Raw genomic sequence first — 132500 nt, 5'->3', positions numbered from 1 at the left:
ATGCACTTCTGTTTCTCAAATAACAGCAAAATAAATAACGCATCGTCAATTAACAATTTACATTTCTGAAACACTGTCTTTACAGAAGTTCCAAGAGCCAACTGGAGATGGAGAAGTATTATGGGTACAATATAAGGGAACCGAATCAAATATCTACTGAGGTTAAAAGAAAACTAAGGGTCACTGATAGTATCACCTCGCATGACTTCAACTGTTACACTTCTGGAATCAACAGATTTGCATTCAAGCATTAGGATTCATCTTTTAAATATGCTCAAAAAATAAAGTCTCAAAAAAGACACTCAAGTGACCTATTATCTCAAACAACATTTTTTTTTACCAAGAGGGATTCTCCTGCAATTTAGGACTGATGTCAAAGAACAGACTTCCAAGTACAATAATGGAAGTGGAAACATTAGAGTCATTCAAGGAACAGCTAGGTGCCACAGATTGTTTTAAATGGAAACTAATGGTCTCCAAATCTGCATTTTATTTTGACGATTTGACAAGCGTTAAACATCAGATAGATAAATCAGGTTGTTCAGACTTTGCTATGATTGACAGGGCATCTTCACATTTTCAAACAATCTTTCCAAAGTGAAGGACCCAAAGATCAACCAATACAAGAGGATTTTATTTAAACAAAATACAGATGTAAATTCGATTCCCTGCTTGGGTCACTGTCTGTGTGGAGTTTGCACATTCTCCTCGTGTCTGTGTGGGTTACCCCCGGGTGCTCCGGTTTCCTCCCACAGTCCAAAGATGTGCAGGTTAGGTTGATTGGCCATGCTAAAATTGCCCCTTAGTGTCCTGGGATGCGTAGATTAGAGGGTTTATAAGAACATAAGAACATAAGAAATAGGAGCAGGAGTAGGCCATCTAGCCCCTCGAGCCTGCCCCGCCATTCAATAAGATCATGGCTGATCTGACGTGGATCAGTACCACTTACCCGCCTGATCCCCATAACCCTTAATTCCCTACCGATCAGGAATCCATCCATCCGCGCTTTAAACATATTCAGCGAGGTAGCCTCCACCACCTCAGTGGGCAGAGAATTCCAGAGATTCACCACCCTCTGGGAGAAGAAGTTCCTCCTCAACTCTGTCTTAAACCGACCCCCCTTTATTTTGAGGCTGTGTCCTCTAGTTTTAACTTCCTTACTAAGTGGAAAGAATCTCTCCGCCTCCACCCTATCCAGCCCCCGCATTATCTTATAAGTCTCCATAAGATCCCCCCTCATCCTTCTAAACTCCAACGAGTACAAACCCAATCTCCTCAGCCTCTCCTCATAATCCAAACCCCTCATCTCCGGTATCAACCTGGTGAACCTTCTCTGCACTCCCTCCAATGCCAATATATCCTTCCTCATATAAGGGGACCAATACTGCACACAGTATTCCAGCTGCGGCCTCACCAATGCCCTGTACAGGTGCATCAAGACATCCCTGCTTTTATATTCTATCCCCTTCGCAATATAGGCCAACATCCCATTTGCCTTCTTGATCACCTGTTGTACCTGCAGACTGGGCTTTTGCGTCTCATGCACAAGGACCCCCAGGTCCCTTTGCACGGTAGCATGTTTTAATTTGTTTCCATTGAGATAGTAATCCCATTTGTTATTATTTCCTCCAAAGTGTATAACCTCGCATTTCTCAACGTTATACTCCATTTGCCATATCCTCGCCCACTCACTCAGCCTGTCCAAATCTCTCTGCAGATCTTCTCCGTCCTCCACACGATTCACTTTTCCACTTATCTTTGTGTCGTCTGCAAACTTCGTTACCCTACACTCCGTCCCCTCCTCCAGATCATCTATATAAATGGTAAATAGTTGCGGCCCGAGTACCGATCCCTGCGGCACGCCACTAGTTACCTTCCTCCAACCGGAAAAACACCCATTTATTCCGACTCTTTGCTTCCTGTCGGATAGCCAGTCCCCAATCCACTTTAACACACTACCCCCAACTCCGTGTGCCCTAATTTAGCGGGTAAAATATGTAGGGATATGGGGGTAGGGCCTGGGTGGAATTGTGGTCGGTGCAGACTCGATGGGCCGAATGGCCTCTTTCTGCACTGCAGGGTTTCTATGATTTCTATGAAATGCTGGAAATCAGAACTAAAAATGGGAACTGTTGGAAATACTCAGGTTAGGCAGCATGTGAAAAGGGAGAAACAACATTAATGGTTCAGATCAATATCCTCTGGTCAGTTCTCCTGTTCTCAAGCAAGGCCATCAATTTGAAATATTAACAAGAGGGTTTTAACTCTTAACATTCTGAATGTTTATAAAATATTAACATTTATGTGACTCTTACATTTGATGTGCATTTATATCAAAATCATTTTTCACACTCTTGACAAAACACAAAAATAATGCTGACAATTTGCGAGCATTCCCTGTCAGTAAGAGAGCCTTAGCTGTGGCCAGAACACTTCATATTCAATTAGAAAATAGTATCATGCAACAATAACTAGATAGATTTGCCTCTGACTGCTTATTGTACAGGTGTTGGACACATCCACATCGTAACATGCAATTGCTCCAAGTATGTTTTAGCTTAATTCATTAAACCAGGCACTCTTTAATCTTTCACAAGATGTAGGTATTGCCAGCAAGGTCAGCATTTGTTGCCCATCCCTAATTGCCCTTTAACTGAGTGGCCTGCAGTATTGTGGATCTGGAGTCACATCTATCTAGGTCAGACCAGGCAAGGGTGGCAGGTTTCCTTTTCTCAAAAGTGAACCAGATAAGTTCGTACAACAATGATAGTTGTCAATCTTTTTGACTAACCAATTAAACTAAACCAAATTAACTGAGGGACAAATTAAAAAGGGCAGCCCCAAAAAGGGAACGGCCCAAAATAAAAGACAAAGTAGAAAGGAAACTTAAAACATCAAACTAAAATTGTCACCATTACTGAGACGAGTTTTAAGTTCCAGATTTAGTATTTGAATATAAATTGCACCAATTGCCATGGTGGGATCTGAACCCACGATCACGGAGCACTAGCCTGGGCTTCTGGATTACCAGTTCAGTGACATTACCATTACGCCACTATCTCCCCCAGAATAAAATAGCAAATAATGACTTTTTTGCACCTACTTCAAAAAAAGTGAAACACCTGAAATCCTTTGAGAAGCTTTTGTAAGATCAGTACTCAATTATCATCCTTTCAATATAGACAAAAGGTACAGTTAATAGTAACCACATAAATCCTCATATGAAAGCCGTTTTTTTACACTAACATGTCATGATTTTCACAAGAACTCCTTTGAAAATGGTGACAGACTCTCAAGTTCCTCTCCAAATGCTAACATGCTATCGAGAACCTATAAGGCAAATTCCTGGATACCCTGCCAGCTGCCACTAACCCCCCGCCCCCCCCCCCCCAAACCACACCACGACCTCCTCCAACCACACCACGACCTCCCCCAACCACACCACTACCCCCCCCCCAACCACACCACTACCCCCCCCAACCACACCACTACCCCCCCCAACCACACCACTACCCCCCCCCCCAACCACACCACTACCCCCCCCCCCAACCACACCACTACCCCCCCCCACCACACCACTACCCCCCCCACCACACCACTACCCCCCCCCCAACCACACCACTACCCCCCCCCCCAACCACACCACTACCCCCCCCCCAACCACACCACTACCCCCCCCCCAACCACACCACTACCCCCCCCCAAACCCAACCACTACCCCCCCCCAACCACACCACTACCCCCCCCCCAACCACACCACTACCCCCCCCCCAACCACACCACTACCCCCCCCCCCAACCACACCACTACCCCCCCTCCAACCACACCACTACCCCCCCCCAACCACACCACTACCCCCCCCCAACCACACCACTAACCCCCCCCCCCAACCACACCACTACCCCCCCCCCCCAATCACACACACGCAAATTCCTAGACGCCCTGCCACTCCCCCCAAAGCAAATTCATGGACACCCTGCTACCCCCCCAGAGCAAATTCCTGGACGCCCTGCCAACACCCTCACCCCCCCAAGCAAATTCCTGGGTGCCCTACCCCCACAGAAAACACTCTTGACAAACACCCCTTAGAAATATCTTTGCACTGCCAGGGGCTCTGTCGGGCGATGGAATATAAACAATGCCAGTCAACCCTTGTAAAATTGTTGACAAGATTCCCAGAAATTGAAATATTTCATGCCGCCTTTGCCTATACAATTTATTTGATATAATCTTGTGATAACTTCTTAAATTACAGCCACGATTACTGGCAGAAGAGTCCCAAACATTTAACGCCAACACATTTGGAATACAATGTACTTCCACAAACATATGTGCAAGACACAAGGATGCCGTGGAGTGTGCAATGCACTGATGGGTTGGGTACCATATTCTGAAAGTTAAAAGCAAGCAAGACCCGTGCAGCAAAATAAGGTTTGGGGGTTGAGGGCAGGTTTTGTTGAGGGAAGGGGAGAGACAGGAGCTGATCTGAAGGGGGGGTGGGGAGGAGGAGAGGAGCAAGCGGATGAGTAGAGCTGGAACCTGCTCTATTCAACCCCCACCCCCAGCGATACTGCTTCCTTTATTACTCAATCCCTTTGGAGCAGCCCGGAGCCGGGTTCTTAGGCCGCCGCGAGCTGACAGGATTGAGCGAGCGGGACGCCGCTTCAATAGTGCGATCCCGCAGCCTCTAAGGAACCCCGCCGCTGATTGCTGCCACCTTCCCCGCACACACACACTGAGAGCCGGTAATGGGAGCTGTTACTGGGATGGGGAGGGGGGCAAATGGGGGAGACTTTTCCTCTTACCCTCGTCTGCGCCATCTTGGAATCCACGTGTCATCCGTGACGTCACCGGATGTGAGGTAGGATGTCCCCTCCCATTGGCTGGCACCCAATGCTGACGTCGAAGGGCTGAGCAGCAAGTGGGAGCTTTCTGGTTGATGGAGCTTTCTTTTTCTTGTTTGCAGTTGGATACTTTCTTTGCAATGGTTATCTATTTTCTGATGTGGAGATGCCGGCATTGGAACGGGCTAAACACAGTAAGAGTTTTAACAACACCAGGTTAAAGTCCAACAGGTTTATTTGGTAGCAAATGCCACTAGCTTTCGGAGCGCTGCTCCTTCGTCAGATGGAATGGAAATGTGCTCTCAAACAGGGCACAGAGACACAAAATCAAGTTACAGAATACTGATTAGAATGCGAATCTTTACAGCTAATCGAGTCTTAACGGTACAGACAATGTGAGTGGAGAGAGCGTTAGGCACAGGTTAAAGAAATGTGTATTGTCTCCAGACAGGACAGCCAGTGAGATTCTGCAGGTCCAGACAAGCTGTGGGGGTCACCTATAGTGTGACATGAACCCAAGATCCACACACATGAGGACGGCCTGAACCGGGATCTTGGGTTCATGTCACACTATCGGTAACCCCCACAGATTGTCTGGACCTGCAGAATTTCACTGGCTGTCCTGTCTGGAGACAATACACATTTCTTTAACCTGTGCCTAATGCTCTCTCCACTCACATTGCCTGTACCATTAAGACTTGATTAGCTGTAAAGATTCACATTCTAATCAATATTCTGTAACTTGAGTTTGTGTCTCTGTATGCCTTGTTTATGAGCAGATATCCATTCCATCTGACGACAGAGCAGCGCTCCGAAAGCTAATGGCATTTGCTACCAAATAAACCTGTTGGACTTTAACCTGGTGTTGTTAAAACTCTTACTGTATCTATTTTCTCCCAATGATTGCAGTGCCTGTAGTTTCCCCAATCTTACTGGGTGTGCATTTGCACCTCAGTTCCTTCACACAGGTGTACACTCAGCTATAGTGCAGGTATAGATTTGATTTGATTTATTGTCACATGTATTGGTATACAGTGAAAAGTGTTGCTTCTTGCACACTCTACAGACAAAGCATACCGTACCAGAGAAGGAAACGAGAAAGTGCAGAACCTAGTGTAGCTAGGGTGTAGAGAAAGATCAACTTAATGCAAGGTAGGTCCGTTAAAATGTTTGATGGCAGCAGGAAAGAAGCTGTTCTTGAATCGGTTGGTACGTGTCCTCAGGCTTTTGTATCTTTTTCCCGACGGAAGAAAGTGGAAAGAGAATGTCCGGGGAGCGTGGGGTTCTTAATTATGCTGGCTGCTCTTCCGAGGCAGCGGGAAGTGTAGACAGAGTCGATGGATGGGAGGCTGGTTTGCGTGATGGACTGGGCTACGTTCACGACCTTTTGAAGTTCCTTGTGATCTTGGGCAGAGCAAGAGCCATACCAAGCTGTGATACAACCAGAAAGAATGCTTTCTATGGTGCATCTGTAAAAGTTGGTGAGAGTCGTAGCTGACATGCCAAATTTCCTTAGTCTTCTGAGAAAGTAGAGGTGTTGGTGGGCTTTCTTAACCATTGTGTTGGCATGGCGGGGGGGATCAGTTGGAAAAGGATATTATTGGAGCATAGAATGATTCAACACAGGAGGAAGTCATATTTTCTCCCAATGATTGCAGTGCCTGTTTCCACAACCTTACTAGGTGTGCATTCGCACCTCAGTTCCTTCACACAGGTATACGCTCAGCTATAGTGCAAGTAAAGCAGTTTGAGCAACAACTGGGATCTTGCTCATGACTTTTTTCTTTTGTTACTCTTTTGCAGTTAGATACTTTCTTTGCAATGATTATTTATTCTCTCCCAATGATTGCAGTGCCTGTTGTTTCCCCAACCTTACTGGATGTTTATTTATTTTGTTTGTTACTTGCATTAACACTGCAATGTAGTTACTGTGAAAATCCCCTAGCCACCACATTCCAGCACCTATTTGGGTACACTGAGATGAGAATGTTTTTTTAGCATAGCCAATGCACCTAACCAGCACATTTTTCAGACTGTAGGAAGAAACCAGAACACCCAGAAGAAACCCATGAAGATATGGGGAGAACATGCAGACTCTGCACAGACAGTGACCTAAGCCCAACCTGGCGCTTTAAGGCAGCAGTGCTAACTACTGTGCCACCGTCATTTGCACATCAGTTCCTTCACACAGGTATAGATTCAGCAGATGATAGAATTTGAGTTCAATAAAAAAAATCTGGAATTAAGAATCTACTGATGGCCATGAAACCATTATCAATTGTCGGAAAAACCCATCTGGTTCACTAATGTCCTTTAGGGAAGGAAATCTGCTTATCAACATACCAAAACACTAGTTCCATCAACCAAGCTAACAACTCTAATTGACCTTTAATTAATTAACCTAAATAATGTGGGTGGGCTGCCAATGTTGGCACCCACCCACCTGGCATATTTTCAGCATCAGGTTAAGGTAGGTGGGAAGATGGTGGGTCGGCCATTCAACCTCTGAACCCTCACCCTACCTCTGTGGCCCCACTCCCTCTCTCTCCACCCTTTCTCTATCACCTTCCCCCGCACCTCCCTCCTCTAACTCTCCTAACTCCTCCCCAACCAACCCTCTACACCTCCCCCACGCAAGTCCCATCCATTTATCTTCTCCCTGGCCTCTCAAAGTTACTATGCCCTTTAAGCTTACCTGCTTTATCACACTAGTGCAATAAATAGGGGGCATGCCCTCCTTGAATCTGCTGAAGCTAGACTGCGCTGGGGCCTGTGAACTCTGACCATTGGAAGTTTCAGCGCAGTTTTCAAGAGCAGGTAAATGTGCATTCAACTCTTCTCATTCCTGTGGGCCATCTCTTCCTGAGGTTAGTCAGAACTTATGGCCCAATATATAAAGAACAGACGTTATCTTGACTTTCAGCTTACACCCCTCTGCCCTGTCCGGGATTGAATTCCCATTGTTGTTTCTGCAGGCTGTGGACAGTTCCAGAATATCAGTGCTGAGTCTGTTCTGAGGTTATCAATGTATATGATAATATATATTTTTTAATACCAGTACTAACTGCCTAACCACTTCACTCCAAATGCATACTGTCTTCCTATCATGCTTATCTTTATCTATATTCTTCCCCGCAGTGACTTAATCTACGGGCCTTTCTAACATTGTCTTTGAGTTACTATTCCCGTCTGCTGAAACATTGAGAATTTATTGTTTTTGCAACTCACAATAATTGATTTCCTTGCCAACCACTTCATTCTCTAGTTCGTCAGTCAGTCAGGCTGAGTAATATCATGCAAAACCCTGCATAACCTTCAAACAGTGCATCCCCTCCAACCTGAAGGCACAATATGGCTACCTCTTTAATCACTTGCCCCTGTCTCTGTACTATCCCTGTCATTGCTTAAATCTTCCTGTATGTATTTTCATCACCTGCAGGCTGGACTATTCCAAAGCTCCCCTTGCCAGATTTCTACAAATTTCTGAATTGGCTCTTCCAAGAGAGTGAAGAAGAAAAATCACTCACAGTAGTGAGCGATCTTTTGGAGGTTGTGGTTCTAGAGAATGATTCATCTTTTCTGTTGATAGATGCACCTTATGAAGTCTCTGTTATCTTTTTAGAAGAATCAGCTGGCTGAGCAACATTCAGATCTTAGTTCTACTGAATCAACTGTTGTATTGCCTACTTAATTTCCTGAGATAAATGCAAAATGCTGCAGATGCTGGAATCTGAAACAAAAACAGCAAAATGCTGGAAAATCTCAGCAGGTCTGACAACATCTGTCCCGAAGGGTCACCTAGATGGGAAACGTTGGTTCTATTCTCCACAGATGCTGTCAGACCCGTTAAGACTTTCCAGCATTTTTCTGTTTTTGTACTTTATTTCCTGTTTTTCATGTTAAGTCTCCCACAGAGGATGCCTTGCCTGAGTCCAGGTTAGAGTCCATTGAAGATCGCACAAAGAGCTGGTACCTTCCAAGGGTGAAAGTCAATTTGGCAACCATACCTCAGTCCATCTTCTCTTCCGCGTTGAAGATCAGCACAGAAGCTGCGGCAGAATCTTTACCATTTCTATAGCTTCAGAATCGGTAAAACAATCTTTTCCCAGAGTTAGTTGTCTGCAGGAAATCAATCTCATTACAGAACATGAGTCTATCTTCTCTCCATATTCTCAGCAATTCTTCCCTTTGCCCATAGTGGAGCAACCTCAGAGAAAAGTGCGGCTCTCTTACCACTATCTACAGAAAGTAGATGGTCCTTCTGAAAAATCATCTCTTCTTTTCCTGTCTTATAGGAGCTTGGTCACTTTTTCCTTTGCCTTCTAAGTTGATTGAAATCTCCGATCTTTAATGCTTTTTCAGTCTTTTGATACCCAGTAATGCGTTATCCTAATCAGCAGTTGATGTCGCTGTGATATTCTTCCCCGGAATTGAAGGTCACTCCTCTTCTAAAGCTTCTTCCCAGAGTTTTTGAGGGTGCATGCAAAAATAAGCCCCCCATTGTGTCCAGAGTTCTTTTCTAATCGAAGGGTCGAAAGGTCAATTCTCCTCCATCTTCTTTTGGACATTCTTTCTTTGAAAGGTCTTTGTTGTTCTGGCAATTCATTCATCAATCAGATACCCAGTAATGCGTTATCCTAATCTTGAGATAATGCCCTACCAGATGCAAAAGTTCTCGTGTCTTCAAGTAATCTTCACTAAGGGCCGAGAATACTGAGAGAGATTGAATCCCCCAGAACTGTGATTTGGGGAAGGGAAGAGTGGGCATTGGCGTCAAGTAGAATCTGTAGTTGCAAGAAAAGAGTTACAGGAATGCAATGCAAATAGTTAAAGACATTGTTTCATTTGTTAAAAAGTAGGATAGCATACTTGGGAGCGGTGTAATACAAATGGTTACTAGATGGGATATGCTAAAGTAGGGTGCAGATAATCATGTACCACTGACACTAGTCAGTCATGCATTAGACTCTCCAAGAGGTTGTTATCATGCCTAGGAGCTATGTGCCTACTCTGTAACCTGTTCGGAATTTCAAGACAGCAGGACCCAATCTCAGAACAGGTGCCTGCAGGGGAGGAAAGGGAATGTGGGCAAGGGACAGGAAGCCTAAAGGATGAGGAAAATGGCAAGGGGAGGGGAAAGAGGAGATTGGATAAACAAATAGGGAAGATGGGAGGGGAATGACGATGGAAAAATGAAATGGGGCAAGGAGAAACAGAATGAGCAAACGGAGACTTGTGCTTCTTTGCACCCTGGTCATATGCCTTTACCATGGCCAGAAACCTGCCTGCAGGAAATGAAAAGAGTACCTTACAAAGAGGACATCAATTGAAAAAACAGAATTACAAATTGTGTTCTTTTTTTCTAAAAGTGATGTAAATTTTGCTAATTTTCTCTCCCCTTCCTCTCCTGAAACTTTTGGTTCCTGTTGAAGGAGGTTTGAAGGGTTTTGATCATCCATTTGTACCATGCTTTCTGTTTATGTGAGAATCCTAATAGAGGATAATGCTAGAATAAACAAGAGTAGGGTTACAGAAGCTTTGACCTATTCTATCCATCTTTTAAAGCCCACACCCTTTCCAGCACAGGATGGAATATCACCGGATGGTGATCTGCGATTATCCCCACCTCAGCCCAAGGGTCAATTGTTGTGTTCTGACCATCAGCCCGCCTGAAATTAGGTAACAAACCACAGCTCAGAAATTGAATATTCCACATGGCCATTTTAAACATCGCTTGTTCCCTACTGAGATGGGGGTGGGGGATGCAGTAAGGAGGTTCCATTTGCTGTGGATGAAAAGTTTTACTGCAGCATTTGATCAATCAAAAACAGCACATTTCACCAGTGTGCCAAACTAATTTCAGGCATGGCCTGCAAAATCAATTCGAATCATGGATTATAACGTAAAGGTTGCACAGAATGCAGGGTTGCAGCTCTGAAGTACATGTACTATTGTTATCCAATTATTACTCATTTCTTCTATAGCTTGAAAGATGGGAGCTGAAAAGAGCTACGGATTTCTGTGAACAGGTGGTTCAAAATTCTGATTCTGTGAATCATTAAAGAAATAGGATAGAATTTTCCCATTCCACCCGCCACAGGAATCAAAGCGGGCAAGACACAGACCATGTCGTTGACCGTTAACCTCGGGAGGCAATTTCCAGCCTTGGGGTGAGCGTGGCTGGAAAATCCCACCCAAAATTTTAGAATGTAGAAAACTGGAGCAAACTTATTTTTTCAAAATCCAAAATGATTTTTAGACAGTTCATGTGCCTGAATTCTTTTTGAAACCATATAAACCAGATCAAGGTACAACCTTTAGATGTTCCCATTCTGATGGCTCTATAGATTGGAGCAGCCAAGACTCTGTATTGTAGCTTTGGGCAATGTCCTGGAGACAATGAGAGCGTCATGCACATTCTAACCTAAAGGAGGGCAGTTCTGATTCATTTTTTTGCCTTTTGTTTTAAAATGGGCAGGGGCTAATTAATTCTGACCTATATTGAGACTTCTATATAAAGCCAGATGATGAATTCTAAATTGAATTGAGTGGACTTAAGGAAAACGACGACATAAAATTGGATATTTTTATTATGTTTTGAGGAAAACAAATGTTCAAATAAGAACAATAAATGCTAAGAGGGGCTGGGAAGTGAAGACCTCCTTGGCACACTGGAAGGGTGAACCTATAATATGCTACTCTCAGTAGGGACTAAGGAAATTGCGACCATCCAGCCCTGGTGTTTTCCAAGGCGTTCCCCACATGAACTGCTGGACTGTCCTTATGTACAAAAAGAGGGGGGGGGGGTAACTTTAGAGTATATACTAGTTACTTTGTCCAACCACAATGTTGGGAGAAACACTGATCAGATTTATTATGAAAATTGCTCCCAGTGTAAATGATTCTATAAAAATCAAATGCATAGAATCGTACAGCGCAGAAGAGGCCCCTCAGCCCATCGAGTCTGCACCAACACATTAGAGACACCCAAACTCCCACCTAATCCCATCTGCCAGCACTTGGCCCATAGCCTTGAATGTTATGACGTGCCAAGTGCTCATCCAGATACTTTTTAAAGGATAGTAAGACATCTCACAACACCAGATTAAAGTCCAACACAAGCTCCTTCATCAGGTGCTGCTCCCTGTTAAAGGATGTGAGGCAAGCCGCCTCCACCACCCAGGCAGGGCATTCCAGACCATGCACGGATTTATATTTGTAAGTTCCAGCTAGTTGAATCAATATCAATTCCACAGATCTGATAAATTTCAGAACTAGCAACTTGAAGATTAAGGCACTTTATTTGACACCTCAAGCATTAATAAAATATACAATATGAATTGCTACATTTTCATAATTATAGTACTTTTTTAAAATTCCGAAATCATTTCAAGCCTTGAGAAATAATGATGCATAGTTTATAAATCTTTAAGCTCCAGTCCATTATTAAACAAAATTCTGATACGTCTTGGCCTAAACTGTTGCTAAAAATGAAACTTATTGGTTTTAGCACATATTGTTATAAATTATTTCCAAACATTTATTAAATCACACACCTGATAAAAAAAACTTTAAAAAATATTCTGAGAATAAAAGAGATCAACTAAATTAATGATTTAGTTTTGATTTCATAGACTAGAATTATTTCTAAGACTTTGGCTCAGTAGGTCTCTCTCTTTCCTCTTCAAGCCATTCACTTTCAATTTACCCAGGAATCTTGGAGAAATGACACGAAGCAGTAATCACATGATGAAGCTGCAAGGTAAATATGTGCAGTATTTCCGCCATTGTTTATTGGCCCGAGTCAACTTGGACTTAATCTCAACCACAAATGAGCCTTCAAAGGGAGTGTACAAGCGATGAAGGCACGCCATTTCTTCACCATTGCTGGCTTTCTGGGTAAGCTATTAATATGAAGTTCAACGTAAGACAGACTAGCAAAGATTCTAATAGCTAATATGAAACAGGATACTCATAGCCTTCTTTATTGATGATAGTCAATATTTAGTCTTTGAAAATATTCTGAATAACTTTCTCTTTCATTTCCCCCCTCCCCCCTTTGCAGACACTGGTACCAAATGTATCGAGTTCTTTGAGACACTGTACAAATAGATTAAGTTCTTTCCTACAACTACTCTCGCTATATGGAACTATGTATGTATTGGGAATTTTCTGTGCTCTAAGAGCCCATAAGGGGCTGAGACAATTCAACTGACCTTCCATTTATAAAAGATGTAAACATGACATTGCTGTAAAGGAGGCTGTAAGGTTCTGCTCAGTAAGTGCTACCTTCAGTATAAAAATAGTGCACAATAAAAGATAAACTTGTGATGTCAATGAAAATACATTACCAATATCACTTTAAACATTTGCTTCAGAAAAAAATAAACCCTATAGTTCAGCCATCCAAGGACTGATGAACTTGAGGTTTTGTGCAGAAAGATTGCTCACATTTTCAAGAATGTTGAAAATTATTCTTATTGGACAAGGTGCAAAAAAATGCAAGTGCAGGTCTTAAAACAGTTAAATCTAAAATGGTGGTCTGAGTTACTTTTTTTTTGCATTTCCCCATCATATGTCCATATTTGGCAAATCATTATGGCTGCTGCTGGTATTGACTTTCTGTCGCTGTATAAAAGTCTTCCAGCACACTTTGCAAATATTCAAAAGTCGGACGCTCTTCCGCTTTGTTCTTCCAGCACTCCATCATGATGTCATAGAGCTCCCTTGGACATATTTCCGGACGTGGCATCCGATATTCATGTTCCAGCGAACGTATTACATCCGGGTTTGACATTCCTTAAATCAAAAATGTAATGGTGATTTATTTGTATTTTTAAAAAAAATAGGCAGGCACATTCCACTCAAATTTCTACCAGAGTCCGACTAAACCAGCCTCCCACCCATTGACTCCTGCTCTGAGCAAGACCGCAAGAAACTACAAAGGGCTGTGAATGGAGGCCAGTCCATCACGCAAACCAGCCCCCCATCCATCAACTCCATCTACACTTCCCACTGTGTCGGAAAAGCAGCCAGCATAATCTAGGACCCCACGCACCTCAGACATATCTCTTCCACCTTCTTCCGTCAGGAAAAAGATACAAAAGTCTGAGATCACAGACCAACCGACTCAAGAACAGCTTCTTCCCTATTGCCATCAGACTTTTGAATGGACTTGCCTTATATTAAGCTAATCTTTCTCTACGCCCTGGTTGTGACTGTAACACTACATTCTACATCCTCTCCTTCTCCCCTATGTACAGCACACAAGAAATAATATCCCATGTGACAATGATAAATCAAATCAAACATGCCATCAATGCAAATTTGAATGTATAAAGATCTCTTATGTAGAAGAAATAATTTAAATATTTGTCATTAATAGTAAATGAGTGACTGATGTATGTGATATGACCTTATTGACAGCCGCAATGTAAATCAACTGTTAGATGTACAATAGTGCATCATCTTACATGCTTGATCAATGTGATATAGTTTTGGCATGCCACCAATGCTAAGCTTAGGAATGCAAAGTGGGGACTCCAAAATTAAGTGGACTCAGATTCCTTCTCCATTGAGGATTCACTCTGCTGTGTCATGGTTTAGGCGAGTTCCTGATTCAGGATTCCGACTGCATTTGTACAATAACTGAGGCACTAACATGAAGTGAGCCTGCTTCACACCAACCCTACAGTTGTATTGAATGTCTTCTTCAGTTAGTAATGCAAGTGCGAAGAGGTGCAGGGTTCATACAACAGTATGACTGTTCCTTACAGACCTGGGTAAGGGGTTCGGCCATATGTAATGGTTTCCATGAGAAGAATTCCAAAGGACCACACATCAGACTTGATTGTAAATGACCCAAAGTTGATGGCTTCTGGCGCTGTCCACTTGATAGGGAATTTAGCACCTTAGAAAAAAATCAAAAATGGAGATTAGAGTCCGAGTAAACTCAACAGCCAGGACATTCCGATTGCTGCATTAGGGACACTGAGTTCTTCAGTTGATTCACCATTCTGTATTAGCTTGTGCTAATGGAGGTCTTGCTATTTTGCAACAAGCAGTTTAAAAAAACACACACACACGTGCACGCCAACTAAAAACAGCATCTTTTCACAAGACCAATTACAGCAAATTCTTTTATGGTGGGAAGTAAAGCTTTTAAAAGTTTTACAGTTGGTATTTTCAAAAGCATACAATTGTCATCAATATTTTACTTTGTTGTTGTAAATTCTAAACACTGTCATATGTAGTTTTGCTTTTGAAACAAATGATATTAAAGAAAGTCTGCTCTCCAGCAGTATTACATTGCTCATATTTCATTTCAAGATTGCTGACAACATTTTTGTCCTTGCTAAATTTCTATATTGAATAGATGGTACCAAAATGACAAAGGAAAATAAAAAGCCTTGCAAATATTCTGTGGTATTAAGGTGTTTAACAAGGAGAGAGTTCAGAAATGTGTTGTGTCCTGATGCTAGTATTAACAGAGCAATTTCAGGTCTAAAAATGTGCGGGTTAGGCTGATTGGCCATGCTAAATCGACCCTAGTATCAGGGGATTAGCAGGGTAAATATGTGGGGGGGGGGGGGGGGAGGTTACTGGGTGGGATTGTGGTCAATGCAGACTCAATGGGCTGAATGGCCTCCTTCGGCAGTGGAGGGATGATTCTAGATCTATGCTGTTTAAAATTATTTGCTTCACTTTCATAGCTAGTTATTGGCAGAAATATGGAATCCCATAACCAAAGGCATGATTCAGGTACAGAACAGAGGAAGTAATATTACTGACTCTAAAAGGGTAGGTATTTACAGGTCAGCACGAGTGGTTAGTTGCCTCACAGCACCAGAGACCCAGGCTCGACTTCCAGCTTGGGCTACTGCCTGTGTGGAGCGTTTTGTTTTCTTCACTGATCTTTGCTTCTATTCATAGTGTTTCCGCTGTGTGTCCACCCTCGTTGAAAATCCTTTTTCACTTGTGTTTGTCCATTAATGTTGTCAACAGTAATTTCCAGCTGCCAGTTCTAAAATGTATATTCCATACCCCTGGTTTTTATTTTTCCCCAAGAACTGAATCTGTCTTGCCAAACTCTATGATTGCCCACATTGAAAGCAGATGACAAATGATTTCAGTGAGCAATTGATATAAACAGCAGAATAACTCTCTTTGCTCCACACTTGTCAGTGTTTAAATCCTTTTGCTAGCCCACTGGGCAGAGTTGCAAACTTCTCATGCAGAACAGGCTTAATGTGTGGTTAACTTTTATCTGCCTAATAATGATCTTGTTTACTTTTTGCTAAAGTACTCTCTGTTTTGCACTTCCCTTGTGTTCATAATTCAGAACTCGAATCTAAATCTGGCTCGTACCAATTTATTTGTAAAGTGTATTTATTAGTGCCACAAGTAGACTTACATTAACACCGCAATGAAGTTACTGAAAATCCCCTAGTCGGCATGTTCTGACGCCTGTTTGGGTACATTGAGGGAGAATTTAGCATGGCCAATGCATCTAACCAGCACATCTTTCGCACTGTGCGAGGAAACCCACGCAGACGTGAGGAGAACCTGCAGAACCTGCACAGACAGTGACCCAAGCAGGGAATCAAACCTGGATCCCTGGCCTGTGAGGCAGCAGTGCTAACCGCTGTGCCGTCCCACTCTTGGTCCACTTGGGGAAGCGCAGGATTTGAAACGTATGCTCACAGCACACGGCAGGCCCAGAATCAAAAGCTTATGGGATCCTCTGGGACCTGGTTGCAGTAGCCAGTTTGCAAGCCCATGTTTTTGTACATAGCAAGAGCACAGCCTGTCAAAATATATGATATTTAAAATATTTTAACGTACCTTCTCTGGCTGTATATTCATTGTCTTCAATTATTCTGGCTAAGCCAAAGTCGGCGATCTTGCAAACCAACATCTGAGACACTAAGATATTAGCAGCCCTCAAATCTCGGTGTATATAGTTCTTTGATTCAATATAAGCCATTCCTTCAGCAATCTAAAAACAACACAAAAAGTTACTAGCAACATTTAATACAATTGTACATAAAAATGTATAGATAACTAGACAGATTTACATTCTTTTTCAGAAACACAAAATTACTGTTAAAAAGCCAGAAATTACTCTGGACTTCCAAACCTCACAAAGACATGATCAGGAAGAGTCATGAAACCTCCAGACCGATTAAACCCACAAAGTCAGAAACTGGGTGAGAAGGGGTAGTATGTAAATTATGAATGTAAGATATACAAGGACAAAGACTAGGGGGGGCGGGGGCGGGGAAGGTGTAGTTTTATGATGTTCAGGACTGTCAGGATTAATGTATGGGAGTGGTGGTGCTCGTCATATGACTAAAGATCTTTAATGCTTTTTCAGCCTTTTGATGCAGCAGTTTAAATTTAAGTTTATTTATTAGTGTCACAAGTAAGCTTACATTAACACTGCAATGAAGTTACTGTGAAAATCCCCTAGTCGCCACACTCGGCGCCTGTTCGGGTACACTGAGGGGGAATTTAGCATGGCCCATGCACCTAACCAGCAAGTCTTTCGGACTGTGGGAGGAAACCAGGTTACCCAGAGGAAACCCACGCAGACATGGGGAGAACATGCAGACTGTGACTTAAGCCAGGAATTGAACCGGGTCCCTGGCGCTGTGAGGCAGCAGTGCTAACCTCTGTGCCCGAGAGTCTAGAAGCAAGATTTATGGCCTCACTCGTCCCAAAACCGTAAAATTCCACCCAAGGTCAACGGACTTTCCCATTGTCCACCCCTCACCTGCTCCGATTCCCGTGGCGGGCAGGACGGTAAAACTCTGGTCTAAGAGTCTAATAGACAAAAGTTCAAGGTTTAGACTGAGTAATACCTGTACTCTTGTATATCTGTAAATATTTATGGTCTTCCAATAAATTAGTGTTCAGACATTTCTTCCGTCTCTACAACTATTCCTTAGCTAGTCAAAACCACCATACAACAATTTCCTGCCACATGTTTTCACCTCTATCCCAACAGCCCCATCATCCTCAGTTTAACAAAAAAAATTTAATTCTTCAGCAAATTTACACAAGCTAATTAAGACATGCACACCAAGAAGGTTCAAAGTTTACTTAAGGTTTACTTAGATTGAAGGTTAGGGGCAGGATTCTTTCACCCAGAGGGTGGTAGGAATCTGGAACTCATTGGCTAAAAGGGTGGTAGAAGCAAGAACCGTCGCAACATTTAAGAAGCATTTAGATGAGCACTTGAAACACCATAGCATACAAGGCTCCGGACAGCCTTTCCAGACCAAGTGCTGGAAAATGGGATTAGATTAGATTAGACAGGTGCTTGATAGGCCGAAGAGCCTCTTTCTGTGCCGTAAAACTCTACGACTATGACTTTTTTCACATAAAGAACAGCCACCAAAACTTCAAAAGCACTTAAATACAAGTTGAGTAACGTCAGAGAGACAGCACAAGATTTACCACATGACCAGGAACTACTTGAACTAAAAAAGCATTTGAATTTTACAGGCCTGAGATTGATATTAACTATTGGAATGTATTCCTGCTCTCTTTGTGATGATGTTTGTTGCTAACCCAGTGAAAAACTAATGGGGGTGGAAATCTCTTGTGGAATCACTGAGCTTTTCTCCCATGTTTCCAGCACGTACTCCTAGTACAGGAGACTTTGGGCTGAATCATAGAAACCCTACAGTGCAGAAGGAGGCCATTTGGCCCATTGAGTCTGCACAGACAACAATCCCACCCAGGCCCTATCCCCTCTTAGTTACCCTGCTAATCCCGCTAACCTATCACACCCCGGGACACTAAGGATTAATTTAGCATGTCCAATCAACCTAACCCACACATCTTTGGACAGTGGGAGGAAACCGGAGGAAACCCACGCAAACACGGGAAGAATGTACAAACTCCACACAGACATTGACCCAAGTCGAGAATCGAACCTGGGTCCCTGGAGCTGTGAGACAGCAGTGCTAACCACTGTGCCACCCTGTGGAATGTGGAAATTTGTAAAGCCTGCACCCAATACTCTGAAAAACGTGAGCAAATCAGGGTGGTCATCTTACTGAATGAGACAAGAGTCTATTCAACATACCTCCAGTTGGTGGAGCTCCACTCAGTCTTAACAATATATGCCACATATTTTGACATATCTACATTTGCCGCTAACCTCACAAAAACATCAAGCATATTTGGGAAGAGTCAAAAAGCGAATATTTATTTTAACAGTAACTGCCCAGCCAGTTAAGTGAAACAAACTACAAGAACTCAATTTAATTTTCTTTCAGACAAGTTGTTTTATGTTGAGAAAACGAAGCAACTCAATCATCTGAAATATTTTTAACTCTGTGGCAAAGGTTTGAGGGGAATATGCGACAATGGGTTATCACTAACACCAGAAGTGCCGAGGCTGCTTTTGAACAGGTTCCTCTTCTGGTGCTGGTGTATGTTTCCACTTGTAGAGTGGCATCCACTTACTGCGGCTAACTGGTAAATATTCGGAGGTGCAGTTGAGGAGTTAATAAGTAAATGAATAGCATTTTAACAAGTACTGGATTTCTGACCCACAGAGGACATTATTCATACTCATGGGAGAAAGGGCTTTTCACTTCCTGCCTCCCTTCCCCAAGGTGGTGTCTCATGGGCACTATTCAATGGTGGGAGGAAGGTTTTCATTGCCAAGCCTGAGCTTATTCTCTCAAGATCCTCACACATGCAATTTTCAGCCACCATCTTTGACGAGTGATCAGGGAAGCGACTCTCTGATCTCGCAACACTAATAGTACATTGCACTGATCCCAGAGAATAGTGTACGAGCCTCAAAATCCACTTCGCATCTGACGCCAAACAGTTTGCAATTCTCGCGGCCCCTTTCTCCTGGCGCAAACCAGACAGGATCCGATTAACATAGTTATAGTATTTCAATATGCATAGTCTGTTCAAATCTAGCACATGGAATTCACCGGCTTTTGGGCACAGCGAGATTAAAGTGAGAATCACTACTGGTCGCCATTAGCAGAAACATGGCATGATGGTTATGCCAGGGGCCTCGGAGGCCACTGAAGCCCCGGAGTGGTCGGGGGCATGGCCAGGTGGTGCCAATTGGGCAGTGCCTACCTGGCAGGGCCCAAATAGCACACTGGTGGCTCTCAGCAGTGACCATCGGACTGGCCAGTGGTGGGATTTTGGCACTGCCAGTGTCGAGGGGGTGGGGCCTGAGTGGGAGCGGTCATAGTGGGAATTCTGATGCCTACGACCTCTATCAGGGAGGGGGGAACATGCCACCGATGGGGGGGATGGGGGGGGGAGGTGGTTCTGAGTCTATGGGATGAGGGAGGGGGCCTCCAGTGCATTGCGAGATCGGGGCGCTTGCAAAATGACGCCCAAGCTCTCCGAAGCCGGACTCACCAGCGTGTTTAGGCCCCGTCCCCTCTTGTTACCGGCTTGAAACACCCAACTCTCTAAAAACGTGACTGAGGGAGGATTGCAATGCCGGATGCGCCTGTGAGACCGGTGCAGATCCCACTATTAATCTCGCCGTTATGACACTTAGAATTTTATTTGGGAGAACTCCGACCCAGGACTATGAAACTGCAGCTGATTTCCTCACTCCTTCCTTCAGTAATGCTGATGATGAAGCTACCCTGTATAAGAATAGCATGTGCGGAACTTGCCATAACCCATTTTCTTTTAATGTGGTGTAAAAAGTTAAAGCCAAATTTTAATGGTGTTCTCCACTGCTAAACAGCAAGGGACAGGAAAACGAAGATGCCTCAATAACTCCTACAATTCATTGCCAATGAATGAACTGATGGTAACTCTGATGGGAATTCACTGGCGCTGCTGTTGGCCATTATCCAAGGGTACTCCAGGCAACATTGATAAGCACTCACCAGAGCAAAAATGTCTTGCCGGTTCTATAAAAATCACAATGCTTATACTGCATTCATTTTGTCCTTCTGCAATTCAGCATCCTTCTGCTGATATAACTAAGCATCTCTACTTCCCTTTGAGATTTTTAAAAATAGCACATCTTTAAATATAACAGTAAGAACAGTTCCGTAAACTTTACTGGAATGTGCTTGTGTTGCCACCCATCTGATAAGCGAGAAAAAAAAAAGGGGACTATTAAATTGCAATGCTGACAGCTCCACTGCAGATAAAAAGTGTGTAAAATGTTTGAGAACAAATAAGAAAGTCCATTAACTGGCTGGTTCTCTGAAAGTCATTGGCGATCCGTAGATTAGAGGGATTAGCTGGGTAAATATGCGGGGTTACGGGGATGGGACGTGGGTGGGACTGCTGTCAGTGCAGACTTGACAGGCCGAATGGCCTCCTTCTGCACTGTAGGGATTCTAGGACAAACATATCTGTAAAACTAAATACACTTTTTGAAAGCACTTGGCAACAAGTGACTCTATACCAAAAATATAAAGGAATCTTCAATGCACTGTTCACTTCTTTGGTCTTCTAACTTCTTCCATTTTTGTCTCAGTTCCCAGTGTATTTTTGATCAGTCACCCAAGTCTATGCTTGACAGCACAACCTAGTAGCCTTGGCTAAAATATTTGGCACGCTCGTTCTCCTTGCTTTGCCATTGCACTTGGTTACTGGGATAAAATTTCACAGATACCAGGAAACTTATGATACTCCAACCTTGTGTGTGAGGCTTGGGAAGGAGCATCAAGAAGCTGATCAACTACTGGACCATCATATCACAACCCAAACGCATTCCCCAAAAGAGTAGTTAGAAGTGATCAAGAGATAAAGGGATAGGCGGTTGCATCTAAGGTGTTCGCAACCAAGGAACAGTAGCCAGAAGTGGGAATGATATAAGTAAATGGCCTGGTGGGTGAAACTGTCCCCGCATGTAAACTTCATTTGTTCATAACAACCTCTTGTTGCTGTGGAGAAAGGCAGAGCTGTGACTGGTGACAGGATTTTTGGGGTAAGAATTAGTTTTAAGTACTTTTCCGCGGGTGTTATTTATTTATTTAATTTAGTTTTAAATTTTGGCGCGCAACCGGCAGTGGCCGCGGGGTTTACTGGGAAGGGTCTCTTGAGTTTTTTTTAGTGCACAGGAGGTTTAAAAGGCAGGTCCCACTATCTAGCGGGCAGCGTTGGGAGCGGGCAGCGGAGTGAGAAGGAGCTGAGTGAGAACTGAGGGGCTTTGGCTCATCGGGCTTAGGCAGAAAGGGCGAGCAGGGGTGAGTTTCTTATTTTTAAAAAATTTTATTTACAAGTTACTTTTCTCCGGGTACCTTGGTAGAAATAATTTGGAACAGAGAGGAATAATCTTCATTCACTTTTTTCCCTGTGTTTAAAAGGGCAAGTATGACTGTCAGGCCAGTATGTTGTTCCCAATGTAGGATGTGGGAGGTCCTGGAGGCTCCTAGCCTCCCAGACGACCATATCTGTGCTGGGTGTGTTGAGCTGCGGTTCCTAAGGGACCATGTTAGGGAACTGGAATTGCAGCTCGAGGACCTTCGCCGGGTTAGGGATAGTGAGGAGGTCATTGACAGGAGCTATCGGCAGGTGGTCACACCGGGACCACGGGAGGAGGGTAACTGGGTAACAGTGAGGAAGGAGAAAGCTCGGGTGATGGTGAGCACCCCGGTGGATGTGCCCCTTAATAATAAGTACTCCTGTCTGAGTACTACTGGGGTGGACAGCCCACCTGGGGGAAGCAGCGGTGGCAGTGTCTCTGGAGCTGAGCCTGGCCCAGTAGTGCAAAGGGGTAAGGAAAGGAGGGTAGTGCTAATTGGGGACTCTACGGTGAGAGGGTCAGATAGGCGTTTTTGCGGACACAGACGGGACTCTCGGATGGTGGTTTGCCTCCCTGGTGCAGGGGTCCGGGATGTCTCTGGTCGAGTCCCAGAAATCCTGAAGGGGGAGGGAGAGGAGCCCAAGGTTGCGATGCATATAGGTACTGCTGACATAGGTAGGAAGAGGGAAGGGGTCATGAAAAGAGAATATAGGGAGTTGGGTAGACAGCTGAGAAAGAGGAATGCAAAGGTAGTGAGAACAGGAATCGGTGGAGAATTAATGCGTGGCTGAGGGACTGGAGCAAGGGACAAGGATTTGGGTACTTGGATCATTGGGACCTCTTTAGGGGCAGGTGTGACCTGTTTAAAAAAGACGGGTGGCACTTGAATCCCAGGGGGACCAATATCCTGGCGGGAAGGTTGGCTAAGGCTACTGGTGAGACTTTAAACTAGAAAGGTTGGGGGGAGGGAATCGAAATGAGGGGACTGAGAGCGAGGAGGTTAGCTCGCAAATAGATAAGGAATGTAGACAGGGTAAGAGGGAGGTTAGACGAGTGAGGGAGAAGGGAAGTGCTCAGGCTGAAGGTCTGAGATGTGTCTATTTTAATGCCAGGAGTGTAGTGAATAAAGTGGATGAGCTTGGAGCGTGGATTGCTGCTTCGAATTGTGATGTGGTGGCCATTACGGAGACTTGGATGTCTCAGGGACAGGACTGGGTGCTTCAGGTGCCGGGTTTTAGATGTTTCAGGAAGGACAGGGAGGGAGGCAAGAGAGGGGGGGGAGTGGCACTGTTGATCAGGGATAGTGTCACGGCTGTAGAGAAGGTGGACGCCGTGGAGGGACTGACTACGGAATCTCTGTGGGTGGAGGTTAGGAACAGGAAGGGGTCGGTAACTTTGCTGGGTGTTTTCTATAGGCCGCCCAATAGTAACAGAGATGTCGAGGAGCAGATGGGGAAACAGATCCTGGAGAGATGTAGGAATAACAGAGTTGTCGTGATGGGAGATTTTAATTTCCCAAACATAGATTGGAATATCCCTAGGGCTAGGGGTTTGGATGGAGAGGAGTTTGTTAGGTGTGTCCAGGAGAGTTTCCTGACACAGTATGTGGATAAGCCTACTAGAGGAGAGGCTGTTCTTGATCTGGTGCTGGCTAATGAACCTGGACAGGTGGAGGATCTCTCGGTGGGTGAGCATCTTGGGGATAGCGATCATAATTCTATCTCCTTCACGATAGCATTGGAAAGAGATAGGGTCAGGCAGGCTAGGAAAGTGTTTCTCTGGAGTAAAGGGAAATACAGTGTCATCAGGGAGGAAATTAGACGGGTAAATTGGAAGGAGGCATTCTTGGGGAAAAGTACCGAAGGAAAGTGGAGGATTTTCAAGGAATGTTTGTCTGGAGCTCTGCATGACAACGTTCCGATGAGACAGGGGGGTGTTGGTAGGGTACAGGAACCGTGGTGCACGAAGGTTGTGATGAACCTGGTGAATAAGAAAAGAGAGGCGTACAGAAGGTTCAGAGAGCTAGGAGGTGTTAAGGATTTAGAGGAGTATACGCGATGTAGGAAGGAGCTTAAGAAGGAAATTAGGAGAGCGAGAAGGGGTCATGAGAAGACCTTGGCGGGTAAGATTAAGGAGAATCCCAAGGCTTTCTACAAATATGTCAAGAGTAAAAGGATGAGATGTGAAGGCATAGGACCCTTAAAAGGTGAAGGGGGAAAAGTTTGTGCGGAACCGTTAGAAATGGCGGAGGTGCTTAATGAATACTTTACCTCGGTATTCACGGTGGAAAGGGATCTGGGTGGTTGTACTGCTGGATTGCGGAGGACAGAAAGGATCGAGCATGTGGACATAAAGAAAGAGGATGTGTTGGAACTATTGAATGGCATCAAGGTTGGTAAGTCGCCGGGACCGGATGGGATGTACCCCAGGTTACTGTGGGAGGCGAGGGAGGAGTTTGCGGAGCCTTTGGCGATGATCTTTGCATCGTCGATGGAGACGGGAGAGGTTCCGGAGGATTGCGGATGTGGTCCCTATATTCAAGAAAGGGAACAGGGACAGCCCGGGAAATTACCGACCGGTGAGTCTAACCTCAGTGGTTGGTAAGTTGATGGAGAGGATCCTGAGAGACAGGATTTATGATCATCTAGAGAAGTTTAGTATGATCAAAAGTAGTCAGCACGGCTTTGTCAGGGGCAGGTCGTGCCTTACGAGCCTGGTTGAGTTCTTTGAAAATGTGACCAAGCACATTGACGAAGGAAGAGCGGTGGATGTGGTCTATATGGACTTCAGCAAAGCGTTCGATAAGGTCCCCCATGCAAGACGTCTTGAGAAAGTGAGAGGGCATGGGATCCAAGGGGCTGTTGCCTTGTGGATCCAGAACTGGCTTGCCTGCAGAAGGCAGAGAGTGGCTGTGGAGGGGTCTTTCTCTGCATGGAGGTCAGTGACCAGTGGAGTGCCCCAGGGATCTGTTCTGGGACCCTTGCTGTTTGTCATTTTCATAAATGACCTGGATGAGGAAGTGGAGGGATGGGTTGGTAAGTTTGCTGACGACACCAAGGTAGGTGGTGTTGTGGATAGTTTGGAGGGATGTCAGAAGTTGCAGCGAGACATAGATAGAATGCAAGACTGGGCGGAGAAGTGGCAGATGGACTTCAACCCGGATAAGTGTGTAGTGATCCATTTTGGCAGATCCAATGGGATGGAGCAGCAGTATAAAATGAAGGGTACCATTCTTAGCAGTGTAGAGGATCAGAAGGACCTTGGGGTCCGGGTCCATAGGACTCTTAAATCGGCCTCGCAGGTGGAGGATGCGGTCAAGAAGGCGTATGGCGTACTAGCCTTCATTAATCGAGGGATTGAGTTTAGGAGTCGGGAGATAATGCTGCAGCTTTATAGGACCCTGGTTAGACCCCACTTGGAGTACTGCGCGCAGTTCTGGTCACCTCATTACAGGAAAGATGTTGAAGCCATTGAAAGGGTGCAGAGGAGATTTACAAGGATGTTGCCTGGATTGGGGGGCATGCCTTATGAGGATAGGTTGAGGGAGCTTGGTCTCTTCCCCCTGGAGAGACGAAGGATGAGAGGTGACCTGATAGAGGTTTACAAGATGTTGAGGGGTCTGGATAGGGTGGACTCTCAGAGGCTATTTCCAAGGGCTGAAATGGTTGCTACGAGAGGACACAGGTTTAAGGTGCTGGGGGGTAGGTACAGGGGGGATGTCAGGGGTAAGTTTTTCACTCAGAGGGTGGTGGGTGAGTGGAATCGGCTGACGTCGGTGGTGGTGGAGGCAAACTCGTTGGGGTCTTTTAAGAGACTTCTGGATGAGTACATGGGATTTAATGGGATTGAGGGCTATAGATAGGCCTAGAGGTGGGGATGTGATCGGCGCAACTTGTGGGCCGAAGGGCCTGTTTGTGCTGTGGCTTTCTATGTTCTATGTTCTATAACAACATGGAACATGATTCAGAGGACTTTCCAGCAAACCTGGTTCGTGTATTAGTAATCGAAAGCATCCTGACTTTAAAATGAGTGGTTAGCATTGCTGCTTCACAGCTCCAGGGTCCCGGGTTCGATTCCCGGCTCGGGTCACTGTCTGTGTGGAGTTTGCACATTCTCCTCGTGTCTGCGTGGGTTTCCTCCGGGTGCTCCGGTTTCCTCCCACAGTCCAAAGATGTGCGGGTTAGGTTGATTGGCCAGGTTAAAAATTGCCCCTGAGAGTCCTGGGATGTGTAGGTTAGAGGGATTAGCGGGTAAATATGTGGGGGTAGGGCCTGGGTGGGATTGTGGTCGGTGCAGACTCGATGGGCCGAATGGCCTCCTTCTGCACTGTAGGGTTTCTATGATTCTATGATTACTGTCTAGATATATTAAAAAACTGATCCAACCCAGAAATTTTCTGCTTCAGATCTGAAATGTATTGGACATGCACAGTTAACCCAGCGTACTCTCCTGTAAATGCCATGTTGAGAATATGTACATGGCTGTATCGGAGTGAAAACCTGTATATGAGTTCTCCTTAAAGACTTTGAAAATGTTCAAAAAACTGCTTTACACCTGGACTATTAGTTATTGATGGTTTGCTATGTTTCAATCTTTGTAAAACTTCATTCTTGGACAAAAATGTAGAATAATTTGGAATATCATCTGAACTTGGACAACATCTTCAGGTTGAGAAGCATCATGGAAACACCCAAAGGCAGTAATAACTGTCAGAATTATTTTAGCTTTGGTGGATTTTATGGTGAAACGTTTTTGGAACTTAAATTGGTAATGAATTAAGCCCACAAATGGAGTGATACAAGTTTTAATCAGATTGCGATAAGATTCAATAACCACCACATGGTGACAGAGAGTTTCCGTATCCAAGTTTAGTTTGAAATTAAAGAAGCAGGTGCTGGGTTAATATATTTAAATACTCAATACTACAAGTCAAACGGTAACCAACACTTTTAATAGCACCAAACTTCTCCTCTTTACAACCTATGAGCTGTTAACATTCACCACAATCCATGGTTCTCCACCTGTATCGGCCAAGGTTAAAATCAGGCCGAGGATACGGGTGAATCATATAATGACAGAATCCTACAGTGAAGGAGGCCATTCGGCCCATCAAGTCTACACCAAGCACTATCCCACCCAGGCCTATCCCCATAACCCTTACATTTGCCCGAGCTCGTCCCCCTGACACTATGGGGCAATTTAGCATGGCCAATCCACCTAACCCGCACATCTTTGGAGTGTGGGAAGAAACCGGAGCACATGCAGACACAGGGAGAATGTGCAAACTCCACACAGACAGTGACCCAAGCCGGGAATTGAACACGGGTCCCTGGAGCTGTGAGGCAGCAGGGCTAACCAGTGTGCCACCACCTGTAGGGTGGGTAGTGCACCTTATTTTTGGTGAACCTAGAGCCACCGCTGGTCAGAATGCACATTTAAGTTTGAGACTCCATTGTCATGATTATACCAGTTTAAATAGCTTTGTGATCCTGCAATCATGATGAACTGTTGCTTCTCATCCTTCTTGACCTGGTCAGCAGCCTTTGACACAGTTAATCACAACATTTTCCAGCACCTTTCTTCCATTGCCCAGCTAGACAAAACTGAAAAGAATCACTTCCATTCTTCTCATCTATCTAATCCGAGTCAGATAATCCCTTGCTCCTCTTCCCATTCTTGATCTTTTTCTTAAAATAAATGTTTTCGCTGAGGGTTTCACATTTTACCACAAGATGCAACAAATCCCCAAAATCTAGTACAGTATGGAGTGATTATTCCACATAGACCTACAGAAAAGACAAGCAAATACTCATACAAACGATTCAGATTATCACTGCAATCATGGTAGCCGGTGTCAGGAATATGCTGAGCAGCAACAGTAACAAGAATTGTAGGAAGACCTGAAAGACCCAAAGATGCCACTTATGCCCTGCCATCAATGAGATTCTATCCATTTCCCTTCCAGGAAACGCCCACCGTACATTCCATGAGACAAGTAATCAAGTAACCACTGTCACTGCCTGTATAACCAAGTAAATAAAGACCAACCCAAGAAAGGCTAGATATCCAAGGATTAGCCGACCATGCGCAGGCGTGCACCAATACATATTTCTCCTCACTCCAACACCACCAGGGTGCCAACGACAGAAAAGATCCAAGTCTTTTCCAAGATACATGATCCGAATGTACCTTCATTGGAGAAGAGCAAGGATCCCTTAATCCCAAAATAACAAAAAAGTACAAAAGAAAAATGCGACACCAGTAGTTCATAAAAATCCCTCCAGTGCAGAAGGAGGCCATTCAGCCCATCAAACCTGCACCGACCACAATCCCACACAGGCCCTATCCCCTTAATCTCACATATTTACCCTGCAAGTTCCCTGACACTAAGGGACATTTAGCATGCCAATCAACCTAACTTGCACACCTTTGGATTGTGGGAGGAAACCAGAGCACTCGGAGGAAACCCTCGCAACCACTGGAAGAACATGCAAACTTCACACAGTGACCCAAGGCTAGAATTGAACCCAGGTCCCTGGCACTGTGAGGCAGCGGTGCTAACCATTGTGCCACCCCTTTCTAACAGGCATTCTATACCAAACAACTTTCCTGTCACCCTGTTGTGACACCACTCATCTATAAATAGTGACAGGCACCAAAAAATATACTCCCTCAGTGTAATGCAAGGATTACAGCACAAAGAGACAGGGAAATACCACACAACTAACTCAGCACACACTCCCTAATAGAAAAGAGATAAACAATCCACAAACAAGGAAGTATCCCCATATTGCAAACACTGAAACCCAAGAATTGGAATTTGATACAGAGTCAAAAGCCAAGTGGACAGACCGTATTATCCAACCTGCTCCCCCTGTACCAGAAATCAAAACAAATGCAAACAGTAATGAACATTAAACAAAGCCTCTCTCGTTCCACAATCAGAGCACACCAGTGGACAGATACCAAAGAGAAAAAAATGGACAAGGCTGATTTTCGCGGTATAACAGGTGACAAATGCCTCTGTGCTCATATCATATACACGTCAGGATAAAAACAATATCACAAAATCAGGGGTATAATTACAAGAGAACAAAGTTGAACATTAATGATAAACTGCAGGATAATATAACCACCCAAAGAGCTTGAAAAGGCCAAAGTCACGATATTGAGCAACATTCAGGATCCATTCAGAGTTTCACTGAAATCTTTGCACCTGCACCACATCATCATCCCGAAGCCCCAGTAAAGAGAAACCTAGGCCCCAGCAGGCGGTGAAGACCCATCGCGTCCGGCCACCTCCAGCCTTCTCAATGAACACCCAGGACAAGATAACATAAGCCCAGTGGTCGGAGTCTTTGACCAAGCCCAGGCCTCGAAGACAGGATACAGTGTGCACCATTGAACTCGAAACACCCAGCCTTCAAATCGTAAAAGCATGGCAGACACCTTTCAATCGGTGGGGAATTCATCTTCAGCTCCCCTCGGGTGACCTGGCACGCGGATACTCCTTCTCCAGCCCCATCTTCCTGAATCAACCAGGCTGCACGACATACCATGCAGCGGGATTTCCAAGGGCTGAAGGTGAGCCCCCGCTAGGAAAACTACCCTTTCGACTGACAGGATTCTCTTCTCCGCTTCATCCATTCTCTTCAGGAGATCTCTCAGTTCATCAATGTCAGCACCAATAAACTGTGCCAGGGAGCTGAGACCATTGTCCGCAACTTCACTCACAATGGCAGCCATCATCTCTATGCCAACGGCACTGCTGAAGTGTAGGCCTGTTCACCAGAACTGGGCCCCACCCCAACCGTCTCCAACCACCTCAATTAGACAAAGATTTTCTGTACTTATAACTCGACTCACAGTCGCCAAAATTTAGCCAGGATCTTCCAGGAACATACATCAGGTTCAAATAACTATGGCTTATGAATGAGGATAAACAAAAAGATTAAAAGATGAGTAGCACCAGAGCTCACGAAAACACCGCTGCATGCCCCCATCCCCACTCTTGGTCTTTAGGAATATTATTTCATACGAAGTAAGCATCACTGACATGGCCAGATATTGGCCAACCCCAACAGCCACCATTACCCCAGGGGTTTTCCACAAACCTATTCTTGGCCCCCTTCTATTTCTCATCTGTGTGCTTTCCCTCAGTGACATATCCGAAAGCACATCAAGTACCACATATATTCTGATAACACTCAGATCTCTCTCTCCTACCTTCCTTGGTCCCCACTGCTGTCCAGTTGATAACACTGCTTGTTCATCTTCCTATACCGGATGAACAGAAATTTCCTTCAACTAAATATTGGGAAGACTGAAGCCATGGGGGTGGTAGGAAAAGGTTATAAACTAAAAAAAAGGACATTTATCAGGTGGGGACAGAGGGAGTTAAAGTCTTAAAACTTGGATTTGCGCAACACAAACCCACCACCAAGCCACCTATTTCCAGCTTGAACAGAGGCAGGAGGGTGGCAGGAGGCTCCCCTAGCCCCATGGAGGTGGGTTGACACATTAAATGTTGCAATTAGGCAGCGAACCTCATCATTATTCAAGTTTTTAAACTTTAACTATAGATTGCCATTTTTCCTGAGCCTTGGGAAAACCTGACAGCCACATACTGGAGGATCCAACTTGGCAGACCCTACTGGCGAATGTCCTTGCACTTAACTACATGGTCCAGCATGCCTGTCTCAGCAACCTCTGTGACTGAGGACTCTACTACCAAGTTCTCCCCTTCCTCACCAGAGGGCAATAAACAGCACCCCCCCGCCCCTCACCTTGTGCCCTCAAATCTCCTAACCATGTTTCCCCCACCCCCCAACCAGGCACTTGGCGGCATTGCTGTCTGAACAGCTGCTAGCCCTCCAATTGACCAATAGTTCTTGGAGGTACCAGAGGCCTGACGGAAACTAATTAGTTAACAGATTGGCCAAAAATGTGATGGTGGGGGGCCTCTGGGTTTCAGGTTAGGCTTTGGGACGCCCATTGTTTTGGCTAAAATTCGGCCCGATTCTGCAGAACACTCGTGTCTGGCAGTGCTGTACACATCCAGTAGAGTTTAATTTTTAAAAAAATGTCATTTTGAATATTTATCATTGATTAATTTAGTGCTGGTCAAAAGAAGAAATTGTATCTCAAAAACTTTTCCGATGAAAGCAAAATCTTGCATGACACCGTCAAATGACAAAAGTCACATCATTTTTGGATTGATTTTACAGGGCGTTACTAGGCTGTTCACAGTATGTTGTATACGTTACCAAACAACTTGCTCAACTGAAACAGAAGTGGCCTGACTGGTGTAAATACTTCAGTCGCCTGGTAATCAACTTGAGCAGCTGAAACCAGGCTTAATGTTCAAAAGCAATGAATAACAATATGACATCCAAACAAACATTATCTGAAGGATGCAGTTGCAGTACTGGCTGCTGACAATGGATCGAGCAGCAGAGCACAGAATTGGCTTGGGTCAAGAAATTTGCAAACGCTCGACTTGCTTCAGGAAACCTCAGCAGATAACAGAAAAGTAAAAGCAAATTTCCTTTTCTGCTCTTTTTTAAAAACAGGGCGTCATGACTTCTTCGGCTATCTCCAATTTAAGCGTTTCATCTAAAAAATGGAAAATACTCGTGTGCTGGATTAAAAATAGGCCCAAGTAGACCTCATTTCTTTGGCTGCAAATAGCTGTTGCTCTTGTCCAGTTCTTACCACACGCAAGAAACTCCTTTTCTTGTAAAGCCACTTAGCTTCAAGTATCTTCTACAACTGACTGCATTTATTATTCAAAACGGACCCTATGTTTGACCTGTAAATGTATCTGATGTCTATTTAAGCTCACCCAGTTTATACCAGCTGTGGCTTCATGAGCTGGAAACAAGAGATAATAGGCTGGATTTTCTCTGAGACTTTGGGACCATTAAAAAAAAATAGCGGGAGGGAGCAGATTCCGAGACTCTGCCCCCATTCCCAGCACCTTCCCTCATTAAAAATGTCAATCAAGCGAAATCAAGAGTTCTTTGCCGGGTATAAACAAGCTCACCTTTATAAGTACCTGGGTTTTTAATCTGTAAACTCTATTTTCAATGTCCCAATGTTTATTTGCACAAGGTTACAAGATAGATGGTTAACTAACAGAAAGCAAAGAGTGGGGTAAATGGGCGTTTTTCTGGTTGGCGATCAGTGATTAGTGGTGTGCCTCAGGGATCAATGTTGGGACCGCAATTGTTTACGATTTACATAAATGATTTGGAGTTGGGGACCAAGTCATTTTGAATATTTATCATTGATTAATTTAGTGCTGGTCAAAAGAAGAAATTGTATCTCAAATATTGTTATTCAAGTGTGTCAAAATTCGCAGATGACACCAAGATGGGTGGAAGAGCAAAGTGTGCAGAGGACGCGGAAAGTCTGCAAAGGGATATCGATAATCTAAGTGAGTGGGCGAGGGTCTGGCAGATGGAGTACAACGTTGGTAAATGTGAGGTCATCCATTTTGGTAGGAATAACAGCAAAATGGACTATTATTTAAAATGGTAAAAAAATTGCAGCATGCTGCTGTGCAGAGGGACCTGGGTGTCTTGTGCAGGAATCTCAAGGAGTTGATTTGCAGGTGCAGCAGATAATTAAGGCGGCAAATGGAATTTTGTCCATCATTGCTAGAGGGATGGAATTTAAAAACAGCGAGATTATGTTGCAGCTGTATAAGGTGCTGGTGAGGCCACACCTGGAGTACCGTGTACAGTTTTGGTCTCCTTACTTGAGAAAGGATATCCTGGCACTGGAAGGGGTGCAGAGGAGATTCACTAGGTTGATTCCGGAGTTGAGAGCGTTGGCTTATGAGGAGAGACTGAGTAGACTGGGGCTATACCCATTGGAATTCAGAAGAATGAGGGGAGATCTTATAGAAACATATAAGATTATGAAGGGAATAGATAAGAAAGCAGCAGGGAAGTTGTTTCCACTGGCAGGTGAAACTAGAACTAGAGGGCATAGCCTCAAAATAAGGGGAAGCAGATTTAGGACTGAGTTGAGGAGGAACTTCTTCACACAAAGGGTTGTGAATCTGTGGAATTCCCTGCCCAGTGATGCAGTTGAGGCTACCTCATTAAATGTTTTTAAGGCAAGGATAAATAAATTTTTGAACAGTAAAGGAATTAAGGGTTATGGTGAGCGGGCGGGCAAGTGGAGCTGAGTCCACAGAAAGATTAGCCATGATCTTATTGAATGGCGGAGCAGGCTAGCGGGGCCAGATGGCCTACGTCTGCTCCTAGTTCTTATGTTTTATATCAATGCTTAAAACTTCTGTTATTTGTGCTTTAATGGTGTGTTTGACTGATACGTTTGTAGAGTTGTAGGAACACCAGCTTTTCTTTCAAAAATGTGTGTTTTATTTCTAAGCAGTTTCACACATGCCATTGTTGCCAAAGGGTTCATCAGTTCTTTACTTGGTGTATACCGGGTGATTGCGCAGAAAGTGCCATGGATTGGCATGGAGAAACCATTGGGGATAGGGGATACAAGATAGTAAAGCTTATTTATTAGTCACAAGTAGGCTTACATTCACTCTGCAATGAAGTTACTGTGAAAATCCCCAAGTCGCCACACTCCGACGCCTGTTCCGGTACACTGAGGGTCAATTTAGCATGGTCAATCCACCTAACCTGCACATTTTTGGATTGGAGGAGGAAACTGGAGCACCCGGAGGAAACCAACACAGACACAGGGAGAATGTGCAAACTCCACACAGACAGTGACCCAAGCCAGGAACTGAACCCAGGTCCCTGGCGCTGTGAGGCAGCAGTGCTAATCACTGTGCCGCCGTGCATTGTGTTAGCATGGGAAGCTGGTCTAAATTGTAATCAAACAATGAGAACAAAGTCTCAGAACCAAGGTGAGCTTTTAAACCAGCTCATCTGGGCACTTGGTCGCTCCTGCAGCTGCCTCCGATCTGCTTAAGGGGGGGGGGGATCTGCTTAAGGGGGGGGGGGGGGGGGGAGATGGGTTTCACTATCCCTCCCCCACCTCCCCAGAGCGACAGTATTGCACAAAGCGAAATTTCCCAACTCAAGCTCCCTACCCGGGGCTGAAATTCCAGCCCAATGCTGCAAAACAGGAGGGTTTAGGTTTGTGACCTTTTATCAGCACACAGTGGTACATCAATGGCTACAGACCACATTCTGCTATCTATCGGTGTCCTGATAACCCACAGTCAAGCTTCAAACTCCACATGCAACCTTTCACAAAGGCAACCAATGTCCATCCACTTTCTCCAGCTCATCCCATTGCCAATGAAACCCTTATCCACACTTTGTCACGGATTGCTCTAATATTCACAATGGTCTTCAATCCTCACTTCTTCAACTAGCTCAAGACCACTCATCACTGATGTCCTTACTCAGTCTGAACGGAGTGAATTGAAATCTTAGTCCTTCTGTTCAAATGCTTTCCTCACCTCAACTTTGTGAGCGTTTCTTGCTTTAAAATTCTCTTCTGCATTCATGGGTCTTGTGTTTTTCTCATATGCATCATTTTCGCTAGTTTTCAACCCTACATTCTATAATTTCCTCCTTAAACTCCCTTGTCTTCCCATTTCTCTCTCTCTCTCAAAAAGCTCTCTTAAAGTCATATTTTCAGTCACCTCCTAACATTCCATCAAGGCTAGCTTTGTTCAATCCTTGATTCCTCGCGGTTTCTTCCTCTCCACAAAATGTTTTCCATGTTAAAGGTGTCCTTTGCTGCTACAAGGCCATTTTTAAAACATACTTTCCAAAGGTTAACGACCCTCAAGAGAAGTGGTTCCTCCTCATCTCTGTCGCAAGTGGGAAATGTCTTATTTTGAAACTGCGTCCCCTCGTTCCCCATGAGGGGGAAACATCCTCCCAGCATCTACTGGTCAGGGCCCCCATAGAATCTTATATGTTTCAATAAAATCACCTTTCATTGAATTCTTTTGAGGTACAAGTTTGTTGGGTGTGTATGATTTTGTGGGCTTGAGTTTGCAAATTATGTTTATAATCCTGTATGATTTTATGGGCTTGAGTTTCCAAATTACGTTTCTAATCCTGGTGGCACATCAGCCAAGTCAGATGCAGGATGTCAGGATGGCATCGGATCAAGCTGTTCCAGTGCATGCATGCCATCCACTTGCATGCACATTCTTCTGCATCGCAATGAATGGGCTGCACTGGCTAAAGCACAGGTTGTACGCAGGAATCCGTGTCACTGTACGTGGCAATTTCTAAATCTTGATCCTTCAAAAAGGAAGCTATCCAGGTATATACTTATAAATGGATTTCTGTAAAAGTCTGGGAGTGGACTTGGATTGAATAACATAGGATCAAAAGCACAAGTGAATGGCTTTACTTTAAAGGGTTTATTTGGCAGAATTGCAATTAATAAGAGCAACACTACTGATAACAATAACAAAGCAAGGGGGTTATTCTCTCGATGTAAAAAAAAGTTCAGAAACTAGGTTATTAACTGAAATCATTGATAAGGGGAGATATTCAACTAAAGTCTCCTTCCATGGAGTCATATTTTAATTTTGGTATAATTATCTAATCCTGGATTATCATGAAGAGGGGAGGGAAATGTATAAATAGTGAGTTTTTTTTCAGGCATTCTGGATTCAAAAAGGCCCAAGATACTGAGCTTACAACTGGAATATGTTTCTGTCCACACCCCATTCATGGTCTGGTGTGGCTGCAAGCACTAATCAGTGTATGTTTAACACACTTACATGTACTGGGTAAACCATGAATGCTAATGTGCAAAATATTTAATGAACTGAGCAGTAGGCAGAATATTTCAATCAAAAATTAAACATTTTCAGCAGCAGGAGGATATGTTGAAAAATCGGACACTGCCTACTTCACAATTCTGCTGATATTTGGAATCTCAGAATCCCTACAGTGTGGGAGGAGGCCATTCGGCCCATCAAGTCTGCACCAACAAACCCATCCAGGCCCTATCCCCGTAAACCCACGTATTTACTCTGCTAATCCCCCTGATACGAAGCCTCAATTTAGCATGGCCAATCAACCTAACCCGCACATCTTTGGACTGTGGGAGGAAACCGGAGCACCCGGGGGAAACCCACACGGACACAGGGAGAACGTGCAAACTCCACACAGGCAGTCACCAGAGCTTGGAATTGAACTCGTGTCCTTAGCACTGTGAGGCAACAGTGCTAACCACTGTACCACCCATTGGGATGATTAGTTCCAGGGTCCTTGGTATTGTGCTCAAAAGCACCTTTTAACAGTACCTTTCTGCAGCAATGTGCACTGATAAGAGAATTGTTGACAGTCTCAATTGGCTGTGGAAGGACTACTTTCACCAATACCTCACAGGCAAGTTTTAGGGTCTCAGTTCCAAACAATGTTTTAAATCTTTTAATAAAAGCCAATTACTGCGGATGCTGGAATCTGAAATCAAAAGCGAAAATGCTGGAAAATCTCAGCAGTTCTGGCAACATCTGTAAGGAGAGAAAAGAGCTGACGTTTCGAATCCAGATGACCCTTTGTCAACTTTGACAAAGGATCATCTGGACTCGAAACATCAATCCTTTTCTCTCCTTACAGATGTTGCCAGACCCGTGAAGATTTTCCAGCATTTTCTCTTTTGGTTTTAAATCTTTTAACAAACTAAAGTCAAAAAACCCCAGAGCAAATATACACAATATAACTTGTCACTGAATTGTCCAAACAATTGTTGCTCTTTCAACTAATAAAATGCCCCACAAACTGACATATCGCCTCAAAAGAATTATACATTTAATTAGGTTGGACCTAATATTTCTTCTGCAGAGATTTGTACAACAACCGTGATCACTTACTTGGGCTGAAAAATCAATCAGCTTTGGTAACTGCAATTTGTTTCCTTCATCGCTCTTCAGGAAATCTAATAAACTCCCTGTAAGAGACAAAGAAGGGTTTAATCATCCATGCACCATTAAGCCTTTTACTAGGCCGACACATAATACAAATCAAGGCACAGATGTTTCTGGTTTGGTTTTGTATTTACAGCAATGTTATCAAACCACATGATCCCTACCATCAACATCTTGGATTAAAACCACAAGATATGTTATGCTGTTGGCTTATAGATAGTTATCAATAATACTCTTCTTCAGAGCTAAGGAGAAGCAGAAATGTGATGGGTTTTATCAGGGGATGAATAAGGTGGATCAGAAAAGAAGGCAGTACGGTGGCATAGTGGTTAACATTGCTGCCTCACAGCACCAGGGACCCAGTCTTGATTCCGGCCTCGAGTTACTGCCTGTGTGGAGTTTGCATGTGCTCCCAGCATCTGCAAGGATTTCCTCCAGGTGCCCCAATTTCCTCCCACAGTCCAAAAATATGGCAGTTAGAGGGATTACCCTCCAACGGTGATAGAGCGGGAGGCTTGGGTAAGACACTGTTTCGAAGAGTCAGCGCAGATTTAATGGGCCAAATGGCCTCGTTCTGCATTGTGGGGATTCTATGGTTGTAAGGTAGGGGAGAGGCGGGAGCTCAGGAGAAATTTCATAAAGATGTCATGGAACACCAGCCAAAGGAATGTTAATGATAGTGTTGCAGACTAAAGAAGGTGCTGATATTGGTACAAAGGCAAGATAGCAGACTGTGTTAAAAGCAGAACAAGGGTCAGCACTAAGTGAACGCCAAATTTAAGTTGCAGATGGCCCTGGATTAAACAAAAGGGGTTGAGATGGATGAGATAGTTCAAGGTCTGAAGTTGCTGAAGTCTAGAATGCTACAGTGTGAATGGGCTTCACTGGAACATTAGAGCAGGTCAAGGACAGACATGAGGGCATGAGAGCAAGATATTGGAGTTGAAATGGCAAGTGACAGGAAGGTTGGGGTCATGCTTTTGGACTGAGCAAAGATGTTCCACAAAGTGGTTATCCATTCTACATTTGGATGACCCAATGTAGAGGAGACCACATTGGGAGTAGCAAGTACAGTAGACCAAATTGAAGGAGGTATAAGTGAAAGGCTGCTGCACACGGAGGGACACATTCCGTAGTCTTGTTGCTTTGTTACCAATAGTAACCAACAGATTGAGAAAACAAATGACATTTGTAATACCTACCTCTCTTAACTCCACCTCCAAACTAGAAAGCTATTTCTAAGTGCTCTGTTCCAGCACTTAACAGGAATTATCCTGCGAGGGAAATATCTAGTTTGACCCTGAACTTTCACTCGGGTTTCATTCAAGTTGGGGGGAGGAATCAGTTTCCATGTCATTGGTTGATTTCTAGCCGTTTGGCTAAAAATACTCCCCTGGCCCCTGTTGGGAAGCTTCAGGACAGAGGGCCTATTGGAGTAGGAGGAAGAGGTAGCTAGTATATTGCCTGATCAAAAAAGACATAATTCTTAAAGATGTCCACGTTTTAAAAAAAAGTGCATGACAATTCTCTTAAAACACCAGAATAGGCCCCTCTTCAGGCTTTTTCCCTAGACCACTCCAAGATGTGTGCAAAAATTAATTGGGATGTGTGGGCGTTGCAGAGCAGACAGCATCTGAACATTATATCAAATGCAGCTGCCATTACAGGTATTCATTTGAGCATTGCTAAATGTAATGTTGTGAAAACAAAGTATAACAATTCAGCATGGAAGGTAAGGAGCAAAGCTGCGAAATGTGCAATTGTGGCTTTCCTACTGGGAGAAAGAAGGCTGGTCTCTACAAAGAAAACCATCGGTGGGAACAACAGTTTAAATTAAATTCATCTCCTTTCAACTAGTAAAATGCCAAAGCATAATCAAACCAAGTTCAACATGGAGCCACAAAGGAGGTATTAGGACAGATGACCAAGCCCTCAAGTAGGCTCCTCTTCAGGTATTTTTCCCTAGGCCTCTCCAAGATGTCTGCAAAAGTTAATTGGGAGGTGTGGGGGTTGGGGAGTTTGGTTGCAAAATGATCTTAAGCAGCATCATATAGCAGAAGAGGTAGACAGCCAGCATGATTTAGAAAGGGAATTCCAAAGGTTAGGGCTCAGACAGCTAAAAGAATATCGCCAATGGTTAAGTGATTAAAGTAGGGGAGGTCCTAGAGATCAGAATTGGAGTAGCACTGACATTGGAGGATTGTAAGGTCGGATGAGGTTACAGAGATAGGGAGGAAAAAGGCCATGCCCGAGGGGATTTGAAAAGAAGGATGAGAATTTTAAAATTGGCTTCTGGTCTGGCAACACCTCATATATACGTCAGTAAGTGCAAAAGCAATTGGTAAACAGGACTTGAACGTTCCGAGATGTGGAAGGCAAGTTAAGGAAGGAAGAACAAAATGGGAAGTTGCAGTTGCTGATCAACTACAATTAAATACATTTTCTTCAAATTTTGTTCTGGAATGTTACTTGTGTCTTCACAGTACCAATAGTTAATATATTTGTGAACTTTCTGTCCACTTATTTTGAATAAAATGTTTACCCATATTAAAATAGTAAACATAAGAATTTGAGTAAGCATTCCTGCCCATAGTGCGATTTAATTCAAATTTTTATTCACAAGTTATACTCTTCCTAAAACATCTCAACTGGGGCAAGCAAGTTCAAGTGAGAGATAATCTTAAAATTCAAACATACAGTTAAAATCTGGCTGCCAAAGCTACTTCACTTTTTTCCACAATATAATTTTGTTACAGATTTAATTAATTTGTTTAAGTTCTCTGAATTCAATGAAATAATGCCACTTTCTAATTCTGAGCACTCCTATATAAGAATTAGTGAAGGATTCACAAGGATCTGCAGCTCTTTACATGGTTTATTTAAATTTGACAGTAAGCTCATAACAATCTCATCTAATTTGTCTTAATAAGAACCAGCTATTTTTTTATTTAATGATTATATAAATGGTCCTCAATGGTCGATTTGAACAGTTAAGAGAAAAGCACAGTGTGTATATCTGCTTCATGATTAATTGACTGCACTCCAATTAACTTTTTCAAATTTCCTTGAAAAATACTAAAACGCCCTTCCTTCCACATCAGGCAATATACCTAAACATGTCCAAAACACCAGCACGAGGAGCGACCAATAAATTGCACATTTTAAAATAGGACAGAGTCTTTAACTAATTCAAAAATGAAGATCATGCTGACGTAAAATGCATTTTTTTTTGCAACAATGATAAAGTAGGAGAGAAACAATTGTTCTGAAAACATTCGTTAGGTTTTAGAAAAAAAATTCTATTTCCTCTTGCTGCTTGCCCAGTATCAGCTGCTGTGGTTTAAACTGCGTGTAGAAAACAGTGAAGCTGAAATCTAGCACATTACTTTACGCTCTTGACTGACCACAGGAACTTGCAACCTCCCCCACACTATTCAAGGTTGCAAGTAAACGAACTGTTTGTATACGTACAATATTACTCGGATATAACAATGCAAGTGTTCAGATATGCACACCATAAAAGAAATGACCTCTCTTGAATATTTGCCAATTATTACAAGTGATTAAATATTTTAGTCAATGGGAGAGACGTACGGAACCTGACTCTATTGCAAGATCAACTAATCCAAATCCAATAAATGTGGGATAGAATTATTTAGCTCATGTTGTTTGTTGGGCAGGGCAGGAGATGTGTGGAATGTCCATTCAGGTGTCCCAGTGTACTAGTCTTTTGAAAGTAAGGTATGGAAAGGAAACCAACCAAGACAATTTTTTTTTCTTTATTCCTTCATAGAATGTGGGCATCACTGACAAAGCCAGCACTTGTTTCCATCCCCAGTTGCCCTCGAGACGGAGGCGCTTGCTCAGGCAGTTGAGAGTCAATCACATTGCTGTGGGTCTGTGCGTAGAACTAACTGGGTAAGTATGGCAGATTTCCTTCCCCGAAGGACAAAAGTGAACAAGATGTGTTTTTAATGACAATCGATGATGGTTTCATGGCCTCCATTATCAAGAATAGCTTTATATTGCAAATCTATTGATTGAATCCAAATGCGGCCATGATGGGATTTGAACCCCGTGTCCCCACAGCATTTGCCTCTAGATTACTAGTCCAGTGACACTGCTACTATCTCCCCATAAATTACTAAAATTTAAACCCCTCTGCTAAAAAAAAATGCAAGACTACGTCATTGCTTCAGCTGAAAGCCAGTTTGGTAACTGGCTGCTGCCAATCACACAATATGCACAATTGCAATTAGTGGGCGAGTTGTGGGGAGTAAAACTGAGCAGGATGTTAACAGAAGTTCAACCCAGTTTCCCCAGCCAGTGAGTCAGGCTAAAATGATCCCCGTAGATTTCTCTCCTACTACAAAAAGTTTCAAATTTTCCTTCCTTTAGACTGGGATTCAGATTTATCTCCCTGCCCCCAATGTTCCTCCTCACCCCCACCTTTCGCTTAGGTTTTATTCAGGGTAGTTCTATGGGTGGCTTTACCCTCTGGTAAATCACCAAAGCGCCCCCCCCCCTCCCAAAATAGACTGGATTCAAAACCAAGCCACTTCTATCCTAATATGGTTCAATTAGCAGCTAATTAAAATCACCAGCCTTTTTAGTTTTTGTTATATTTTGGAGAAACAGATTGATACAAGTTTATCCACCCACAGTGGCAAAGCAGGTCACCAGAAGGCATTGCACAGATAACATTGCACTGTAGACCAAAGCAGAAAAGTCCAAGCTAGCTTTTGCCCCCATTTAATAAGCCGCCTTCAAATAGGATTCACATCTTCCTTTAGTTGTGGATTTGTTCCCTGATTTTACAGGCATAAAACGGATATACCAATGAAGGCCAATTTCAGAGTTCAATGTCACAGTTTTAAAGGATGTCAGAAAAATTTCCAATCCAATGTTGGGTCAGGTGACTTTATTATTTTTTTAGATGTCTGTGGCAGGTGCTGGAAGCAGGCGTTGCACATTGCCATCAATGCCAACTGCATGATCCAATTCGGCCTCCACCTGGAGGTCCGCAACATCACAAATGCTGGTCTTCAGTCAAACCACATGATATCATACCTGAAGGCACTGGTTACTGCAAAGGCCATAGACACTAACAACATCCCAGCTGTAGTCCTGAAGACTTGTGCCCCAGAATTAGCCATGCCCCCCATTCCAGTTCAGCTACAACACAAGCTGTAACACTATATTCTGCACCCTCTCCTTTCCTTCTCCCTTCTGGACTATATGAATGGTATGTTTTGTCCGTATAGCACGCAAGAGACAATACTTTTCACTGTATACTAATAAGTCTGACAATAAATCGAATCAACACAGGCATCTTCTCAGCAATGTAGAAAATTGCTCAGGTGTGCCCCTCCAGCAGAAAAGTCCACTCTGACCTATTACTATCCCCTTAAACATCCACTCCCTCCACCACCAGCACACTGTGACATCAATATGCACCATCTACAAGATGTACTTCAGCAGTTTGCCAAGAGTATTTTGACAACATTGTCCAAACCTGCAATCTCTACCACCTAGACGACCAGGGCAGCAGATACATGGAAACGCTACCATCTGCAAGTCCCCCACCAAGCCACACACCATCCTGGCTTGGAATTATATCACCATTCTACTGTCAAAGTCCTGGAACTCCCTTCCTAACAGCACTGGGTGCACCACAGGGATTGCAGCAGATCAGGGAAGTGGCTCACCATCACTATTTCAAGGACAGTTAAGCAGTGATAATCACACCCCATGAATTAATAAAACAGAGAGCTCGGAGCCCACCAGTTGCTTAAGGCCTTTTCTGCTAAATTTGACATCGCAGCAGGAGGAGAAGGAACTGGGTCTGTTCTGCTCAGAATCCTTAAGCCTTTGTTGAGCAAGAGGAGAGCTTAATACTGTTGGTTGTGCAACCAGGTGAAATAGGAGTGCCTGGCTGATTCCACAGTAGTTGGCCAGCCCACTCTCTCCGGTATGTATGTTTGGGTTGCTGGTGAGGCCCGATGTTCATTTCTTCAAATAACCAAGCCTTGTAGGAGCAGCACTGAGGCCTAACTGTGGGTCAGCCTTGGTCTCCCAATAACATGCATATGCAGTGCAATCCCCGTGCTGCCTTTGCACCTGAAACCAAGGGCATAGTATGCATTACTTAAGTAACCAGGGAGGTGATGGCCTAGTGGTTTTAATCGCTAGACTATTAATGCAGAAATTCAGCTAATGTTCTGGAGGACCCAGATTCAAATCCTGCCATGGTGGAATTTGAATTCAATAAAAAAAATCTGGAATTAAGAATCTACTGATGACCATGAAACCATTGTCGATCGTCAGGAAAACCCATCTGGTTCACTAACGTCTTTTAATGAAGGAAATCTGCTGAGCTTACCTGGTCTGGCCTACATGTGACACCAGAGCCACAGCAGTGTGGTTGACTCAACTGCCCTCAGGCAACTAGGGATGGACAATAAATGCTGGCCAGCCAGCAATGCCCATGTCCCACAAATGAATAAAAAAAAGAACAGGTACGAACAAATTTAAATCTTTGTGTCTAATCTCCAAATACAAGACAAGCACATCTCTTGGGTGGGTTATCAAACATTACAAATGTGGTTGCTTTCTTGGTAATAGAATTTATATAGTTCAAATCAGATTAGGAACCATTGAAGGAGAAATTGGATAATGTCAGCAAACTGGGCACAGGGAACAATACCAGGTAGTCCCAAAGTCCAATCGAAATTGGACCTCAGTTGAATTAAGGAATGTTTAAGGACCACTGTGTGGGCATGTGTAGACCGAATTACCCGGAATGCAAATGGCCCATTGCTAGTCCGATCTCAAGAAGGACCCTTAAAACAGCTGTGGATAATTTGAAGACCTAGTTGCACATCTTCATCAATCTGGCAGTGGCGCATCCCAGACTGGATGACTTGACACCTGTTTTCGCACCAGTGAATAATTAGGCCATTAACTCAAACCCAATTTTTTCATTGTAAATTTGTTAGCTCTGACATGCTAAGTACTCTGCAACGGTAAATCCACCAACACCACAATTCTAGGAAGAGCATGGCAATTAAATGAGGCCCAAAGCCTAACTTAGTTACCATACTTTTCCTGGAATTGTGGTGTTGTTGGATTTACTGTTGCAGAGTACCTTGCATCACATAAAAGGAGCAATTTTTCCAAAAACCAGTTGGTGATAAAGGGCAGAAACAGACAAAATGGTCATCTGAAATTCACCTTGTTGGAAAGAGCTCCAGAATAACGCTCAGGACATTCATTTTGTGCTGACTGTCTGGAGATCTGCTACTGCTGAGGAAGTGATGGTGGGGAGGGGTGGCAGGTAGGGAGGAAAGGAGTTTAACTTGCAGTTAGATTATACTGGGCATTTCACTTATGCAAAATGAAGAGCACAAAATCAATGGTCTGACTCAGTACACATGATGTGGAGATGCCGGCGTTGGACTGGGGTAAGCACAGTAAGAAGTCTCACAACACCAGGTTAAAGTCCAACAGGTTTATTTGGTAGCAAATACCATAAGCTTTCGGAGCAATGCTCCTTCGTCAGATGGAGTGGTCTCTGTTCTCAAACAGGGCACAGACACAGAAATCAAATTACAGAATACTGATTAGAATGCAAATCTCTACAGCCAGCCAGGTCTTAAATGTACAGACAATGTGAGTGGAGGGAGCATTCAACACAGGTTAAAGAGATGTGTATTGTCTCCAGACAGTACAGCTTGTGAAATTGTGCAAGTCCAGGAGGCAAGCTGTGGGGGTTACTGATAATGTGACATAAATCCAACATCCCGGTTTAGACCGTCCTCATGTGTGCGAAACTTGGCTATCAGTTTCTGCTCAGTGACTCTGCCCTGTCGTGTGTCGTGAAGGCCGCCTTGGAGAACGCTTACCTGAAGATCCAAGGCTGAATGCCCGTGACTGCTGAAGTGCTCCCCCACAGGAAGAGAACAGTCTTGCCTGGTGATTGTCGAGCGGTGTTCATTCATCCGTTGTCGTAGCGTCTGCATGGTTTCCCCAATGTACCATGCCTCGGGACATCCTTTCTTGCAGCGTATCAGGTAGACAACGTTGGCCGAGTTGCAAGAGTAGGTACCGTGTACCTGGTAGATGGTGTTCTCACGTGAGATGATGGCATCCGTGTTGATGGTCCGGCACGTCTTGCAGAGGTTGCTGTGGCAGGGTTGTGTGGTGTCGTGGTCACTGTTCTCCTGAAGGCTGGGTAGTTTGCTGCGGACAATGGTCTGTTTGAGGTTGCGTGGTTGTTTGAAGGCAAGAAGTGGGGGTGTGGGGATGGCCTTGGCGAGATGTTCGTCTTCATCAATGACATGTTGAAGGCTCCGGAGGAGGTACTTGAGTACCCTTCGTCGTCCAGTACTTCCCCGGAGCGGAGAAGCTACGGCATCTCCTCCGGAGCCTTCAACATGTCATTGATGAAGACGAACATCTCGCCAAGGCCATCCCCACACCTTGCCTTCAAACAACCACGCAACCTCAAACAGACCATTGTCCGCAGCAAACTACCCAGCCTCCAGGAGAACAGTGACCACGACACCACACAACCCTGCCACAGCAACCTCTGCAAGACGTGCCGGATCATCAACACGGATGCCATCATCTCACGTGAGAACACCATCTACCAGGTACACGGTACCTACTCTTGCAACTCGGCCAATGTTGTCTACCTGATACGCTGCAGGAAAGGATGTCCCGAGGCATGGTACATTGGGGAAACCATGCAGACGCTACGACAACGGATGAATGAACACCGCTCGGCAATCACCAGGCAAGACTGTTCTCTTCCTGTGGGGGAGCACTTCAGCAGTCACGGGCATTCAGCCTTGGATCTTCAGGTAAGCGTTCTCCAAGGCAGCCTTCACGACAGCGCTGAGTCGCTGAGCAGAAACTGATAGCCAAGTTTCGCACACGAGGACGGTCTAAACCGGGATGTTGGATTTATGTCACATTATCAGTAACCCCCACAGCTTGCCTCCTGGACTTGCACAATTTCACAAGCTGTACTGTCTGGAGACAATACACATCTCTTTAACCTGTGTTGAATGCTCCCTCCACCCACATTGTCTGTACATTTAAGACCTGGCTGGCTGTAGAGATTTGCATTCTAATCAGTATTCTGTAATTTGATTTCTGTGTCTGTGCCCTGTTTGAGAACAGAGACCACTCCATCTGACGAAGGAGCATTGCTCCGAAAGCTTATGGTATTTGCTACCAAATAAACCTGTTGGACTTTAATCTGGTGTTGTGAGACTTCTTACTGTCAGTTCACATTGCCATGTTATCGACCATAAACATATGGGAATTGAAGCACGTAAAGTGACCTTAGGTTGGGTGTGAAAAAACAGCTTTCAACAGTCACCTATCAATCCAAAGGCATTCATTCGCTGGATTACACATTCAAGAGACTGCCATCTTTAATGATTCACTAAATAATAAAATGGTTACTAAGGTGCAAGTGACAGCATGAAAGGTTTCAACAGATAAGGGAACTATATGCAAATTTAGTTTAAGGAACACTGGTTATCTCTCTCTCTGGATCTTTGCCCAGTCTGTTGCTTTAGTTAAAGCAGACGCGTATCAGTCATATACTAGAGAACGTTAACTCCGTGGTTAATGTTTAATTCAAAAATAAATCAGCTGGGAGAAAACAAACAAGAAAGCTCGACAGAAATCAATAAGTGCTGTTTATTTACAGCGTTTTATAAAGTTACCCACATGAAGAAAGAGAAAGTTAAATTGGGACCTGATAAATGGAACAAATTAATACAGTTTAGGATGGGCTAAATATGAAGTTTTTAATCCTTGTAGTCGTACGTGGGTGTTGCTTTTATTAAAAAAAGAAGATTTTAGCAAAGTTTAAACGGGAGGAGGAGGAAGTGAAAAAGGAGAAATAGGACACTGCAGCTACTTGTAATCTGGTTTAACTAGCAGCCCTGACCCAATTCCCTGCTAACCCATTTTCACCAAATGGTCCAGATCTTCAGGTCAGCGATAGAGCAGGAGCACACACACCATTAACTCCAATTAAAACAGCGAGCTTACCTTTTATATTGAAGGCTTAGGACCTTCTGGTGCAGACTCCAGCTTGGATCCAATGTCAAGCAGGGTCAGGAGGCCCTTGGGCAAAGCACCATCGCAGCAAAGCCACACTCTTTCTTCATGGACTGAGGACTTACTCCTTAAGGTCTGTCTACAGTTCATTGACTTACATTGCTTTTGAATGAACCTGTCTTTGTTCAAATTCCACTCTCTGAACACCACACTGCACAGCCTCCTCACCAAGCCTGCTCATCCCATTGCGACTGTTATAATGCTCAGCCCCCAACCTCTCCAACACTGTTCACCTATCTCATCCACTCGACAGTGCTTACTCACTTCTCCACACTGCTCACAGTTACCCATCCCCCCACTCCAAACACTTGGGGCGTGATTTTCTGGCCTCATCCATTGGTAGGAACTCCTGGTCCTGCTGAAGTCAATGGACTTTTGGTTGGCTCACAGCACTAAGGCCAGAAAATCCTGACGTCAGCCAGTCAAAGGAGCCATTGATCCCGGATTTTTTTGGTGTTAGCGGCACGGGGGACTGGTGGAAGTATTACTGGAGGGTTTGGGGGAGGGGTGAGTAGTGTGTCAGGGCTGCCGAGAATGCTGGTGTGCTTTGACACGCCACCTGGTCTACTGCGACCTGTGCTCCCAAGCTGGCTTTATACCCAAGCTCAGCTCCTGGTGTAAAACTCAGGGTAATTATCAACTAAATGCCCAAGTTTAGATGTTTACAGGGACCATAGTGAGGACTCCCATTTCTGAGATTTCAGAAGTTCCTGGTTCTGGCAGAAATCGGGGTGGTTCTGCCTCCACCACGCTCTCGGGTGGTTCCTGGTTCTGGCAGAAATCGGCTCCTGGGACCTTCAGTTGCCTTGTGACCCTCGACAGCAGGAAGCATCTCAGCATTTGCCGTGCCTGGGATAAGATCAGGGCCAATGTTTTATACACCACTGTTCATCAGTTGTGTGCCATTAAAGATATTTGAAGAAACTTAAACCATGTTGTGATTGGTTGGGTTAAGTTTCATCATAGATTTTTGAGGAAAGTTAAACCATGTTGTGACTGGTTCTTTTGACTGACCTTTTTCTTTCATTAGTATGAATTTGGATTGAACCAGAATGATGAACTTGTGTCCAACATTTGGATTTCAACTTTTTTTTTCTACCAGGACAATTTCTGGAAAATTATTATACTTTTCATACCTACAGTCTGTATTTTAAGGTCTGAAGCACTTTTTTTTTCATTGCTTAGTACAGTTTTAAAAGAAATGGATTTGAGGAGTTAAGACAAGGTGGACTAGAAAATGATTTGAGGGCTCAGACACAATAAGGTATTATAGAGTTACCAATGGAGTGAGTCCTGAAGATAAGATTTCTTACCTGAGTCAAGAAAGCTGGTTCAGCCACATCAGGTAGTGTGTCTAATTCTGGGCACCACACTTTAGGAAAGATTTGAAAGTATCATAGTGCAGAAAGAGGCTCATCAGAATGGTGCCAGGAGGAAGAACTTGTTATTAGATTGGAGAAGTTGGGACTATTTTCCTTGGAGAACTGAAGGTTGAGGGGGTTTAACAGAGGTACTCAAGACCATGAGGAGTCTGGACAGGTAGAGAGGAGAAAACTGTTCCCAAATGGTGGAAGGCTCATGAACAAGAGGGCACAGATTTCAAGTAATTGGTAAAAGAAGCAATGGCGAAATATGGAAAAAAAATCTTCGCCACGCAGCAGATGGCTAGGATCTGGAATGCACGACCTGAGAGCATGGTGGAGGCAGTTCAACCGAGGCTTTCAAGAGGGAATTGGATTGTTACTTAGAAAGGAAGAATGTGCAGGGCCACGTGGAGGTGGCAGGAGAGAGTGGCATGAGTTAAACTGTTCCAATGGAGAGCTAATGTAGACACAACAGGCTGAATGGCTTCCTTCATTGGGGACAGTTATAGAACAAAGAGATCTAGGGGTACAGGTTCATAGCTCCTTGAAAGTGGAGTCACAGGTGAAGGCGGCATTTGGCATGCTTGGTTTCATTGGTCAGAACATTGAATACAGGAGTTGGGACGTCTTGTTGAAGTGGTACAAGACATTGGTAAGGTCACACTTGAAATACTGTGTATAGATCTGGTTACCCTATCATAAAAAGGATATTATTAAAATTATTAAACTAGAAAGAGTGCAGAATAGATTTATTAGGATGCTACCTGGACTTGATGGTTTGAGTTATAAGGAGAGGCTGGATAGACAGACTTTTTTCCCTGGAGATTAGGAAGCTTAGGGGTGATCTTATAGAGGTCTATAAAATAACGAGGGGCATAGATAAGGTAGATAGTCAACATCTTTTCCCAAAGGTAGGGGAGTCTAAAACTAGAGGACATAGGTTTACGATGAGAGGGAAGAGATACAAAAGGATCCAGAGGGGCAATTTTTTCCACACAGAGGGTGGTGGGTGTCTGGAACGAGCTGCCAGGGGTAGAAGAGGCGGCTACAATTTGGCTTTTTGAAAAATATTTAGACAGTTACATGGGTAAATTGGGGCTCGCTTAGTGGTTAAAATGTTGGGCTGAAGGGCCTGTTTCCATGCTGTAAACCTCTATGACTCTATTGTAAGCAATATTCATTACTTATTTTTGTATCCCCAGATACTACAAAGCCTGCCATATAAATTCTATTGCCAAAAAGTATAAAATCATTATTCAATGTATATCAGAATTGACTGCCATCTCCCAAAGAGTGTGATACTACAACAAACAAACCACAACTTGAATACATACAGCACCAATTTTAATTCTACCACCACTGGCAGCTACTATACGAAACCTCTCCCCTCCTTTCCCCAACTCACTGATATCTCCATCCAATGGGCTCAGAAATGGTGGCCAGTATTGTTTCTAGGGAGGGTAGAGAAAATGAGGCAGCGAAGAGACAGAGAACCTCATGACCCAATTCATCTGCCATGATCCCACCCAGGATCACAAGGAAAGTCAAACAGGCAATTTGGTCGCAATTTCTTGATGCCAAATTGTGAACAAAAGCTTCGGGGCAGGAGATAATTTGGCAATAAATAGACAACGCTTCTTGGAGTGTGTGCAGGATAGCTATCCTCAAGTGATGCTTGTACACTGATAAAACCAGGCATTAACTGAAAATCTCCACGGGCCTGACAAGCTTTAAAAAAAAAAGAGTCCATTGCTCAGAAATTGAGACACAAATTTCAGAATAATAAAGTGAACAAGCCTGGTAGAAATGGATGTGAACTGCGAGTGTGAACACATTAAACGGGTGGGATTTTATGACCTCACTCGTCCTGAAACCGTAAAATCCTGTCTCAGGTCAATGGACCGTCCCACGGTCCGCCCCTCGCCCACTCCGATTCCTGAGAGAGGCAGGGCAGTAAAATTCCGGCATTGGATCAAGGTTTCAACAACAAGCACACTTAATGTAACAAGGACTGACAATACTGTGAAATAGTTGGAGGAAATACGTTTATAAAAGGACATCATCACCACCACTGTTAAATGAGAGAAAAAGAGAAAAAAAAGGAGCTGCATAAATATCAGCACTCACTCTACCTTTGGCCATGAACTCTGTAATGATGAATATCGGCTCCTCCTTTGTTACCACAGCATTGAGTCGCACCAGCTTATCGTGTTGAAGTGCCTTCATAAGATTAGCTTCCATGAGGAAGGCCTCCACAGACATGCTGCCCGGCTTCATGGTTTTCACTGCTACTTTGGTATGGTTGTTGTACGTAGCTGAAAAATAAGTTAGAATTTTCTCCCATGATTAAACTCTCAATTTCATCTTAATAGAACATAGAAAAAATACAGCACAAACAGGCCCTTCGGCCCACAAGTTGCGCCGGTCATGTCCCTACCTACCTAGGCTTATGTATAGGCTAACCTATAACCCTCAATCCTATTAAGTCCCATGGACTCATCCAGAAGTCTCTTAAAAGACCCTATCGAGTTTGCCTCCACCACCACTGACGGCAGCCGATTCCACTCACCCACCACCCTCTGAGTGAAAAACTTACCCCTGACATCTCCTCTGTACCTACTCCCCAGCACCTTAAACCGGTGTCCTCTCATAGCAGCCATTTCAGCCCTGGGAAAAAGCCTCCGAGAATCCACCCAATCTATACGTCTCAACATCTTGTACACCTCTATCAGGTCACCTCTCATCCTTCGTCTCTCCAAGGAGAAAAGAGCGAGCTCCCTCAGCATATCCTCATAAGGCATGCCAACCAATCCAGGCAACATCCTTGTAAATCTTCTCTGCACCCTTTCAATCATTTCCACATCCCTCCTGTAATGAGGCGACCAGAACTGAGCACAGTACTCCAAGTGGGGTCTGACGAGGGTCTTATAAAGCTGCATCATTATCTCTCGACTCCTAAACTCAATCCCTCGATTGATGAAGGCCAGAATGTTGGGATTACTTAATGTGTTCACAAAAATGGTGCTTACTGTCTCTTGATTTAAGTTAAAACTTGGCAACAATGGATTGATAGTATGAACTTGTATCAGTTCTGTCACTTCACCTTATCTTCATACCTTACTAATCCGATACACTTGGCAAAAGGCAGTGGCACCACCCTGTTGCCAGGAGCTAGGGGAGCAGTCAAGTTACCACTAGAGTCATCACAGTTTTCCTGTGGGGACACCCCTACCCTCTAGGTGAATATATACTTATGGCTAATTGACAATGTTTGTGTCACATCTTCTCACATTATTTTTCTCCTTTGGGGAACATTGGGGAAGTGTTGGAAGGGTGAGCAGAGCTGATTATCAGAGTGCTGAGCCACAGCATGAATATTTGTTCCATAGCCAACGAGTCCTGGAGTGGGAACTGAACCCGGAGCTCTTGGCTCAGAGGCAGGGATGCTACCTCTGGAACCACAAATCCTCCTAACTTACAATGATAAGAGATGAAAGTTGGCTTGAACTGACCATATCTTGGAACACAGAAGCGATACAATATTTTAAGCAATAGAACTACAGCTTGGATAGCATTACTTTTAGTATTTCGGTAAGGTTTATATATTTGGGCAGAGCCAGGTTTTCTTAAAATTACAGTTCAATAACACTCGCTCCCCCAGTTTCAGTCACACCACGAGTTCATTAAATTTGCAACTAACTCCAGCACTTTGCCTGATCATAACCGCATGTGACTGACCTCACTGTTTATCATAAACTTCAGTTCTGATAACATCCATATTTGTGACCAACAAAAGATGAACAGATACGTCAAGACTTCATGTGAAATTGTCCGCCCATCTTTCAACTGGGACTATTTCGAAAAGGTGGTGGTGAATGCTAGATTCTCCATCCACAAGCACGGGAGATCCAGATGACTCTTGCAAAGCTAGAGGGGACAGCCGATGGATGAATCTTATTCTTCACAGCCGTCCAATGGGTGGTATAGTCATAAAGCAGCTTACACAATTTTTATTTGTACTTCTTTTAGATTGAAGGAAGGTCATTTACAGATGTGAAAGGCATTTTGATATTCTCCCCATTGCCTTGCTGAAGTAGTTCTTTAACCAACAAAAATGACAGCAGATGCTGCTGTCGGTGCGCTACCATGGGCGGCACGGTAGCACAGTGGTTAGCACTGCTGCTTCACAGCTCCAGGGACCTGGATTCGATTCCCGGCTTGGGTCACTGTCTGTGTGGAGTTTGCACATTCTCCTCGTGTCTGCGTGGGTTTCCACCGGGTGCTCCGGTTTCCTCCCACAGTCCAAAGATGTGCGGGTTAGGTTGATTGGCTATGCTAAAAATTGCCCCTTAGAGTCCTGGGATGCATAGGTTAGCGGGATTAGCGGGTAGATATGGGGGTAGGGCCTGGGTGGGATTGTGGTCGGTGCAGACTCGATGGGCCAAAATGGCCTGTTTCTGCACTGTAGGGTTTCTATGATTCTTCTATGCTGGATATCGAATACAAAAATAGAAATCGCTGATTCATAGAATCCTACAGTCCAGAAGCAGGCCTTTTGGCCCATCGAGTCTGCACCGATACAATCCCACCCAGGCCCAATCCCCTTAACTCCATGCATTTGCCCTAGCTAGTCCCCCGGCACTAAGGGGCAATTTAGCATGGCCAATCCACCTAACCCGCGCATCTTTGGACTGTGGGAGGAAACCCACGCAGACACGGGGAGAATGTACATATACTCCACACAGACAGTGGCCCAAGCCAGGAATTGAACCCAGGTCTCTGGCGCTGCGAGGCAGCAGTGCTAACCACTGTGCTACCCACTAGATTAGATCAGCCAGAGCCTGTGGAACTTCCAACCAATTTAATTGGGCTTTTGCACATTTTTAGTCCCAAGGCACTATTTCTTCGAACTGAAAGATTGCACTGAGACAGCGTGACACAACAAACAGTGTATCTATAATTTTGCAGAACTTTGCTTCAAAGACTTCCATATTTAGGAAATGACAACTGTGTACCCAGCCCTGCTAACCTTGCAATGTCCTCCTTCCTAACATCAGGGAGCTTAAGCCAGAATAGCAACAGCTGTCTACAGACTAGTCAAGCAACAGCCTGATGTAGTCACACTATGGGGGGAGATGGTGGTAATATCACTGGACTAGTAATCCAGAGGCCCAGGCTAATCCTCTGGGAACATGGATTCAAACCACACCACGGCAGCTATTCTCAGTAATAGTGACCATGAATCTGCCAGCGATTATTGTAAAAACCATCTATTTCACTAATGTCCTTCAGGGCAGGAAATCTACCATCCTTACCTAGTTTAACCTACGAGGGAGGTCATGTCTCACTAATTTGATTGAGCCTTTAAGGAATTGACAAAAATGATTAACAAGTGAAGGGCTGTGGATGTTGTCTCCATGGACTTTAGTAAAGCATTTGACAAGGTCCCTCATGGTAGGTTGGTACAAAAGGTTAAATCACACAGGATCAAAGGTGAACTAGCTGGATGGATTCAGAACCGGCTTGGTCATATAGGACAGAGGGTAGCAGTGGGAGGGTGTTTTTCTGAATGGAGGTCTGTAACTAGTGGTGTTCCGCAGGGATCAGCGCTGGGACCTCTGTTGTTTGTAATGTAACATAATTGTCCTGATTAGCAAGTTTGTGGATGATACGAAGATTGCTGGAGTTGTGGATAGTGATGAAGATTGTCAGAATACAGCAGGATATAGATAGGCTGGAAAACTGGACGGAGAAATGGCAGATGAAATTTAATCCAGGCAAATGCGAGGAGATGCATTTTGGTAAATCCAATTCAGGTGGGAGCTATAAAATAAATGGCAGAATCATTGAGGAATTGACAACCATTGAGGAGCATGAACGCAGGGATCTGGGAGTACAGGTCCACAGATCCTTAAAAGTGGCAGCACGGGGGGAGGTGGTGGTGAAGAAAGCATACGGCATTCTTGTCTTCATCGGCCGGGGCAGAGTATAAAAGTTGGAAAATTTAGTTATATAAAATGTTGGTTAGGCCACATTTGGAATACTGTGTCCAATTCTGGTCACCACACTACCAGAAGGATGTGGTGGCTTTGGAGAGAGTATAGAAAAAGTTTACCAGGATGTTGCCTGGTATGGAGGATATTAGCTATGAGGAGAGATTAAATAAACCGGGATTGTTCTCCCTGGAAAGACGGAGGCAAAGGGGTGACCTGATAGAAGTTTATAAAATTATGAGGGGCGTAGGTGAACAGTTGGAAGCTTTTTCCCCAGGGCAGAAATGTCAATCACAAGGGGGCACAAGTTCAAAGTAGGGGGGGGGGGGGAAGGTTCAGTAGAGATTTGCTGGGGAAGTTTTTTTAAAAAAAACACAGAGGGTGTTGGGGGCCTGGAATGCACGGCCAAGTGAGGTGGTTGAGGCAGATACATTAGTGACATTTAAGATTCATCTGGACAGACACATGAACAGGCGGGGTATTGAGGGATACAGGTGGCTGGTCTAGGAAGGACAAAGTGATCAGTGCAGGCTTGGTGGGCCAAAGGGCCTGTTCCTGTGCTGCACTGTCTTTGTTCTTTATATGAATCCAGAGGCACAGCAATGTGGTTAACTCTTAGTTGCCACCTGAAATGGGCTAGCAAGCTACTCAATTGAAGGGCAATTAGGGATGGGTAACAAATACTGGTTTTGTCAGTGACACCCATATCCCATGAAAGAATTTAAAAACAATTACCATATCATACATAACAAACAGGTGCCCCAGACATCACCATACAGACATCTACTATCCCACTGGCGGGATTGACCCACTAGAGGTTGTGGTACACAGTGGAGAGGGAGTTGCCCTGGACGTCCTTAACTTTGACTCTGGACCCAAAACTTCTCAAGGCATTAAGTCAAACATGGGCAAGGAAACCTCCAATTGATTACCACATACTGCCCTCCTCAGCCAATGAATCAGTAATCCTGCAAGTTGAAAACCAGATTGAAGCATAGAGGATTGCAAGGGCACAGGACGTACTCTGGATGGTAAACTTCAAAATCCATTACCGAGAGAGGCTCAGTAGCACCACTGCTGACAGGTTGCTCCACACCAACAGGTCAAATCCAAGCTTTGCAGTCCCGCCACATCCAGTCATGAATGGTGATGGACAATTAAACAACTATCCAGAGGAGACTCCACAATTACCCCAGCACATCAGGCAAAAGCCAATGCTAGTGAATTGAGATAGATCATTTGTAACCATCTTCAGCCAGAGTTACCGAGTGGATAATCCTCCTCCTGTGGTCTCCAGAATCACAGATGCCAATTTTCAGCCAATTAGATTCATTTGATGTCAAGAAACGGCTGAAGGCGCTGGACACTGATGAGGCTATGGGTCCTGACAACATTACAGCTGCAGCACTGAAGACTTCTGCCAGAACTTGCCGCACTTCTGGCCAGGCTGTTCCAGTGCAGCTACAACACTAGCATCTACTCAACAATGCTGCAAATTGCCCAAGTGTGGCCTATTCACAAAGAGCAGGACAAATCCAATCTTGCTCATTGCTGCCCCTCAGCCTACTCTTCATCATCAACCAAGTGATGGAAGCGGTCACTGAGTCACTGACAGCTATGAAGCAGCAATTACATGGCAATAACCTGCTCGCTTATGCTCAAGTTTGGGTTCTGCCAGGGCCACTCAGCTCCTGAACTCATTACAGCCTTGATTCAAATATTGAAAAAGGAACTGAACTCCAGAGGGGAGGTGAGAGTAACTGCCCTTGACATCAAAGCAACATTTGACTAAATTTGGCAACAAGGAGTCCCAACAAAACTGAAGTCAATGGGAATTGGGAAAAACTCTCCACTGGTTGGAATCGTACTTAGAATGAAGGAAGATGGTTGTAGCTGTTAGATGTCAATCATCTCAGTCCCAGGACATCATGTAGAAGTTCCTCACTGCAGTGTCCTAAGCTCAGTCATCTTCCTACTATCATAAGGTCAGAAGCAGGGATGTTTGTGTTTCTGATAATTGCACAATGTTCACTACCATTCATGACTCCTCAGATACACAAGATCTGGGCAACATTCAGGCTTAGGCTGGTAAATAACAAGCCACACAAGTGCCAGGCAATGGCCATCTTCCCTAGACTTTCCTGGGCATTAGTATCACTGAATCCTTCACTATCAACATTGTGGGGGTTACCAGAAACTGAACTGGATCAGCCATGTAAATACTGTAGCTACCAGAACAGATCAGGGGCTGTGAATTCAGTAGCAAGTAACTCACCTCCTGGGTGGGATGCCGTTTGAGAGTCGGTGTGGACTCAATGGGCTGAATGGTCTCCTTCTGCATTGTAAAGATTCTATGGACCATCTAAACCAAAAGCAGCCTGCTTGACTGGCACCCCATCTACCACCTTAAACATTCACTCCCTCCACCACTGACAGTGGCAGCAGTGTGCACCATCTACAAGATACACGAAAGCAACTCACCAAGGCCCCTTTGACAGCACCTTCCAAACCCTTAATCTCTAACACCTAGACCTCTAACACAAAGGCAGCAGATGCATGGACACCACCACCTGCAAGTCTCCCTCAAAGCCAAACACCACCCAGACTTGGAACTACATTCACTGTGTCTTCACTCTCCATGTGTCAAAATCCTACAACTCTCTCCATTGATTTACCTACAGCACACAGACTGCAGTGGCTCAAGGCGGCAGCTCACCGTCACCTTCTCAGAGGAAACTAGGGATGGATAATGAATGCTGGCCTAGCCAGCAACACCCAAAACTTGTGAAAGAACATTTTAATATTGAGGATCAATTGTTAATGGATGCATGACCTCAGCCACATTGGAGTCAATCATTGCCAGACAATGAAACATGGCTGCTCCTTTAGATGGTGCACACTGCTGCCACTGCGTCAGTGGTGGAGGGAGTGAATGTTTCAGGTGGTAGATGGGATGCCAATTAAGCATTAAGTTCATTCACATTGACACTGGTATTGGCAGAAGCCTATGAATGAATGGTCCAAGGTTGTAACCATTGAAAACCACGGTTGACCGGAAGTGTCATCAAGTGCCCTCTGACATCAGCTCAAGAGATCTAATTAAATGCTGTACCTGCGATAGTTACACCTTTCATCTATAATAGCAAGAAGCAGTGCGTATTAGAAGTGACTCAAATGTGAAGTTCTCTTCCAACGGAATGATCTTTGAGCTTACATTTAGGATTCACCAATTAAAGAGGAAGCAATATTGAGTGCGGACATTTCCAAAGCCACATCCCTGAACTGCAAAAAAGCAAACTTGAAAGAATGTATAGAAATTGAGTTATTTCAGCTCATTAAGTTGGGTGGGTAGTGGGTAGCGGGTAGCTAGTGTTTCTGGCACTTTAGATATTTAATATTTAGTCCAGTGTAGTCTTCCTATTAAAACATTTTGAATAGTTCCGCTTTATATCACTAAATAAAAAGAAACTGCCTTTCAACAGCTGAGTTATCATCTCGAATGACTTTGTTTCTTCTAAAAATTGATTTATCCTTTCTGCTTACCACGACATTTCCCACCACAATCAAGCTCCGAAATTCTTTTAGAGAAAAGTCCAAAACCTCTATTAAATTTTGTAATGTCGCAATCTTGTTGTAAAGTGAAAAATTTAACTGAGAATTGTTTCTTCCCACAGAATAAACAGATGAAGGAGGGTGCATGGCCCATCACTCCATAGGAATGTAGTCTTCTTCACTGCAACTAGCTAAGGCCTTTTAAATGATTCAAGATGTTACTTGTTGAAATGTTTCCACTTAAATGCAACATGGATCATAAAGAGGGAAGTAACAATCTGAAACATGCTGTTTTAAGCAGAGCTCACTTGGAACTTGCCCAAGACCTCAATGCCACATCCATTATATTATTGATTTTCTTTTTGCACGGGGCATGTACTTTCTGGACACAACCTTACTTTCTACTGTCCTGGATAGACACAGACCCCTGGCATCACTTGAGGGAAGCCGCGTGTGATTAAAGTTTCCAGATTTACATCAAGTATTGTTTGTCAAATTTAGAAGTGGGTTTCCTCCAGGTGCTCTGGTTTCTTCCCACAGTCCAAAGATGTGCGGGTTAGGTGGATTGGCCATGCTAAATTGAATTTTAGTGTCAGGGGGATTAGCAAGGTAAATACGTGGGGTCACAGGGATAGGGCCTGGGTGAGGTTGTTGTCAGTGCAGGTTCATTGGGCCGAGCAACCTCCTTCTACACTGTAGGGATTCTATGGTTCTATGAAATTAATCTGCCAATATTTCCCCGTCAATTCTTCTGTCAACAGTCACAATATAGTTGCAGACTCTGACCACCAGGTCATTCTGTGGAATAGGTTTCCAAGGTCTTCCGAATCCACTACCATCTCAGACACAACTATATTAACACAATTTGTATGAATGAACTCAGTATCGACAACTTAATATGTTGAATGTAGTTTTTAAAAAAATCTGGACTTCATCAAGATTAATTTATATTTATCGTGCATTTTTTCTTCAGATGTCCCAAAACTCTCAACACCCAATGATTTCGGCAGAGTATTCACTTGTTTCTGGCAGCAGTTAATGAAAAGTAAAGTTCTACACGTAGCAAATGAGATGAATAATCATCATTTGTTCGGTAATATTGGTCAGGAATAGTGGTCAGGACACTCCTCAATTTAAGTTACATCACTGAATTTGAGAACTTAAGTGCATTATAGTGGGTAAAATTTACCCACAATCTGTCAGAATGTCAGGCATGCAACTTTCTAGATGCACTGCTAAGCTGCAGAGTCTGACAGAGCTCGCAAGGCCAGTCCCACAGAGACTGGGGCACCATCTTTAAAGGGCACCCTGTTCACAACTGACTTTAAACCTCCATCCTTTCCCTCCCCCACATTGGTTCTCCCAAACCCTGTTTGCACAATCATTGGGGCTCTCTTCTCCCCCCCCCCCCCACTGCAAAATTGGGGGCTTACTTCCACCCCACCCACAACCACGGCAATATTGCCACCACTTCCCTGTTCAATGCCTGCTCCCTCCTTTCAAAGGCCAGTGCTCTCCCCCTACCCTTATTGACGGTAACCCAAATTGGGTTCCTCAAATGGCCCATGCCCAGCATTGTCCAGTGCCGGGGTAGTGCCCAGGCATGCCCCACTCCCCCCAGGGGCTACAGTGACCCCCCCCCCCCCCCCCCCCCCAAGTGAAACCCCTTAACCGTTTCCTGTTTTCATAAAGCTGTCGTGAACCTAGGTTTGAATATTCAGTGAGGGGGGGGAGGAAATTGTGTGGTTTATTAATATGTAACTTTATTAAAATGTTAGGAATATGTAAATTTATTAAAATATATTTAAATAAGCCCCCCACATTTTCTGAGCGGGAACCTCGCTGCATCACTGGCAAGAGGTGGAGAAAATTGGGAAACAAAATTTGGCCGGTGAGAATCTCATTTTTCGACTCTCAAGCTTTTGCACCTGCAGCGCAGTTCTCGTGGATTTCAAACACGGGCACAAAATTGCCCCAATATCTCAACTGAAGGGTGGCACCAAAATTACAATGAAGCGACTGCCTAAATTGTGCCAGTGGCAAGACTTGAACCTGGATCTTTTCTACTCTAAAGAGCATGCCATCACTGAGGCAAACTGAAGGTAATTTTTTAATACTAGTTCTGTACATAGAACTTGTGCATATTTGTAATACAAATGTGGTGAAAAGAGTGACGTCTCTATTGTCCTGGTTCCCTAGCTATGGCCATCACGAAGTGCTAGTAGTAAAACTTCACAGGATTACTCTTGAAGTATTGAATTATTAGGTAAATCGAACGCCAAACTTTAGATCTTCAAATTAAGGGGAGATGGTGGTGCACTGGTAATGTTGCTGGACTAGTAACCCAGAGAACCAGCTCATGCTCTGGGGGCCATGAGTTCAAATCCCACCACGGCAGCTGGTGAAATTTGAATTCAGTTAATAAATATCTGGAATTGAAAGCTAGTCTCAGTAATGGTGACCATGATACCATCATCAATTGTCGTAAAAATCTACTCTAGAGAAGGAAGTGTCATCCATAAATAGAAACATAGAAAAACTACAGCACAAACAGGCCCTTCGGCCCCACAAGTTGTGCCGAACATATCCCTACCTTCTAGGCCTACCTATAACCCTCCATCCTATTAAGTCCATGTACTCATCCAGGAGTCTCTTAAAAGACCCCATTGAGTTTGCCTCCACCACCACTGACGGCAGCCGATTCCACTCGCCCACCACCCTGTGTGAGAAAAACTTCCCCCTAACATTTCCCCTGTACCTACCCCCCAGCACCTTAAACCTGTGTCCTCTCGTAGCAGCCATTTCCACCCTGGGAAAAAGCCTCAGAGTCCACCCGATCTATGCCTCTCAACGTCTTATATACCTCTATTAGGTCTCCTCTCATCCTACGTCTCTCCAAGGAGAAAAGACCGAGCTCCCTCAGCCTATCCTCATAAGGCATGCCACTCAATCCAGGCAACATCCTTGTAAATCTCCTCTGCACCCTTTCAATCTTTTCCACATCCTTCCTGTAATGAGGCGACCAGAACGGAGCACAGTACTGGTCCACATGTAACTCCAGAATCTCAGCAATGTGGTTGACTCTTAACTGTCCCCTGAAATGGCCTAGGAAGCCACTGAAGTAGAGGGTAATTAGAGATGGGCACCAAATGCTGGCCTTGCCAATGATGCCCACGGAATCTTAATGTGAACTCCATAATAACCCACATTTTTATTTGCATTCCTATCTGGTGGTAGTAACTGGCGTTGACTCGGCAAGTCCTTCTTGAGTTTTTGGAATGACCAAGCACTCATGCTGATAAAGTTGCAGCCATCTTGTTGGTCTAACATATTCAAAATGAAACCAGAATCACTACTGGAACAAAGTTGATCGAGGGAGTCTGTTGGCAGGCAAAGGGACGTCTGGTAATTGGGAGGCTTTCAAAAGTGTGTTAACCAGGGTTCAGGGTAAGCACATTCCTTTTAGAGTGAAGGGTAAGGCTGGTAAAAGTAGGGACCCTTGGATGATTCAGGATATTGAGGCCCTGGTCAAGAAGAAAAAGGAAGCATATGACATGCATAGGCAGCTGGGATCAAGTGGATCCCTTTAAGAGTACAAAGGGTGTATGAGTAGAGTTGAGAGAGAAATCAGGAGGGCAAAAAGGGGACACGAGATTGCTTTGGCAGATAACCAAAAGAGAATCCAAAGAGCTTCTACAAATACATAAAGGGCAAAAGAGTAACTAGAGAGTAGGGCCTCTTAAGGATCAACAAGGTCATCTATGTGCAGACCCACAAGAGGTGGGTGAGATCCTAAATGAATATTTCTCATCAGTATTTACTGTTGAGAAAGGCATGGATGTTAGGGAACTTGGGGAAATAAATAGTGATGTCTTGAGGAGTGTACAGAGAAGGAAGTGGAAGTCTCAAAGCGCATCAAGGTAGATAAATCCCTGGACCTGATGAAATGTATCCCAGGACATTGTGGGAGGCTAGGGAGGAAATTGCAGGTCCCCTAGCCGAGATATTTGAATCATCAACAGCCACAGATGAGGTGCCTGAAGATTGGAGGGTGGCAAATGTTGTGCCTTTGTTTAAGGGCTGCAGGGAAAAGCCTGAGAATTACAGGCCAGTCGGCCTAACATCTGTAGCAGATAGGTTGTTAGAAGGTATTCTGAGAGACAGGATCTACAGGCATTTAGAGAGGCAAGGACTGATTAGGAACAGTCAGCAGGGCTTTGAAATGTGGAAAATCATGTCTCACCAATTTGATTGATTTTTTTGAAAGGGTAACCAAGAAGGTAGAGGAGGGCAATGCAGTCGACATTGTCTACATGGACTTTAGCAAGGCCTTTGACAAGGTACCACATGGTAGGTTGTTTTAGAAGGTTAAATCTTACGGAATCCAGGGTGAGGTAGCCAATTGGATACAAAATTGGCTTGATGACAGAAGACAGAGTGGTTGTAGAGGGTTGCTTTTCAAACTGGAGACCTGTGACCAGCGGTGTGCCTCAGGGATCAGTGCTGGGTCTATTGTTATTTGTCATTGATATTAATGATTTGGAGGAGAATTTAGGAGGCATGGTTAGTAAGTTTGTAGATTACACCAAGATTGGTGGCATAGTGGACAGTGAAGATGATTATCTAGGATTACAACGGGATCTTGATCAATTGGGCCAGTGGCTGACAAATAGCAGACGGAGTTCAATTTAGACAAATGCGAGGTGATGCATTTTGGTAGATTGAACCAGGGCAGGACTTACTCAGTTAATGGCAGGATGTTGGGGAGAGTTATAGAACAAAGAGATCTGGGAGTACAGGTTCATGGCTTCTTGAAAGGAGTGACAGGTGGACAGAGTGTTGAAGAAGACATTCGGCATGCTTCGTTTCATCGGTCAGAGCATTGAATCCAGGAGTTGGGACATCTTGAAGTTGTACAAGACATTGGTACGGCCATACTTGGAATACTATGTACCGTTCTGGTCACCCTATTATAGAAAGGATATTAAACTAGAAAAAAAGTGCAGAAAATATTTACCAGTGTGGCCAAGCCGGCCATCTAAAATGGCGATTTGTAAAGCACTCTGGGACAATTGGGCAAGAACTAAAACGACAGGCTGCAGCCTAAAAGACAGAGATAAACAGGCTGCAACCCAGGCAAGTGAATACACAGGATATGGGTCATCTCCAGGATGAAAGAGACTTTCTGGTCAAACTGGGTTGTTTACCAGACATAAGGGCGCCATAACCCCTTATTTGGGAGGGAGGTGTGAACCCTACGTGCCCCCAGCACCTGCAGACATGGCCGTTGGGGACACACCCAGAGATTGGTGTGGCAGCACCCGATTGGACTTTATCGATCAGGGTGATCAAGTCCTGATCGATTGATTGGCAATGGCCAAAAGGAGCACGAAACCCAACGGGGTATAAAGGGTGCTGCACAACCAAGAATCTCTCTCGCTCTCTCTGACCCCACGGCCGAGCTACAACACCGGTGACCATCGCCAGCGACGCCCAGCACGAGGAGAGCCACCACACCCGAGAAGGAAGGAAGACCAGAGCCAGAGTGCCAGACCAGACCAAAGGACCAGACTTCGCAGAGGACGACCGAGACCAGCGCACAGATAAAGGCCAATATCTGCTTGGGTACTTGCCAGTCACGCAAAGTCAAGTCAAGGTCTTGTATTGGACTTGAACTCTCGTATTCTCTGTAAAGATAACTTATTGTTGGTTGGGTGGGTGATTATTGATTGTGTGTCTTAAATAAATATTGATTGAACTAACCAGACGTCTACTCGCAGTTATTTGTCCACCGTATAAGGGTTAAAACAGATTGCGTGGCAGGCACAAACTAGGATGCTACGGGACTTGATGGTTTGAGTTATAAGGAGAGGCTCGACTGAAGGGGACTTTTTTTCCCCTGGAGCGTAGGAGGCTTAGGGGTGATCTTATAGAGGTCAATAAAATAATGAAGGGCATAGATGAGGTAGATAGTCAACATCTTTTCCCAAAGGTAGGGGAGTCGAAAACTAGAGGACATAGGTTTAAGGTGAGAGGGGAGAGATACAAAAGAGTCCAGAGAGGCAATTTTTTTTCCCACAGAGGTTGGTGAGTGTCTGGAACAAGCTGCCAGAGGTAGTTGTAGAGGCAGGTACAATTTTGTTTTTTAAAAAGCATTTAGACAGTTAGATGGGCAAGATGGGTATAGAGGGATATTGGCCAAATTGGGTGGCGTGGACAAGTTGGCCTGTTTCCATGCTATAAACCTCTGACTCTAATATTGGTCTTTATGCTTCAGCTTGCTGAATTTCTTCATGTTTTGTCTGTTTTTTAATAAATAACAAGTCAAAAGAAAGATAATTTAATAAAATTAGGAATGGAACTTACCCAACCATACTTCTCCAAACTGCCCAGCCCCAAGCTTCTTTTCCAGTCTGAGGGACTCGCGTGGAATCTCCCAGGCATCTTTCTCCCAAGGTTTTTGAGGCTTTTCACTTATACAAGGCTTTGTGAGTTTCTGACACAATCCGTCTCCTTGTTCTGTAAGCAGCAATTGAAAAGATACTGAGTATGTTAGCTAAGAGGTCATGGACATAAAACTCGGATTGCAGATAAGCAAACATTTATCTTCACTCTGATAAAAGCGAAACAAACTGCCACAGTATGATGCTTGCAAGTTTTATTCCTTTGGGTTTTTGCATTGCCTCACTGAGCTTCTTTCATCTAATCCCTGCTTTTGTACTGAATAGTTTTGATTCAAGGCATTACTTTATTCTCCCACTGAATAGGTATATTTCTTTGGAACAGGTTTCCTAGATCCGATCACCACAAAGGATGATAATAGCTCATCGCGCTGCTTGGGTAGTGCCACACTTTTATATCTGATCCAGTATACAATGAACAATAGTAACTAGCCAATGTCTTCTGGTATGCCATACAATAAGCTGCAGCTTATGCAATTCATAGAATCATAGAATCCTACAGTGCAGAAAGAGGCCATTCGGCCCATTGAGTCTGCACCAACCACAATCCCACCCAGGCCCTGTCCCCATATCCCTACGTATTTACCCACTAATCCCTCTAACCTATGCATCCTGGGACACTAAGGAGCAATTTAGAATAGCTATTCAACCTAGCCCGCACACCTTTGGACTATGGGAAGAAACTGGAGCACCCGGAGGAAACCCACGCAGACACGGGGAGAATGTGCAAACTCCACACAGACAGTGACCCAAGCCGGGATTCGAACCCAGATCCCTGGAACTGTGAAGCAGCAGTGCTAACCACTGTGCTACTGTGATCAAATTAAACAGCTTAATGTCGTATCTTCCAGGAACATCAGATGTTCTCCCTCCTGGTCTGTCTCTTCACTTTGAAATCAGGGTACCCTTTAAAAATGGCATCCCGATCTCGGTGAAGCCAGGTTTGCCAGCGTCTTTAGGCCCCACCCCTCAGGTATGAAAGCGCATCGCATGCCCACCACACCCCCCCACCCGCTTTTTTTGTTGTCAGTGTCAAGATCTGGAGAGAAAACATGCTGGTGTTCAGTCAGAACCTGACACTTTGCTGTTTTTTGGGAAATTTGCACCCCAAAGGCCAGGCCCAGCACCGCATACACCTCGTTAGGTATTGCCTTCATTTTGGTTAAATCATTTGTAATTCACACCTTTTCAAGTCACACTTACAACAACAGTGCACCAAAACAACCCAGTCTGAAATTCCTTAGTTCACCATTTAGGCAGAGATACTGAACCATTTAGTTTAGATAATGTCTCTCTCTTAAAAAGAGGCCAATGAAAGGAATTTCAAATAACTGGTACACAATTACCCCCAAAACTAGACGAAAGGCCATTCCACACCACAACAATACTCACTCTTATAATGGCTGACCAGGTTGTTTAAAGTGGTGAATGTTATCCGAGGAGATATATAAAAGCCACCGTTGTCCAAGGTACGTATTTTATAATGTTTCACGGTGTCACCTAATGTTGCATCATAATCTCGAACAGAGAGAGAATAGCTACCTAAAATACACAAGAGGAAAATTTCAGCAACACAAATACAGTCATAGTTCAAAACCGACTTTAGTTTCTATATTTAATTTATCCCTGAACATTTTTAAAAATGTCAACATTATTTTTCTGTGAACATATGCCTACCAAATTAAGGCTAGATAAAGAACGGACAATGCATAATGTCAAATGTTTTGAGTTTAGATTGTTGATATTCAAAGTTCATGTAATATAAAATAAAATGAAGACCTCTTCCTGTCAGGATATAACAACATCCATTTATATAGCACAATTCTGGTGATAAAATGTTCCTGGGAGTTGACATATTACTGTTAACTACATTTGTAAAGTTCTCACCCTTGGTTGTTTCACTGTCTCGTATCATAAATGAGCCAACTTTATTTCCTGACGCGAGGAGGTGTCTCTCTGCATCCTTTCTACTGACACCTTTGAAGAACCATCTCAAATGGAATAGAGAGTTATGTTAGTAAAGAAAGAACTTGCCTTCATCTTGCACCTTCCTGCACTTCAATACCCCAAAGTACTTATTCAATTAATTACTTCTTGCGATGTGCAGTCATGTCAGCCAAGTCATATATAACACAATATCACAAATAGCAAAGGAGATGATAACATCAGTAATCTTGTTTTTACTGGAGTTGATTGAGGAATGATGTTAAGGGTATTAGGAGAACTTAATAAAAGCAAAATACTGCAGATGCTGATCATCTGAAATAAAAACAGGAACTCCTTGAAGAAACTCAAGCAGGTCTGGCACATCTGTGGGGTGAGAAACAAGAGTTAAAGTTTAGAATCTAATATGACTCTTCTTTGGAAGAGATGTTGCCAGACCTGCTGAGATTTTCTAGCAATTTGTTCTTTTATTATGTTAGGAGAGCTTCCTGCTAGTCGTCAATGCAGTGCTGTAGGATTTTTACATCCAGCAGAGCTGTTAGGTGAGGTTTTGGCTCAAATCCTCATCTGGCAGATGACACTCCCATCACAGCATGTCATCAGTGCATCTCTGAAGTGTCAATTTAGATTGAGCTCATTCCTGAAGTGGGCTTCTGATGCAAAGGCGAGAACACTCAATTGTTATAAATCGTGTTATAATATTGTCTCTGAGCAACACATGAAGATTCTTCAGTAAAGCACCACATTTAAATTTTCATGAGTGGCAGTATAAGATGTCTGCAAAGTCACTATAAAGAGGAGAACTGATCCATCTTTATCCAGTACTGCAACATTTTGGTAGCATTGATGAAACTGCCATGCAGCGATATTGATAACTTCATTGTGGATCCATTATACCACTATTGTACTTTGTTCCCCCCACAGCATAAGACAGCCCTGCACTAAGGTAGTGATATCAGAGAATGGAAGTGCAATAATGCATATTTAAACAATAATGGTTTTACATCCTTCAACCTTACTACATTGGACAAAATATCATTTGTGTAGAAAGGCGGCAAAAGCCATCATCAGTACCAACAGACAGCCATTAAAAATTGGTTCTACTTTAAACTACAAATGCAAATGTTCCAAAGGTACTTACTCTTCCATTTCCAATGAGTTATCTATGGCAAAGTAGTTACTTGGGATATAACCTTCCTCATTAGTTTGCAAAGATTTTCCCAGCCACCATTCACCTTGTCTGAATTTAAAAGACATAAAAACAATTCTATTACCTTTGCTCATTTATGCATTTCCAGTCTGCTGTTACATTGAGCAAAAAAATGTAATTAAAATGTTGGTTATTTTAAGTATTTATTAAAAGATTGTGTCACTATTCTCCCATGTACTTTGTGCATTATCTGGAGATGGATAGGAAGAACGCAAAAATGGCTCCACTTTCTCAATTCCAATTAAGGAGCCATGCAATGCTCCTGACCTTCGTCACATATCAAATTACTGAGTTGGCCTCACAGAGACTTGACTTGGCTTTCACCATTTCTTGCCAGGCATGTTGTCTTGGGAGTCCCCTTAACATAAAAGAGACACCCCACTCTCTGTAACTTCAAGGATGTTGATGTTAGACATTTTTATTTTGATAAACATGACCTTTAGAGATTTTTTTCAGTAAACTTTGAAAAGGTTCTATGAAATTAAATTTATGTGAATTTGTCATTGGAATCGTGATGTGTGTGTAGAATCTTTAATGAACTATGCTGATGTTTTACTGATTTACTCACACAGGCTTCCAGACAGCGAACACTTGTTAATATGTCTCTATGTATCAAGGCTGTTGTGATAATTGCACCATGGTACAGACCAATGTTACACAACTTTGTGACCAAAGCCAAATTCAGGAGATTTGACCAGTGAGTAGTCCTTTAGCTCTGTATAATTCAACCGTTCCAAAATCAATGGAAAATACGAGATCTCTAAATCCATTTCAATGTTAAAAATAATTCTTCTAATAAGCTCATGGATTGTTAGAATACGTGATATATTTTTTAATTACTTGTTGCTGGGATTTGGGCGTCACTGGCTGGGCCAACATTTATTACTCATCCCTGTGGGCATTGGAGAGTCAACCACATTGCTGTGGAGTCACATGTAGGACAGACCAGGTAAGGATGGCAGATTTCCTTCCCTAAAGGACATTAGTGAACCAGATGGGTTATGATGTCTTTTATATCCAGATTTGTATTGAGTTCAAATTTCATCACCTGCTGTGGTGGGATTCGAACTTGGGTCCCCAGAGCATTACCTTGGGTCTCTGGATTACTAGTCCAGCGACAATACCACCAAGCCACTGCCTCCCCTGAACAATGGTGTCCAATGTGGTGTTTGAACCCAGGACCCTGAAGTTAAGAGTCTCATGTTCTACCGACTGAGCCAGCCAGGAACCTGTACCTTTTAGACCGTTACTGCAATTATTCCCAGGCACTTCCTCCCATCAATTCTGATGGTAATATAAAATGGATTAGTAAACTTTTCCTTACTCTGAGAGCACTTTTACTTTTTCTCCTTTCTTAAAGCTCAGGTCTCCTTCATGAATGCCTTCATAGTCATAAAGTGCAACTGCCACCTTGTCATCATGTCCTAGCAACAGAAAAGGTTTAATCGATTAGAAACATAGAAACAAGAAGCAAGAGTAGGCCACTCGGCCCTTCAAACCTGCTCCACTATTTATCTTGATCATGGTTGATCATCGAATTCAATATCCTGATCCCCCCTTCTTCCCATAGCCCTTGATCCCTTTAGGCCCAATAGTTATATCTAATTTCTTCTTGAAATCAGACAACAATTAGAACAATCACCTCACACGCAAGGGTAGGGATTTCATACTAGCCAAATTTAGCCTCTGTTTCAGGCAGTTATTAGAAGTGAACTTCCGGAGACCCGGCTCCACTAACAGGTGTGCAGAATTGTCATCTGATCAAGCACGTCACAGGTTTGCTTTCAAACCGAGGATTATTTGTATGGGTGGGATGAGTTTCTAGTGCTTGCAAGGAGCACCTTTAGCCCAAAAGAAAAAACACTTGCAAATTAACCAGATTCCGCCTCAATTCTGACAACGCACTCACGATCCACTGCTCAGCAACTGTATTTGAGAAATGGGACAGAGCATTTGTTCTTCAAAAATGTTTAAAATTGCCCTCAGTTGACTGACTTTCAAATCTCTTCAGACCCACAAAGTCAATTTTTGATATAGAAACATAGAAAACTACAGCACAAAACAGGCCCTTCGGCCCCACAAGTTGTGCCGAACACATCCCTACCTTCTAGACCCACCTATAACCCTCCATCCTATTAAGTCCATGTACTCATCCAGGAGTCTCTTAAAAGACCCTATTGAGTTTGCCTCCACCACCACTGACGGCAGCCGATTCCACTCGCCCACCACCCTGTGTGAGAAAAACTTCCCCCTAACATTTCCCCTGTACCTACCCCCCAGCACCTTAAACCTGTGTCCTCTCGTAGCAGCCATTTCCACCCTGGGAAAAAGCCTCTGAGAGTCCACCCGATCTATGCCACTCAACGTCTTATATACCTCTATTAGATCTCCTCTCATCCTACGTCTCTCCAAGGAGAAAAGACCGAGCTCCCTCAGCCTACCCTCATAAGGCATGCCACTCAATCCAGGCAACATCCTTGTAAATCGTCTCTGCACCCTTTCAATCTTTTTCACGTCCTTCCTGTAATGAGGCGACCAGAACTGAGCACAGTACTCCAAGTGGGGTCTGACGAGGGTCTTATATAGCTGCATCATTATCCCCAAACTCCTAAACTCAATCCCTCGATTGATAAAGGCCAGCACACCATACACCTTCTTAACCACCCCCTCCACCTGCAGGGCCGATTTTAGAGTCCTATGGACCCGGACCCCAAGGTCCTTCTGATCCTCTACAGTACTAAGAGTCTTTCCCTTTATGTTGTACTCCTTCATCCCATTTGACCTGCCAAAATGGACCACTATGCATTTATCTGGGTTGAAGTCCATCTGCCACTTCTCCGCCCAGTCTTGCATCCTATCTATGTCCCTCTGTAACTTCTGACATCCCTCCAGACTATCCACAACCCCTCCAACCTTCGTGCCGTTGGCAAACTTACCAACCCATCCCTTCACTTCCTCATCCAGGTCATTTATGAAAATGACAAACAACAAGGGTCCCAGAACAGATCCCTGGGGCACACCACTGGTGACCGACCTCCATTTAGAAAAAGACCCACCTATACACACTCTGCCTCCTTTGGGCAAGCCAGTTCTGGATCCACAGGGCAGCAGCACCTTGGATCCCATGCCCTCTCACTTTTTCTAGAAGCCTTGCATGGGGGACCTTATCAAACGCCTTGCTAAAATCCATATAAACCACATTTACCGCTTTCACTTCGTCAATGTGTTTAGTCACATTTTCAAAGAACTCCACCAGGCTCGTAAGGCATGATCTGCCTTTGACATCTGATGATTTTTCCCCATTCAGAATTATGTAAAATTTGACGGGCAAATCATTTGGGAATTCCAAATACCACAACTAAAGAGGCTTGAAACAAACTTACGTTGCCTTCCCAGGAAATGAGTCATGGTGGTGGTGGTGGTGGTGGAGGGGGGGGGGGGGGGGGGGGGGGTGCAGGAAAGAGTATGTTGAGAATTGTAACAATATAAAGCAATATGGCAGGAGACCAGAAGATAATTAAGGTTCTGTACCGGAAGTTGACCTGAGATTGAGATAGTTTTTAAAATATATAATTCTGGTACAGAATCTCAAATTGTCTCTCAACACTTACAATATTTGAGTGTCAAAATATATTCCAAAAATTGTAAAATACACAATTCCATGTACATCAGACACTTAAAAATGACATGCGAGATATATGCACAGTGTAAAAGTGTTAAAGGGCCATTTAGTCGTCAGTTTTTAAACTTTTATTAAAGTAAAACACTCAACTACCATGACCAGTTAAATGTTCACTTATCACCACAATTTATTCCCCATATTGATGCATTTTTATACTTGGAATGCATCGGACAGATAGGCATCACACGTCGGATGGGATTTTCCAGCCCCGCATTCCGCCAGGTTGGCCAATTCCACCGAAAGTCAATGGCTTGGTTGCCAAATCTCCCGTGGTTGGTCCTGCCATGATGGAGCCGGAAATTCCCAGCCATCATCACTTAGCACACTATTTCATCACTAAAGCTCGAAAGTGTTCACAGTTACACAGCAAAAATATCAACAGCCGAATCAAATGCTTCGCAGACGTGACCAGGGATCAGGTTTTTAATACATACCTCCTGAAGATGGTGGTATAGGAGGAATGTTATTTGTGCTCTAAAGAAAAGAGGATCAAAGCATGAATATTCCATCAAATCCAAGTACAATGAGAATTACAAAGCCTGTGATAATAGGAGGAGAATTAGAATTCTTTTCCTTTTAGATAGGACCTATCCAAAGTAGTATATGGTGAAATACTGGAAACTATCTCCGCATTCCCACAATAAAATGACAAATTTAAATCGTCACTTGCACTGCCATGACCTCCAGGCTATGGGCCAGGCACTGGAAAATGGGATTAGTGTAGTTAGGTCTTTGGTGACTGGCATGGATATGATGGGCCTAATGGTCTATTTCTATGCCATGAACGCCTATGAATCCATTCCCATGGATCTAACTGCATGAATAGAAATATTTCATAGAATCATAGAATCACTACAGTGCAGGAGGCCATTTGGCCCATCGAGTCTGCACTGACCACAATTCCACTCAGGCCCTATCCCCATAACCGCATGCATTTACCTTAGCTAGTCCCCCTGACACTAAGGGGCAATTTAGCATGGCCAATCCACCTAACCCGCACATCTTTGGATTGTGGGAAACTGGAGCACCCGGAGGAAACCCACACAGACACAGGGAGAATGTGCAAACTCCACACAGACAGTGACTCAAGACAGGAATCGAACCCGGGTCCCTGGTGTTGTGAGGCAGCAGTGCTAACCACTGTGCCACCCGCTATCTATTTCCCCTTCTACCTCAAGATGATTTCTTTAAACATAGGCTTTTAACTGTCCATTTGTTTGGAAAGATTATCCAGGTTTTACACTGAAGCAGGAAACTGTGATTCGAAAGTGCAATGCTTATAATAGCTCTAAGTTCCAAGATAAAATCTATTGCATCACACTACTCAATCAACCTTTTGCATACACCTATCACTTCAGCTTCCATCTCCTGACAAACCTTTAAACAAGTTAGTTTTTTAATTCTCATCCAGACTCTCAGAAATGATATTTTGCTGTTCACCTGAGAGGGAGGTCTTATGGCGCAGCGGGTGGGATCCCTGTCTCTGAGCTAGAGGCCCTGCAGTAGAGTCCCCACCCCCAGGATCTGGTGATTAAGGCTGCGTTAATAATGCAGCCAAACAGGTCTAGCATCAACCTGTGAATCCTCCCAACACAGCAGGAATAAAGGTAGGATTCTAATAATAGGACTCTATGATCTTATTTGCCTGCAAAAACAACATCCTTAGAAAAACGGGTGGCACGGTTGCGCAATGGTTAGCAATGCTGTCTCTCAGCACCAGGAACCCGGGTTCAGTTCCAGCTTTCGGTGAGTGTGTGTGTGGAGTTTGCACATTCTCCCAGTGTCTGCGTGGGTTTCCTCCGGGTGCTCCAGTTTCCTCCCACAGTCCAAAGATGTGCAGGTTAGGTGGATTGGCCATGGTAAATTGCCCCTTCGGTGTCCCAAGATGTGTAGGTTGGATAGATTAACCATGATAAGTGTGTGGGAGAGAGCCTGGGTAAGATAGTTGGTCAGAGAGTTGGTGCAGACTTGATGGGCCGAATGGCCTCTTTCTGCACTGTTGGGAGTCTCTGAGGAATGATTCCTGGTCAGTATGTGATGGAAAAATGTTGGTGCCTCTATCATCCCGATCCATAGCTCCAGACTAAATCAGGCATGTAGAAATTTATATTACCACAGCAACTTGGGACTCAATGAGTGACCTGTAATACACCATCATCTTTCACTTCCAAATGTAACTGGTCAGAGAGACAACTAGAAACTACCTCCCGAAGGCAGAGAAATTGACTTCCATTACTGAGCAAAATTCTAACTGCAATTGCACTGCCACCATAAGCCCATTTTATATCACGTTACATTCTATCGCAAGAACTCTGAGAGTCCAACCTTTTGAAAGAAAGGGATACATTTTATTGCTTGCATTTCAAAAATTATTTGTAAATGATAAAGATATCTGGAACCAAACAAAAAGCTCTTTGTTTTTTCTCTCAATATTAATGGAACACACCAGTTCCACACCAAGATAAGCTGATATTGAACAATTGAAGCTTGTTGCTATCTACTGCCTGTTGTTCTCTTAAGATTACAGCAAGAACTTGCAAAGCTGTGGCAAGAATGTTGCCTGGTGCTTAGTTCGGACAAAGAGCTGAAAGGCTTGCTGGAATCTGCAAGGGTCTAAATCCAGTTTCAGGCAGCCACCAGGTCCCATCCTTTCCAATTTGTAGTTGGATGTATTTCAGTCAGCCATAGGGCATCACCGTGAACAAATTGGTTGTTCCTATTTTGTGCTAACAAAATGGGTTCAATTTCTCCCCCTGGTTGTCAATGTTCACATGTCAAGATTGTCCAGTTGGCTGAGGTTCTGAAAAAGCCAGCAGAACTTAAAGAATCCCTACAGTGCAGGAGGCCGCCATTCGGCCCATCAAGCCTGCACCGACAACAATCCCACCCAGGCCCTCTCCCCATTGCCCCATATATTTACCTTGCTAATCCCCCTGATACTAGGGGGGAAATTTTGGCATGTCCAATCGACCTAACCCACACATCATTGTGAGGAAACCAGAGTACTTGGAGGAAGCCCACGCAGACACAGGGAGAATGTACAAATTCCAACTGATAGTGACTGGAGGCTGGAATTGAACACTGGTCCCTGGCGCTGAGAGGCAATAATGACTGTGCCACTGTGCCAACAATTACACTTGAACTATGCTCAAAAATCTGCAACTTGCAGATTAAGAATCAATGTAGATTAGTGAACTCAGGGATAGAGAGTGGGATGAAGTGCAAGATAAGGACAGCAGGGTTTGTGGTACGCCAGCCAGGAGGGTGTTGGAATAGTCAAGTCCAGAGTTAAGCAAGGCATGGATGAGGGTTTCAGCGGCAGATTATTTTCACTGACTTGCTATTACAGCAAATTTATCTTTCTGTTTAAATCCCTCCACAGTTTCCGAATTTGCTATTTTTGTAATCAGGAAATACCTCTCCTTTAACTTTAAACTCTGGCCCCTTGTACATCTGCCTCCCACTCTATCAATAGTGGCCATGCTTTCAACTGTTCAATTTCCGTGCTCTGGAACTCCCTCACCTCTCTCCCTCTGAAAAACTTGGTGCTTTTACCATGCTTTTGGCCACCCATGTTAACATTGCCTTCTTGGACTTGTGTGTCCATGTTTTTAACTTTGTGACTCTGTGAAATACTTTCAGACATTTTTCTACATTGAAGATGTTACAGAAATGCTGGCTGTTGTTGTGGAGGACATCCCATCCCGTTCCTGATTTTAATGGATCACCACACCACACCTGTACTTTCCAACAAGAGTCACTGGTCAATAATCAGAAATGGAAAATATTCCTATTTCCTCCCCAGTCCACACATACCGAGACTAATTCCATTATCATCTGCTACCATGGCAGAGATCAGCAACTTGCTGAGAATTAAAACTGGGACCTTCTGGTTTGCATGGTTAGTTTTTAAATGTAACGTTGAGACTATCTTTTTCAGTAATAAGTAAAACATGTTTATTAACTAGTTTTTCAATCAATCTGTTTTTCACCCACATTGTAAAGAGTCAGCCCATACGGGCATCATTCAGTCTCGTGACTATTTCTATAGCACTGCTGCTTGTTAAACATCAAAACATATCCTCGGAAAGCATGGCGTACAGGCTAATTCTGCTAGTAGTTGGGAGAATTACTTTAAAAACTTTATTTTTACTTACTGTATGGGAATTGGATGTGGGATCTTTCACATAAAGAGCGGTGTTCGATTTACGTACAGGATCATTTAAGCTCTTTCCTTGCTGGTCAGAAGAATCCTTTGATTTTGCGCAGCCCATGTTTCTGCAAAAACAATTATTGAAAACATTCATTTCTGACGCACTCTAGAGAAGCCTTGGCTCAAGAGGTCAAGTGTGTACATAATCATTAACAACTCAACAAACTCAAACCCTCAACTGTGCACCCATATCACCAGATGCAATAGAATCATCATCTAAAATTCTTACACTGGTGTGGACAATCTGGCCTCTAGTTTACTGGTTTCCTCAGTGGAAGATCAGCTTAAGAGCGAGTCGGCCTGGTATTCGGACCCCTCCCGGCTATGTTAGCAAAGGTGTAAATCCATTGAAAACAAACAGTACAGAATTGGGTAGAAAACAACAACAATTCCAAATCTCCAATTCCAATCCTGCCACGGGATCAGTAGGAGGAGGCAGAGAAACACAGAGGCTGGCATTAACCAACTGAATCATTATTAGAATTGGGCATCGTAGCACTTGAAATCGTCACATTTTCCAGGCTGCCACACCAAGGCTTTGAGTGTTAGTTTCCGCACTTTTGGTGTGATTTTTTTTTAACAATTGTACGCAAATTAAAAATACCAGGAGTTCACAACATTTTCTTCACTGGCATTGCTGCAAAAAAAAAGAATCTAAATTAGTCAGCACATAACTGTAAAATTATTGGAGAAACCTACTTAGGAGCTGGCAAGCAACAAAAACACCGCTGTCATAATTTAAAAGGCGATTAGTTTGATGTGCACATCGTCTTTCAGAGAATTAAATTGCTACGGGAAGCTTGGCAATTTAGAAAAAAAAATACCACATTTAAGTTAAAAATAAAGTCCCCTTCTAAAGTTCACAGAATACCACAGTGCAGAAGAGGTCCTTTGGCCCATCGAGTCTGCACCAACGCATGAAATGCCCTGACCTGCCCACCTAATCCCACAATGTACTTCTGAGACCAAGACAGCCAGGTTCCAATTCCTGGTCAGTGATAAATTACCAGATACAAGCCAACGCATCAACTGGGGTGCTGCGAGTCTGAGAGAGAGAGAGAGAGAGTCTGGCCTAGGAATAGGAGAAATCCAATAAGAACAATGCAAAAATCAGCATTCTGCTCTTTTATTATTTAATCATCTCTTTTGGTAAAAACATTCGCATGGGCATAGGGTGATTTAAAGGATTGAGCTTGATTGAATTGGTCCAATAGCCTGCTGACACTTGTTGAGGAACTTAGATGAGTGTGACCAACTGGTCCAGGTACAAAATATTCCTTAAACGTAGAAAAACTGCAAAAAAAGGGACTTGGGGGTACTTGTGCATGAAACACAGAAAGCTAGCACACAAGTATAGCAGGTAATCAGGAAGGCTAATGGAATCTGGCCCTTATTTCAAGGGCGTTGGAATATAAGAGTAGGAAAGTCTTGCTGCAACCCTACAGATACTGATGAGACCACATCAGCAGTACTGTGAGCAGTTTTGGTCCCCTTATTTAAGGAAAGATATTATTTCATTGGAGGCAGTTCAGAGAAGGTTCACTAGGATGGTCCCCAGAGATTGTCTAATGAGGGGAGGTTAAACAGATTGGGACTTCATTCATTGGAATTTAGAAGAATGAGAGGTGATCTCATTGAAACATTTTAGGATTTTTAAGGGGCTTGACAGGGTAAATACGGGGAGGATATTTCCCCTCCTGGGAGAGTCTAGGACCTGAGGGCACAGTCTCAGAATAAAGGGGCGCCAATTTAAGACTGAGACAAGGAGGAATTTCTTCTCTCAGAGGGTTGAGTGACTTTGGAACTCTGTCAGAGAGAGCTGTGTATATGGAAGGCTGAGAAAGATAGATTCTTGATCAGTAAGAGAATCAAGTGTTACGAGAAAAGGGCAGCAAAGTGGACATGAGGAATGTCAGATCAACCAAGATCTTATTGAATGGTGGAGCAGGCTCAAGGGGCCGAATGACTTACTCCTGTTCCTATGTCTGATGGTTTTATAGTCTTAAAGTGGAATATAGGGCGGTGGGGTGCAGAAAGAAGATAAAGACAGAGTGAAGACGATGCAACGTTGTGGAGGTGGGAATAATAGTTTTATTACCATTTTATTATTAATGGCTCAGACAAACTGCAACCGTTGCCAGGGATTCTCTGGCTATAATTAGATAGAGAAGAATAGAACTAGGTAGGTGTGGTTGCAGCAACCTGGATGAGAGTGGAGAGGCTTTGGAGTAGAAATTCTGACAAAGGTTGCAGACATTATGGCTACGAACAAACTGATTCAGCCAGTGTGTGGGACTTGGGGGAGGGTGGGGGGGGGGGGGGGGGGGGGGGGGGGGAGGAGAGAAAGAGGAGGAATAGAAAGGATTGACAGCTTCTATCTTCCTGATGCTGAGCTGAAGGAAATATAAAAGATATCCAGGATTTGCCGATAGCACAGAGACCGTTCAAGAGGTTGCGAGAAGTAGAGGAGAGGCAGTTATGCGTGTTAACGGCAGATATTCAAAAGCTGCCTTCACATGATGTTGCTGGTCTGAGGATGGAGTCAAGAGACCCAAGGAGGGAACTATGCATACCCACAGACTGGTAGTTACAAAACAGGAATCTAGATCCAGAATTCTAGACAGCCCTAAAGTTTGGCCCATCCAATAACTCTGTTCAGCTTATTTAATCTTCTGAAGGGAGAAGACAATTTATAGATGACTTCAGAAGTGGTTGCTTCCTAACAAGGAAAACTTCTAAGTCTCAGTCTAGCTAAAAGGAATGTTATTAATGAGATGATTATTTCCAGTGCCCCTGCAGAACAGCAATGTATTTGACGATTTGATTCTATCCAATCTATAAAACACTCTCTCTTCTTGACTAGAGAGAGCTGGTAACAGGTTAACACTATTATTTTTTTCAAAGATCTGATCCGTATATTTATCACTATTGTTGAGAAAAAATATATTTTCTTGAGGCCCAGGCTTTTGTCAAAATTCCCTAGTTTAGCATTTACGGCAAATCCAACGTCCTTTCACTCAAAAAAAAATCCGAAAACGACAACACAATAAATCCAGGTTAGAGTTCTGCTTTATAATGTAATTTTGGAATTAGACTAGTCATACTTTCCTGAATCCTATCTAATTCATGTAGGATGGTTCACATCTCATCAAATGTGTCTTGCAGGATGAAGACGCGTTTGTATGTTCCATACAAAGGATTCACATCTTAAACATTACCCTATTCTTTTCCTGATAGATACAGAAAGATTTGCCGTGCATTGTCAGTGCTTTCTATTTTTACTTGGTTTGTAAATTTGCAATCGCCTTAATGTGATTTTAAGTAGCTGATTATTCTTTAGAAGTTTCAAACAGTTACGTTTTGATCAATAATCACCCCTTTTCAAATTTATAGAAAAATACTATTGGCATTAATAGATAGGATTTACTATAACTACCCAATAATGTAGATAACATATCATAGAATCCCTACAGTGCAGAAGGAGGCCATTTGGCCCATCGAGTCTGCACCAAAAACAATCCCACCCAGGCACTATCTACATAACCCCACTAATTCCTCTAACCTATGCATCTTGGGACACTCAAGGGCAATTTAGCATGGCCAATCAACCTAACCCGCACATCTTTGAATTGTAGGAGGAAACCCATGCAGACATGGGGAGAATGTATGTGTGGAGTTTGCACAGTGACCCAAGCCGGGAATCAAACCCAGCTCCCTGGAGCTGTGAGGCAGCAGTGCTAACCATTGTGCCACCGCGCTGCCCCATAGATCCTGTAGACTACGTATAGATTCCATTGATAAGCTAAGGCGGTGTCACATTTACTGGTCTCTGCGAAAGATGCTAAAATCAGCCTTCCAACTTGTGCAACTTCTCAGTCATGCATTGCAACATTGTACCGAACATTTTCACAAGTTTTATTTGCAAACAGTCACTATTCAGCAGAAAACAAAAAAGCAACATGTTTGGCTAATTTGTCTGTACCAGAGCATTGTGCAGTTCCTTCTGAATTTGTGAAACCGACTGCATAGTTAGATGTTGGAGATCTCTTTTTGCAGAATTATTCTGCGGCACGGTAGCAGTGGTTGGCGCTGCTGCTTCACAGCTCCAGGGACCTGGGTTCGATTCCCAGCTTGGGTCACTGTCTGTGTGGAATTTGCACATTCTCCGTGTCTGCGTGGGTTTCCTCCGGGTGCTCCGGTTTCCTCCCACGGTCCAGGGATGTGCGGGTTAGGTTGATTGGCCATGCTAAAATTGCCCCTTAGTGTCCTGAGATGTGTAGGTTGGAGGGATTGGCGGGTAAATATGTAGGGATATGGGGGTAGGGCCTGGGTGGGATTGTGGTCGGTGCAGACTCGATGGGCCAAATGGTCTCTTTCTGCACTGTAGGGTTTCTATGATTAGATAAAATAGTTAAACAAGTCAGCGTGTTCATCATTTACCCTACACACTGATCTTGCCAATGAGTTAACCCAGATATGAAAATAGCAGAGGGCGACTGGCATTTGAGTGGTTGTGAACTGGAGCAAGATAATTTCTGCCAAAAATTCTTACTCGGGCTTGATTCCACCATCTGGGCAAAATCAGTCCCGATTTTTTTCTAAAGTTTATTGATTAGTGTCACAAGCAGGCTTACATTAACACTGCAATGAAGTTACTGTGAAAATCCCCCAAGTTGCCACTCTCTGGCGCCTGTTCGGGTACACGGAGGGAGAATTTAGCACAGCCAATGCATCTAACCAGCACGTCTTTCAGACTGTGGGAGGAAACCGGAGCACCCGGAGGAAACCCACGCAGACACGGGGAGATGGTGTAGACTCCACACAGAGAGTGACCCAAGCTGGGTATCAAACCCAAGGTCCCTGGAGCCGTGAGGCAGCAGTGCCAACCACCGTGCCGCCCTATGGATTGCATTTGTCTATATCTTTGGCTTTAGTACAAAGCAAAGCCACAAAGATGTTGCAGCTAAAGTGGTTTGTTAAATGGTCATAGAGAACGTCATAAAACAATTAAGCAAAATTCATTGTTTGACAAATTATATATTAAAAGGAAGATAAAGAAACCAGTTATCAGAAAGTTCCTAAACCATGAGTACTATGGGTAATGGACAAAACAAAATTCCATTGCTTCAAAACACACAACACGAGTATAAAAACAAGCTGCTGGAATATCGAGAACATTTTATCCATTTGCATCACTTGGTTAAGGGTAAAGAAATGACACCACTCATGTGATAACACTGCTTTCAGGGCCAGAGGCTCACAGCAAGCAGGGTGTAGGGACAGATCAAAGCCTCAGCTGCCCAAAACAGTTAGATGCAAAAGATCTTATGGCAGGAATCAAAAGATGAAGACATTCCAATTGGCTGCCAATCTGCTACTGCTCATTTTGTTAAACTTCATCCAAGATTTGTCTTCCTCCAGTTCATCCTCATGACTCAGATCTCCCAAGTCTGGCGAGTAGCCTTGTGACTCTGCATCACACGTGGCCAACATCTCCCTTGTCTCAATGATCAGAACTGTACTCTCTACTCAAGGATGGTCCGAGCAGAACACTATTCACTCCACCACAGTTTACTGATTGTTCTGCTGCCTATGAATCTGAAAAACGTGCTGGTTCAGTGGACTGGCCATGCCAAATTCTCCCTCAATATAACAGAAAACCGGAGTGTGGCGACGAGGGAATTTTCACAGTAACTTCATTACAGTGTTAATGTAAGTCTACTTGTGATACTAATAAATAAACTTTAACTTTATGTTTTCAACATTTTGTCGGCTTTAATTACTGTCCTACATTTGTTTGGGTATTGTTGAGCATCTGGTCCAACGAGACTACTTGACTCAAATTCACCCTTAGTTATTGCAAAGAACATGTGTTTTTATTTAACCATCTATTTATCCTTCCTACATGCAGTGCTGTGTGTTAAATTTCATTCAGTTGCCCTTTAGTTGATTTACTGCTTTTCCCCCGTTTCTAGACCACTGCTACTTTGTCTCTGACCAGAAATAGCAGGGACCAAAAAGAGTTGGGCTCAAAATATGCATTGGGGGGGGGGGGGCAAATTAGCCCTCAAAACAGCCGACAAAGAAATTCAAAAAAAGGTCCCCCCTCTCCCTCCCATATGACATGACTTTACATAATGGCACCTCCATGGTCCAGAGATGAACGATTGCAATCGCAGGCGTCTTACTCGGAGCCAGAAAACATGCAGAGTTTGATTGGAGGAGCAGCAAGTTGTAAGCAGCTGCTCCTCCAATCACAGACTCTGTCCCTCCCATGCCGCTGCTCCAACTCCTCCAATCAGAGGTTAAAGTTAGAACCTTTCCATGTGGGAATCACGGCAGGAAGTCTACAATCCCATACTCAGTTACAAATCGATACATCAGGGGGTGGGATTTTCCACCACCCCCATCCCTGTGGCATGTTTCCCAGGAGTGGAGATGGCTCATCATTGGCCGCCAGCAGGGTCCTATGGTCCCACCGATGTCTAGGCTGTTTGGTGTGGCTTTCTGTCCCGCCGTGGCGACGAGGTCACCATTGGCAGGACCAGAAAATCCCATTGGCGGGAAAAGCTGGGAAAAAAAAAAAAATCACACTCCCAAGAAACTGCACAGTACAGCAGATACAGAACCTTGAAGTAAATTCTTCCTTTTTCAGTGCACTGATACTGCTCAATGTGGTGCACAGGTACAAACTGAAAAACAAGAGAATGAGATCTTCTCCGAGAAGGACATCAGAAAGAGTTAGCTCATATAGCTCCTCGAGTCTGCTCCTCGGATCATGGCTGATCTGATTCTGGCTGTATCTCCACTTTCCTGCTTTTCCCCTATAACCCTCTTCTCTCCTATAATTCAAAAATTAGTCTCAAGTCTCGAGTATATTTTATATTCCAGCCTCTGCTGCTCTGTGGGGTAGAAGAATTCCAAAGATTCACAAACCCCAGAAGAAATTCTTCGCCAATTCCACCTTAAATGGGAGACCCCTTTATTCTGAAACTATGATTCTCTTTGTTCCAGATCCCCTACTGGGGGAATATACTTTTCAGCATCTAACCTGTCAAACCCTTCATAATCTGTGTGTTTCAATGTGATCACGTCTTATTTTTCTGAGCACCAATGAGTACAGGCCCAACCTGTTCAACCTATCCTCATAAGACAACCCCTTCATCCCAGGAATCAGCTTAGTGAACCTACTCTGAATTGTCTCCAAGGCAAATATGTTCTGCCTTAAAAAAGGAGGAGACTGGGGCTGGATATTGCTGTTCTGAGGCTCAGCATACCCACGTGCAGTAAAAAAAATGAATGGTGGCGAGGCAAAGTTAAATTTCCCAGCCGATTCCTGTTGCCTGCCATTTAATTAGTGCTAGAAATGTGCTGGTTTGTGAATCAATGTGCACACAATGTGGCTTTGGGCTCAATCTTTCAAATGTTTGCCTCAGTTTTGAATTTCTATGAGATTGAAATCTTCAGCAAGGTTGGTGGATTCCTTAAGCCTGTGATGGTTAGTTATCTACTTAGTAACCTTTAAGGGCTCAACTGTATTCAGCTCTGGAGGGTTTGTTTATACAGCTTGGTAATGGAATATTATGAATACTGGCAGAGTTCCAGATCCAGAAGGGATGGTTTACACAGTTGACAAGGGGGCTGAAAGCTTTGTTTAATTGAAAGTTTTATGACCATTTAATGGGATTAAGTTTCTTGGAAGCAGGTTTGTGAATGGTTGTCTTTTTTGACAGTTCTTTGAGCTTCACACCTGGAATACTCTGCACAGCTTTGGTCTTAGAGGAAAGATATACTGGCATTGGAGGCAGCCCAGAAAATGTTCACTAGGTTGATCCCAGGTATGGAAGGATTTTCTCATGAGAAGAGGTGGAGTAGGTTGGGCCTGTACTCATTAGAATTTAGCAGAATGAGAGGTAATTTTGAGACAAAGAGGATTCTCCAGGGGCTTTACAGGGTAGATGCTGAGAGGTTATTTCCTCTTGTGGGAGAGTCTAGGACCAGAGGGCATAATCTCAGTGTAAGAGTCACCCATTTAAGACAGAGATAAGAGGAACTTCTTCTCCGAGAGGGTAGTGAGGAGAGATTGGGTAGACTGGGGTTGTTCTCCTTGGAAAGACAGAGAATGAGGGGAGATCTAATAGAGGTATACAAGATTATGAAGGGTAGAGATAGGGTGAACAGTGGGAAGCTTTTTCCCAGGTCGGAGGTGACGATCACGAGGGGTCACGGGCTCAAGCTGAGAGGGGCGAAGTATAACTCAGACATCAGAGGGACGTTTTTTACACAGAGGGTGGTGGGGGCCTGGAATGCGCTGCCAAGTAGGGTGGTGGAGGCAGGCACGCTGACATCGTTTAAGACTTACCTGGATGGTCACATGAGCAGCCTGGGAATGGAGGGATACAAACGATTGGTCTAGTTGGACCAAGGAGCGGCACAGGCTTGGAGGGCCGAAGGGCCTGTTTCCTGTGCTGTACTGTTCTTTGTTCTTTGAATCTGTGGCATTCTTTACGACAGAGGGCTATAGAAGCTGGGATAAATAATGTACAAGGCTGGGTTGTTAAGTGTGTTGAAGGTGGAAAGTCAGATTTTCAATCAGTAAGGGAATCAAGGGTAATGGGGATAAGACAGGAATGTGGAGTTGAGAATCATCAGATCAGATTGAATGGCGGAGCAAACTTGATGGGCCGAATGGCCAACTTCTGCTCCTGTGTGTTATGGCCTTCTGTGCATTCTATAATGATGTGGAGATGCCGGCGTTGGACTGGGGTAAACACAGTAAGAAGTTTAACAACACCAGGTTAAAGTCCAACAGGTTTATTTGGTAGCAAAAGCCACACAAGTTTTCGGAGCTGCAAGCCCCTTCTTCAGGTGAGTGGGTTGTGAACAGAATTCCCACTCACCTGAAGAAGGGGCTTGCAGCTCCGAAAGCTTGTGTGGCTTTTGCTACCAAATAAACCTGTTGGACTTTAACCTGGTGTTGTTAAACTTCTTACTGCATTCTATAATGCCCATATCTCTCTCTCTCTATAGAAATAAACATGAAGGACTTTTTCATAATGATACCTTGCTGATAGATGTTTGCCTGAATTAAATGCTCCAATTAAGTTCTTGGAAATGAACAGACCGGTTATGTCACAGGCGTGACTTTTAACTTTGCTTCGGTAACAATTTTGAATAGGTAGAATTTGAGTGTCTTTATTAGCATGCAATTTGTTATGAAAACAGTGCACTTTTGACTACTGTTCAAACTAGAAGTTCAGGAGATTAATCTGGATATCTTAATGGTTTGGAGTAGTACGTGTAGGTTTGGCTACAATTTGTTTTGTAAGCTAATTCACTGCCACACTCCGATAAATTCATCATGGACCATCAGTTCTTCTGTATTTACGAAACAGCTGCATTTTATCTATTTATTTAAAGGCAGCCGGTTTCACTTCCTTCAGAGGAGAGCTCCTCACCCACCCATTTCAGCCCCTTTCGCTTTCCGCATTCAGACCTGGCCTTAATGTTGGTGCAGTGGTAAAAGAAAATGTTTGGCAGGATACCTCACACTTACCGTTCCTTTTGTGTGCGATGTCATTCAGAACACATTCGTGGCAGAAACAAGCTATTTAAATATATACATGTAAATTGCTAAATTAGTTTTCCTGCCGATTATACCACAGGCACCAGTTTTGCTGTGTCGTAGGGGTTTGAGAGATAGTTGAGTCTCCTAAAAATATACAGCGAAAGTTCATCGTCTTTTTTAAAACCAGAACTATTTGTACAAGTACGTACACAATTAGACCTCCACACAAGGCAAGAGCTTCTGCTCAGTCATGACATTATATCCAGTATCGCGTATGCTTCTGATGTTAACCCCGTGTTCCACATCTCCTTCCAAGTCTTTGCCATCATATTTACATCCACCTACATCTCTCCCCAAAGTCTCAGACTTTGCAGGGTTAGTCTCCGAAGTACTTTGGACTGAACACCAATCTGGTTTTGATCCACTTTGGAGGTCAAGCATATTCAGCACTCTCCTCTTCTGTTGGTATGGGATTATGCCCTCTGGTCCTAGACTCACTCACAAAGGGGAATAACCTCTCAGCATCTACCCTGTCAAGCCCCTTGAGAATGCTATACATCTCAATAAGGTCGTGCCTCATTCTGGGCGATTGTAGAGCTTGTAGTTTCCTCCTCTTCAGGATCGGAACGGCAAGCCCAAATTTCTATTGCCTTTCTCTTCAAGGACATTAAGGTTCTGAGGTTTCTCCATCATGATACCCTAGCCTACCTCAACTCCACAACAAGGATGGTACATGGGTTTTTCAATGTTAGTCTTGTAACCGTATACTCTGTCCCCGCCTTCAGCACTGGTAACTCACGTGGTGTATGTCTGTAAGTTGCACGCCTGGCTGTTTCTCTATTCTTCCTCACGCTGTTTTAACAGCTCATGGCCATTCGTGGGGACGTGGTGTTTAATTCGGAGATGGAAGTTGTAATGGTGAAAAATTCTGTAGTGGTGAGGATCAATAAAATCAGAAGAGCTAGATGAACGTCTTTGTTTATCTTTAATAGCTCCATAATGGCTCACACCCCTCTCTTGGCCTCTCCATTTGTTTGAGGAAAGGGAGGTGAACTGGTTACATATACAAAGCCATATTAATTTGTGAAATTTTGGAATTGGTCACATGCAGCACAACATTCTGGACTTAATGTTTGACAATGTATTGAATAAATTTGAGCGATTGAATCACCGCTCCTGCCTTGCTGTTATGCAATTGATTTACTTCAATCCACCGTGAATAATAAGCTAGAATAATAAGGAAGATTTTCCTCTTAAAGTCAAAAAAGTCCAATCCCATGCACTCCCACAGCCTTGATGGAAAAGGTGGTGGTGATGGTGATTCTGTGTTTCTGGCTTTTGGGGTACAGGTAATTCAATTAGAAATCAATTCTTCTGCAGAACAAGTAATACCCGGCCACCAAACTGATCTGCGTGGGTTTCCTCCGGGTGCTCCAGTTTGTTCCCACAGTTGGAAAGACGTGCTGATTAGGTGCATTGGCCATGCTAAATTCTCCCTCAGGTGTACCCGAACAGGCGCTGGAGTGAGGAGACTAGGGGATTTTCACAGTAACTTCATTGCAGTGTTAACACAAGCCTACTTGCGACACTAAGTAAGTCTGGGTCATAAATGTGCCCATATTTCAGAAAAGATTAAAAATTGTTTAATCCTTTCAAAAGCATTTTGCTGGTCCATGTTCCAGCACCACTGTTGACCCCGTCTGAAAAGATGTCTCACTGACGTCTGCTAAATTCAAAGGAACTTGCATACTTGGTTTAGCATCCCTCGGAATCATTGAAACTCTGTTATACTCGTCTGCTGCAGAAATTATTTTATAACTTTTGCTTTGCAGATCAACTGAGATTCCTGTGGCTTGCACGATGTGACCTCGAAACTTAATCATGGGTTTGGCTTGGCAAACTCACATTTTTCATTCAGTGCAAAGTCTGCATCTTGCAGAGCTCTCTGAACTGCTCTGACCCTGCAATGATGCTCCTCTTGCAAGGATCTATGTGTGAGCATATCATCCATTTGACACCTTGCTTCTTCCATGCCTTCTGAAGTGTTGGACATTGTTCTTTAGAAACTCTCTGGAGCAGGCACTGTTCCAAAGGCAATTTATTGACACAAGAATGACCGAAGGGTAGTAGAAATGTGGTCAGCAATCTGGATCGTCTGTCCAGAGGTAAATGCCAAAGTCCACTGTTCACATCTGAATTGGTAATTAAAATGTGCTTGGTTAGTTTTGAGGCTCTTGTCCACAGAGACCATTGGGTGGATTTCACATTCTGCTGCTTTGTTTAGCTGAGTTAAATCCACAGATTCTTAGAGCCGTTTTGTTTTCGACCATAACCATACCTGAACACCATTTTGTTGGCACGGTGTCCAGTGAGATAATCCTTTACTACTGATTATTTTCCACTTCGACCTTGACTTTGTCAGAGAGTGGGTGAGGGACTTTCCTCGGTGTGTGTGTCAGTGTTTGAAAAATTTGGGGAATTTGTTTGAACCCCAGTTTAAGGCATGCGTCTCTGCTTAGTAGAGCATTCTTAATTTTCAAAGACAGGGAGGTTCAAGGATTTCAGGTATCTTTATATTTCACATTCACCATGAGCCATTTTTACTGTAGTCTCCCCAGGACCTTGCAATTTAAAAAAAGAGGGTTGCCATGGAATTTATTTGAGTCATTTTATAATCATTCTGCTACAGGATGTGGGCACCTCTGGCAAGGCCAACATTTTTATTGCCCATCCCCAATCATCCGTCAGGGAGGTGGTGGTGGGCTGCCTTCTTGAACCCACTGTAGTCCACATGCTGTAGGTACACCCACAGTGCTGTTAGGAAGAGAGTTCCAGAATTTTGACCCAGCGACATTTTGCAACAAATTGGGTCAGTGTGTGGAGTTTGCACATTCTTCCTGTGTCTGTGTGGGTTTCCTCCCACAGTCCAAAGATGTGCAGGTTAGGTTGATCGGACATGCTAAATTTCCCCTTAGTGTCCTGAGATGCTTAGGGTAGAGGAATTAATGGGGCAAATATGTGGGGTTGCGGGGATAGGGCCTGGGTGGGATGGACTGAATGACTTCCTTCTGCACTGTAGGGTTTCTATGATTCCATGACAAGTGAAGGAATGCCAATCTATTTCCAAGGTGTGTGGTTTGATGAAACTTAATGGGAACTCAAGGTTTGCCGTTGAATCCCGGGTCCAGCTAGGAGATGGTGGCACATGCACAATTCATTTAATTTACATTCCTCAGGCCAAGGGGTGTCAGTGTGCGGCTGTGCAGAAGGGAGAAAGAAAGAAGAACTGCACGAAAACCTAGATCAAATGACATGTTCATTCAATATCATGCAAGTGTCCCAAGCATAGGGAGAAGGGGGTGAGCTCGGAGAGGTTCCAAAAGAAAGAAACAAAGATAGGGACACAAATTGGTCCCATAAAGTTAAAAGAAAGCAGAGAACTAGGCTTTGATTCAAAATAAAGAGCCATAGGGAGCAGACAAGTGAAGGGGCATGAGAGAAGGTCTGAAGATATGAGAAAGCAGTCAAAAGGTTGCTGACTCCGTGCTATAGGCACTGGGGAAAAAGGTACTCCTTTGGAGCAGTGCTGTTCTGCTCAGCACGGCTAAAGATGTGAAATTGTGCATGCAAGCTGAAACTCAAGTGAAATCCATGGGGAAAGAATCTTGGAAGGCAAGACTGAAATCCTGCGAGGTGGCCATTGTTGAAGTCCTCCGTGTGGAAGCGACTTTGAGAGAGAATTCCAAGGCAAGATCTTCAAAAGTGGAGATTCGAAACCCTCCCGAGAAAAGTGAAGTTCCAGTGAGACTTATTGACTCTCAATATCTGAGTGGGTTATTGAGAAATCCATGGAATTTGGTTTGGTCGCATCTGGCATTTAGTTTGTAGTGTAGAGTATTTGACCACAGCTTTCCTCTTAATTCATGTGTATATTTTCCTGAATGTTAGAATACAAGATAAATATTGTAAATTGTTTTAGCTTTTTAAAATTTTATAGTAACATTTTCTTTGTTTGTCAAAACCGTGGCATCTTGTGCTTTTATTCTTTTGGTAAGCCTCTTGAATCTCAAAATTTGTTTACGTTAAACAAACTGTTATTGTTCCCAAACTGGATCGTCACCCCAAAACCCAAGGTCATAAAAGTGGCTTGGAGGGGAACTTGCAGGTGGTGATGTTCTCATGCATCTGCTGCCTTTGTCCTTCTTGATGGCTGAAGTCACAGATTTGGAAGTGGCTGTCGAAGGACCCTTGTGAGTTACTGCAGTGCATCTTGTAGATGGTACACACTGTACATCGGTGGTGGAGGGATGGGGTGCCAAATGGATTGCTTTGACCTGGATGGTGTCAAGCTTCTTGGAGCTGAACTCAAGGACAGTACTGCATCCCACTCTTGAATTGTGTCTTGTAGATAAAGTAGAAATCCCTGCTCCAGTTTCTAATGTAAACTTTGTGGGATGTTCAGCACTTCAATACTTTGTCACTCATCCCCCAGAGGACGGTTAATTTCTGTTTTGCAGATCTTCCACTTATACCTGGTTCTGCTTTAAAACTCTCTTCCCCGTTTTACAGGTTGTTAGCATTTTTGGAGTGACAATTTTAAAAATTGTAGCAGGGGATACAGAAATACCTGCTTTTGAGATTATTAAAACAAGTAGATTAGTTTAAAAATGGGGACCAGTGTGCCTTATATACCAAAGGTATCACAATGTGCCTCACTTATGTATCATACAAAGATACATAAATTTAAACTATCGCTGTACTTTCTTGTGGGTTTGAGCCAACAAGCAATTTATCCCTTAGCATAATGGGAAATAAGTTTAATAAAGTGTATTAATGTAATTGGACCGTCCAGCTTGGATGATTGGTTGGGCAGGAGTATCAAATCTTCAGAAATGTATATCCGTTGTACCCATGTGATACAAGGTCAGAGAGAATCCTTTGACTCTCTCTCTCCCCCAATGTGTCAAATTGGTCAAATAAAGGACATCTTTAACAGCATACTGTCTTTGCAAGTCTCTTTATTAGCTGAAATGGCTGAATGCAAAACCTCCCAGAGGGAAGCCCCCCTTGCATCTATTTTTCCACAGTTGTGGCACTCTACACTTCCAGCTGGACATTCTTCTCATTTGTGTGGCTTGTGCCGGCCACACTGCAGACATTTTAAAATGGCAGTTGGTGCAATTTTCATTTTATAACCTACAAATTGAATGGCCTCACTCAATCTTCTCCACGGAACCCCTCCTTCCCCATGAACCAAACCCAGCCTTGTTTTCCAGGTTCCATTTATCTCACAATCTTTACTGCTTTCGCCAGCATTAAACCCTCCCTTGTCTGGAAGGCATCCGATAACACTTTGTCTAACATCCCTACAATGATCCTGTCGTAAGTCAACATGTTTTTTAAAAATTCCTTAAGCACATTTCATGCCAGCCAATAGAGATGCTTAATAAACAGATGTTTCATTTTCTTCTATTCAATTTAGCCCACTCAATTATTAAGTTCTGACAGACGCTGAGAGCTTGCATGACTTCTTCGTAAGCTGAAGACTCAACCTCCTACCTTCCTTTTAAATTATCAGCAATAGTTCCTACAGTATAAATTGGGTACTGGCCCAGTTGGTCTGGCCCTTTTTCTGTAATCCTAAAGCAGTTCTGTACCTGGGTCTGCTGTGGGCATTCTGCACTCTGAAATGGTTCTGTGGTTGGGTGGACGCCATGCTTCTGCTGAACATGGGAATTGTTATTGCATTTAATCCTGCTTCTTGCTGTTTTTGGCTTGTGCCCACTGTTGTCTGGTCTCTGGGTCTGTCATGATGTGGAGATGCCGGTGTTGGACTGGGGTAAACACAGTCAGAAGTCTCACAAACACCAGGTTAAAGTCCAACAGGTTTATTTGGTAGCAAATCCACTAGCTTTCGGAGCACTGCCCCTTCGTCAGGTGAGTGGGAGTTCTGTTCACAAACAGGGCATATAAAGACACCAACTCAATTTACAAAATAATGATTGGAATGCGAGTCTTTACAGGTAATCAAGTCTTAAAGGTACAGGCAACGCGAGTGGAGAGAGCGTTAAGCACAGGTTAAAGAGATGTGTATTGTCTCCAGACAGGACAGCTAGTGAGATTTTGCAAGTCCAGGCAAGTTAGATAGTGTGACATGAACCCAAGATCCTGGTTGAGGCCATCCTCATGTGTGCGGAACTTGGCTATCAGTCTCTGCTCAGTGACCCTGCGCTGTCTCGTGAAAGCCGCCTTGGAGAACGCTTACCCCAAGATCAGAGGCCGAATGCCCGTGACCGCTGAAGTGTTCCCCAACAGGAAGAGAACAGTCTTGCCTGGTGATTGTCAAGCGGCGTTCATTCATCTATTGTCGTAGCGTCTGCATGGTCTCCCCAATGTACCATGCCTCGGGACATCCTTTCCTGCAGCGTATCAGGTAGACAACATTGGCAGAGTTGCAAGAGTAGGTACCGTGTAGCTGGTGGATGGTGTTCTCACGTGAGATGATGGGTTCATGCCACACTATCTGTAACCCCCACGACTTGCCTGGACTTGCAAAATCTCACCAGCTGTCCTGTCTGGAGACAATACTCTTTAACCTGTGCTTAACCCTCTCTCCACTCACATTGTCTGTACCTTTAAGACTTGATTACCTGTAAAGACTCGCATTCCAATCATTATTTTGTAAATTGAGTTTGTGTCTTTATATGCCCTGTTTGTGAACAGAACTCCCACTCACCTGACGAAGGGGCAGCGCTCCGAAAGCTAGTGGAATTTGCTACCAAATCAACCTGTTGGACTTTAACCTGGTGTTGAGAGACTTCTTACTCTGGGTCTGTCATAGCTTGCCTCTTGCAATGTTCTGACATCTTGGATTTTTTCCTTATGTCCTGCCTTTAAGGTTATTATCTTTTTTTTTGACAGCCCTGTAGCTTCTTTCCGTCTTTCACTCACTGCCACCATGTTTTGTTGTGTGTTAGGCATTTACAGAGAGTTTGATGATTGCCTAGTTGCCCTGTCGATTCCATAGTCCTTTGAGCCAACACCTGCACCAAAAGGCAAGTGCTTCTACTCTCCTCCCCTACTACTAAGCTGACATCAGTATTACATTAGCATCACATCTGCATCTGCCCTTAGTCAACATCTCCCCCACCAAATCCTTATCTCCAAAATATTCCCATCTTCCCATAGCAGATTATACCTCTTGTAACTCAAAAAGGAATGTACTGTTGCATCAAGAATTTATTTTAATAGATTGACACAGGGTAACAATGTTTTCCATGCATTTAGGTTTTCAAAACATCCCGGCCTGGAGCATTCCCCATGTAATCAGCCCTCACAGGTTCCCCCCCCGCCCCCCCATTTACACTCTCAATTCTGGCATTTTAAAAAAAAACACATCCTGCAAAACTGACTTCATGCCTTACAGAATTACATAATTAGATTTAAATATTTCTTGGGAGGAAAATACAAAGATTCCCCTTCCCTCCACAGGTAAATACAGCCCCGTGAGCTGCAAATAGAATCACGGGTCTTGCCCGACCTCGTCATATTTCTCTGGACTCACCTTTGGGGAAGTTTCTATCTACTCGGGTTATCAATGTTACCCATAGTGTTAGGTTAACGAGGTTAAGGGATTCTGTTCCTTTTTGGTTCTGGTTGCTTTGAGGATACAATTAAGCTCACGTCAACACCTTACATAGCTACACGGTATTCTGACAATATGCGACTATAGTGTTGACCATGCTGCACTCTTCATTTGGTTTTTAAACAGCCACCCAGGCTTCATTGTTTTCACTGACATTTTGTCTCTTTCCTCGTGAAATGGTAGTTTTCCATCAGAAGAACTTCATACTCTTTTCCTATTGAAGTTGGCAAAATGTGATCCGAGGGGCAACTTTATGGCTAACATTGATTAGCTGGCGCTCAATAAATTTCTCATAGCTATTATAGGACCATAACCAGATTATAATACCAATACAACTGTTTCTCCTACAATTAAAGGCCTTCTGATTTCTTTGGCACATCCTTTTATAGCTCTTTGCTTTTCTCTTTGCCTACACAAGGACATTTCAAGCCACTTGAGTATCAATACTTGTGTGAAATTTGACAGGTATTTGGTAGGTATTCAATGGCAGGGAAGTGTGATGTGTTTTCAGTTTTTGTCATTTAAAAAAAATTATAGGATACAAATGTCAATGGCAAAGCCAATATTAGTTACCGTTCCACAAGTGTGTACGGTGGCACAGTGGTTGCCACTGCTGCTGGCATTGCTGCCTTACAACGCGAGGAACCTGGGCTCGATTCAAGCCTTGGGTGACTGTGTAGTTTGCACGTTCTCCCCGTGTCTGCATGGGCTTCTTCTGGGTCCTCCTGTTTCCTCCCACAGTCCAAAGATGCGCAGGTTAGGTGGACTAGCCATGCTACATTGGCCCTTAGTGTCCAAAGATGTGTAGGTTAGGGGGATTAGTGGGGTAAGTAAATACGTGGGGTTATGCTGGCTAAGATGCTCTGTCAGAGAGTCACTGCAGAATCAATAGGCTGCATGCTTCTTCCTGCACTGTAGGGATTCTAAGTAACCTCGAGGAGGTGGTGGTGAGCCACTTTCTTGAACCGCTGCAGTGTGTGTGGCGTAGGTACCCCACAGCACTGTTAGGGAGGAATATAGCTTTGATTTATGAAGGAATTCCTATATATCATGAGAATTAATCTAATCCTTTTCAATTTGAGCATGTTGCAATAGAGCAGAATCATAGGTTCAGATAAAATTCTTTCCTCTGGTTGCTTAGGACAAGTCCTTAACATTTTGATCAAACTGCTTAGCTTGTCTGCATCTTACTACGTTCCACATGTTCTCTGCCCAATATTTGGGGCCACGCAGATATCACCATTTTAACATTCGTTCATTTTGAATCACCAGTTCCCAACCTGCTCTCTAGCTTTGACTTTTCCAGCCAGCGAATACTGTTCCACGATTAGCATGCAGATCTCAGCTTGTAGCCTGTTCCCCATCTCATGCAGTCAGAATGCTCTTCAAACATTACCCACATATAAATGGACCAATGCTTAAAATCTTGAATCTAATTCGATTCTTCCTGATGGAGCTCATGACATCTGCTGAGATCGGGGTTTTTTCCTAGTGGAATTTCTTAGAGAAATCACCTCCAAGAGACTTACAGGCAAAACCTTTCAATTTTAAGATGTATCTGATCAATATTTATATGGCCCAGTTGAGATATAAATGATTATATTCAGTCAGTTTGGGGGAAAAGGTCATTCATGATCTTTACTCAATTACTATAATAATACTATTATAAGTGGTGAGCAGCAAAAGGGTAATATAGTTACTGGACTAGTTATCCAGAGAAATTTAAATTTCACCGCAGTTTGAGAATGTAAATTCTTTTTTAAAATCCAGAAATAAAAAGTTGCTTTAACAAAAAAAACACACATATAAAGCTGTGACATTGTTGCAGAAAAAAAACACTGGTTCATTTTTGTCCCAGAAATATGTAGTCATCCTTTGCTAGTTTAGTCTATGAGTGACTCAAGTCCCAGACCAACATGGTTAACTCTTGACTTGCGCTCTGAAGTGGCCTAACAAACCACTTTTATCAAATCACTATGAAAAATACCACATGGACAGCAGCAGTTCAAGGCAGCCCACTGACATGTTCAAAGGATGATTAAAGGTCTATGAGCAATTTACAATTCATTGGAAATACATGCTGGTGTTGCCAGTGGCACCCACATACCCAACAATGAAAAATACCCGATTCATTTTTATAATAGACAAATTCTGCACAAATTACACATTACAGACGCAAAATGGTTGTCCAATCTGTCACATACCGGTAACGTTGCAATGTTGTAGCTGCTCTAACCACCACCTTGTGCTGTGGTGAACCTGTGTTAGCTACCGACTGGTAATATTGACAATAGAAACAGCCATTTCACAATGTTACAGAGAAAGTCGCAGCACTATAATACTGTTTTCTAAAGATGTTATGTCAAATAAATATATACAAAAATTTATAGAATTTAATACTAAAGCAGGAACAATAAATTCCCTTCCCCAGCACCCCACCAGCCCATTTTGAATAGAACAAAGAACAGTACAGCACAGGAAACAGGCCCTTCGGCCCTCCAAGCCTGTGCCGCTCATTGGTCCAACTAAAAATAATTTAAACTTCTCACCCAAATGACAAACAAAAGTAAAACATAAAGCAGTGTTTCTGAGGGGCTCATGATCAATAAATTTATCATTGGCAATAGTGCACAGGAAACAACCATTTTTATAATAAAACCCATGTACGATTCTGAATTTCTTTCTCGACGTGCCGTTACCTACTTGCAGTTATTACTGCCATCTTAATTGGGGAACTCGACAGTAAACTTGATCAGTGTCTTTCCTGTCTCTTCCCCTTGCCACAGAGGCACAGTGATTAGCACTGCCGCCTCACAGCGCCAGAGTCCTGGATTCAATTCCCGGCTTGGGTCACTGTCTGTGTGGAGTTTGCTCATTCTCCCCGTGTCTGCGTGGGTTTCCTCCCACAGTCTGAAAGATGTGCTGGTTAGGTGCATTGACCCGAACAGGCGCTGGACTGTGACAACTAGGGGAATTTCACAGTAACTTCATTGCAGTGTTAATGTAAGCCTTGCGACTAATAAATAAACTTTTTTTTTCATATTTACCAATGGGAGTTGAATCTACTGAAAAGCTAACTCTTATTTGCCACAAAGGCGCCAAAAGGACGCAACTGAAAATATGCCCCTATACCCACAGCCACTTAGGAACATGTCTATACCAACTGAACTGGACACAACATCATTGATCCTGCACATAACAGATTGAAATTCACCTCAATTGTCATGCCCATTTTAGTTCATCATCTCACCTTTTACTAAGCCTAAATGCTTATATTAACCAAGTCCACTATCTTACTGACATTATTGCATTATTTCCTTCCTGTTCCCTTCCACGGCAGTGATGCTGTTTATTCCCCCTCCTGTAAAATGAACACTATCTCTGAATCTGTCTTGCAGAATGGTGACATATTTCACATTGCATCATAAAGAAACAATGTGCACTGTGTCAAACTCATTTAATGCAGTCTAAGGTCCACATAAAGCAATGGTCCGGATTTCCGCTGTGACGAAGAGCCTCTTTGTGGCAAAAATGGCGGGAGTGCCTGAAAATCAAGCCCCGCCCTCAAACACAGCACTTCCCATTTTCACAGGGGTGGGAATGGGGCATTTTGTTCATGAACAGTTCACCGAGGCAGCTGGCCATTTAAATCATCTGCTACCTCCACAAAGTGGATTGTTGCATCCCATGAATGTGAAACCTGATGCGTGCAGAGTAGACCTGTTCAGAGTAGATCTGAACCTTGTGTATTTGATAGCTGGGGTACCTCTTTGGATTTGGTCTTGGGACGCTTTTGGGGAAGGCGATGTGCCCTTTAGAATTGTTAGAAGTAGGCACGGAGGTGCGTAAAAATTGTATAAACAACTGCCAAACTCATTGAAATGGTCAACAGGCCTGTCAAAATTTACAAGACTGTTCTCTTCCTGTTGGGGAGCACTTCAGCAGTCACGGGCATTCGGCCTCTGATATTCGGGTAAGCGTTCTCCAAGGCGGCCTTCGCGACACACGACGGCACAGAGTCGCTGAGCAGAAACTGATAGCCAAGTTCCGCACATACGAGGACGGCCTCAACCGGGATATTGGGTTCATGTCACACTATCTGTAACCCCCACAGAGTTTCACTGGCTGTCTTGTCTGGAGACAATACACATCTTTTTAGCCTGTCTTGATGCTCTCTCCACTCACATTGTTTTGTTTCTTAAAGACTTGATTAGTTGTAAGTATTCGCATTCCAACCATTATTCATGTAAATTGAGTCTGTGTCTTTATATGCTCTGTTTGTGAACAGAATTCCCACTCACCTGAAGAAGGGGCTTAGAGCTCCGAAAGCTTGTGTGGCTTTTGCTACCAAATAAACCTGTTGGACTTTAACCTGGTGTTGTTAAACTTCTTACAAAATTTACTCGCCAGTCAAAGGGAGGTGGCAATCTATCAAGGCATTTAAAAGTCTTGCCTCTTAAATGTTTGAAAAAAAAAAATGTCTCTAGTGTTTTAAAACAAATCATTGCTTGCTATTTCACTGTTTGTTAACATAAGCTTGAGCAGTTCCATTACTGGGTTACTGACGCACGACTGCTTTCATAACCATCCATTATCACAGTAGGGTGCCTCCCATTTCATAGTTTGATTAACAGCTACAAGTGATTTAAGACTCTTTGAAGTGGGACTATGAATTCTGATGCTTCTTCCAACTTTGCATACCCGATTCACTGACACAAAGTACAAGTCAACACGTCCAACATTTTATCAAGGGCATGGATGCTCAACTGCCAGGACCAAAGGGGGGGGGGGGGGAGAGAGAGAGAGAACAGCCAATCGAGGATAATGGCCCGCCTCCCAGCAACCTTGGCAAAGCCACTGATAGAGATGGTGACTGCTGACACTGCAGGCAGAAAGAGGAACCATCATGCTGATGCACCCTTAAAGCTAAGTAAAGTATTTTTTTGCAGGGGATAACAGAAGACTCCAGCAATTGAGGGTTGCACTTGTACAGGAACAGGCTGTTCTCAGTTATATAACCCCATCTTTTTTGCATTTGAGATGAATTTCACACCCTCTATGCAGGCAGCTGTAAGTTCTGTTCCATCAGTGTCTGGGAGTAGTTGTTCCTCGTGACACTGATTGTGTATAACACTGTACCCAAGCCCAATTCTGTAAATGAAATCTACCTTCTATCAAATATCGCTGGATAATGCTAAGAAGCAGGAATCCTTGCTGCTATTTAGCAAAGAATTATGGAGACCAACTGCAACTCGAAGATAACTCTGGGCAGGCACTGGAAAAATATTTAAAATGACAAAAGGGCTAGCTTGTGTACAAGTCGAGTGCAATATTAGTCTCTTCCAGGAACTTGTCTGGATCCCTTTTAGACATTTGCAAATAATCGACATTCACTGAATGAGCCACCAATTTACTCCAGCAATGCATACACGACAGTGATTAATGAAATGTATTAAGCGTAAAACATCACAGGATTTTACTGCAGAACATATTTCACTCAGATGCCCAAATGGAGAAGGACTTCAGAGGCGGGCCCTGTACTGTCAGAAAAATTTGTTGTGGAGAATATTTGACTTTTAAGGGGCATCCGGACAAATACATGAATAGGATGGGAACAGAGGGATATGGTCCCTGGAAGGGTAGGGGGTTTTAGTTCAGACAGGCAGCATGGTTGATGCAGGCTTGGAGGGCCGAAGGGCCTGTTCCTGTGCTGTAATTTTCTTTGTTTGTTCCTCATATTAGAGAGGCAGAAAGCGAGAAGAGAAAGGTTAAACCTGTGCAGCAGGACAGGAGTAGAAACCGATAGAGGAAAGACTAAAAGACAAATTCAGAAATTGTGTCAGGGTGTTACAAAAAGGTGACCAACATCTGAAACGATCATCCTGGTAAAACAGTGGAGACTCCATTATGATTTGAGTGTGGCGATAAGGAGAAGTGCTGATACATTTCAGCCAGAAGAGTTAGATGGACCAATGGGCTGGCCTCATCACTATTTAATGTTCAAGTGTAAACCCAGCCACAGTTCACTACCCAAATGATAGGTGTGCAGGAGACCAGAATGAGCCCAAGATCTTCTCAATGAATCAACCGTCATCATTGACAGGTTTCAACTTATCCTCACTTCATTACCAGGTGCTGATTGGTGATGCCAGGATACATGGAGCAGTACCTAGGATGAGCTCGGGTTCGAAGGCTACAAAGTGGAAGGTTGGTCAGGAGGACATTGGAAATATTGAGACTGGGGATGACAAAGGCAAGGATGAGAGTTTCAGCAGCTGATGAGCTGAGAGTGATGTAATGATAGGGGTGGAAGCAGATGGTTTTAATAATGGGAGATATCCAAACCCTGCCACATCATGCCAGTAATTTCTAGGGTAGCTGACGCATGAAAACAGTTCTGAACTTTCAAAAGGACCATATTACAATGGCAGCTATGCTGCACAATTGAAGTATACCACAAAAACCAGCACTCTCGTGATCCTGTTGATTAAGAATGTTGAAGCTACGCTGACAGTAGGAACATTGCACCTCAGAACTGATTCGTGCTGATAGTAATGTGTTTCTAGCCCTAAAAGGGCATTCTTTTTGTGAAAAAGGAACTGAAGATGCATTTTAATGACCTCAGGCGATGCTCATGGAGCACATACGATCCACAGCAATGGTAGCCATTGATCAATTATTAGACTGTCTATAAACAGTCTTTTATGTCAACATTTAAAATCAATCCTTGCCAAGTTTTGTTTGAGAAATGTCAGTCTGTGTCAAGATGACCAAAGTTGACACAATAGTGGATAGACAGAAGCATATCCCTTGATCTCTCGAGTTTGTAAATGTGGCACAGTACTTAAAATACTTTGTGTTATATTAATGGGCTTTTATGTTATGTTCAATTTGACAGTTTCAGCAAAAGCTCCAAACTCAAATCATCTTGGCAATATTTGAATTTTCCCAAGGTGTGTCCTGTGTCACAATTCAGTGCAATATTGACTATTGCATTCTCTTTAAAGATCTTTAATCGGTGCCAATTTCCGAGGTCAGGTCAAATTTAACCGCGCTGTATGCAATACGTGCTCATCCCTTCATTTTACACATTGCACCAACAGGAACTGGAACATTTTACTTCCCACAAAATCAAGTGCTGCACGTCAAGGTCAGTTCTCTGATGGGTAACATATTAATGCTACTGTCACCATAATAGAACAGGGTATAAAACAGAATTGGAACAAAATCAGCAGAGACGCTGACAGCTCATTAAAATAAAACACATTTATATTTATCTAGTGCCTTCATGACCAGGCATTTTATTGTCTGTTCATAGAAACCTAGATAGAACAGTACAGCACAGAACAGGCCCTTCGGCCCACGATGTTGTGCCGAGCTTTATCTGAAACCAAGATCAAGCTATCCCACTCCCTATCATCCTGGTGTGCTCCATGTGCCTATCCAATAACCGCTTAAATGTTCCTAAAGTGTCTGACTCCACTATCACTGCAGGCAGTCCATTCCACACCCCAACCACTCTCTGCGTAAAGAACCTACCTCTGATATCCTTCCTGTATCTCCCACCACGAACCCTATAGTTATGCCCCCTTGTAATAGCTCCATCCACCCGAGGAAATATTCTTTGAACGTTCACTCTATCTATTCCCTTCATCATTTTATAAACCTCTATTAAGTCTCCCCTCAGCCTCCTCCGCTCCAGAGAGAACAGCCCTAGCTCCCGCAACCTTTCCTCATAAGACCTACTCTCCAAACCAGGCAGCATCCTGGTAGATCTCCTCTGCACTCTTTCCAGCGCTTCCACATCCTTCTTATAGTGAGGTGACCAGAACTGCACACAATATTCCAAATGTGGTCTCACCAAGGTCCTGTACAGTTGCAGCATAACCCCACGGCTCTTAAACTCCAACCTCCTGTTAATAAAAGCTAACACACTATAGGCCTTCTTCACAGCTCTATCCACTTGAATGGCAACCTTTAGAGATCTGTGGATATGAACCCCAAGATCTCTCTGTTCCTCCACAGTCTTCAGAACCCTACCTTTGACCCTGTAATCCACATTTAAATTAGTCCTACCAAAATGAATCACCTCACATTTATCAGGGTTAAACTCCATTTGCCAGAAGTACTTTCTTGTCATCACCATTGTAATGTAGGAAAACATGGCACATAATTTGCATACTGGAGGATCCCACAGACAACAATGACCAGATAGTCTGTTTTAGTGATCGGGGTTGAAGAAAGACTAATATTGGCCAGGACCTGAGAACTACCCAATTCTTCAAATAATGCTATGGGATTTATTTAGGTTTTTTTCAATCAACTGAAAGAGCAGAAAGGTGTTTCGTTTTAACATCTCATTTGAAATATAGTACTCAAAGGGCAGCATTCACTCAATATTGCACTGAATTGTGACATAGGACACACCTTGGGAAAATTCAAATATTGCCAAGATGATTTGAGTTTGGAGCTTTTGCTGAAATTGTCAAATTGAATGTAACATAAAAGCCCATTAATTTAACACAAAGTATTTTAAGTACTGTGCCACATTTACAAACACAAGAGAGAGATCAAAGGATGTGCTCGTGTCTATCCACTATTTTGCCAACTTTGGTCATCTTGACACAGACTGACCTAATTTCTCAAAAAATACTTGGCAAGGATTGATTTTAAATGTTGAGATAAAAGACAGTCTAATAATTGATCAATGGCTCCCATTGCTGGGAATCGTATGTGCTACATGAGCATCGCCTGAGGTCATTAAAATGTATCTGCTTCAGTTCCTTATTCACAAAAAAGATTGCTACACAAGAATAACATCCGTACAAATTGCCAATTCAGCGCAAGAGAAAGGTTCAAGAAAACACCACTTTTAGAATGTATTTATCCCCAGAACATCCTTCCTCTCGGTTCTGTGGATTGCGATGAATGCTGACATACAAAAGTAGAGTGCCAAAATAAGGCTTGGGCCTGTAACTGCCACATGAATTTTCCAAAGAAAAATGAGAAACTAGAAGTTTCTACTGTGCGGCCCATCCAATTTGAACATTCAACTGGAGGGTACCAAGAGCCATCAGCGATTAACACTTTTGTAGTTCTCACGCACACAATGGATTAATTTACATGGAACCAGGCAGCAAGAGGATTGCCAAGCAGCAGGGAGAAAAGTTAGGAGCAGACAAAGGTGCATTCAAAAAGAGTGGTATGTGGCAGCTTTTGAAGCTAGTGCGGAAGTTAACAGGACAGAGTGTTTTCGAGGACAAGAGCAAAGCAGCTGCTAAAAGAGGGAGGATAGTTGTTGAAAGAATGGAGGCAGGAAAGGCCATGAATGGATCGGATTGCAAAAGGAGTCTCAAAAGGTTGTTGCTCTGGGAGATGGGAAACCAATGGAGATTGGCAACAAAAGCCGCATCAGAGATGTAAACCAGAGCATCACTTATATTAATGTGAAAACTGGCCATGCTTTCATCTGACGTTGCTAAAGGGTAGTGCAAAGATGAAAAGGAAGGTGCAAGGGATGGAATCCTATAGGTATGTTAGGGATGTCAATACAATCACTTGGGAATTTATCATTGGAAATGATGTAATGTCTACAATGTGAAATGTAGGAGTGGGACATGGTGAAAGAAAAAGGCAGAAATATGGACCATGAAGGAGATGCATTCAAGAACAATAGCTGGTTGGAAGCATTACAAGCAGCAAAGAGATGAAGAGGGAAGGAGAGAGAATGAACTACAGTTACGTAGGATACGACTGGTGACTTTGACAAGTGCAGATTCAGGGTTTTATATCAGGCACGTGGGAATAATTTTAAGCCAATTTGCCCATTGGGAAACTAACAGAATCAGACTGGATGCTGGCTTTACACTCTGTCCAATTATCATTGAAGCGAAGAGAAAGGAAAATCAGATGGGTATAGAACAGGTACTGGATTCCATCCAGCCAGTTCCAAACTGGGTGGATTAGGTAAAAAGTGTGGTAGATCGCCGTATTCAAAACTGGACCCCATAAGCCAAGGGATGCTCTGAGTTTATCAAAATGTATTTTTGATTAGTAACAAGTCACAGTACTTCTTCATTACATACAAAATGGCTGCAAGTGACACGCAACATGAAAATTGGGCAACTTGACCCATGAATTGTGCATTGTTACAATGTGGTTGATGATTTGCATTGTTCAGTTGTTAGCTTCAGTAAAACAGGATCACACCCTTAATGCACACCCCACTCCCCATGCCAGTTTCATGAAGTTTATTAATTGTGTATTTTCACATTATTTCCCATTAAACTTCAGTTAAATATAATAATTAATGGTACCCTTTTAATCATGTGATCATTAATGTCTTCCAATCAAGTTCTCTGGCCTGGGAAGTGGACAAAGGCGTGGTGTCTCATTTCTTTAGGTAGAAGATTTTAAAAGGGTTAAATTAATTTTTTAAAGTTTTTTTATCTGGTAACTTTTTTTTTAAATCTCCCTTTTGAACCAATCTCTATCACCTTCTCTTTGGGTTGAATTTAATGGAGGTAATGGGGAGAGCTCACAGGAGACCTGTGTTGCTTCCTTCAAAAGAAAGCCCGCTACATTAAATACCCTGAATAGTGATGAATTTTCCCTGGGATCAAAGACCCTGGGGGTGGAAGTCTTTTCCACTGAACCAGCCTTTATGCAGTGCCCTGGGGAGGTAGTGGCTGCTGCCGGTACAACACTCACCCGAAGCCTAGGATTGTCACTGGATCCCAAGCCACAGGTGAATAATGACAGGAGGTGGTGCCACGAGGGAGAGAGGGGCAGCAACATGGCTGTCAACAGGGTTCCCTTCTGCCCGATGAGTGCCCCTGCTGGGAGCCTCCAGGCAATCCTAAATGAGTTTGTTTCTCATGCTCCCGCGTTGTGAACAGCCTGCTGGATGAAGACCAACAGCACCAGGATGAGGCCCTCAAGTAGACATTGATTTACAGCTATACACCTCAATTATCCCCAAGGCAGGACGGGAGTCCATGTGCCTTCACACCATGGACTCACCTGGGATGGAGGCATGAAGGTGGCAGAGTGCCAACCTTCCAATCATTTGCCCAAATGCCCCCTGCCAAAATCATGAGCAGGGCTATTAAATTCCACCCTTTATGTCTCTTTCTATTTCAGATTCAACATTGCATTTATCCACCCAAACACCTCCTCAGTTCTTACGCTGTTCATTTCTCAAGCCTCAAAAACCTCTCCATTGGACCAATCATTCACCAAGGTCCCAGATACCCTGTCGTTTATTCCAGCCACCTATGGGGCAAAAACAATTTAACTGGTGTGCAGGAAAAGTCTAAGTTAACAGTCACCAGGAGATGTCCCACTCCAACAAATTAGTAAAGCACACTTTCTACAAATGACAGCTCTCTTTTCGTTTGAACAGCGTACACTCTCTCCTGAAAGTGAAAAGAATTTTAACACTTATGGTCATCCCTCAGAACACATGCCAGAGTTCTTGCTCCCCCTCCCTCCCCAGGTGGAGTTGAAAAATAGAAGTTCTGGTTCCTAGTCAGAATCTAGGAACTGCACTATTCTAATGAAAACGGGTGCCCACGCCCCAATTTGATCAACTAAAGCCTGAGAGGTTGGTAACTGGTGATCCAATTTATTAGTGTCATAAGTATCATAGAATCCTTACAGTGCAGAAAGAGGCCATTCAGCCCATCGAGTCTGCACCTACCACAATCCCACCCAGGCCCTATTCCTGTGACCCCACACATTTACCCTGCTAATCCCGCTGGCACTAAGGGACAATTTAGCATGGCCAATCAACCGAACCCGCACATCTTTTGAGTGTGGGAGGAAACTGGAGCGCCCAGAGGAAACCCACAGAGACATGGGGAGAACATGCAAACTCCACACAGTCACCCGAGGCCGGAATTGAAACTGGGTCCCTGGCGCTGTGAGGTAGCAGTGCCAACCACTGTGCCACCCCATGTCATGCACATTAACATTGTAATGAAGTTACTGTGAAAATCCCCTATTTTGGTTCCCAATTATAAAGACCATTTCATGAAGCTTTGCAAAAGTTGGAATTAAATCCAGACACTCTTCCACCCTTCCCTTCAACCAGCTCTTAGGAAGATTCTTGGAATTGTTCGTCCAACGTAGGGAGTTTATTTTTAAAAGCCTCAGGCACAAAGCACCAATATTTTCACAAGTATTAATACGGTAAAAGTTGGACGAGCTGTTTATTTATTATATCGCACTGTGCTCCCTACTTCCTGGTGTTTGCCAATTTAAAGCTAAACTCTGTTGGGAAATCGTGTGGTCAACTGTATGGTAGTAAGAGAGAGGAAAGGTTAACGACAAATGTCAGACAGGCCATCAGTCCCCTAAAGAACAAAGGGCATCTCCATCAGAAAGACGGGCGGTCGACTACCATTCCTGCAAGAGAGACAAATATAGGTCGAGAGTTCTGCTAACTGGTGTCCTTGATCCAGAGAGTGCAGGAGATGTCCAGAAATGTCTTAACACATTCGCAGCTCCCCATAACCAAGCCGGACACGCAATTACTGAAAGTCCAAATGTTATGTTCTAAGTTCACCTTCCTAATTGAAAAAAAAATCAGGGAACGACTCCACACGGTTTGTGACACTGAGCGTCCCAATTCGGTAGGATTACGCCCTTCAGAACCCTCCACTCTCTCAATCCTCGTCGCTTTCTTTATCACAGTGCACGGTGGACACAAGTTCAAAAAATATTGATTTAACAAAATTTTAAAAATCAAAGGAGTGGTCGGATACCATCCGGCAAAAAAGAGAACATAACCCTGGGTGCGGAAGTAACCCAGAGAATGAAGCATCTGATCTCTGCAGGCAGCTAGCTATCAGCATATACACACACACAGAACAACTTTGTATGACCACAATTCAATCTGGTTCCAAATAATCTTAAACAGCAATTTCAGGTAGGAATCTGAATCAAAAAACCAAACACATACCTTAATTTTCTCTCCTGGGAATCACTTTGTAAACCCTAAAGTAAAACACTCCAAAAAAAAAGGGGGGTTAAAAAAAGTATTCTTGTTGCCCTGGTTCAGACCGCAGTGTAAAGTCCCATAGTTAACCCACAGGTATTCGGGCTGGAGACCTCCTCGGAGTTACCCGCTCGCTTATTACACACCGTGACCCATTTCCTAGCGTGTGGAATGAGCTGCTAAAGGGGTTTCAACCGGCTGGAAAGTGACCACTCCCCCGGAGTTGTTAATTGGTGCTCGGGGAAAGCAGTGAGCATTCAGAAGGCGGTATTTCGGACGCAGTGAACCGCGGGGAAGCTGCCTTTCAAACCTTGCCTGCCACTGCTCTGATTAGAAACAGACTTGGTTTTACTCACTCTTGTCAGGAGGTGTTTTTTTGTGTGGATTAACTCTTCAGTCGCTTTGAGCTCCGTGGAGGTGTTCTTGGCTTAATGTGTGTTTCATTTTCTCTCCATTTTAGGTGGGTCACCGCTTGATCGCCGTCAAGACTCCACTTGTGACAGTGACACTAATAGGTCTCAACCCCACCTACCTAAATGAGAACAATCCCACTATTTACACCATACATTGCAGGGATACGCTTCAACATTATACCATGTCTCTCCTACAGTGCAGATTAGGCATTAGACAATTCATTGACAACCACATGTTCCTGTTCAGTGACCATCTGGCCACCCAAGGCTCCAAACACCAACAAACCAACGCCCAGATAGCTCAGTGGATAAGGCATCAGAGTTTCAGTTTAAGACCTGGTTTGTTCAGTGTGTTTCATCCTCGAGTGGTGAGGATTCAACATTTTCACAGCTTACGTTTGGCTTTGATTGCTGACGAGATAATAACTACCCTATTTAAACCAGACTGGTGTTTACATAGAAAATAGGAACAGGAGTAGGCCATTCGTTCCTTCTAAGTAGTTAGCACTACTGTCTCACAGTGCCAGGGTCTGGGTTCGATTCCTGGCTTGGGTCACTGTGGAGCCTGCAGGTTCTCTGTGTCTGCGTGCGTTTCCTCCGGGTGCTCTGGTTTCCTCCCATAGTCTGAAAGACGTGCTGGTTAGGTGCATTGGCCGTGCTAAATTGTCCCTCAGTGTACCAGAACAGGCACTGGAGTGTGGCAACTAGGGGATTTACACAATAACTTCCTTGCAATGTTAATGTAAGCCTACTTGTGACACTAATAAATAAACTTAAACCTGTCTCATCATTCATTGTGATCATGGCTGATCATCCAACTCTATAGCCAGATCCTGCCTTCCCCCATATCCTTTGATCCCTTTAGTCTCAAGAGCCATATCTAACTGCTTGAAAAGATGCAACGTTATGGCCTCAACTGTTTTCTGTGGTAGTGAATTCCACAGGTTCACCATGCTTTCTTTTTGGCCAAATCAAATAAATTAAATCAAACAAACTCAGAGACAAAGCAAGAAGGGCAGCCCCCAAAAAGGGGGCTACCTGAAACATAAGAACATAAGAACATAAGAAATAGGAGTAGGCCATCTAGCCCCTCGAGCCTGCCCCGCCATTCAATAAGATCATGGCTGATCTGACGTGGATCAGTACCACTTACCCGCCTGATCCCCATAACCCTTAATTCCCTTACCGATCAGGAATCCATCCATCCGCGCTTTAAACATATTCAGCGAGGTAGCCTCCACCACCTCAGTGGGCAGAGAATTCCAGAGATTCACCACCCTCTGGGAGAAGAAGTTCCTCCTCAACTCTGTCTTAAACCGACCCCCCTTTATTTTGAGGCTGTGTCCTCTAGTTTTAACTTCCTTACTAAGTGGAAAGAATCTCTCCGCCTCCACCAAAACAAAAGACAAAGTGCAAAGGAAACTTAAAACATCAAACCAAAATGTGATTAAAGGCGTCAACAATACACCCCAGCCCCTGTGCAGCTCAACAGACACGGAAGGCCTCAACGGCGCCCGTGGACTCCGCATGCTCCCTCTCCAGGGACACCCGGCCATGAATGTAACTACGATAGAGGGGCAGACAGTCAGGTTGGAAGACCCCCTCGGTTGCCCACTGTCCGGACCTGTTTATGGCAAGCTTGGCCAGGATCAAAGGCTCACCATGCTGGGTGAAGAAATTTCTCAGTCCTAAAAGGTTTATCCTGTATCCTTAGATCTCAGCAGTTTTAATTGCCAGGACCAGGAAGTTCAGCCAGTTACTTGCCCTGCATGGGAGGGGTGTGGAAGTAGTGGTTGTTCAAAAAGTGTGAAGGGTTTTGCTAGGAAAATACAGAGAAACTGTTTTCTCTGGTGAAAGGGTTATATGATGTGGAGATGCTGTGCTTAATTTGTGCTTAACCCTCTCTCCACTCACATTTTCTGTACCTTTAAGACTTGATTACCTGTAAAGCTCGCATTCCAACCATTATTTTGTAAATTGAGTTTGTGTCTTTATATGCCCTGTTTGTGAACTGAAATCCCACTCACCTGATGAAGGAGCAGCGCTCCGAAAGCTAGTGGCTTGTGCTACCAAATAAACCTGTTGGACTTTAACCTGATGTTGTGAGACTTCTTACTGTGAAAGGGTTATAGCCAGAGGATACAGATTTAAAATAATTAGCAGAAGAACCAGAAAAACGTGTGTTAGCCCAGAGTTGAACTTGTGGGGTTTGGGTGGGGGTTAGGCAAAGGAGTGGCCATAATTCGACAGCTTTTTCCAGAGGTACAAAAGGCATGATGGGGCGGTTAATGGCTGGTGTTGTAGGATTCTGTCAGATTGGTTTTGGTGGCAGCACCAACACTGTATCTCCTGTTAACACAACATGACCATGCACATTGTAGTGTTAATGTAAGCCTACTTGTGATACTAATAAATAAACTTTAAAGATGCGGGCCACCAATACCTGTGTGTATGTGCACTTGTCTGTGTACTTATCTGTTGTGTACTTGTCTGTGTATGTGTACATGTCTGTTAGTGTGCAATATCCACTGATGTCATTCGGCAGAGGCACAAATCCGTCCTCATGAATGTTACAGCTTCTATTTGACAGTGTTAAAATATGTAATAATGAACCTTATTTCATTGCCATGTATCCCCGAAATGATTTGTACCACAAATACACAACACACTCAGAGGGACCATCCCTCTGCAATTTCCAGCAATTCCACGCCTCCTGAGCCATACGGCAGACAGGTACTCGGGGCGTGGCCATCTCCCTGTCTCTGGCTCTCCTGTTTTCTCTCTCTTCCCCCAGTCATTTCTTTCGAAATTTCATCTTTTAATAAATTTCTAAAATGACGATTATGGGGTGTGCCTCTTTAATTGGGGGTGAGGCTGGACAGATGAAGTGGGTCCCCTCTACCACTTGCTCTTTCCAGCCCTTTCTGTGAGGTTTGGGATGAGCTGAGGATGGAGGGGATTGTGAAATGTGTTAACTTGATGCTGCTGGTGAGGTAACCTTTACAATTCCAGGGCCAGTGATGACTCAGCTGAACATTGTCCCCTGTAAAGATGCACATGGGGCATTGACAGCAAAAATAGCCCAGCACAAAACACAAAGCAGGATTCAGCGGCATCCATTCAAAGCCAATGGCAAGTTAATCAGGCATAGTGTTTATGGGCTGCTGATTGCTATTTTTTCTTCTTCATTCTTTCATGGCACTTGGACATATGGCATGCATATCTGTTTGAATTTTTTAAATAATACCTCCCGACCTCTTTCTCATCCTCCCCTTGGAAGACAAAGGATTCAAATTTATCGACTGTCTTGGTGCCCGTTAAGATTAACAGTGTGTACGCTTGTACTTTTTTTGATTTATCAGAGAGGTTGGTACCACAGTAGATGCGCCATTCTTTTTCAAACTTGGCCCAGTTGTCCGCGACGTTTACAACAAACACGAGCGGGTCATAGAATCATACAGTGCAGAAGAGGCCCTTCGGCCCATCAAGTCTGCACTGACACATTAGAAACACCTGAACTCACACCTAATTTCATCTGCCAGCACTTGGCCCATAGCCCTGAATGCCATGATGTGCCCAAGTGCTCAACCAGATACTTTTTAAAGGATGTGAGGCAACCAGCCTCCGCCACCCCTCCAGGCAGTGCATTCCAGACTGTCATCACCCTCTGGGTAAAGAAGCTTTGCCCCACATCCCCCCTAAACCTGCCCTTCACCTTGAACCTATGACCCCTTGTTACTGACCCTTCAACTAAGGGGAATAGTTGCTCCTTATCCACACTGTCCATGTCTCTCATAATCTTGTACACCTCGATCAGGTCACCCCTCAGTCTTCTCTGCTCCAACAAAAACAACCCAAGCCTATCCAACCTCTTTTCATAACTTAAATGTTCCATCCCAGGCAGCATTCTGGCAAATCTCCTCTGCACCCCCTCCAGTGCAATCACACCCTTCCAATAATGTGGCGACCAGTACTACAAACAGTATTCTAGTTGTGGCCTCACCAAGGTTCTATACAACTCCAATATGACTTCCCTGCTTTTGTAATCTATGCCTTGATTGATAAAGGCAAGTGTCCCATAAGCCTTTTTCATCACCCTACTAACATGCCCTTCCGCTTTCAGAGGTCTGTGGACAACACACCAAGGTCCCTTATTCCACAGAACTTCCTAGTGTCCTACCACTCATTGAGTACTTCCTTGTCAAATTATTCCTTCAAAAGTGTAGTACTTTGCTGGGTTAAATTCCATCTATCACTTATCTGCCCATTTGATCATTCCGTCGATATCATTTGTAGCCCAAGACACTCCGCCTCACTGTTAAGCACCCATCCAATCTTTGTGTCATCCACAAACTTACTCATCCTACCCCCCAGATAGTCATCAATGTCATTTACATAAATGACGAATAATAGGGGAACCAACACAGATCCCTGTGGTACACCACTGGACACTGGCTTCCAGTCACTAAAGCAGCCTTCTGTCATCACCCTCTGTCTCCTACAACTGAGCCAATTTTGAATCCTCTTTATCAAATTACCCTGTATCTCATGTGAATTTTACTGTCTTTACGAATCTCCCATGTGGGACCTTGTCAAAGGTTTGCTGAAATCTATATAAACTACATCGACTGCACTACCCCTGTGGCCGGAGAGGAATTGAAAATTTGGGTCAGAGCCCCTGCAATCTCCTCCCACAGCAGCCAAGTTCACAATTCATCTTGTCCTGGAGATTTAACCACTTTTAAGGCTGCCAACACCTCCAATACCTTGTCCTTCCCTATGTCAATTTGTCAAGAACCTCACAGTTACTCTGCCTGAATTCCATGCCATCGTCCTAATCCTCTTGGGTGAAGACAGATGTGAAGTATTCATTCAACACCAATATCCTCTGGCTCCACTCACAGATTGCTCCCTTGGTCTTTAATGGGCCCTACTCTTTCCCTGGTTATCCTCTTCCCATTGGTATACTTAGAAAATATCTTGGGATTTTCCCTACTTTTACCAGCCAGAGCTTTCCCATATTCCCTCTTTATTTTCCTAATTGCTTTCTTAAGCTCCACCCTGCACTTTCTATACCTCACTAATGTCTCCAATGATTTGCTCCCCTTGTACTTTTTAAAAGCCTTTCTTTTTCTTCTCATTGTATCCTGAATATCTCTGGTCATCCAAGGTTCTCTGGGCTTGTTATTCCTACCTCTCACCCTAGAGGGAACATGTTGGGCTTGCACCCTCCCCATTTCCTTTTTGAATGCTGCCCACTGCTCTTCCGTAGATTTTCCCATTAGTAGCTGTTCCCAGTCTACCTTGGCCAGATCCTGTCTTATTTTACTAAAATCCGCTCTCCCCCAATCCAAAACTTTTTTTTGCAGCTTGTCTGTTTCCTTGCCCATAACAAGCTTAAATTGTACCATGTTGTGATCGCTATCACTAAAGTGCTCCCCCACCACCACCTCAACCACCTGTCCGGCTTCATTCCCCAGAATCAGGTCCAGCGCAGCTCCCTCCCTTGTTGGACCCTCCACATATTGATTTAAAAAGTTCTCCTGTACACATTTCAAGGGTCAATGCAGCAAAGTCCCTGTGCCATCTCAGCCAGCTCCGGACACCATGTAGGAGTTGTTGGGTTGTATAGACCGATGACAAGGGACTAACAAGCAGAAGGGTTCATTCAACAATCTTAACATGCTGTATGTCTGCCTGTGCTAGAAGAGAACTCCTGTGCTACCGATACACGTCCTGTGTTCATGTCATCATGATGTATACATGACCACCCAAGGTGGGCGGCACGGTGGCACAATGGTCAGTACTGCTGCCTCACAGCGCCAGAGACCCATGTTCGATTCCCGGCTTGGGTCACTGTCTGTGTGGAGTCTGGATGTTCTCCCCATGTCTGTGTGGGTTTCCTCTGGGTGCTCTGGTTTCCTCCCACAGTCTGAAAGACATGCAGGTTAGGTGCATTGGCTATGCTAAATTCTCCCTCAATGTACCCAAACAGGCGACTGGGGATTTTCATAGTAACTTCATTGAAGCATTACTGTAAGCCTACTTGTAACACTAATAAATGAAGAAACCACTTTGAATCATCTTTATCAATTGTACAGCTCAGTAACCCAGGTAACCACTACCAGTTGTTTCAAATTTGGATCTACCATAAATACCTTCTAGGTTCAGTGACATCAGTTGCTGGTGCTCTAATAGGCAGTCTGAACATCTTGTATTCACAATATTTGACTCATAGTGCCCTATATCTACTTGTAGGGGTATAGTAATAATCCTCTAATTCTTTTTGTATTTGTATCTCTCTCATGTGCAGTTCAATCTCACCAAAGGTGGACCAAATAAACTATTCATAAGATTTAACTTGGAATGATTCATTCAGCTGCTTTATTTCAGTGAGTGCAATTTCTCTTTGCATAAAAGTAATTACATTTTCCAACAGCACTGGTTCATCATTCTCAATTTTAACATGTTTAACTCACCGTGCATTTAAGTCTCTTGCTGTATTTTTCTGGGCCTCGAGGCTTTTCAATTTTCTGTGTGAAAACCTACCTTTCCCCATCTCTTTCTTATAGGGGTGGCACGGTGGCACAGTAATTAGCACTGCTGCCTCACAGCGCCAGGAACCTGGGTTCAATTCCTGGCTTGGGTCATTGTCTGTGTGGAGTTTGCACGTTCTCCCCGTGTCTGCGTGGGTTTCCGCCGGTTGCTCCGGTTTCCTCCCACAGTCCAAAGATGTGCAGATTAGGTGCATTTGCCATGTTAAATTCTCCCTCAGTGTACCTGAACAGATGCTGGAGTGTGGCGACTCGGGGATTTTCACAGTAACTTCATTACCGTGGGCGGCACGGTAGCACAGTGGTTAGCACTGCTGCTTCACAGCTCCAGGGTCCCGGGTTCGATTCCCGGCTCGGGTCACTGTCTGTGTGGAGTTTGCACATTCTCCTCGTGTCTGCGTGGGTTTCCTCCGGGTGCTCCGGTTTCCTCCCACAGTCCAAAGATGTGCGGGTTAGGTTGATTGGCCAGGTTAAAAATTGTCCCTTAGAGTCCTGGGATGCGTAGGTTAGAGGGATTAGCGGGTAAAAATATGTGGGGGTAGGGCCTGGGTGGGATTGTGGTCGGTGCAGACTCGATGGGCCGAATGGCCTCCTTCTGCACTGTAGGGTTTCTATGTTTCTATTACAGTGTGAAAATGAGCCTACTTGTGACTAATAAATAAACTTTACTTTTACATAACTTCTTCTGTTCACAGCTACATGGGGACCCACGGTACTTGTCAATTGTTCAGACAAGCTAATGAGTTGCTTATTCTTGACTATATCTGAAGACTCAGCCTTGGACATAGCTCATTTATATTCAAATTACCTATTAGTCCAATTATAACCTAAGCTGCCCAGTGAAAATGGATGGATTTGGATCAAATCCCCATGTTACACCTTAAACTCCATTGAAGTCAATGGGTTATAAAATTCCCCATGTTGTAGTGGGGAGTATGTCCCAGAATCTCATCTCCCCACCAGTGCATCTGCAATTTCCACTCTCACTTCCCTCAGTATCCTTGGATGCATCCAATTTGATCCTGGTGCATTATTGACTTTAAATGCGGATGGCCTATCTAATACCTCCTCTTGCTCAATTTTAAATTCTTCTGCAGGTCGACAATCCTTTATCCGTAAATCTGGAAACAGAACATAGCCAAAAAACTACAACTTCTTTGAACCTCGTTGACCCGAGCTGACATGAGCCGAGCTAACTCGAACCTCACTGACCTTGCACGCTATTTATTATTCAGTGATATATCTTTGCTAGCCATCTTATTTACTTTAGACTATAGGTAGCCCATGCTTTGGCCATTGTAATGTAAGTAGGCCTTTTTGCGGGTATCTAAAAACCGAAATGAGATTGGCCCCAAGTGTTTTGGATAAGGGATACTCGACAAAGGTGTATTAGTTACCTCCTCTTTCACCGTGACCTGTGTAGCATCTTCTTTCCTGGTTTGGATGGATGCTAAGTATTCATTTATTACCTCTTCTATGCCGCCTGCTATGTGTAAATCCCCTTTCTGTCTCTAATCGACCCCACTGTTCCATTCATCAGCCTTTTACTCTTTATATACCTCATAGAAATCATTGAATCATAGAATCCCACAGTACAGAAAGAGGCCATTTGGCTCACTGAATCTGTACCAACTCTGTAACAGACATCTTATCCAGGCCCTCTACCCTGCCCTATCACTGTAAGTCACACATTTACCATGGCTAATCCATCTAACCTTGAGACACTGAGGGGCAATTTTCCATGACCAATCCACCTAATTTGTACATCTTTGGACTGTGGGAGGAAACCAGAGCATCTAAAGGAAATCCATGCAGACACGGGGAGAACACACAAACTCCACATGGATAGTCACCCAAGGCCGAAATTAAACCTGGATCCCTGGAGCTGCAAGGCTGTAGTGTTAACCACTGTACCACCCCAGTTGAAGACTTCAGGATTCCCTTTTACGTTAGCTGCCAGTTAACCTCATATTCCCATATTTTAATAAAACATCCTATGTCATGACACATCATAGAAAAAAATGCTGTATTTTCCCACACATACACACTGAGAACAGGAAAATAATTGCACAACATAATGATTCATAATGATGAAAGATAGTGTGGTTACAGTTATATAGTGACTCATGTGGATTCATGTCTGTGGCAGTATTAAGCCTAACGTAAATAACAACAGTGTCTGAATGAATGCAGCAGCTACTCTCTTATCGAAAAGTAACCCATCAACTCTTTGCATTTATATTGCACTGTTAACATAGGAAAACATTTACATAATCAACATTTATGGACAAAAATGTCACTGAACCAAAGAGGATATCGGAAGGGGTGATTAAATGTTTGGCCAAAGAGGTTGGTTCTGGGGAGAGTCTAAGGGATGAGAGGGGGATGTTTGAGGAAGGAATTTCAGAATTTCACTACATAAAACCAAAAGAATCAAAGGAAAGTTCTGAAGACTGGAGAGGGCTGGATAAAAACTCAGCCGGCTGAATTTTCCCATTCCGCCCGCCAAGGGAATCGTAGTGTGGGGGACACAGACCATGCAAAGATCCACTGACCTCAGGCGGGATTTTCCGGCATTGGGACAAGCGCGGCCGGAATATCCCACCCAGCATGTCTGGCAGCATCTGCGCAGAGAAAAACAGACTTACTACAGAATCTTCTGAAGAACTGGGCACGTCTGCCAGACCTGCTGAGATTTTCCAGCTCTCCCTGTTTTCTTTTGAACCAACAGAAGACAAGAGATAAAAAGAAAGGTGGTGATGAGAAAGGGGTTCAGAAACAAAAGAATAAGACACAAAACCAATACATTCAATTCAGGTTGTAAATATTTACTGGCTGAAGGAGCTGCAACTAAGCTGATTTTTTCTAACGTGCTTCTTCATTTAAGTGCGTGGTACCTTTAAATTTTCTTGGGCACGCAGGTGATATCCTAAAGGGAATAACTTCTGGTGGCCTACACAGTAACCTCCAGTTTGCTGCATGGCCACACACATGCATAGCTTAGAGCGAGCACTGGCTGTAACTAGCACGGGTCGGAGAGTTCTCCATAAAAACTAATGTTTTACAGATGTACTTCCAGCTTGGTAATTACAGGCCAGGCTGATTTGCATTGTAAAACACAGTAAGCACTTCAAACATTATCTCGAGAAATAAGACTTTCGTTCATTTTGCACCTCCATAGGAGGCACTTTCCAGCCAACTCCAGTACGACTGAAGAGTAGTCACTGAAGCAATGCAGGAAATGTGACAGCCAATTTTCACACAGCAAGCTCCCACAATCAGCAATGTGGTAAATACTGGCCTGGATAAGACAAATCAGAATATTAAAATATGAAAAATACATTACTCCCATTAACATTTAATAGAAACATAGAAACTAGAAGCAGGAGTAGGCTATTCGGCCCTTCGAGCCTGCTCCGCCATTCATTTTGATCATGGCTGATCATCAAATTCAATATCCTGATCTCCCCTTTCCCCCATATCCCTTGATTCCTTCAGACCTGAGAGCTATATCTAATTTCTTCTTGAAATCAGACAACGTTTTGGCCTCAACTACTTACTGTGGTAGTGAATTCCACACATTCACCACCCTCTGGGTGAAGAAATTTCTCCTCACCTCAGTTCTAAAAGGCTTACTCCTTATCCTCAAACTATAACCCCTAATTCTGGACTCCCCCACCACTGGGAGCATTCTGAATCTACCCTGTCTAACCCTGTTAGAATTCTATATGTTTCTAGGCGATTCCCTCTTTACATACTGTATAAAGTAAATATTTGTGCTGACATAGTCCCTCATATAGAATCATTAAAATTTACAGCAGAGGAGGAGATTTGACTATCAGATCTGGGCTCTGAAAGAACACTTCACTGGTTCCCATTCCCTTGACATTGTTGCTTTATTAATTTGAAAGCCCGAAATTCCATTTTAACGAGAAAGGGAAGAATTCAATTTTATTGGCAGTTTGCTAAAACAGATTTCTCCCTTTTTATTCCACTTCACGTTTTGTTTCTTTGACCGTTTTTTTGCTCTGCTGGCACTCCTGTTTTTCTTTCCATCTCTTCTAGTTGTCCATCCATTTTTCCACGTGTCATCCTTCCCTCTCTCCATTCCTTGACAGTTTGCCACCTCTTAAAGGTCAGCTTGTTTTTGTCAGCTGCCTTACACAAAACTCCAAAAGCCTGAGGTACACTGGATATAATTGTGCATCATATGTTCTGGGCTACAAATGATTAACATTACTAGCATATATGATTTTATTCAATGACATTTTAGAATCCTGAGGAGACATTGGGCTGGATTTTACCATGGCCTCTGGATCCCAACATCAGGACCAAAGGGACCCTACACCTTACTTGGCGACAGCATGCCCGACAGTGCAATCTTCTTGGAGATGGCTTCCTAGTTGACAGCTTCTGCCTTTACCATTCTATTAAGGAATGCGGGTGGGTTTCTTGGATTTACTTGCCCAGAACTCTGGTGAGAATTAAACACCACAATGACAATGAGAATTTCCATATATAAGGACAATCCATCAGAAATAAAAATTAATTATTTATCTTAATTTATGGAAAAAGGGTTTGCAATTTTTTTTCCCTGCTGAAAATAGCTACTCAAAACATATAAGACAGTTATGGGATTTGCTGAGAGCCACAATGGAAATGTGATATTCCCTTAAAAACTCAATGTCTTTTTGCTTAGCTTTGTAAATTCTTTCCTGACCTTGCCAATCTAGAACTTGTCGTCAAGGGGCTGAATTTGTCCAGACCCGGGCTGGCAGGGATAGGGTTGGGAAATAGGGGGAGCCCACTGCGCTGCAAAGTGCAGCCCTACCCGGAGGGCTGGACACTGCTGAGACAGTGTTGGGACCATGTGTTGCACTTTGACTTGGAGGCACTCGGAAATGTGGATACAAATAAAAGACGATGAGCAGGGTCCAAGCAGTTAGGATCCTCAGAGCAGAGGGGAAGACCTGCCGGTTGAATAGTTTGGGCTGCAGGTGCAGCCATTCCTGCCCATGGCCCCATCATTTTGGCATGATTCCGATGAAGCTTGGCCTGTGGCACAGAGGTTACCTCCAATGAGCTGGCAGCCTCTGCATAAGCGGTTGGGGCTTCTCCATTGGCAACAATTCCAGCCTGGGTGGCTGTCTTTGTGGAGTTTGCACCTTCTCCGTGTCTGCGTGGGTTTCCTCCGGGTGCTCCAATTTCCCCCCACAGTCCAAAGATGTGCAGGTTAGATGGATTGGCCAATGCTAAGTTGTCCCTTAGTGTCCCAAGATGTGTAGGTTAGATGGATTATCAATGGTAAATGTGTGGGGTTACAGGGATAGGGCAGGGGAGCGGGTTTGGGTAGGACACCCTGTGTGGCAGTTCTGCAGACCCAATGGGCCAAATGACCTCCATCTGCACTGTAGGGATTCTATGATTCCTCCCACAGTCTAAAGATGTTCACGTTAGGTGGATTTCTCATGGTAAATGTGTGAGGTTATGGGGATAGGGCTTGGGACAGGGCTTGGGTAAGGTACTCTGTCAGAGAGTTGGTGCAGACTTGTTGGGCCAAATGGTGTCCATCTGCCCTGTAGGGATTCTATGAACAATATGCTGGTCAGGCCTCAATGTCACCCCTAACTGGGACCTCAGCAAGATTAATTGACTGGCCACCTCCATGGAGTGGGCAGCTGGTCCATTTCCCAGCCCATCCCTGAGAAAGTTTCCCAAAAGCAGCAATGCATCAGGCAACTTTCCAATGCAACCGCCACTCCCCCCCCCCCCCCCCCCACCCCCCGCCACACCTCCCCTTCAAGCCCACCAGCCTGGGTCTGGACAAATTTAGTCCCTCGGGACAATCCTCTAGATCGGCAAGGCCAGGAGAGAATTTACAAAGCTAAGCGAAAGGACGTTGAGTTTTTAAGAGAATGTCACATTTTCATTGTAGCTCTTAGTAAATCCCGGAACTGTCTTATATGTTTTTAGTGGCTATTTTCAGCAGGGAAAAAAATACAAGCTTGATTCCCATAAATTAAGGTAATTAATTATTTTTATTTCAGATGGATTGCCCTGTTATATGGAAGTTCTCATTGTTGTTGTGGTGTTTAATTCTCATCAGATTTCAGTTATCACATATTTTACTAGTCTGCCTGAATAGAAAATCCAGTAATTGCTTTCACCAATATACATATTCCACAGTATGACTGACATCAGAACTTCCACTCTCCCTGTGAGGTGAAAAGAGAAGAGAACCCCATCAACCATTGACACACTTCCAAATGTTAACATTCTTTCAACTTTAATTAGAGATTCTCAGTTCGCCAAAATAAAACAGTGTTATCCTCGCAGCAATTGATAACCTTAAGGATTCCTTGGAGTGGCTTGATAAACTCTTCAGCTAGTGATTCATTTCCACTATGGCATCTCTTTAATTAATGAAACGGTATTAGATAAACTGGCTTCAGAACCCGAAGATCAGACAAACACACTTACATATGCACTGCAGTTCATAGAGTCATAGAGGTTTACAGCATGGAAACAGGCCCTTTGGCCCACCTTGTCCATGTGTCCTTTTGTTTTAAACCCCAAAGCTAGTCCCAATTGCCCGCATTTGGCCCATATCCCTCTATACCCACCTTATTCAAGTAACTCTCTAAATGCTTTTTAAAAGACAAAATTGTACCTACCTCTATTACCTCTGGCAACTTATTCCAGACACTCACTACCCTCTGTGTGAAACAAGTGCCCCTCTGGACACTTTTGTATCTCTCCCCTCTCACCTTAAACCTATGCCCTCTAGTTTTAGACTCCCCCACCTTTGGGAAAATATATTGTCTATCTAGCTGATCTATGCCCCTCATTATTTTATAGACCTCTATAATTTCATCCCTCAGCCTTCTACGCTCCAGAAAAAAAAGTCCCAGTCTATCCAGCCTCTCCTTATAACGCAAACCATCAAGTCCCAGTAGCATCCTAGTAAATATTTTCTGCACTCTTTCTAGTTTAATAATATCCTTTCTATAATAGGGTGACCAGAACTGTACACAGTATTCCAAGTATGGCCTTACTAATGTCTTGTACAACTTCAACAAGACGTCCCAACACCTGTATTCAATGTTCTGACCAATGAAACCAAGCATGCTGTTCATAGAATCCCTACAGTGCAGAAGGAGGCCAGTTGGCCCATCGAGTCTGCACCAACAACAATCCCACCCAGGCTGCATCCCCGTAACCCCATATATTTACCCTGCTAACCCCCCTGACACTATGGGGCGGCACGATAGCACAGTGGTTAGCACTGCTGCTTCACAGCTCCAGGGACCTGGGTTCGATTCCCAGCTTGGGTCACTGTCTGTGTGGAGTTTGCACATTCTCCTCGTGTCTGCGTGGGTTTCCTCCAGGCGCCCCGGTTTCCTCCCACAGTCCAAAGATGTGCGGGTTAGGTTGATTGGCCATGCTAAAAATTGCCCCTGAGATGTGTAGGTTAGAGGGATTAACGGGTAGATATGGGGGTAGGGCCTGGGTGGGATTGTGGTCAGTGCAGACTCGATGGGCCAAATGGCCTCTTTCTGCATTGTAGGGTTTCTATGATTCTATGATTTTGCGTGGCCAATCAACCTAATTGGCACATCTTTGGACTGTGGGAGGAAACCTGAACACCTGGAGGAAACCTAGGCAGACACGGGAAGAATGTGCAAACACCACACAGATAGTCACCCAAGGCTGGAATCGAACCCAGGTCCCTGGCTCTGCAGTGCTAACCACTGTGCCACCATGCATTTCCAATGCCATTATGTCTTTTCTGTATCTTCTTCAAATAGGGCCATACATTCTTTTATGCCTGAACAGACAAATTATATTAACTTTAACATCTCATTTAGTTTAGTTTAATTTATTTACTCGTGTCACAAATAGACTTACATTATCACTGCAATGAAGTTACTGTGAAAATCCCCTAGTCGCCACACTCCGGGGACTGTTCAGGTACACTGAGGGAGAATTTAGCATGGCCAATGCACCTAACCAGCACGTCTTTCAGACTGTGGGAGGAAACCGGAGTAGCCGAAGGAAATCCACGCATTTGGAGCCCCTGTGGCAATGTCACACTGCTTTGGTATGGTACAGAAGTATCCACCTTGATAATGTGCTGAAGTGTTTCGAATGGGGTTTGACCCTATGACCTCCTGGCTCAGAATGCTACTACTGGGCCGATATGTATCAAACTTGGGCGAAGTTTAACAAGATTAAAAATAGAACACATTTTGCTGACTCCAATTATCATGTGCAAAATTCATTGCTGTGCTATTTGAAGCGGACATTAGTGAGTTATGGCAATTTGTACACGAAGGGAAGTTCACAATCTTGCATTACTGGAATCCAACACTAACCTCCGTTGGGTTTCCTGTTTCACAATTGCAACTGTACTGTTCCTAGGAAATAGATTGGGAAACCATTTTTGGAGATGTGTCAAGAGAAAAAAAGACTTTGACGCGTAAAAACCACTGCCGAACAGTAGATCCTTATTTGACTATGGTTTTCATCCACAAAATTTACATCAGCTTGATAACCTAGTTCACAATGCAGTCCCATTGCCTGAATTGTAATGATCTTTGTCGTATCTCCACCTATCAAGAGCAGCTTGTGATTTGCCAATGGAAATATTGATCCATTTTTTGATTACACTGTTTTTTCAGTCATTCACAGGGTCAATCCAATGGTAAGTATTATTCTGCCTTACACTTCTTGATTCTTTTTCCCCCATCGTTTTTGTGCCCTGATTTCCGATTGTTGGAGTTCCAATTCGCTGATTCTGGGGCAAGGAATTTCTCGGGCCGTGATGTTTTAGTGACATTGTAAACATAGTCAGATTATTTCCCACATTAACAACAACAACTTGTACAGTGTCAGCCTTGTCATGAAAGCATTTCGGAACTTCGGCCGGAAGCGGATGGTATAAGATTGGCTGCTGTCCACTCTCATATATCACAAAGGGGAAGGGAAAAGCAGCCAAAAGGAGACATTATTTTTCAGAGTTGGGAACATTCTTAGGAGCTTTGAAAATGACGGGTGAATGTGGAAGACCTGCCCCCTTTCTCACAGATCCAATTCTTTGCTGGTAGGGGACAGGGAATGGGGACAGCAAGAAAACGTGAACTCAGCAAAGTCTCAGTGTTGAGTTCAAAAGATCCCATTTGGCTGGTCCAAGGGCTTTAACTCTCAGTGTCGGGTTTCGCAAATTGATGGAATAGAAATTGTTTGTTTGTTTAGCATATCTCGATGGCACAGTGGTTAGCACTGCTGCCTCACAGTGCCAGGGACCCAGGTTCAATTCCCACCTCAGGTCACTGTCTGTGTGGAGTTTGCACATTCATAGAATCATAGAAACCCTACAGTGCAGAAGGAGGCCATTCGGCCCATCGGGTCTGCACCGACCACAATCCCACCCAGGCCCTACCCCCCACATATTTACCCGCTAATCCCTCTAACCTACGCATCTCAAGGGCAATTTTAACCTGGCCAATCAACCTAACCCGCACATCTTTGGACTGTGGGAGGAAACCGGAGCACCCGGAGGAAACCCACGCAAACACGAGGAGAATGTGCAAACTCCACACAGACAGTGACCCGAGCCGGGAATCGAACCCGGGACCCTGGAGCTGTGAAGCAGCAGTGCTAACCACTGTGCTACCGTGCCGCCCCATTCGCCCCCTGTCTGCGTGGGTTTCCTCCCACAGTCCAAAGATATGCAAGGTTAGGTGGATTGGCTATGCTAAATCACCCCTCAGTGTCAGGGGGGCTAGCAGGGTAAATATGGGGGGGTTACAGGGATAGGGGCTGGGTGGGATTGTTGTTGGTGCAGGCTCAATGGGCCGAATGGCCTGCTTCTGCACTGTAGGATTCTACGAGTCATATCTATTTTTACCCTTTAGGGAACAGTGGGGGAAGCGGTGGAAGAATTTCCTAACTGGTTCTCAGCCCATTGAACCACATTGATCACTCCTTCTGTGGCTAACAAGTCCAGGTGAATCCAGAGCTTCTGGTTCAGTGGCAGGAGTGCTACCACTATGCCACAAGGCCTGGAGTAGAAAGAAACAGTCTTGAAGTGTGGATAAGGTCTGTATAACGGCCATGATTTGAAGTTCTTTAAAAAATCTCCTATTCTTTAAAATTAAAATAAGCTGGCTGCAACTGTCACTGAGAGTTTATAAATACCCTCTCTTGGACTGCTTTTATTGACAGGCCATCTGCTGCAGCTTAGGAAAAATGTAGCATCCATTCATGCAGTTTCCATAGAACAATTTGTTGACATTTCCCCATGGCAGGACATACTGAGTTGTGCTGCAAGATGTGAATTCTTTGCACATCTCTTGTGACAATGTGCATGGAGAGTCGCTGTCTACTGTAGCACTGCTTCTCATTCATCTAAAGGTAGTTTCTCCTTCAGCAATAGATCCTATTGTGAGAGTACAAGCTCCATGTCCTTCTTGCACTAAAATCACAATTTCTCCATTTGCAAGACTTGACCCTTTGCAACCCAGAAAAGACCATTACAATAAGAAGCAGTATTGAAGCATGTTCCAAAGCTGAAGAAGAAATTATGAAGAAAATTAGAGAATCTTATGATAATGACATAGTTGCTATGAATCTTCAGGCACATCTTACTTCATCTGCCCTCCTGATGCCTGGGGCTCTGCCCTTCCTGTGAGTTGCTCCTCATTGTCACTGGATCCAAAATCTGAGAGTCATGCCTTCATTGCCAGCTGCCGCCTCCTTTGTGCTTCGTTGCCTTTTCCACCAATTGTGTTTAGCAACCTTGCCCCCTCCTCCTGCTCCCACAATGCTATGATAGGGAACGGTCCCCTGCACTGCCCAAGCACTTTCTGCCCATCCTCCCCGCCAGTCACACTGAGCTGATGGTACCTGTTTACCAATGGCAAAATGCCTCTCTCCCTTATTTACTCTTTCATGGGGCACAGCTAATTCTCTGGGTTGGCTTGACACTAGCCGTCTCTTATTCTCTTAGTTGCTGTGGTGTAGATGATAGAAAATAAGTCGAACGAGGCATATCCAACATTTGCAGACAGCTACAATATACTCAGGCATAGATTGTAAGACCCATTACTTCCCCTGTAGGAGGATGTCTGAAGATCCTCGTAGATGTAGCCTTCTTTCCTGCACTTCTTGAAGGTACAACTCAATACGAACATTGTCAAAGAAAGATGATCCACCATGTCCTGGATTTTTATGCAGCAAAATCTTTATTTCCCCCCTCAATCGCCAACAAGAAAAAAAACAGTGGGCGGAATTTTCCTGTCCCGTCCGCCACAGGAGCCGTAGCGGACGGGACAGAAAATTTAGCGGACCATACAGAGGTCCGTTGACCTCGGGTGGGAATTTTGGGTCTTGGGTCACATGCGGCAGGAAAATCCTGCCCTGTTTTCTTTTCAATATCACAGTGGTAAATATTTCTAAGAATACCTAAAAGTGGCCTATTTCCAAGCAAAAAGCGAAGAAGCTTTGAAATAAGTGGATGAATGCTGAACATATATGCATGACATTCTATTCTTTGCTATTTTAGCAGTGCCGATAACCTACTTAAAATAAATGGGTTAATGCTGCAGTTAAAATAAAACAGGAATGTCCCACAAAAGCGTTACACACCCACCTGCTAACACCAGCAACTGTCATCCAGTTGAGGGTCTTTCCAGCCTGTGAATGTCAGTGTTCACATTTACACTGTGGGGTAGATTTTATAGATTAGCGCTCCTGGCATATATCTTGGCACAATGGGAGCATGCATCAGGAACTCTAGTGCAAAGGCCAGCATTCCTGCATGATTTTCCATCCCTTTAATTTTATTTTGGGTAACCTAGAATAGGAATTTCTCTATTAAAAAAATTCTGCTCTGTTGTAGGGGAAACTAAACTGTTCTTTCCTCTAATATAAGTAGAGTTATGCTAAACCTAAAAACAGTAAAGAGCTTATTATGTTTTTGATTATCAGGTAGATGTCAAATGTAAATCTTTTGAGAATTGAGCTGTCTGACTTTACTCAATATATCGGTGGTACTCCACATTGGCATTTAAGTTTGCTGATTTGTTACTAATATTCAGAAGTTGTTAAAATTAAGGTCAATTTATTTGTACTATGTGTGTTGTTACAAATGTAAAGTTTTATAAAATGGGTATATTTAAATTGTCTCTTTTAAGTTAAGGGGCGGCACGGTAGCGCAGTGGTTAGCACTGCTGCTTCACAGCTCCAGGGACCTGGGTTCGATTCCCGGCTTGGGTCACTGTCTGTGTGGAGTTTGCACATTCTCCTCGTGTCTGCGTGGGTTTCCTCCGGATGCTCCGGTTTCCTCCCACAGTCCAAAGATGTGCGGGTTAGGTTGATTGGCCATGCTAAAAATTGCCCTTAGTGTCCTGAGATGCTTAGGTTAGAGGGATTAGTGGGTAAAATATGTAGGGATATGGGGGTAGGGCCTGGGTGGGATTGTGGTCGGTGCAGACTCAATGGGCCGAATGGCCTCTTTCTGTACTGTAGGGTTTCTATGTTTAAAGTAAAACAGAATGCCCTGGAGAAAGGGGCATGGTGTGACGTTGTAATGGACCTTGCCTAGCAACAGGACAAGTAAGATTTACTGAGACTCACATGTCATTTTTCACATCTGAACACAAAGAGAAAGGCAGCTGCCTTGTCTTATGTAGACTTTCAGACTCCCAGGCAGTCTGTTTGAAAAGCCCTGGACACAGAGAAAGAAGAAAGAGAGAGAGGCAACAACAGTTGTTGCAGAAGGAAAAGGCTATTTCAGTGTTAACTACCAGACAGAATGCTGGGGAAAGCTTGTCTACTGGTCTAAGAGAAGCAACCCATAGTGATTTAAGAACACCGGAAGCTTCACCTGAAGAACTCACCAGAGTGGCCTTACTGCTGAAAACTGGATTGGGAACTAAAGGCACTGAGGAAGAGAACCTTCAACAGCCACTGGACTGTATTGTTCAATTATTAAAGTTTAAGCTAATTCATTTGTTATAACTAAACTGTGTTGTTAAATAAAGTTTGTCTTGATAAAAGCTCCCCAATGTGTCAGCAGAATCACACCTGGAGTGAAATATCTTAACCTCACACTAATGCCAAGACTAGCCAACTAGTCTGACTTCAGAATATGCCTTGGGGTTTCTGAACTGTACCCGAACATATGAATGTTAAATTCAGCAATTAAATTGAAAATAACTTACAGAGCAGGTCACGAGGGAAAAATAGCTCAACAGAAAGAAACTAAAAACTTAAACTTGGTTGAACTATTTCTTGCCTTTTGACAAAGTCTTATATTTGCAAGCTCCAATTCTGCAGCTCTCCAGAGAAGCAATGTGAATATTATTCCTGTGTCTCAGAATATTATGATTCCAGTGGTAATTTATCAGACTCTTTAAAGATTTAAGCAGTACTTTTATATAAAATTAAAAATGAAAGAATATTCTACAGTCTTAATTTTACTCTGAAACTTTCAAATTTATTTCAAGTATTTTAAAATGTATAGTTTGAAAGACAAAGTATATTTAATGCTTAAAGCGGAAAAGGGTATTTTAAAATTAGGTTTAAATCAAACTGTATATTAGAGCGTTAATTTGTTTTTAGAATCTTTCCCATTAACCAGGTTGAGTTCTCTCAGCTATTCTACTGGAATTCCAGACTCGTGCCATAACTCTGGTGAACTGACTCAGAATAAGGGCAGGACACAGAAATGCTGGATCCCAGCCTTTGCTGGGAATTCTTGTTTGGTCCTAGAAGACTCCACTTGCCTCTTACATAGTTACTTTAGTAGGGAGAGTGGGAAATGAACTGAGATGGAGGCTAGGATTTCATCTTCACCTGTTTTTGGGAGCAGGATGGTTATGACTGCAATTGGCAAAGAGCGACCCCTCCCCCTTCCTTCCTAACCTTTAAACAGGTAAGTTTAGAAAGTCAAGCTGGCTGCCCACACCAAACCTTTATGGAGTTGTTACCATGTTATCTGAGTCAATTGGCTTAGCAACAAACCTTAATTAACCCTCAATTATTTATTTAAATATGTTGGGTGGTGTGTTGATTTCGGCACCGACCTGTCCCCCCCTGTATTATGGGGGTGAGCTCGGTGGTGGGGTGGGTGCCTGCTTTATTTTATGTGCCCCCACCCGCTGCGGGAAATATGTCTGCCGGGGGCATGTAAAATTCAGCCCAAGTTTGCAGACGATTTCTGCTGCAGGTGACTGAGATCAGAAGTTTGGAGGGGGTGAAATAAAGGAGAACAATGCTGAGCATGCAGACTGGGATGTCTGGCACACTGGTAGACTGGCTAGACTAATTCCTGTCACTGTCAAGGAGCATGGGGTGGAAGTAGGCAGTATTTGTGATATACAGGATATGGATTCAGAAGCATAGTTTTAGGGTAAATAGAATATTAAGGTATCATGTTAACATATCTTGCAATTTAAAAATGGGAAGAATAATGCAAGTCATGATATTAGGAATCACTAATGGATATTAGCAGCCAGTGCTTATATTGTTCACAGGATTCATTTGGCTAATGTTTTAGCAGAGGCTTAAACCTATTTAAAATATTCTCTTAGGTGCTGGTTGCTCCCAAAAATGGTCTTACAAATTTAGGATGTGTCCGTGCAGCCGGAATGGAATTGCAGGAAAGATGGACATGGATTTGAGATGTGACAACACATTCGAGGATTTCAGACAGAAAAGGGAGGTTGAAGGTAGATGAGCTCAGGAACTGCGCGAGGGAAGTTAAGGGAGAAACCTGAGGAAGACACAAGTTCAGGAACAGGGCAGAAGGAACCTTGCAGGATGTATGTTTAATGGGTAAAATGAAAAGAGAATGCAGTGGAGGTAGCTGAAGAGACATTCTCAATCTGAGTAACCAGAAAGTCGATGAGCTCTTCACACTTGTTGGAGGTGAACGTGGAAGGAGATTTAAGAAGGCAATAGGTTTTGGAGAAAAGATGCCAAAGGTTACCGTTGCATTCTAGGATAATTTTAGAGCTTTGGTAGAGGAGAGCATAACCTGGAGTACTTGCTCTGAAGTAGAGATTTAGAATTATAATGCAACTATCTTCAAAACTGAATTATTCAAAAAATTCAAGGATATTTTAGAAAAGTGAGAATATTTCATTGTGCGTTATTGAAACATCATTTTCATCATTTGTTGCCCGTGTTAGAGTTAAGGATACATATTAATATATTTGTCCATAAAGAATTCAGAGAGTAAATAAGAGCATGTGTCTTATGCTGTTGAGTAAAAGGAATAATTTGTTCCATATTTTTTCCATAGTTATTACCATCATGGTCTCAGAAAATTCTCCATCACTGACAAACACCTACACACAGGGGTGGCACAGGTACAGGGATGGCATGCTGGCACAGTGGTTAGCACACCAGGGACCCGGGTTTGTTTCCTGGCTTGGGTCACCATCTGTGTGGAGTCTGTATGTTCTCCCCGTGTCTGTGTGGGTTTCCTCTGGGTGCTCCAGTTTCCTCCCACAGTCTGAAAGATGTGCTGGCTAGGTGGATTGGCCATGTTAAATTTTCCCTTAGTGTACCCGAACAGGCGCCGGAGTGTGGCGACTAGGGGATTTGCATAGTAACTTCATTGTAGTGTTAATGTAAGCCTACTTGTGACAAATAAATAAACTTTACAATGTGAGAACAATTAGCTGACTCACCAAGCACATAGTCAAATTTCTATTGTTCATTTCCTGGTAAGAATGTGCATGCCATCTTCCCTCTCTGTTCAGTAAAAATAAACCTTGGTTCATGAATGAATCTGAATGAATCTACTGCTGGCTTATTAGAGTATTTAAATTTATTTGTATGCTAACAATTCTCCATTTGACCAATACAAAAATAGCCAGTTCTGCAGAGCAGCTAAATAAAATAAGGAATCTTATTTATCTCCATTTCCCTTGCAAGTTCCAATGGTTTTCTTTATGTCTTATTGTTCAAAGCTAAATGATTATAATTCATGATGACCTGCTGTGGTCTTTCCAATCCTCAGGCAAGTGGATATTAATTCGAGGCATTGTTGTTGGGCCATTGCTTTCTGCTGCTCCTGAAACTTTATTCACCTTCAAGTTCTTGTGCTTATTTTGATTCTCAACTTCATCAATTATTTTATGACTCTGTCTAACGCTTCGGTAATCGTTTTCAGATTCACCAAGCTGTAATCAAGGCTTCCTATGTGATCTACTTAACTACTGTCGTGTTTATTCTGCCAGTCCTATTTTCCTGTTCTACTCTATTAGTGGATGTTTTATTATCAAGTGACACTCTTTTGTTTCCTGTTACTAAAATAATCATTTCAAAAGTCAATCATTCTGTGATTCAAACTTTCATATAAAACATTCACTCCAAATCGCTGAATCATGGAATGACACAGCAGAAGGAGGTCATTTGGCCTATTGTGCCCATGATGACGTTCCTTTAAAGGAGCTACCCATTTAAAGCCACACCATTGCTTTTCCAAATTCATTAGTCACTTCACTGATTAGAAATGATGGATCAAATTATTGTCGTATTAGCGAATGATCTGCACATTATGTCAAAATGCCTGAATGAAAATAAGTAATTACCCATTGCAATTTTAATTGGCTCAGTAAATGCATAAAATAAATCATGAAGCAGTTCAGTAGCTGCAAAACTAATTCCTATTGTTTTAACATGGGAGGCGGGTAAAATGTTAAGTTAACAATGCGTTTTTCTCGAAATAAGAGGGTAAAATTAAAGAGTAAATTCACAAAGCCAACATTCCCAATGGACAAATACCCTCCAAAGCGTATATAAAATCAGAGGATTGGTATTACATTGTTGTAGCCATGCACCCGACGTCTTTTCCTTCCAATGTAACTCCTCTTAGAATTATGGGATCGTGAATTTATCCTGAAAAGAAAAATCTACAACTAGTAATAGCTCCGTCATTACCCTAAAAGAGAAAAACCAGGTTAACTTTTCAGGTGCAGACCAATTGCAAAACTGGAAATGTGAAGATAAGCCCATTATAGGAACTGCCACTGCTATTCAATGACATGATTGATTGCTTAGTTACTGCAGTAGCAGCATATCCTTCTAGCTAACAAGATGAGAAATGTTGCAGTTTTAAGACCACAGTTTAGGGCTGAGTAAAATGACAATTTTTGAAAACCTTAGAAGTAAAATACAGTATACACCTGCAACTTGAATTGATGTATCATTGCCTTTTCCGTTTGCTAAATTTACATTTAGAATGTTTCAATTCCAAAAAGAAATGTGAGCGCAGGATGGGATATGTGCCAGTGTCGAAAACTATGATTCATTTTATTGTTTCATGTGAAAAATAGCACATCCAGCAAGGCAGCACTTCTTCAGTATTATAATGAAACATCCGCTGAAATTATGTACGATTGTCTTGAAATGCAGCGTTAGCCAACAATCTTTTGACTCTCAAAGAGTTTGGATCCAAAACATAAGGACGGGTGAATGTAGTCTAGGCTGATGTTTCTTCAAGTATGGGACCCAAAATGCACAGGACACAAGACCATTATTTAAGCCAGGGATTACCTTTGCTGAACTCACCATCAGCCCCTTGCTCAAAGTATGCAACCTCAAAACCTCTATCCTCGCAAAGTATCACCTCATTCTCTACTTCCCTTCGCTGTCCAATGTCCTCGCATGTTCTCACAGATCCATCTTTGCCGAAGCTCCATGTTTGAATCTCACCAGTCCAATTTCTGCTCTAGCCATAAATCAATAAGGCCCACACCAAAGTCACAAACGGCATTGTATGTGATTGTGACCATAGTGCATTATCCCTCCCCATTCTCCTCAACATTTCAGCAGCTTTTGACACAACCTTCCCCTCCAAAGGCTTCACACTGTTGCTCTGTTCAATGGGGCTGCTTTCACATGATTCCACTTGTCTGTAAAGGGCAGCTGCAGTAATAGGTTCTCCTCCTGCCTGAGTCTCCAAGTGCTTATCCTTGACCCTCTCCTCTTGCTCATTTGTCCTTTGGTGACATCAACAAAGTGCATGTAAGCAGCTAATGCAAACAGACAACACCCAACTCCACCTCTCTCCACTCCTCCACATCCTCCAACATTCTATCTTGTATGAGACTCCAATTTCTTCCAGTTACACACCATCTTTCCCCCTCTCCACAAACCCCACATGCATGTCAATGGTCCTATTTTATGTTGGGCAGAAAATGTGAAAGTTACTGTGAAATAAAACTTCACTCATACAGTCAACGGTATGAATTGTCTTGTTGTCCAATACAAGACAACGGATAAGTGTTTGAAAGGATCTAATTTACCAATATTCATTGACGCATGTTATAATATGTATATTCTAAACCTCTGTAAATGGTCACTCTGCCAAGAATTTGTGAGGTGATCCAACTTGATTTCTCCTCTTTTTGTGGAGAAGTGGTTCACCTTTGTTCACCACTTCTCTTCCCCATCTCACCTGGGCCATTGTCTGACAGGAAGTCACCAGATCTTTTAATAATAAATCATTATTTAAAAACAATACCCAATATTCCTGATAGTCCAGAGTTTCTTTTGAAAGATGTGAATTTAAAAGAAATAGAAAAGCTCAGTTTTTCGATTTTTGAAATATTTTAGAACATCTCCTGGTATCTGTCCATTGTTGAAACAAAAATTTCAAATATGCATTTAGTTTTAAAGGCTAGAGTTTCCTCCTTTTTGGTTGAGTATAAGAACAAACCTTTTAAAAAGCAGATGCTGTTTAAAAAGAGGAACTTTCTTCATGAAGGAAGTGAAATCTAAAGTACAGCTGTGGTTCTTACATTTTGCTGTGAGCCAATTGTTGTCTTGCTAACTCTGAGTAAATAGGAGTGTGTGAAACTAAGCCACTCGCTTAGTTATTAACAAAATAGCAGAGGAGGTTCAATGGGTCAAATGGCTTATTACTGTTGCCATCATAAGATTGGATGATTATCTGTACTGTACCAAAGTGACCAAGACCGTGGCATACTTATGTGCAGTAGCATGTAAACATTTGTTATCATTATTCAGTCATACCTTGAGATATCGGAGACTAATTTTTATTCTGCAGCTATCTTTCTAGGGATTTGTGAATGTATGATACTAACGTCTGCTCAATCAACCCTGTGGAGGTCTTGTGGCACAGTGGGTAGCGTCCCTGTCTCTAAGCCAGAAGTTCTTGGTTCAAGTCCCACCCTAGGACTTGATGCCCAAGTAAGGTATGTTCATAACACAATTTGTGTATCAACTTGCAAATCTTTCCAATACACTCCAAAGGCAGATAGCAAGAATGGGAGAGATTTCTGGTCATGGAATGAACATCGGGGACTCTATTATCAGTAACCGAAGCTCCAGACTACAACATACATGTAAAAAGTGCATGTGGTCACAGCAGCTTGGACTTCCTGAGTAAACTGTAACACACCACCAATCAACCCTGAAAGTGGAGCATTCAGCAAATTAGAATTCAAATGACAAAGTTACCATATCACTAGTCATTTTGTTAACCTAACAGATTCCACCAATTTCTTCACGACATGAGGGAAATGTGCCAATTAAAATCTAAAAATGGAAAACATGTTTATTCAATTAAAAAAATTATGTTGGCAATTGTAGTGGATGAACGGTTGATGTTTTTCCTGTAATGTTCCATTGCCTGTATTGTATTTTTAAAAGGTTAATACCATTATTATAGTGAGAGAAAAAGGATTGTCATATGAATTAAAGAATGATAAGGCC

General features: G+C 43.5%; 2 protein-coding genes across 2 annotated transcripts in view; both read right to left on the bottom strand.

Annotated features, from left to right (window-relative positions):
- tm9sf4 (transmembrane 9 superfamily protein member 4) overlaps positions 1-4849 on the bottom strand; it is a 46884-nt gene extending 42035 nt beyond the window's left edge. The window contains exon 1 of the mRNA XM_078236623.1: positions 4806-4849. Within this exon, the coding sequence (XP_078092749.1) occupies positions 4806-4820 (15 nt within the window). The 5' untranslated portion in view covers positions 4821-4849. The remainder of the gene's footprint in view (positions 1-4805) is intronic.
- Positions 4850-12126: 7277 nt separating this feature from the next.
- LOC144508560 (tyrosine-protein kinase HCK-like) lies at positions 12127-106106 on the bottom strand. Its single transcript, XM_078236624.1, has 13 exons — positions 105743-106106; positions 75510-75630; positions 71787-71826; positions 68995-69094; positions 67602-67700; positions 66404-66507; positions 65909-66058; positions 64422-64574; positions 50643-50825; positions 36953-37029; positions 16689-16842; positions 14623-14754; positions 12127-13643 (listed from the first exon to the last, which is right to left on the bottom strand). Exons 2-13 carry the CDS (start codon positions 75624-75626, stop codon positions 13441-13443), a joined length of 1512 nt encoding a protein of 503 aa, XP_078092750.1. The 5' UTR covers positions 75627-75630; positions 105743-106106; the 3' UTR covers positions 12127-13440.
- Positions 106107-132500: the final 26394 nt, after the last annotated feature.

Source organism: Mustelus asterias, chromosome 20, assembly GCF_964213995.1.
Source record: "Mustelus asterias chromosome 20, sMusAst1.hap1.1, whole genome shotgun sequence".
In the NCBI taxonomy this organism is placed as follows: Eukaryota; Metazoa; Chordata; class Chondrichthyes; order Carcharhiniformes; family Triakidae; genus Mustelus; species Mustelus asterias.
Note: the sequence above shows the minus strand (reverse complement) of the source record. Positions and strands in the feature narration are given on the sequence as shown.

Bases quoted from the DNA above. Each gene is read 5' to 3' on its own strand.
- LOC144508560 (XM_078236624.1), bottom strand. From the start codon at position 75,626: ATGGGCTGCGCAAAATCAAAGGATTCTTCTGACCAGCAAGGAAAGAGC. The intron at 16,843-36,952 runs GTAAGTGATCAC...TGTTGTTTTTAG, and splicing joins TGATTGATTTTTCAGCCCAA to ATTGCTGAAGGAATGGCTTA. The intron at 13,644-14,622 runs GTCTGTAAGGAA...TTTTGATTTAAG, and splicing joins TGGCCGAACCCCTTACCCAG to GAATGTCAAACCCGGATGTA.